The 125092-nt window shown below is 42.7% G+C and overlaps 2 protein-coding genes across 6 annotated transcripts; both read left to right on the top strand.

Annotated features, from left to right (window-relative positions):
* Window positions 1-35204: 35204 nt before the first annotated feature.
* Window positions 35205-46601, top strand: LOC143297223 (uncharacterized). 2 transcript variants are annotated; one of them, XM_076609445.1, is made up of 2 exons: window positions 35205-35305; window positions 44599-46601. In XM_076609445.1, exon 2 carries the CDS (start codon window positions 44784-44786, stop codon window positions 46221-46223), a length of 1440 nt encoding a protein of 479 aa, XP_076465560.1. In that variant the 5' UTR covers window positions 35205-35305; window positions 44599-44783; the 3' UTR covers window positions 46224-46601. The 2 variants fall into 2 exon arrangements, with proteins under 2 accessions (XP_076465560.1, XP_076465561.1); XM_076609446.1 differs by lacking the exon at window positions 35205-35305 and adding an exon at window positions 36720-36859.
* A 14643-nt stretch (window positions 46602-61244) lies between these two features.
* Window positions 61245-120305, top strand: LOC143297439 (putative cytochrome P450 CYP44). Of its 4 annotated transcripts, none has more exons than XR_013057273.1 (11): window positions 61245-61495; window positions 79366-79659; window positions 80240-80468; window positions 80715-80905; window positions 81647-81848; window positions 96569-96743; window positions 97764-97933; window positions 101009-101087; window positions 103508-103667; window positions 113580-117669; window positions 119309-120305. XR_013057273.1 is itself a non-coding variant. In XM_076609804.1 (11 exons), exons 3-11 carry the CDS (start codon window positions 79449-79451, stop codon window positions 113729-113731), a joined length of 1569 nt encoding a protein of 522 aa, XP_076465919.1. In that variant the 5' UTR covers window positions 61245-61495; window positions 75875-75982; window positions 79366-79448; the 3' UTR covers window positions 113732-120305. The 4 variants fall into 4 exon arrangements, 3 of the variants coding, with proteins under 3 accessions (XP_076465919.1, XP_076465921.1, XP_076465918.1); XM_076609804.1 differs by adding an exon at window positions 75875-75982 and having other exon boundaries at window positions 113580-120305; XM_076609806.1 differs by having other exon boundaries at window positions 61245-61425; window positions 113580-120305.
* The last annotated feature ends 4787 nt before the right edge of the window (window positions 120306-125092 follow it).

Below are 125092 nucleotides of genomic sequence, written 5' to 3'. Positions count from 1 at the left end.
GAACTTGAAAAAAAAAAGTGACCAGGCGACACAAATTAATGCATGCTGGAAACTACCAAAACAAAATTTCTCCATGCCGGAACCCGGATTTCAGGCATATGCCAGACGACTTGCACCCCTACAGTATCCACTTGAAAATATTTATATGCAGTAAACACGTGGATGATTATTTAAGAAATTCTTAAATTGGTGGTAAAGGAGACGTTACCATCACGTCAGGCTTTGCAACATGTTTTGTCAAGATTTGCACAGACCAGTCTAGACAATGTTCACCTTAGCTCAGTGGAATGGTCGATTCAAATTTTATGTTCATTCTAGTTAATTCAGTGTCTAGAATATTCATATGCAGTAAATACGTCAATAATGTTATTAGTGTCACTGTTTCTGTTCTGTCCAGAATTTGTATTGCTTTGCTTTTAATTGCGAACAAGAAAACCGAGGTCATGTTGTCTTCTTACCAGACACTGTCTTCATTCGGGCAGCTGCAAAGGGGTAACAGTGTTTTCGGAATCCGCATCGAGCATCAACGACATAAACCGTTAATGAATCAGAAATACGGTTAAATTCGGGACACGTACAACCTGTTATTGGTATGACTGTGAAGATTTCATTTCCAGAGAAAATGGCAATGTTAAAGTTTACCACGGACACACAGACACAGACACAGATTCAGACTGACAACTGAACACCGGGTTATAACATAGACTCACTTTGTTTGCACAAGTGCACCGGATTATAACATACTCACTTTGTTTACACAAGTGAGTCAAAAATGGGCAGTTATTTTCAATAAGACCATCAAGTGTATACAGCTGCAACATGTTATTCAGATAATCAGTGATGATTACGTATCATGACTATCCACTTTCTTTTTCCTGATATCAACAGCTTCTGCAAGTGCAACTTAACTTTTAATTTGATTGATGTTCCATACTGGATTAATGTCGCTGTAATATACACATTTCAAAGAAGAGAACAAAACGTTCATTGCAAGGAATGGCTTGAACTGCTAAAACAATCAACAACCATCTACCTGAAGATCAAGTCATCAGCCCCATCCACATGTAATATGCGGCTTCTGTTCAAACGTGTGTGTGTGTCTGTATGTGTGTGTGTGTGTGAGCGTGTGTGTGAGCGTGTGTGTGTGTGTGTGCGCGCGCGCGTGCACATGTGTGCATGTGTGCTGTGCGTGCATGTGTGAGTATGCACAAGTTTTTATATTGATATGCACTTGTATGTATCTTAATTTCTACTGTATCTGTGTTTGTGTATGATTTTCGATTTGTGGTCGTACATTGCTATGTACTATCCCCCCCAATATTCCTTGTGACTCCCGGTACACTTGGTAATAAAGACACATTCTATTCTATTCTACATACAACACTTCGGAATGACTATAACTGTGGCGTTTGATGGCTGCACTGGACCCCCTTATTACCATAATCAGAGAAGCAGACGAGACGATCAGAACATCGGATTTAGGCGGACATTGACGTATCTGGTCATATCAGAGCTACTGTATGCGAGGCAGATCATTCACCAAAAGAAACAAAGGGCAAATAACGTTATATCTGAAGATATTCAGTTTGCTGACATGAATATCAAATAAGACACAAGCAAATGCCTGAAGATGTGATAAATTTAACTTTTCCTGGTTCTTTGTTGTATTGGTACACGATGCATGCTAAACATTTGGTTATTAGTTTTATCTATGGGTTTACATGTATTTATTCATTTTGTGTATGTGTGTTGGTAGAAAATGGTGTTTGGAATGGATTTAAAAAAAAAAAGAAAAAAAAAAAAAGCAGCATTCCAGTTCAAAGTGACACGGGAATTCGTTTTTCCTTCTTTATCGGCTTTGATCTCGGGATTTGTTTGCAAATTCGATTTTTCAGCCCATGGCTCGTAGTGCACAGCTTGAACACAATGCACAAAGCGATTGCTTTCTACCAGTCTTCGGAAGGCCAACACCATGGCGTGAAATTACACTTCGAGTGTGATTTTACATGGGAAACCAGCGATCAGGATGTCATTACTCTCTCAGCCAGCATGAACATTCTATATGCTTGTGTCGACTTTTCCTGTAAACTTTACATGGGCACAAAAAAATTGTCGTTGCATGCGAGGTGTCCACTTAACGAGGTCGGGTTAAGTGAGGAAACTTTTCTGAGAAAAGACAGGCTCCTGGCCATGACCAAGTAATTGTGTCGACTTACATGATGAGACAACTTAAGCGAGGTCGACTTAAACCATGACGGCTTATGACGTCATATATCATTGTTTCTTTTGAAATTGAATATGTCGATGAAGATAAATGTAGGGTAAGGTGATCTAATTCCGACCGATTTTTCATGGATCAAAATCCGACCGCTTTACACAGTCACCTTCTTCCCGTGACAAACAATGCCGATCAATTCACGGCAGTAGCCCGGGAAATCCTTGTTCAGTTCGTCAACGGAATAAACCGATCATTTTGACCAATGAGAACATCACCGGAAGCCGATGGTGACGTTTAGTGGCGCGAAAAGCGCCCCATATGTGTGCGACTTTCTTGGCGACAGTTTTGGCGCCAAATCGCTGTGACGTCAACGCACTGGTTTGGCAAGTGTCGCGTTACCATCTGTGACGCAGCACACGAACACCCGGCCAGAGTCGCATCCAGCGATTCTTGACTGTTCACAAGAACAAGTGGTTAGGGTCAAAATAATGAAGATTGGGATTTTAATAGATATCGTATCTTCGACGTCTTATCTTTGCTGTCGGTAAGTATCTTTGCACAAAAAATCCTGGAACTGTAGTATTTTCAATATTTTCTGGTGCATGCCTGTCAAAACCATGTAGAACAAGAGTGGCAAGGCCTTCAAGACTCACTTGTGATACACTTAAAAAAAAAAAAAAATCCAAGCTTTTTATGTATTGAGTATAATTTCAAAATGTAATGTTTAAGATGAGAAAGATCAGTTGAAAGCAAATTAAGTCCCCTAGCATTAATTAGAGTAATTTCCCTTTTTTACTATCTGCACCAAAACGTTTGCAAAATAAATAAAACTTCCATGCTTAGCAAAAGAAGTTCCTGTTTGAACAAAAAATGATAATAATGACTGCTCTTGTTGTTGGGTCAGAATATCAGATCAAAGTGCCAAGTTTAGAGAATACAAAAAATATAAATGTAACAGTAAATGCAGTTTGCATATAATTAGGCTTCTTTTTTTTTCTTTTTCTTTTTTTTTGTGCCCATCCCACAGGTGCAATATTGTTTTAAACAAGATGACTGGAAAGAACTGAATTTTTCCTATTTTTATGCCAAATTTGGTGTCAACTGACAAAGTATTTGCAGAGAAAATGTCAATGTTAAAGTTTACCACGGACACACAGACGCACACACAGACAACCGAACACCGGGTTAAAACATAGACTCACTTTGTTTACACAAGTGAGTCAAAAATACTGCACTCTTTTGCCCTCAGTTGCATGCTGAAAGCAACGAAGACGGAGAAACTCCGGTCTGCGAAGCAATAAATGAAAATAAGTAGTGAACAGGCATTAATCGTCTTCCCCAAACCTCCTGAATCAAGATAGCGTATGAATGTAGTTGGTTTTCAACGGTTTTACTGGCTGCCCTCTGTAAGTTTCGACTTTAGCCGGGTCACACCGATTCTTCGAATTTAGCCAATGTCCGACTCAAAGTTCGAAAAAGAAAAAAAAAAAAGTTCAGGCTTTCTGTGGAATGTATTAATTGATGTTGTTTCATTCTGAGGTGTATGTGACTTACAAAAATTCATCGAAGGACCTGTGTGTTCTTAAAATCGACGCAACGTGAAGTGAACAAATACGGCGTCTTCGAAAACATCATCTGCTAAGCGGCTCGCAGCAATTCTCAACGAATCCCAACAGTTAGCTTGTGAAGTTAAAGCATGATCTGTTGCACACATAAACTGTGACTCTATCTGAACATATACAGGCAATAGGCATGTTGACACTTTCCTCGTTTGGCTACAAATAGCTATAAATGTAGGTTACCCTTCACGCACTGGCCGCATCACTGTAACTGCAGATCTAAATGTTGTCTTTCCTTTGAGCATCACTTTTGATTTTCAATCAATCAATGACTTGTATTATTATTATTAGTATATTATTCGTTTCAGACACTTTGCTTAATAGATTTAGCACTAAACATGCAATTTGGTCACAGTAAAACCAGATGACCTTGACCGGCAAACCCTTTAACTTAAAATGTTTTGAAGACAAATATAGAAGTTGTAGCCAAAGACAACTGAATGGAAACATGTGTTGCACGCATGTACTGTGATGCTATCTGAACATTTTCAGGCACATAGATCTACCACCACTTCCTTCAATGGCTAAATTTGTCTTGAAATGAGGTCACTACACTCACTGACTGCACATAACGGCGACTACTAAACAGTGTGTTTGTTTATCGCACTACCTGTGACCATTCACACAAATACTTTGCTGCACTAGATCTGTATTAGCTAAATTCATAAACACTCTGATTACCTGGAATCTAATTGAATTTGTGTTGTTTAAAGTCTTATCAGGCGCACGTCAGGAGATTAACTAAATCTGTAATAAGGTCACAGCAAAATAATAATAATAATAATAATTATTATAATTATTTATATAGCACTGAATCTCGTGCAGAGACAAATCAAAGCGCTTTCGCACCAGTCATTCACACGCATGCATAACTCTAAAACTGGAAAAACTGAAGACAAGGAAGAGGCAGGGAAGGGAGACTATTTTGGGAAGAGGTGGGTTTTAAGACCAGACTGGAAAGAGCTGAGTGCGGAGACCTGACGTAGAGAAAAAGGAGGTTCATTCCAATTGCAAGGTCCAGAGACAGAGAAAGAACGGTGGCCAACAGTCGAGTGTTTGAATCTATGTATGCGTAAACAGAGTGGATCCGAAGCCGATCACAGCGAGCAAGATGGAGTGTAGAGGTGAAGGCAGCCACAGAGATAGGAAGGGGCAGATTTGTGAATACAGTTGAACATAGAGTGCTGATCTTGTACTTTATTCTGTGTGAGACGGGTAGCCAGTGGAGATGTTGCAAAAGAGGAGTGATATACTCAAATCTTTTCTTTCTGAGGACGAGGCGGGCAGCAGAGTTTTGTATCTGAAAGGGCTGAATGGATGAAACCGGTAAACCAGACAATAGAGAATTACAGTAGTCAAGGCGAGAGAGAATGAGAGAAACGGTAAGTCCAGATGTTACATCAGTGGACATGTATTTCCGGACGGAACTGATGCGCCGCAATTGACAGTAGCAGGATTGACATGTCTGAGTGATAAATTTTTGCATGGACAGTGTGTTGTCAAGGGCAACGCCGAGGTTCCTGACTGAACCGGAAAGAAGGATGGATATACTGCGAAGTTTGATTGTGTCAGTTATGATGGAAGAGAGTTTTTGTTTTGTTCTTATGATAATTGCTTCCGTTTTGTCCGCATTCAGTTGCAGCTTATTTTGAGTCATCCAGTTTTGGATGTGATGGCCTTGACCAGCAAATCCATAATTAGGCCTGGAAGATATCTCTAATGCCTGAACAACAACATATATTTTATTAGGTCATGGAAACTGCGTATAATCATGCTATTGTAACTACCGAAACAGACATTTTTAATGTGGGAAATACAGTAAAACCGTTCTCGTTTCAAATCATATTTGCTATGGTACTAAAAAGCACAAAAAATGAATGTTTAACACAGTCCTCAGAAGTTTAAAAACTTGTAAATCTGCTTTTACCCATCAGCCAAGGTCCTGTTCTTCCAGATTGTACTCTTGTAACTGATTTTGACTCTGAACGACAGATCCAATAACACACTTACATGATCACATTTCTGACTGGCTCGCACGATCTCATAACAAAAATTACAAAAGTGACCAGTCCATTCCAACCACAGCACCAGACCGGTTGCTGCATGCTTCCATCTACCATTCGGACACCAGGCCATATCACCGGAATTGTAAAGGAAATTTATAGCAGAGACTCACGGCTCTGAACAAGTGTTAAGGTGGGGTTGTTGGGCGTTGATTCAGTCATCACTCTCACGAGACATCAAAGGGCAATGGAAAAGGAGGGATGATGAGAGTTTGGGGTTAGGGGTGGGGGACGATTTCTTGAGATGAGAATCCCACTTGCATGTCATCGGATGTGTTTTTACAAGAGTCACAAAGTACATAATGTGCACTCTATAAAGCCAAGAAAACAATTTTGATGGTTTCAGCATGACTGAAAAAATAAAACATCAAGCTGGTATCACAAAGTTGCTGAAAAACCCTTCTCGACTGGTTGGGTTGTCTCTTTCCAACTGGGCAATATTTAGTCTTTGTGACAATCCCTGCCATGTGTACACTAGGATGTGTACTTTAAGTAGGTCTAGCAGCATTTGCACCTTTCTCTGTACACCACTGTGCAGGAGCAGTGAATCAGTTCACTTCAAGTTTCTTAAGCTTTTGTAGAATGGTCCACAAAAGTCTTTTCCTCTCCTTTTTGCAATCCCCGCCGTTCTACCTCCAGATGAAAGCACTCTCTCGGATAAACTGCTCTCTGTGTGTGCCGTTCAAGAGCTGTTGATGTAGGTCACGGTGGAGTATTTTCCAACGTTTTCTTTTCTTTAGCGAGGAGAGGCTGTCTGACCAAGCTGACGACACGCAGATTGCTCAGACAATCAAACAATAGGGCAACAAACTGCTCAACTATGTACTCAGGGACTTAGGCTGGTTATCCATCATCATCAGGAAAGCATTATTGCTTACAAAGTTTACATGTTCTATGCTTTTCTTTTACTTCTGCCAACATGCAACGCCTAGATTTATGCGCGATTCCTGTTGAACAATAACAAAATCAAAAGTGACAAAGGGAAGGGAGTGGGCCAGTTAACAGTACTGATATGAATCTGATACATATTATATTTTTTATCAGCATCTGATACCAGTGTTTTTTCGAAGCCATGTTGTGTGCTGCAAACGAAACGATCCTATCTTCAACACCCCACATCCATCTTTATTTCACTGTTTTAAAATCATTATTTACATCTGTCAAAGTTTCAAACTTCCTCTATGTTTGTCGCGACTTTCCGGCTTTACTAACTTGTAACAAAAATACGAAAAGCAAATTCTGGTGAAACATTTCCGCCAGTCACTCCGGGCAAGTTCATATCTTTCAACAACTTGTAATTGGCGGATCAAACGCACATTTCCACTCCGAACAATGCAAGATTTTCTGGTGTTCGGGAGCGTGTGGATTTGCCCACGGCCCTATGGGTGTGTGTTTGTTGTTGTTTTTGTTTGTGTGTGTGTGTGTGTGCGCGCGCGCGCGCATGCGTTCATGCCCACACTCACCATGTTTTTGTTTTTTTCACGCTTTACTGGGAAGACACGTGCGCGCGAGAACACACACACACACATACACACACACACACACACACACACACACACACTTGACCATCACTCTCATACACAAACATATTACACACACAAGCGTTCATAAACTGCATACTTACACGCGGGCACACGAGAATGCACAAAACACACAAACGCGCACACATGTGTACATGCGTGCGCAAGCACGCACGCACGCACGCACGCACTCTTACTCCCTCAATTACTTTCACACAGGATCTCCTTCCTTGTCAAGAAGCTGGAGCTGTTATTAATGCTGCATGCAAACGACATGATAGTCACTTCAGTTTTAACAGTAACATTCAGTGGATTTGCCCTCTAGGCCATAGAGACTAATCATTGAGTCTGTGTTCCAAGCTGATTTTACATCAGCTTATAATGTGGGAATACGCGTCATGACTGCAGTTAATGAACGTTAGTTTGATCTGGATCTAAGCCGAAGTTCCAAAGATTCATGCATCAGCTGATGGGCGTGAAATATTTGAACATTCACAGTCGCCGTCGGCTCTCTTGTGGGGGGTCAGCTCTATGTTCCCTCAGCTCTATGTTCCCTCGGCTCTATGTTCCCTCAGCTCTATGTTCCCTCAAGTCAAGTAACATGTCATGTCATGTCATGTCAAAGTGACCAGTGGTAAGCAAGACTTGCGTGACATTGTAGTTATGTCTCACTGCGTGTAATTGGATTCCGCATACTCCTCTATTTGTCTGTCTTTTTTTCCTGCCTGTATTTCTGTATGTATGTCTGTCCATCCGTTTGCTTCTCTCTCTCTCTCTCTCTCTTTCTCTCTCTCTCTCTCTCTCTCACGTCATTTTCATTATAAATTCACGCTTGACCACTGGTCAGTTTAACCATTGCTTGACCACAGGTCATTCTGACCATTGCTTGACCACTGGTCACTCCGACCATTGCTTGACCAATGATCATTCTGACCATTGCTTGAACACTGTCACACTGACCATTGCTTGACCACTGGTCACTCTGACCATTAGTTGACCTCTGGTCATCATGTAACTTGAATTGAGGGAACATAGAGCTGAGGGAACATAGAGCGGTTTGTTGGGAGAATTAGCTCTATGTTCCCTCAGCTCTATGTTCCCTCAAGTCAAGAGATATTTACGTCATGTAATATGGCATGGCATATGTCATGGCACATAGCATGATATGACATGGCATTATGACATGACATGACATAGCATGTAACTTGACTTGAGGGAACATAGAGCTGAGGGAACATAGAGCTGAGGGAACATAGAGCTGAGGGAACATAGACATGCTCCCTCTTGTGGCTGTATAGTATGTATTGCATGACATCACTCCTCCACATACCATTCTTGTCTTTGAGTACAGAGAGAAAATACGAATTTTCCTGTGCCTTTGACATATCGAATTCTAGAATTCTGAATCGTCTGACACCAAATGTATGTTCAGGAAAATTCTTGTTTTGAAGATACAGGCAGACAACTATGTGGGTTTTTCCATGAGCCAATTGTGGCTGAATAATCTGTATTGCATGACGTCACTCCTCCACTTGCAATACTTGTCTTCGTTTGAGTAGCAGAGAGAAAATACGAATTGTCCTGTGCCTTTTTCATATGGAAATTAAAAGTTTATTCAGTTCCGAATCTTTTGACACGACATAAACATTCAGGATAATTCTTGTTTTTAAGTCACAGGCACACAAATATGTGGTTTCTCCATTCTACTATTGGGGCACACGAACTTAGAAATAATCATAACAAAACTGACAGATAGATCCATTCTGTTTTTCTTTTTTTTCTATCTTAATCTTCAATTTTTAAACTTTAAGAAGGTATACAAAAGTAAACAAGAGAGGCAAGGCCTTCAAGACTCACTTGTGATACACTTTCTAAAAAAATCTAATTGTTCAAATGTGTTCTGTAGGCCTATTTGTTATTATAAAGCTTCAGGTTAAAAGAAAAAGAAGGAAAAAAAGTCCTAACGGTAGATTCGAACCCCGCGAATTCGGGTGAGAAGAAACTGTCTTACCCATTACACTATCGTGGCTCCTTTACTGACGTTCAAAAATATAACATTTAAACATGCATGCTTTTTTAAAGGGCGATAAATCGATTGCGGTATTCGCAGTGAGAACGCTGTTTAAATCATAATTATTATTCTGGTGTATCTTGGGCATTCAAAAATCTTTAAGGGCAATTAAAAATTCTTTTTAAGTCCACGGTAAAGGAGACGTGGCTATCACCGCAATCAAACTGTAACATTTAGCCGTTTTCTCTGGATCTAAATAGATGCTCCAGTTTAGTTACACCCGGTTGACACGGTCCATTCATTTTTGACTCACTTGTATAAACAAAGTGAGTCTATGTTTTAACCCGGTGTTCGGTTGTCTGTGTCTGTGTCTGTGTGTCCGTGGTAAACTTTAACATTGACATTTTCTCTGCAAATACTTTGTCAGTCGACACCAAATTAGGCATAAAAATAGAAAAAAATTCAGTTCTTTTCAGTCATCTTGTTTAAAACAATATTGAACCTCTGGGATGGGCACAAAAAATTAATAAATGAAGCCTAATTATATGCAAACCGCATTTGCTGTTATATTTATATTTTTTTAATTCTCTAAACTTGGCACTTTGATTCGACACAACAAGAGCGGTCATTATTATCATTTTTTGTTCAAACAGGAACTTCTTTTGCTAAGCATGGAAGTTTTATTTATTTTGCAAACGTTTTGGTGCAGATAGTAAAAAAACGGAAATTACTCTGTAATTAATGCTAGGGGACTTAATTTGCTTTAAACTGATCTTTCTCATCTTAAACATTACATTTTGAAATTATACTCAATACATAAAAAGCTTGTGTGTTTTACTCTCAGTGTACAGGGCTTTCACTATGTTCATTCGCCCAAGTGGTCTTTTTCGGAAAATACTAAAATCAATACGATAAGTGGACTTTACAGATCTGTTGGCTGAGCCCTGAAGGTCATGGGCAAAAATCAATTGCGTACACATATTTATACACATTCAAAACGCATGCTCATATTCTTCGCGAACGGGAACGACGCCATTTTGTTTCAAGTTGTTGACCTGCCAGTTCAACCCTATATTTAATGGACAATACACGATAACATGTGATGGAAAATTGGAGAAGGAGACTGTTCAATATTTATTCAGAGAAAGATTTGTGAACGCCTCATCACTTACTGGATTATACCCCAAACTGCCATAAAAATATCCACAGAATCAGTCGGAATTCACAGTTAAAAATTGTAAACCATGCGAGTTAATACCCTTGAACTGATCACGATGAAACGAACAAAATTCCAGTCTTGACTTTTCTCAAAATGAAGTCCTTTTCTCTTCTTACGACGTTTAGAAGTACTTGTACTTGGCTCTACATGTTATTAGTTTAACAAAATACTAAATTTTCATATCAACTTTAAAACTATAAAACTGGAATGAACATAAAACAGAAATTGAATCGACTGTGTCGTACTACATTCCCGGCGGGTGTAACTAAACTTGTACATCTATCTAGATCTAGTGAAAACGGCTAAATGTTGCAGTGTGATTTCAGGGATAGCCTTAAAAAAAAAAGGTTTTTTTTTTTTATTGCCCTTAAAGATTTTTTGAATGCCCAAGATACACCAGAATAATATGATTTAAACAGCGTTCTCACTGTGAATACCGCAATTGATTTATCGCCCTTTAAAGTATGTTCAAATGTTAAATTTTAGAACGTCAGTTAAGGAGCCACGATAGTGTAATGAATAAGGCAGTTTCTTCTCACCCGAACACACGGGGTTCGAATCTGGTTAGGACTTCTTTCTTTTTTTTTTTTTAAACGCGAAGCTTTAAAATAACAAATACAGAACACATATTAACGATTAGATTTTTAAAAAAAATTTAAGTGTATCACAAGTGAGTCTTGAAGGTCTTGCCTCTCTTGTCTCTTTTATGTTCATTCTATTTTTATAGTTTTAAAGTTGATATGAAAATTTAGTATTTTGTTAAACTAATAACGTGTAGAGCCAAGTACATGTACTTCTAAACGTCGTATGAAGTGAAAAGGACTTCATTTTGAGAAAAGTCAAGACTGGAAATGTTTACGTTTCATTAATTCAAAGGTATTAACTCTCATGGTTTATTATTTTTAACTGTGAATTCCCACTGATTCTGTGGATATTTTCATGGCAGTTTGGGACATAATCCAGTAAGTGATGAGGTGTTCACAAATCTTTCTCTGAATAAATATTTAATGGTCTCCTTCTCCAACTTTCCATCACTTGTTATCATGTATTGTCGAATGAATATAGGATTGAACGGGCATGTCAACAACTTGAAACAAAATGGCGTCGTTCGCGTTCACGAAGAATATGAGTACGCGCTTTGAATATGTATAAATATGTGTAGCAATTGATTTTTGCCCATGACCTTCAGGGCTCAGCCAATAGATCTATGAAGTCCACTCGTCGTATTGATTTTAGTATTTTCTGAAAAAGACCACTTGGGCGAATGAACATAGTGTACACTGAGAGTAAAACACACAAGCTTTTTATGTATTGAGTATAATTTCAAAATGTAATGTTTAAGATGAGAAAGATCAGTTTAAAGCAAGTTAAGCCCCCTAGCATTAATTACAGATTAATTTCCCCTTTTTTACTATCTGCACCGAAGACATCCAAATAAATAAAACTTCCATGCTCAGAAAAGGAAGTTCCTGTTTGAACAAAAAATGATTTAAAAAAGACTGCTTTTGTTATTGTGTCAGAATATCAGATCAAAGTGCCAAGTTTAGATAATAATATATATATATATAACAGTAAATTCAGTTTGCATATAATTTGGCTTCTTTTTTATTTTTTGTGCCCATCCTAGAATTGCAATATTGTTTTAAACAAGATGAGTGGAAAGAACTGAATTTTTCCTATTTTTATGCCAAATTTGGTGTCAACTGACAAAGTATTTGCAGAGAAAATGGCAATGTTAAAGTTTACCACACACACACACAGACAACCGAACACCGGGTTAAAACATTGAGTCACTCTGTTTACACAAGTGAGTCAAAAATGAGAAATTGCGACTTTAGCCGGGTTTTCGCGTGCTGCGTCACAGTTATATAATTCATTATGAGAAACAGTTGATTCGCTAGCTTTGTCTCACATACCTGGGAATAGAACATGAGTCTGGGAAGTGATTACGTAATATTTCAGGTGGGTTCAAGGCTATTTTTGTCCATGCAGTGACAGACAAAATCGGTCGAGGTTAGATCCATTATTTCAATTGGTGGATCTAATTCCGACCAGTTCAGATGTGACGTGGACTTTATTTGTGTGTGTGTGTGTGTTTTGTTTCCCCTTTCTTGGCCACACACACACACACACACACGCACACAAATATATATATATATATATATATATATATATATATTCTATATATATGTCTGTGTGTGTGATTGCTATACCAATTCTTACTCACGGCACAACACACAAACACGCGCGCACGCACACACACAAACACGCACATTTACAACAGGGGAGTGGAACAACCTGCCTGATATCACGTCAACTGGCTTCAGGTAAACGGTTCAGAGCCAACACCAGTTGACCCACTCCTGTGCGGAACTCCAGCTAACCCCCTACCCCGTTGCAGTTTCAGTCAATTTCATCCCAGCAACGTACATATCCAGATGCAGATTCACATATTCAGAACTCTGGTCGGCAATAGATCAACATGGTCGGGATTAGATCAGGTACACCAACGTTCTTAACGGCTTCTGAAGAACTAAAAATAGGACACAGAAATATGACAGACATTCTACAATCACAGACTGCGAACCAAACTGATTTGCTGTCAGTTGACAGTAATGCCTTGAGAACCAAAAAAAAAAGTGACCAAATCGGTAGGGTTTAGATCCACCCGGTCGGATTTAGATCAAGCACACCAACTTTAACAGCTTCTGCAGAACTAAAAATAGCACATAGCAACACGACAGGCGTTGTATTCGATCACAGAAAGTCTGACAAAAGTTACTGACTGTGCGAATCAAATAGGTATGCTGTTACGTGTTCGTCAACAATAATTCGCTAAGAACCAAAGCTGGTGACTGAACCGGTCGGAATTAGATCACTTTACCCTACTCAATTCCATTGTTTGTACACTGAAACAGCAATGTCGGTTTGAATGTGAAGGGTATTACAAACATTGTCCTTACCCTCCAAATTTCGGACGCATATAATCATAGCGAAAATGCTAAAAATGAACGCAATTATTTTACATGTTGCTTGGCATGGATTTTGGCGGATTTTTCACAGGGTCAAGTTTGGGTCCTGTTCTGTTTGTGTGCAAAGTATAGAACTTTTTTTAAAATTCCACCCCAATCTCTCTCTCTCAGTCTTGGACTACACTGTACTAAACATATTGTGCACCTCTTGCCTTATCTCGGCACCAACGTGGAAAGGTCGGGTCTTAATCTTAGCCCTGGAGTCTTCATAAGCTTTGCAATGGAATAAGAAATTATTTTTATCAAAGAAAGAGGGGGAGAGAGAGAGTGATATACTCGCACGCACACATAATCTACTTTCTAAAAACTTAAACAATCAACACGTACCATGTGATCATACTCTCTCCAATATTCATCCGACCGTTGAACAGCTAAGTTCTCGTTACTCAACCTCTGCTCCGCACCTCCAAACCTGATGACAGGTGCAGTGTAAGGGAGTGAGGCTATCCTGTGGTCTGGATTCTTCAGTGTCATCCTCCGAGCTGCGCGCACAGAGTTCAAAGATTCTGCAACAGACGTTTCTTTATCTGATCTCGAGCGTCCATTATATTCGTCATTATGGAACTTGGTCACCTCTGCAAATTCTGATTTTCGCCCCTGTTCCTCGTTCTTCAAGGCTTCGCTGACCCCTTTCTCCACAGATTCTGCTAAAGCCTCCATACTACTCTCCTTGATGGAATCAATCGCTATCCTCACTTTCTGACCAATCGGTTCCACTGGGTCGGTGGTGGCATGTGTGTCAGCTTCGCTGGGAAGCATTGTTTCGTCTCCCCGTTTCATCCTGTGTATATCTAGATCCGTGTTAGTTTATACTCAGAACACACGAGGCCTGTTTTTCTGGCAAGCGTTTTGATCTAAAAGTTGTTATCCGTTGTGAATATAAGTTACTGTTCGTGTAGACAACAGAGTTGCCGCCCCTGTAGTTCTGTGCTTCATTGTTGTCGCTACAGATTCCCCTGTGTAAAAATAGACATGCTTTTTCAAACATTCAAACTAGTTGAAAAACATAGAAAACCCCTGTAAACAGAAATGCGAGTATCTCGAAGAAAGCAAGTAATGATTTTAAGCATAACAAATGCATTGTTCGTTATTTTAGCTGTAATGTGAGCAATGAAGACAGTAGCAAACGGGCCAATCCTAAAAGCCAACAGTGACGGAGTGAGTGTCAATCATCACTGAATGTTTTGGTGATTCCTCTTACCGTCCAAGCGTGGATGTCTGTAAAACATGCAGTACCTAGCTTTGAAAGACATATTAAGTTGGGTTTGTTTTTTTTTAACAATAATACAATCTTTAATATGTCTCTTTTTCATATCATTCGGAGGCCGAGTGCAACATGCTGAGCAACTCCTAGCAGACAGCGGTGTTTGGAGTTACCAAATAATGTTTTGGCTGCTCGCGGCCGCTGCCTAAAAGTAGCTCTTGCAGTATAGACGGGTTCATTCAGTTTACACTTGGTATAATAACAGTTCAAGCTGACATGCCATAGCTGACTGACGTCACAAAGCAAACCATGTAAAATGAAGTGGAACAGTTCCGGAAAAGCAGAATATTGCGTACGTCAGTTTGGTTTGGGGATTCTCCTTGCTTTTTCACAATTCTGAAAGAACAATGTTTATTCACTCTCATCAGAAGACACAAATAGTTTGCTGTCATTGTGGGCTTTTGAGGCAAGGAGCAGCTTCAAAACTTAGTTTGACGCAGCATCTTTCTTACTCGGGTCATAAAATCCTCGATGTTTAGCTCGCTTCATCAAACATCTTATCCACTGACTGACCTAGTGGGTGAATAAACAAGCTCATATTTAGTGTTACCAGTAGGCCTATCAACATATATCGACCCAAATGATATTTTCTGCTTTTCATCAGAAACAAGTATTCATATAACTGAAAGTTGCATGCTTCAAACTGAACAATTCCTTCTGAAGCAGCCCACGTTCCCGGTATTTCACTTTTTTTGGTTGTCAAAGACAATATAGATCTAGATCAAATTGCAGCCCCGCCCTCCCCGCTAATAAATCCTCAAGAATAGCAGGTCTTCAAACATAAACTACATTAAAAGATATTGTTCCAAACATCACAGAGACCTTTACGAAATTACTGCATACAGCATCAGTTACTGAGACTGACGCAAAAGAGAACGCGGTGTTTCAGGTGTGGGGAGGAGGGGAGATGGGGTGGGGGAGGATCAAGTACTGAAGTTGATTTTAGTTTCAGCGAACATAGTTTCTTTTTGTGGTGAAAACAAATGCGATGTAACCGAAAAATGCAGTGCAAGGAATGACAAGTTAAGGTATACTTAAGATGAAAACTTGAAAGAAAATGGCGCAGTAAGCTCCCAGTGTGTGCACCCTCGCACACGCACACATCGACCCAAGCGTGAAAACGCACACCCGCCCACTCCAAACACACACACACACACACACACACCATATCACAGTGGACCAATTTGCAGTCTCACAGCCACAATGGTCGACAAATTTGCGCAGGCTCGACACTACACTACACACACACACACAGAGGCAATATCCACGTTTCATCCCCTGTACTTTTCCGTTTAAAAAACGGAAAAACTTTTTAAATGGTTAATAACATTGTAGTATAATTATACCATTCATTATTATGGGCAGGAATTCTCCACTGAACGTGGCATGAAGATCCAAAGGACTGAAAAAAAGGGTTGTATGAAGAATCTGACTAATGCTCAGCAGCGCACTGCACCAGCAGAGAAGACGTCGGAAAACCAAGGCCAGGATTCAAACCACAGTGCCAAGGACATCTACGCTGATAATTCAGACGAATCATTTCTACAAGATCTTGAAGCCAAACGCCAGAAACTAAACTTGCCACCTGCAAGTGCAAAAACGGAATAGGAAGAGTTGGACCAGAAAATAGTTCGAAAACTTGATGCGCTGATAGGAAAGAGAACCTTGGAACACAAGTTAGCCACCTACGGAGATATCGTGTACACAACCTGTCGGGAAACCTATGGAGTGAAAGAACCAAAGACAAGAACACCTAAAAAACCCAGGCGACAACGAGAAATGGACAACATCCGAAATGCAAAAAGAAACAGCTTCAGAATTTGAGAAGCAGGGCCTACATAAACTTTGGATAGACCTGAAAACAAAGCACAGTGCCTTCGCTAAAGCAGAATCAGCAAGGAGGAAAAGGAGCAAAAAGAAGAAGACACAAGATTCTTCTTTTGAGACCCCTTTCAGTTCGCCAGGAAACTGTTCGAGCAGCCCAAATCAGGGACAGTCACAGTGGACCAAAGAAACACTTGAACAGCACCTCATGAAAACATATTCTGATCTGCAATGCAAGAAATCACTAGATCTCAAGGGTTTGGTTCATCCAAGGAAACCAGAGAAGTTCAGCAATAAACCACCAACCCTTGCGGAAGTACAGAAAGTGGTCAAGAAAACCAGGGCCAAATCATCACCAGGGCCAAACGGAATACCGTACCTGCTGTACAAGAAATGCCCTGAAGTCCTTGAGTGGCTCCACAGAGGGATAAGATCAGCATTGAGGGACATGAAGATCAGCGACCATTGGATGATAGCTGACGGCGAAAGAGCAGAATTCAAGTACCATCAGCCAGTTCAAACCAATATCGCTCCTGAACGTCGAAGGAAAAATCTTCTTCTCTGCCATGGCTGCTAGAGTGACAAAATACCTCACAGAAAATGAGTACCTGGATGTGTCAGTCCAGAAAGGTGGCATCCCAGGAGTTCCTGGCTGTGTAGTTTCAGTTTCAGTAGCTCAAGGAGGCGTCACTGCGTTCGGACAAATCCATATACGCTACACCACATCTGCCAAGCAGATGCCTGACCAGCAGCGTAACCCAACGCGCTTTGTCAGGCCTTGAGAGAAAAAAAAAAAAAAAAAAAAAAATATATATATATATATATAATTTTTTAAAAGTGTGTAGAACATGCCACAGTGATTTGGGATGCAATCCAAAGAGCAAAGACAAAGAAAAAGAACCTTGACGTGGTATGGCTGGATCTGGCAAATGTGTACGTGTCAGTTCCTCATGAGATGATCCAACTGGATCTCGAGATGTACCATGTACCAACGAACATCAGGGAAAGTACTTCCATGGCGTCTCAATGTGGTTCACCACCAAGGAATACATGACAGATTGGATCAATCTGGAAGTGGGCATAGCCATGGACTGTGCAATTTCTCCAATCCTGTTCGTGCTGGCAATGGAAGTGATCTTGAAGACCTCAATGAAGGGAACGGATCGAGCCGACCTCGGTAACGGATACCAGATACCTCACTTGAAAGCCTTCATGGATGACAGAACAGCCCCTTCAACAAAAGAGGGTGACACCCGTGAAATATTGAAGCGGCTGAACGAGCTAGTTCCCTCAGCCAGGATGAACTTCAAACCAAAGAAACCACAGAGCCTCTCACTGCGTAAAGGAAAGGTAGCTGAACGGTCACATTCACTGTAGCCAACCAAGCCATTCCAACGGTGCCAGATGAACCAGTCAAAAGCTTTGTATGATGAGTCCCTGAAAGATACAAAAAGAGGAAATGAAACCAAGCAGACAGCAGAAGAAGGCCTGCATATCATAGACCAGAGTGGTCTTCCTGGTAAGTACAAAGTGTGGTGCCTACAGTCCACGCTGATACCAAAGTCCTGTGGCCTCTCCTGATAAATGATATCAGCTGTAGCACAGTCGAGTCGATTGAGGCAAAGATCAACAAGTACACATGCATATGGCTTGGTGTCCCACCTGGTCTCACTGACGTGGCACTCTACTGTCACCAAGCAAAGCTGAGGCTACCTCTGAAGTCCCTTGTCGAAGAATACAAGGTAGGAAAGGCAAGACTTCTCAGCATGCTCGAAGACTCAGGTGACAGTATTGTGAGATCCAACAAACCCAAGCTGAAGACTGGCAGAAAATGGAAAGTCAGGGAGGCAGTCAGTGCAGCGAAAGAAAGCCTTAAGACAAAGGAAACAATAGGACACACCCAAACCAACAGCCAAGGCCTGGGATCGACAAAGATGGAATGGTGGTCCAAGGCAAGGGGGAAAGCAAAAAGAGACATGATCATACAGGAAATCAAGAAGGAAGAGGATGATAAAAGAGTCCAGAAGGAAGGCCAGCAAGGCCAGCAGGGGCAGTGGACATCATGGGAAAAAGAACTCCAAAGGAACCTCGGCTGGAGCGACATGTGGAACATGGCCCCTCTGAGGATCAGCTTCATCCTAGGATATGTGTACGACCTCCTTCCCTCAAATACAATTTTGGTGAAATGGGGGAAAGCAGATGACCCTGCGTGCCCACTCTGCCATGGCAAACAAACAGTGGAACATGTCCTCAGCTCATGCAAAGCGGCGTTGAGCCAAGGACGGTACACATGGAGGCACAACCAAGTGCTAAAAGAAATTGCACACGTGGTGAGCACTGTCCAAGGAGCACCAACCCTACCAGAAGTTCCAGTAGAGTTCCGCTCGGCAACAGGCAATAAGGTATGGCCAGGAACAGCATCCAAAGTTTCCAAAGCATGGAAACGTGGGCTGTTTTATGGTGCCGAAGATTGGGAATGCACAGCTGACCTACCAGAGGGGAAAACACCCGGGAATCATCAGCAAGAGCGGCATGAGACCCGACACAGTACTCCACTCCAAGGCAACGAAACAAGCGATTCTGATTCAGCTCACTGTGCCATACAAAAGCAGAACGGAGGAAGCCCACATCTACAAGACTGAGAAGTATGCTAGTTTAGTCAGCAGCCTGAGATAATCTGGCTTCCAAGCCAAAGTCCTCGCCATAGAGATTGGTGCAAGAGGGTTTGTGGGCGCATCTGCCTACAGCCTCATGAAACAGCTGTCAATTTCTGGCAGAGAGAGGACATGGGCTCTCAAGGAAATGGCAGAAGCAGCAGAAAAGAGTTCCAGCTGGATCTGGTCGAGGAGGAATGAAAGTAAACTTCATAAGTATTAAATTTTCCCTATTCAAACTAGGCGTACGATGGCTCAATGGTTAAAACGTCTGCCAGAAAAGGTGGCTCAGTCCTGAAGTGTCGACCAACCTGGAGGCGCGGGTTCGAACCTGCTGAGGACCAGGGGGAAAAAAGAAAAAAGAAAAGGCGGCAATACAAGAGCATCCAGGAGTCATGACCTGGGTGTGGCCTGGCCCCATTAGAGTGTAGGAGTTAAGGGCCCCTTAGAGTGTAGGAGTTAAGGGCCGAAACACTTGACTGAGGGGGGCTTCTTCTCTGAAGACTTTGTACTGTCCAGCTCTCCATAGCTCTACATTTCTTCCCCTCCACTCTTTTACATGCCTTCTTTACGTCTCTTGACAGGCGAAGACATATAGAGTACATATTACAATGTTATTTGAACAAATTTACGATTTTTCCGTCTGAGGAACGAAACAATGGAAAGAACACAGGGGAATTAAATGTGGATATTGCCGCCCCTCCCAGTCCCCCCAACCCCCCCCCCCCCCCCCGCGCCCCCCCCCCCCCCCCCACACACACACACTCACACACACATTCCCCATCTCCCACATTACACACACACACACACACACACACACTGTCACGAGCCATGTTGTTGTGAGAACAACAATTTGGGGAAAATATTGAAATAAATGGTTGCGTGCTCTCTCTCACACCACAGACCGAGACGAGCAACGGACTGTGTCAAACAAAATTCACACACACACACACACACACACACACACACACACACTGCACATATCTTTTAAGTGTACGAAAATACCTCCGAGTCGATTTTTGCAAAACGTGGGGAGCACCCTCAACCCACAGAAGGCCGGACCGCCTCCCCCGCAGGCAGTTCCGCTTCAGCAGCAGCTTCCCTGCCGCTGGAAACTGTAGTCAGCCTGCTCCTTGGGCAGAACTGTCTCCTCCGGGCCGTCGCTCAGCACTACTCCGGGTCTCCGCTGCACCTCGAAGACCGCATCGCCTTCCTCTCAGTAGAAGCTCTGAACAACACATTAGGAATTCTTGGAGCAAAAGCCCTAAACCCTGAGGGTTACCATTTAGAAATCGTAACTGTGTCAGTCTTCCGCTCTCCTCCATATCTTTGTGTAAAAGCATTTCATTATTGACAGTACATTGTCTGCACAAAGTAACAGTAGTTTTAACTAAGGCAGCATGCAAACAGTCAAGTAATTTTGTAAGTAGTAGTAGTAGTTGTATCACACATCAGTCACGTGACGGCTAACTGGTTTCAAAGCACCCACGTAAAATAAATGATTTTTTACCACCTTATTCCCACACTGACATTCCACAATCCATCATTACTTCCATTTATCTCCCTTCACAAATGTGAATCCAAAACATAACAGAGTTATTAAATACAAAGCACAAACAATTATAATAAAATAAATTATAGTTCCCTGCCATTTATAACTGCTGAAGAAAGAACTAAAGCCGTCCAGAAACAACTGAACAATATCGCTCAATGGTGCAAGGACAACAGGATCTTCCAACAATCAAGCAAAAGCCCAAACGTTGCTGTGCACCCTCAACAACAAAACCGCGAGCAATACTGTGTCATTCGACGGAATTCAGATCGAGAAAACCGAATGCCTACGCAACCTAGGAAAACAGTTCGACAGGATGGTGACCTTCAGAAAACATATGGAAAATACTGTTCTCAAATGCAAAAAGGGTCTTTCAGTCTTAAAGGCAATGGCAACCAAAGATATCGAACAACGCCACCTCTTCCTGCTATATCAATCACTCGTTCTCAGTGTGATCGACTATGGACTCGGGCTAACAACACCGTCTCAAAGCAGCCTCCTAAAATTTAAATGTTCAAAATGAGGCTGTGAGGCTGATCCTTGGAACAACAAAAGACACGCCTACGGAAACCACGCGATACCTGCTTGGCCTTCCTTCAGTGCAGGCCAGAAGTTAGAACAGGTTAAGACCTACTTCAGAGCATTAAAAAACCCTCAAAACCCATTGCATGATGCAGTCAAGGAACCAAACGGCAGCCGTCCAGGACGAGGAAGATCATGGATGGGGCAAGCAGAAGACACAATCCAGCTAGTATGCCGACTGCAAGACCTGAAAGAAACAAAAGAATGGGAGGACAACCCCGAAAACCTCAATCATCTATTCAATACAGCCACTTCACCCACTCGAGGAAGACATTGTCGGGAATGGCCAGAGGGCAAAACTGATGCGGAAGTGAAGCTACTCACAGAAGAAAACAGTAGAGAAGAGGACATCATCATAGACGGTTCAGTCACCAAAGACCAATCCGGTTGGGGATTCACTGCAAAACAAAATGGATTTTTATTTTATTTTAATAATTATTTGTCACACTTCTGGCCATGAGAGAGTGCCTTACAAAGATCCGCAAGGCAAGAGCAAGCCAGAGTTACGCAAGCGCGGTATAAGGGGTCGCCAGAGGAAAGCGTTTAGCGCAGTACAGTACTTGTGGCTGACTGCTGCCGCGCTGATGCTGTCCTATACCTCCGTTAGTAGGTCACTGCGGCTGATGACAGATACCGTACAGAAAATAAGAGAACTCTTTGGGGTCAAAAGGAAACAAACATTTTTAATTTCATCTATTATATACTAAATTGGTAGAAAACGCAAATTTGCTTTTATGAATGTTTTAGTTTCTTACCAGTCATGACATTTCATAAAGAATGAAATCGGTATTATACCGACTGCAAAGGTGAATTTACGAAGGCAGCACGAGATCATTTAGTTCGTAAGAACAATTATGTTGACATTTTACGCAATGGACAACTTGGAAATACTTCATGCTCTGCTTATTAACTGTAGTACAGTATAGACCGGATGTATAAAACACCGGATGTATGAAAGTCTGCATGTATGAAAGGGGCAGGCAGGGTCCCGGCAGAAGCTACTCTTTGTTATTACTTAGCATTTTCCGGTTGTATGAAAATCGGATGTATAAAAGTCCGGTTGTATGAAAGCAAATCTCTGGTCCCGAGCAGCACAAATGCGCTGTTGCAAGACCGGTTGTAAGAAAACGAAACCGAAAGTAGACCAAATTCACCAAAGTGTGGTAAATTCCCCGTAAAATTATTTCCCCTTCCATAGCGACTCGATCTTGCAAAATGGCGGACCCGCACCGCAAAGCGAAAGGTACAGGCAAACGCAGAGTGTTGACATTGTCTGGGCGCCTTAAAATCATAAAGGCAGTAGAGGACAGTCCATTCAAATCCCGAACACAGATGGCCATTAATTTAGGTGTCCCCCTGCCAACGCTGTCAAATATCATGAAAGACAAGAACAAATATCTTGCTCAGGCAAGAAGCGGCGATATTGTGACGACGAGCAAGCGGGCACGGAGCTCTCAGCTGGCGTCTGTGGACAAAGCGTTGCTGGACTGGTTTACGTCATGCAGGTGGGCTATTCTTATTTTTTCTTTATGAATTTTTATTTGTTGATTGATTTGAAACTGTATGTTCATACTGTCCGCGCTCTAAAAGTGGGTATCAGTGTCTCACAGTGTGTGTATGTGTGTGCACGTGCGTACGTGTGCACGTACGCACACTGACGTGTGCGCGCATGCGTGCGTGATAGTGTGTGTGTGTGTCTGTGTGTGTGTATGTCTGTCTGCCTGTCTATCTTCCTGTCTCGGTGCCCGTGCCCCTGTATTTTTAACCTACACATATATGCCTTGAGCCATCCGCATATGCAATATGACTTCAATGTGCCCAGCAGTTTGCTTGGAAATTGGTAGCAGTACATTGGTAGTAAAAAGTTTGCGACCGCATAACGGGGGCAATACAAGTGTGTGTGTGTGTGTGTGTGTGTGTGTGTGTGTGTGTGTGCGTGTCAGTGTGTGTGCGTGAGCGCATCAGTGTGTGTGTGTGTGTGTGTGTGAGGGGAAGGGGGAGGAAGTGGTGGGGGTGCAGTAGTTGGGTGTGTGTATGGGGTGCGTAGCTATGTGCCCTCGTCTCTGCTCCCAGCACTCAAAAAACGTCTATATCTGCCCTAAACTCAGTTATATTTTTAAGGTACAGTGTTCTATGTGCGCCCATCTCTATGTGCCCCCGTCTCTATGTGCCCCCATCTCTATGTGCCCCCGTCTCTATGTGCCCCCGTCTCTATGTGCCCCCATCTGTCTATTTCTGTCAAAGAGTGTTAGAGTATTTTGCATCTATACTGTAGCGCTACGGATGTCATTTTGGTTCATAATAATGTTTATTTATAGCTTGATTGAAATACTATTTATTAGAACGAACAAAACAATTTTTTTGGTAATATTTTGTTGAATAAGAAAAAAAGTAAATTTTAATCAACATACTGTGATGTTGAGAAAGAAAACAACACACACACACACACACACACACAAAGAGAGAGAGAGAGAGAACTCAGAAAATTTTATTTGCTACGTCAACGGCCCTTACAAAGATTCCACGACCAAAAACATCGTCAAAAGCGCAAAAGGGTTGTGGAGGGAACACACACACACACGCGCGCACGCGCACACACACACGCACGGAGGGAGGGTGGGGGGGGGAGTGCACGGCACATGCAAAGCAGGACAGTTCCCACAAACAGTTGCTCTTTCTACCGGTTGTCCTGACTGTGTGTATGTAAGTACACGTACTTTTCCACTTGTTATTCACAAACCTTTTCTTCTTACTAGGATATGTATGAAAACATTTAAACATAAAAAAAAAGTAAATACAAAAATAACATGAAAAAAAACTACTTTTATCAAGTAAAAGACGCGTGGCCGGATGTATGAAAGTCGATCCTCAATATTTTCATACATCCGGTTATCCGCTTGTAGTAAAGACCGGATGTATGGAAGACAAAAAGTGGGTCCCGACGACTTTCTTACATTCGGTCTCGACTGTATATGAATATCTCAATACCTGTTAACCAGGTTTGTTTCAATGAACATTGTTGGAGCACTGTCCAGACAATTAATTCAGAAAGCATGGAAGGCAGATGATGGCAAAATCGACCAACATCATGTCTTGATGTAAAAAGAACGGTATGAAATATATATTTTTCTTTGGAGATGAAGCGGTATTTGCAAATGTGACTCACGAACCCTGGCGCAGTAGACAGGTCAGTTTAGCGTGGGAAAGAAAATGTATCTGGCTGGAGTATGAAGGTGGCAAAATGAAGTGCATCAGATAGTCATGAAGAGCAAAGACTGCCTGGAAAATGAAATGGGTCAGTCTCCAGAACTTTGTTGGAAATGGGGGTCTCTCAGTCTGATTCAGTATAAACATGTGTTTACAATGATTATTCAAATGTTTCACATTGTATTAGGACTGCAATTCATTAGAGAAATATCTGCAACAATTTTGTGAGAATATGGTTTGTTCTTGTCTTAAATGTGTTGAAAATTATTAAAAACATCCAAAATTTCGGCGCCATTTTGTGACATGGCAATGTGTCTGAACATGAAGTGGTCAGAAACAAATAAGTACAGATCTGATTAAAATCCAGTACATACAGACCTGATCTATATTCATTCGTTGCGATAATAAAACATCAATTATCAGTAAAAATGGTACATTAAGTTTGAAATATTACGCAAAAAAAAAAGAAAGAAATCCGCGTTACAGACTTAAACAACCCGTTCCTCTTGACGTATTTTTATTCATTCAAAGGCAAGCACATTCATGAATACACTACACGTTCTTTACTTGCAACAGGTGGTCAACACATCTTCTGCAGCACATACACTCATTTTCTGAAAAAAAATGTTTATTCAACTATTTAAATGCAATCGACGTCATATATTAATTTTCAGTTCTGCTTTTCTGTGTTACTTCTGTGCATGTAAACGACCCCATAAAAATATACATGTAAACAAAATTAGAACTGTTTCCACATAAATCATGCGGATTCATCGTGGGAAAGCATAAATCGGATTGACAAACACCCTTCAATCGTGTGTGTTTGAGCATAGATTCAGAGAATGTGTTGTTTCCGACAGCGTGTGAGATGTACATATGTTACACGGAAATGTCCGATATATTCATTCGCACACCGTGGTTGCTATATTAAAAAACAAACAAACAAAAACTGTGTATGTTAATTTTTCGTCGTTGGTATGGTTTGTTTGTACATTTATCTCTGCTCCGATTAAGTTTAGACGCAATCACTGTTTCTGACACATGGCGAGATGCGGTAATATACGGATACTGGCGTAAGATTTCGAACCAAGTCAACGCATGTAGTTTAGTAAGACTGTTTTCAGTTAAAGACTTGTTGCATCAAAAGTTCCAAACAACAAAGTTCAAAGTAGAAAATCACCCCCTTAAATTACCTTGATTTTGGCTTTTGCTGTCTGGTGAAGTTTTATCACAAAATGATGTAGTTTATCAGTTCACAAGACAGACGAAGTGTGGAACGAAAAAAATTGTTGTATCCGAAAAATATCAGTCCCTACACGCTTACTGTTTTGCAAAATTTGATTAGAACAGCCACATTTTACATCACACAAGTTGTGAAAAACCAAAGTATACATTGACTGTGAATGAATTTCTTAAAATTAATTAAGTTTGAAGCATTTCACGTTTAGTAGTGCTTGAGATGAAGTCAGGTGTCACATTCGGACATGGAACACATGTTCTTTGGTTCTGCTTTACACAAATAAATACGTCAGGTCAGGTCATTAGATCTGCTACTGGTAACCTGTAATCCAGTACAACCTGTTCAGGGTCGGGTTGCCGGCGACTAAACCGGCACTCCCACCGTTCCCTTCCGATACTGGTGAGGCGGGTGGCTAGACACCCTTATGGAGATCCATAAAAGGGCGTTGGCTCAGGAGAGCCACCGACGGCCATCTAGCTCCACCGTGCTGTGTGCATGCCACACGCAGTTGGCCCCCGGGGTGTGTCTACCCATGCATGCGAAGTCTGGATCCGGCAGAATCTGCGGAAGAAACCTATCGGTTCAACGGAGAGGAAGGCGGTTACAGCAACGCACTGTGGAGTGCAGAGAGCAAGATGAGACACCGAAAGGATATCTTGGTCATCCACTGCATCCGTGCTCATCCTCCAGTCGTCTCGACTTAGTTTTGCCACTGGAAATTGGTGGACCCGGACGAGAGAGTGAGGTTGACGTTGCGCAACTCCACTTCACTTTAAACAAACTCATCGCGCAAGTCATCAGTCATCCAAAATGTTCATCCTTCATCATTTCATCACCCCCAAGTCCTGTGGCGACAGGCAAGCGACGAAACGACAGGTGTGGATACACTGGCAGTCGCAGCCGCAGACCTGCACGCAGGCGGCTCAGGCCATAGGGTCGTTCTTCGTCGACAGGAGCAGCGATGGAGCTCGGCAGCCGTCTGAGCGTCTGAGCAGCCCTCTTTAGGAATGCACTGCTCACCTCCCTGGCATGAGGAAGGGGCTAGAAAAGGTGCCCTAAAAAATGCCTGCTCCATATCACCCTGGCCAGCATACCGCGGCTGGCAGGGACCCTACATCAGCGGTCGAAACAAGAAAGAAAAGAAAAAAACAAGGATCGTTCCTCTCACCATTGGTGCTTGGAACATAAGGACTCTCCTGGACAGAGATAACGCGGACAGACCCCAAAGGAGAACGGCACTAGTTGCATCCGAACTCGCCAGATACAACACTGACATCGCAGCCTTGAGTGAGACTCGGCTTGCAGGCGAAGGCGAGCTCTGTGAACAGGGATCTGGTTACACCTTCTTCTGGAGTGGACGAGGAAGCGAAGAGCGACGTGAGGCTGGCGTTGGTTTTGCAGTAAAAACAGCACTTGTCAGCAAGCTAGCTGGAATCCCAAAGGGAGTCAACGATAGGCTTATGACCATGAAACTCCCACTGGCATCTGGCCAGAAGCACCTCACCATTGTCAGTGCCTACGCCCCAACCATGACCAACCCGGATGAAGTGAAGGCGAAGTTCTACGAGGACCTTCACTCTGTCATTGCTGCTATCCCTAAAGCAGACAAGCTCATCATTCTTGGGGACTTCAATGCTAGAGTTGGCTCTGACTACATCTCCTGGGAATGAGTGATTGGAAAGCACGGTGTGGGCCACTGCAACCCAAATGGATTGCTTTTGCTTCAGACCTGTGCAGAGCACGAACTGCTGATAACCAACACAGTTTTCTGCCTCCCTACCCGTAACAGGACGTCATGGATGCACCTCGCTCAAAGCATTGGCATCTCATCGATTATGTCATCGTCAGGAAAAGGGATAGGCAAGATGTACGTGTGACAAAGACCATGTGTGGCGCCGAGTGTTGGACAGACCATCGCCTTGTAGTCTCGAAGCTGAATATTCGAATCCAGCCCAAGAGACGCCCCCAAGGCCAGAAGGCTCCAAAACGGCTCAACATTGTTAAGCTGAAAAACATCACCATCAAACAGTCCTTTGTGGAGCTGCTGGAAGATCGTCTGGAATCCGCCTCTCTGGACAACCAGAATGTGGAGTCTGACTGGAGGACCCTGCGTGAGCTGATCTATAGTACAGCTTCAGAGACCCTGGGACCCATGACCAGAAAGCACAAAGACTGGTTTGATGAAAACTGTGATGAAATCAAGCAGCTTCTGGATGAGAAACGCCGTCTGCATCAGGCCTACCTGAGCAACCCAAAGTCCACATCAAAAAAGGATGCGTACGATGCCATCCGCAGGACTGTTCAGCAAAAGTTACGCCAGATGCAGGATAAGTGGCTGAGTGACAAAGCTGAGGAGATCCAGGGATATGCTGACAGGCATGATATGAAGAGGTTCTATGATGCCTTAAAAGAAGTCTACGGCCCCACATCCTCAGGATCATCCCCCCTCCTCAGTGCAGATGGGAATACCTTGATCACCGAGAAGGAGAAAATTCTCGAACGCTGGGCTGAGCACTTCAACAGTGTCTTAAATCGCCCTTCCTCCATAAATGATGAAGCCATAGACCGTCTCCCACAAGTCCCCATCAACAAAGCACTGGACGATCCGCCAACACCTCTTGAGACCCAGAAAGCAATCCGTCTGCTATCCAGTGGCAAAGCACCTGGCTCAGACTCCATACCAGCAGAGGTCTACAAGGATGGAGGCACTGTGCTGACTGAGAAGCTCCATCAGCTGTACTCACTCATGTGGTAAGAAGAGACGATCCCCCAGGATTTCAAAGATGCATCTATCATTCACTTGTACAAGCGAAAGGGGAACCGGCAAGCCTGTGATAACAATCGGGGCATTTCCTTGCTCTCCATCGCAGGCAAGATACTTGCCAGGATCCTACTAAACCACCTCACAGCACACCTTGACCAAGGTCATTTGCCTGAGAGCCAATGTGGATTCCGGAAAGAGCGCGGAACCACCGACATGGTGTTTGCTGCAAGGCAGCTGCAAGAGAAATGTCTGGAGCAAAATGCTGATCTGTTCTCCACCTATGTCGACCTCACTAAGGCCTTCGACACCGTGAGTAGAGAGGGACTGTGGAAGATCATGGCCAAGTACGGATGCCCTCGGAAATTTATTTCCTTGGTCAGCCAGTTCCATGAAGGCATGCAGGCTCGAGTCCAGGACAAAGGCGAAACATCTGCTCCTTTTGCTGTCACAAATGGTGTCAAGCAAGGCTGCGTCCTGGCTCCAACACTGTTCAGCCTCATGTTCTCTGCAATGCTTACTGATGCCTTCAGAGATGGCGATGTTGGAATCGGCCTAAAGTACCGAACAGATGGCAAGTTGTTTAACCTCAGAAGGCTTCAAGCAAAAACGAAGGTCATGACAGACATCAACAGAGACTTTTTGTTTGCTGATGATTGTGCCCTCAACGCTGGATCTGAAGCTGACATGCAACTCAGCGTCGACAAGTTTGCCACTGCCAGCAGGAACTTCGGCCTTACCATCAGCACGAGGAAAACTGAAGTTCTCCATCAGCCAGCCCCAAGGACACCCTACGTTGAGCCCAACATCACAGTCCGGTCAGAGACTCAGTGCGGTGGAGCGGTTCACATACCTTGGCAGCACACTGTCACGAAATGCGACCATCGACGATGAAGTGAACGTCAGGATTGCAAGAGCAAGCGCAACTTTTGGTAGACTCAGTGCAAATGTCTGGAACAGAAGAGGCATTAGTCTTGAGACCAAGCTAAAGGTCTACAGAGCAGTAGTTCTCCCCACTCTACTGTACGCCTGTGAAACTTGGACAGTGTACCAATGACATGCCAAGAAGCTGAACCACTTCCACACAACATGCCTCAGGAAGCTACTGAACATCAAGTGGCAAGACAAGACCCCAGACACAGAGGTGCTCGCAAAAGCCACCCTTCCCAGCATCTTCACCATCCTGATGCAGTCCCAGCTTCGCTGGGCTGGGCACGTGGCGCGCATGCCAGACCATCGGCTGCCCAAAAGGCTCTTCTATGGCGAGCTGCAACAAGAGAAGAGATCACACGGAGGTCAGAAGAAGCGCTTCAGAGATGCTCTGAAAGTCTCTCTGAAAGCGTTTGATATCAACCCTGACTCCTGGGAGGAATCTGCAGTGTACCGTGACAAATGGCGCGCTGCTGTGCACAAAGGCGCCAAGTTGTGCGAGGCCAACAGGACTGCTGTAGCTTTTCAGAAGAGGCAGGCCAGAAAGTCACGGGCAAACAAGCTCCTTGACAATGATATGCCTGTCTTTGTCTGCCCCAACTGTCAGCGAACATTTCGTGCGCATATTGGACTATTCAGCCATCTGCGCATTCACAGATAGATTCATGAGCATCCTCCCCCCCCCACCCCACCACCACGCTCCCCCCATCCCCCAGCTGGATGACAACGAGGGTCATCATCGATCTCGATGGACACACCACAACAACACAAATAATAAAATTCCTTATTTTTAGTTGTTTGTTGTTGTTATTGTTGTTTTTTTTCTCGAAGTCTTACTTTTATTACATTTTGTTTTTCTGCAATCCTACATATTTGTTCACTGTGAGGATAACGTTAATCAGTTTTGTTGATCGACCAAATAGAAAGATACAAAGAATCCGGTGTTTTGATCACAGTTCTTCAGATAAAGAGGAAAACTCTTGTCAAGTGATATAAATAATACAATTCCTATTTCATAGTAAGATGAACGGTAGTACTTTAAACAGTTAAACACTGGGGAGAATTGATGTGAAAATGGAGTGCCTACAGTGTTTCTGATAAATAAAATCATCCAGGGTGGGGGAGTTAGTTTAGATATTTTGGGTTCCATGTTACATATGTCATAAGGTTTCAGGTAATCATTAATAAAATACATAATTTTGCACAGGCTTTGTTTGAATGCACTGCACTGGCTAAGGATCGCATGACAGATTCATTTGTTAAAAGGGGGTAGTGGTAGGGGTGTAGGGGGAAGGAGAAGAAGGAAGAAGGGGTAGAGTAGGATAACAGCAGAGGATAGGTGCACAATCCACTCTCTCCTTGTACCACAGCAGGGTCTTTTAGAAAGATGAATTGAGGTGTTTATTTCTCTAACTTAACAGCACACCTGGAACACACACAATATTAAAACCCAGGTTAAATCAATACCAAAACATATGCTAAACATAATTACACTGATGTAACAGTAACATCATTATGTTGTCTGGACAAGTAAACAATTCCACAAATAACCGTTCTCCATCCTGACACTCAATGTCTAGCCGTACACTCTCTTCTCAAAGAGATCTATGTAAAAATGTAAAACAAGCTTCATTTAGCTTACTATCAACAATCAGTGGCACATAAGTTAATGTGCACCAAATATATGACTAACAAATACGAACTCCCAGTGTTTAACTCCAGTTAAATCACCATACAATAATAGCTGTTTCCATTAAGACTAAACAAATCTGTACTTTGTCTCTGCAAAGTATCTCAGTGGTAAAAGTTTTACATGGGAATCATATAGTTACCAAGTAATTTGGTAAATATATAGCAACCTGTGTGCACCAACATAGAACTGCCTCTCAGTGGTCTCAAATCTTATTGAACACATACAGCTATGTGTTACCCCACTGGCATATAGCACATGACTACAGCACATGGTAATCACAACTACCAAGTCACACATGTTCCCCATGTTGCATTATCACTCATGTGCACACACACATGGAAACACATGAACATACAGTTAGCCTGTAAATTTGTTCACCTTGAATATAACCATCACCACCTAACATACAAAATAGGTATGTCAAACCTCAAAATAACTCCAACTGTTGCAACCAAAACATTCTACACAGATGCAACTCACATAATCTCTGTGTTTCTTTGTGACTGAATGCTTACATTGTTCCCACAGTATGTCAACAATTGACACACCACTGACATGTTACTGAACATTATCATTTATGTAAGCCAAGATGCACAACATGTAAACCCAAACATGATGTCCAAGCATCATACCATAATATCAACCTGTAGAAAACAGGAAGGGGGGTTGGGGGGGGGGCGGGGGGGGGTATATCCAAATACCCTAAACCAGTACTCCATTTAGTCATGTATTGACTACATTGTGTATTTTAACCACTTTTCCCTCAGTCACTAGCCTCAAATACAATTGAGCCATACACATGCTGACTATGCTCTCTCACAAGTCATGGTATCTGCATCAACACATTCCAATTACATTAACTGTGAAATACCACATCAGCTAAAAAGGATCTCTCAATGCTCTTGTGACACAACATCACAATTCTACAAACTCCAAACTTTACAAAAACCAGAAAGTAAATTGCCAACAAACCAAATTACCAGTACAAGCATTACTCACAGCCCCTACGTTTCAGGGTTCACTTTATATTCATGTAGCAGAACACAATCCCACTAAGCCAGTGTGTTAGTTACAGAATCCAAGTATACCAAAAGTCAAGCATTCAACTAAGTCTGAAAAATACTGTCTTGACTGTCTGGCTCTCCTGGCCTGCTTCAAGCAAGGAAAAGAAAGAAACCCCACTTGCCTATTCATTTTATCCTCTTCACAAGCTGGCGCCGCATGCAAACTATCTTCCGACCCAGAACGTTTCCAATTGGCTGAAGTTAACGACCAATCTGGGACCGACAGTGCTAGACTTGCACATCAGCACTTTTCTCACAGAACCCAGGATTGTCAATGAGAAGGGGAGGGGAGGTGGGGGGGTGGGGGGGGTGATGAAAAGAGGAAGGGAAGGAGGAGGAAAGATCGCCCAGCCCTGATTCTGTTCTAAACAGCTCATGATAAACACACCACACCATGTGGTGACCATTGAGGCAGATGCCATCCTGCCAGAGATCGACATGGGGGGTAAGGAGGGGGGTTGGGGGGGGGAGGGGTTGAGGGTGATGGAAGTGGAAGGGAAAAGGGCAGGGGGGTGAAAAGGAAGAGAATGGTCAGAGGAGATACCATCTTTACTTCGTATTTCTTGATAACTTGCTCCCTCTGCACTTGGCCAAGGGAAGGGGGGGGAGGGAGAGAGGGTATGGGGAGGGGTGCTGGTGGGGATAGATGCCATGGAATGTGTGTGTGTGAGAGGGGGGGGGGGGACTGGGGGGGGGGGGGGGAGAAGAGTAGGGAGGTAGGAAAGAGGGGTCCATCAGTGAGCAGTGTGTCTGAGAAAATCCCACACTTCCACCATAGGCGCCTGACACACTATAACACATTACTATCATTATTATAAATCCAGTAATTCAAACATCTGTGTTGGGAAAGTTAGTTTAGGTAACTTGGATTCAATGTTACACGTGTTACAACAAAGTTTTACATAATCATTAATAAAATTTACGATCCATTGTTATCATTATGATTATTATTTATATCCCACGCTAAATCGACGTCTACTGCGCCAGGGTTCGTGAGTCACATTTGCAAATTTATATTATACACGTTAATAAGCGGAGCATGGAGTATATCCGGTCCAAGTTGTGCATTGCGTAAAATATCAACAAAATTGTACTTACGAACTAAATGATCCCGTGCTGCCTTCATGAATTCACCTTTGCAGTCGGTATAATACCGATTTCATTCTTTATGATATGTCATGAATGGTAGGAAACTGGAAAACATTCATAAAAGCGGATTTGCGTCTTCTACCACTTAAGTATAAAATACATGAAATTGAAAATGTTTGTTTCTTTTTGACTCCAAAGAGCTCTGTTCCTAGCTTACTGTTCAGAATCAGTTGTCTGCCGCAGTGAACTGCTCACAGATCAGCATCAGCGCGGCAGCAGTCAGTCACATGTACTGTACCGCGCTGAACGCTTTCCTCTGGCGACCCCTTATACCGGCTTGCGTAGCCGTCGCCTGTGCTTGCCTTGTGACTCTTTGTAAGGCGCTCTCACACAGGCAGAAGTACTAAAATTATTCGATTCTGGACATTAAAAATCGAAATCTACCTATGTTCCCGCCCCCCTATAGTGGTCAACTTTATATCAGTGTGATCAGTATGATTTATTCTATTTTATCGTAAAAAGAACGGTTTTGTTGCAGACATTTTGACCAAACGCAAATTTAGCTAACTGGCCCAGGATTGCGGCAGACCTCACACAACCGCACGTGTTCTTACAGCTGGGACGGGTGACGTGGCGTTGCTGACCAAAGGCTGCCGACTAGGGAGTGGGGGCAAGGGGGTTGGGGGTGGGGGGAAGGAGGGAGGGTGGCGCGGTGTCGGTGCGACCTCAGAGACTGGACTTTGTACGGAACAGGAAGGGAGATAAGAAGGAAGGGGGGAGGGGGGGGGGGGTGAAGGGATGGGGAGGGAAAGGGGACAGTGTGGGTGGTGGGGGTGACACTGCTGGCACACTATAACATCTGTCCTATTTTTTGTCTTTCCCTCTGTCTCCTTCCCTTAAACAGTTTATCGGAGGATTGTTTTTACAAGACTGTTGGAACTTGTTGCGTTGCCATATCAACATACTTTATTATTGCCGTGGTCAGCCAGTCCAGGAGAGGTTGCACAGGACTATGTGTTCTTTCCCCACTCAGCCAGGCCACGAAATATCAACACCAAGTCAGCTTTTTGCGTGCCTCCATCAATCAAGAAAATCAATGTCATTGATGTATATCGATCATTGGACAGAACAGGGTGAGGGAGGAAACCTGATAGAAATGGGGACAATATGGGTTGGGGTTGGGGCAGACAGGAGAGGGAACACACACACACACACACACACACACACACACACACACACACGCACGCACGCCCCATTCCACCTCCTGCCCCCACCCTCCCCCACTCATACACAACGCAACAACCTAAAACAAAAAAACAAACAAAAAACAAAACAAAAGAAACAAACAAACAAAAAAACAAAACAAACAAACAAACAAACAAAACAACAACAACAAAACCCAACAACAACAACAACAAAACAATTGCGAAACTCCCAAACCCTTCTCCCACACCCCCCACCGCCTCGCTCCTCGTTCTCTCTCTCCTCCACCCACACAGACACTCACAAGCACACCCACAAACATTGACAGCACCCGCTGCTTCGATGACCGTGTCAGATTTTATATCTGCGTTAACCGTTATTGAAAAATCAATGAGACACACACAGGCACTCTCGTGTGCACAGTCGTTCTTCTCGAACAGTCGACGCCACCAGCAGCGCAAAGTATGACTTGTGTGACAAAAGAGTGTTTGAACGGACAGATTGCGTGAGGAGATACTGGTGATATAGGCGTTCAAGGAGAACTTCTGCCCGTTTGTTGGGTTGGTCAGCTTTTTTGCTTAATTTTTTTTTTTTTTTATGTCATGGATGTGTGCTGTTTTTTTCTCGTGCAACTGTTGTTTCTCAGTGCCGTGTGTGCGACTGTCTCTGTCTGTCTGCAATCTGTGTGTGTGTGTGTGTGTGTGTGTGTGTGTGTGTGCGTGCGCGCGCGCGCGCGCGCTCGCGCTCGCGCGTATCTGCATGTGTGTGCCTGTACATGCGTGCGAACGTGTGTGTATATGAGCGCAAGTGTGCACGCACGCACATGCCTAAGATTGTACATACTCTGTGGGTGTACGTTTTTTTTCTTCACAATTATTACGCAGATTCGTGTGTGAGTTTGTATTTTTCTTGTCGTATATTTCAACAGAGATGTTACATGCTGATATCACCGAAGACGACACTGTACGTATTTGCCAAATGTCTTTCGGCTGTGTTGCAACAGTGCCAAACCTCTGGAATTAGCCTTTTAATGGATTCAAGCATTCTGGGCATAAAGACAATGGAATATCAGTATGTGTTGTTGTTCTTAGGTCATGTATTTTTCTTTCTTTCTTCTTTTCTTAATCTATTATTCCGTTTTCTTTCTTTTCTTTTTCAAGTTATTGAATTATTTACGAAATACTTGACAGACAGATAGAATGAGAGAGAGAGAAAGACAGACAGACAGACAGAGACAGAGACAGACAGAGAGTGGTCAGAACACTGAGGGAACACTGAACTGTTTATGATGGGCCTTCCCCCCCTCCCTCCCCAAACAAATGACCACGTGCTCGACTCCGCCATGCCTGACAACTGCCAGTGAAGTATCTCAAATTGTTCGCCCCCTGGAAAATTTGACCGCTGGAATTGTCCCCCGGGGACTTTCTCGCCGTTCATAATGTCCCCTGCGGACATTTTCAGCGGCCAGAATGTCGCCCTTCTTGCGATTTAGCCTCGTTCTGAAATGCCCCCCCTACCCTGAAAATGCCCCCTCCCTGTATCCCGTTACGTTCCCTCCACCGACAATGCCCCCCCTCCCCATCCCCTCCCTGTCCGCTTTTCTCAGTCCCACAAAACATTTGCAACATCTACGAGCACGTGGTGTGTGTGTGTGTGTGTGTGTGCGTGTGTGCGTGCGTGCGTTCCCGCGTGAGTGTGTGTGCGATCTCGCGCGCACGCGTGCGTGTGTGCTTGCGTTTGCAATGTGTGTGTGTGTCATGACACCAACTTGGCTGTCATAATGTGCTTATTGTAAAGGTCAGATTTCCTGTATGGTGTGGCTGTGTTACTGGATTAATTTGAACTTGATATTTGGAGGAAGGCTCGTGATGCGCGCTGAGGTGATTATGTGTTCACGAGTTGTTGTTGTAAATACTGATACTGTTGTGAAGCGCACCAAAATTCTTGCCACTTCCCTCTCTGCGCACAGCTGAACTGGTCACAGGAGTGACCTGGGAAAAAACAGACCTTGAAGTCTGAGAGTCATAGAACAGACAGTTGCCATTCTGAGAGAGAATGTGAAACATAGCCTTGTTGAACTGTGGATGTTCAGGGAAGCTGATTTTGAAGTATTGGTGAGTCAGTAATTTCGAGTTTGGTAATGAGAAATTCGATGACATCGTTTAATCTAAATTTGTGAATTTCGATGTTTTATTTCCATTTACGTTTCTGAACACTGGTTCAGTAAAACGAGAATGGCGACGCAAGTCATGTGAGTACTATTTTTACTAGTTGTTCGATTTAACTACAGTTAGGTTCTGAGGATGTTTCAGGATCCTCAGCGCCTGGCCTGTTTTCGGACGGTGTTTGGCTGTTATATCGCCCACCGAAAGATGTTTGGGAAGCACCAACTGACAACACGGTCATGAAAAGAAACAAATGGAAATTGTCATAATGATTTAAAACTATAACGGGAAGCGAAGAGAGAACAGAAAGTATTGATTTTGGGATTGGACTTTTCATGTGGTGAACATTTCTGTTATTTTCTTTGATTGTTAATAATCAGAAAGGAGTGTCTTTACGTCGTTATATTGTTTATCCCTGGGTAAGAGTCAGAATGCGAACGTTGTGTGCGAGTCTATCTGTCGTGTGAGCTTGAGTTGAGTGAATGCGGCAGTGTGACAGTGTGAATAAATGACAAATTTTTTTTTTTCGAAATCATGCAATACAATTCAGTGCTATATTATTTTTAAATGAGTAAAATTCATAACATTGGTGCGTGTTTTTAGAAAAAGGACGAGTTTGCACTATCGTGTAAACACTGAATATGTCAACGTGCACACACATGCCCAAGCATGCACACAAGCACATGTACACGTATGCCTATGTTTATACGTACTTACTCACGATTACACTTGCAAATACACACATTCACGCGCGAACGTATGCATACGCACACACACACATTCAGACTCTCTCTCTCTCTCTCTCTCTCTCTCTCACACACACACACACACACACACACACACACACACACACACACACCACTTTTAAAACGGGTTTTTACTTCTTTCTCTCTCTCTCATTTTTTTTCTTAATCAATTACAAAAATGCAATGGAATAAATAAAAAACAACAAAAAACAACAACAACAACAACAAACAAACAAACAAAAAACAACAACCCAGGAATATCAAATGAGTTATTGTTCTACGGGATATCATAATAACGGAGACAATCATGATTTCAACGATTCCGATTTTGGAAATGAATGCAAACTCTGAGTCATAACGTCATCGGACAAGTCTGTGTCCACATAATTAGGCTATAAACGGAAAACAAGGAAGAAGGTGGAAACAAAATTCAGGATATTTTTCATGAGTTACAGCGTGTTAGGCTGCTTGATTTAAAATCAAAGATCACTTGGATTTACTTGAATAAAGCGTACATGTCCAAAGATGTTTCACCTCAGAGCTGTGTACGACCTCCTTCTCTCGAATACAAACTTGGTGAAATGGGGAAAAGCAGATGACCCTGCGTGCCCACTCTGCCGTGGCAAACAGTGGAACATGCCCTCTGCCCATGCAAAGCGGCGTTAAGCCAAGGACGGTACACATGGAGGCACAACCAAGTGCTAAAAGAAACTGCACACGTGGTGAGCACTGTCCAAGGAGCACCCATACCACCAGAAGTTCCAGTAGAGTTCCGCTCTGCAGAAGGCAAAGTCTGGACAGGAACGGCTGTAATAAGCATGGAAGCATAGGCTGCTGGACGGTGCGAAGATTAGGAGTGCACAGTTGACCTGCCAGAGGGGAAGAAACACCCGGAAATCATCAGCAAGAGCGGCAATACTAGGGCATCCAGGAATCATGACCTGGGTGTGGCCAGGCCCCCTTAGAGTGTAAGGAGTTAAGGGCCCAAACGATATTGTAAACTATGTACATTTGAAGGAATATTTTCAGGTACACACACTTACACACATACACTTGCTGACAAACACACACACACACACACACACACACACACACACCTTCACGGGATACACACATTCACGGGATTTTCAGGGCAGGGGGGACATTTCAGAACGAGGCTAAAATGCAAGAAGGGTGATAGTCTGGCCGCTGAAAATGTCCGCAGGGGATATTATGAACGGAGAGAAAGTCCCCGGGGGAAATTTCCAGCGGTCAAATTGTCCCCTGGTGACGTTTCCGGGGTAGGGGACAGTCTGGGATACACCGGTAACCTCGTCGTGTGCTTGACTATGATCCCTGACGACCACATTCATGGACAGCCTTTTTTTTTATCATGTTATATATGATATGCTACGGATGTATCATTAGTTCATATATGTGTGTGTGTGCGTGCGTGCGTGCGTGCGTGCGTGTCTGTGTGTGTTTTGACAATTTGAAAGACTGGTTGTGTGATTGCTTGACCAGCTAATTATTCTTCCAACTCCATGGATAGTATAAAAATAGTTTCATTAAATGTGAGAGATCTGAAAAATAAAATCAAAAGGAAATTATGCTATTATTCACTTACCCGAAGAAACAACAATTCGGTTTAGTATGTTTACAAGAATGTCAAGTGCTAAGCCCAGATATAACTGGAGAAACAATGGGGAGGGAACATCATTGCAAATGAAGTCTCAAATAGAAGTAGAGGAAGTAATTTTTGTCTCAAAACACTTCAGCAGTCAAATCTAATTTAGTTAATAATCGAACGGGAAAGAATGTTGCTTATTCATGTAGTGAAAGACAAGTATATATTCTTGATACTAGCAAACATTTTTTGCTGCAAGCAAAGGAAAATATCTAATTTTTCCAAGGTCTTAGTGGCGAGTTAAATGAATTTAGCGAAATTGATGTGACAGGCCAACTTGTTTGACGATTTTAATTGTGCATTGAACAGTGATCCAGCCTAATTCGACGTCAACCACATGATAGAAACTGTAGCTTTGGCGGGGACACTTGCTATAGTTAGTTGGGAAACAAGCTATTTGTGGAAAAAAGATGTAATTTTAGATACTTCCCGCCAAGAAAAATGGGGACGTAAATGATATTAAAAAATGTGAGATATGTAAGATAAAAATGATATTTTTGCGTTGGTTTTGGAGAACAAATCATATCAAAAGCGTACTGCTACAACTATTACTATTACTAAAGATAGTAATGATTTTTAAAAAGATCTACACATATAAGTATATCTATATACACCAAGACAGTGATAAAAACACAGATACGAATGATCATACAGACACACAGACTGTACGTGCCGTTCCTTCTACGGTGTTTCGAGTGCCAGAAATTCGGACACGTGCGGGACCGCTGCAAGGAGGAAGAGGCGTGTGGCATCTGTTCAAAGGCGACGCATCAGGGCGAATGCGTCAGTCCAGCCCGTTGTGCGAACTGCGGAGGCGGCCACCCGTCCTCATCTAAAGACTGCCCCGCCTGGAAAAAAGAAAAAGAAATCCAGAAGGTGAAGACGTAGAAGAAAATATCTTTCTTTGAGGCACGTAAACAAGTGGAAGCCGCATTGCCTAAGGCGTCTTACGCTTCTGTCGTCAGAACCAGGAAGGTGGACGTTGCGATCCAGACGACGTCCACAGGGACGCAGACGGACGACTTGCCCACATTGATAGAACCGTTGGCCTTGGGTGGAGGCGCTGTCCACCCCTTCCCATCATGTACGGCGGTCCTCAGGGTCTAGACCGCTGGGCGGTAGCGGAAAGCCTCTGGCGGAGGCACGGTGTCCGCCTCCCGTCCCCCCCCACCCCCTCGTCCCGCCTCTCGTCTGCCTGCCCCTCGGGTTGGTGGGAGTGGCCAGAAACCCCCCGTACCTCTAAACGAAAGGAGGGGAGTGTTGCGGCCTCGGCGGGGTCGGGAAGAGCCGAGGTGTTGGATATTCCGGCTTGGTCGGAATCAGACAAGTTTTTAAGTTCAAAAAACAGATATGCGGTCTTGGCCGACCTTGAACCACTGCAAGCAGAGGAGCAGGGGGTAGCGATGGATTAGGCTGCTGCTTTATTTTTTTAAACCTTTTTAATGGCAGTGATCCACTGGAACATCCGTGGGTTTTACGCCAATTTCCAGGAACTCCAGCTGTTTTGTCGTGCCTTGAAACCTTCAGTGCTGGCGCTGCAAGAGACTCTGCAAAGAGATGGCAAGGTTTTATCTCTCTGGTTTTAACTCCATTTTTAAACCCGCTCAACCGAAGCAAGAGGGATTGACGGGAGGTGTCGCTCTTTTTATACGTAAGTCCCTTTTATACAGTACAGTTCCTTTAAGCACCCCTTTACAGGCGGTGGTAGTCAGAGTCACACTAGAGAAAACCATCACTGTCTGCTCTCTGTACCTTCCTCCTTTCGTCTGAGGCAGGACTTCATGAACCTGGTCGACCAGCTCCCACGACCGTTTCTACTGTTGGGCGACTTCAATGGCCACTCCCCGCTCTGGGGAAGTGAGGTGACATCAGCCCGAGGTCTTCTTTTGGAAAACCACCTTTCGGATATGGACTTGTGCTGTCTTAACGACAAGTCACCCACTTACCTTCATCTGTCCTCTGGAAAGCTCTCGTGTTTAGATCTGTCGGTCTGCGATCCATCGTTGGTCCTGGACTACGAGTGGAGAGTGCACGACGATCTGCACGGGAGTGACCACTTTCCTGTTTTCCTCCGCCCCACAGATGGGGAAGGTGACTCTCTGCCGGACCGCCTGAACTATGACAAAGCTGACTGGGGAATTTTTACCATGAAGTTAAGAGCGGAGCTGCAGGAAGAAACAGTCTTAAAAAGCAAGGACCCTGCCGACACTCTGACTCAGATTGTTTTAGATTGCGCGAAAGCAGCAGTCCCATCGTCTACCTCCAAGTCTCAGATGCCAAGAACGCCCTGGTTCAACGCGGAATGTCGGGAGGCCCGTAAGTCTCGGAAGAGAGCGCAACGACGCGTCTTTCGGAGACCGGAGACCGATAGTATTCGAACCCATCAACAGCTGAGGGCGAAAACCAGGTATGTTTTTAAAAAGAGCCAGAGAAAATCATGGAGAGATTTTTGCTCTTCCTTAACCTCCAACACACCCAAGAAGAAAGTGTGGAGGGTTAAAAAAAAAATAATTAAGGGCAAAAACGTCTGCCCAACTTTTCATCATCTTAAACTCTCAGACGCTCTGGTCAAGAGAAGAAAGCAGTTGCCAATTTGCTTGCCTCCACAATCGAACTGAACTCTAGATCTGCCAACAAATCTGCTCGGTTTCTCAAAACCAAAAACCTGAAAGAAAAAACACCCTGCAACTTCTCTTCCGACAATGCAGAGAGCTACAACCTTCCTTTCACTATGAATGAACTAAAATCTGCCCTTCAGACCTGCACGGATTCCTCTCCAGGAATGGACGAGATCCATTATAAACTCTTAAAACATCTTCCCGAAACCTGTCTGGACAGGAAAGCCCTCATAATCCCGGTGCCAAAACCGGGAAAAGACCCCTCGAACCCCTCCAACTACCGCAGACACAACGCAAACAGAGAACATGCATAGTTTTGCCATGAAACGATTTCTGGATGTGCCGCTGTACTCTTCAAACAAATGGCTTACAGAAAAATTGGAATATATCCAGTTTTCATAAGAACTGCAGTAAATTGCATCGCAATATTGGTTCAGACTAGTTAGGTTACAATGAACAGAGTCTGTAAACAAGCTTATGGGATGTCGTTGCAATCAGAACTAGGCAAAGTTAACTTGGCATTAAATGGTAAAGAAAATTCTGACAGACAATGGTTTTGGAATAGTGTGGATGTGTCAGGGTGTTAGTTATGAGGAGAGGTTTCTAATTGAATTTAAGGATAAGTTCATTTCGTGCTAAAGACAAAACTGGCATGCAGAGAGATACACAATGATAAGTATAGCCCGTATTCGAATCAGAAAAAAAAATTAACATTAATTACGAACAGGCGAATGAGACAAGCAATGGCAAAGTTTAGATTAAGAACACATGGCTTGAAAATGCAGTACATTGGTTTATCAACGGCGAAGGGGATTCAGATTATTCATATTTTGGTCAGATTACCGAAGATGAAGCGCACGTTTTTCACTGCCAGACATATTCTGATATTCGATCATAATATTCATTTTAACACGATATCCATTAGCCCAACGTAACCGATGCAAAAGCCCTCTTGTCAACAGAAATCGAACTGATAATTATTGATATTTTATTGGCCTTTATGAAGCAATGAATGTGGGAAAGAATAAACTGGAAATTAATGATAGAAATGTTTAATAGACATCAATATTTAAATTTCCTTTTGATAACAGATCATAAGCAAAGCATGGTCTTTGGGATTAGTTTTGAGTCGACATGTGCGTGCTTCAAGTCTGTGCGTGCGCGCGTGCGTGCATGTGTGTGTGTGTGTGTGTGTGTGTGCACGCACGCGCGTGTTCATGAGTTGTGTGTGTGGCGGGTGGGTTAGCGGGAAGCAGGAAAGGGGGTAGTGGGGGAGGGCGGTGAGGTGAGGGGTAATGTAATTTGTAGGTAAGTGTGTGATTTTTTTTTCTGTGTTCATGTTTGGGAGAGGGATAGGAGTAAAGAGAGGACACTGGGCTCTTTATAGGAGCGGGAAGGGGGGACGTAGGTGGGGTGGGGGGGCAGATCCTTTAGATAGTTGTATGAGTGTTTTTATTTATTTATTTTTAGGGAGTTAATATGAACTAATTCATCACTTAATAACTTTGCCAGTGTTTGTTAAACTAAGAAGGTAATGTTTATTTATGTGGTTTTGTGATGCGATATATATATATATATATATATATATATATATAAATCCAGATATTCACCCCCTGTCACGCTCTATAAGAGCGGACTAGAAACCCCCACCCAACCCAGCGCTAACACCCTGACAACACAAACACAGACTAAAATAATTCAGGGTTTACATACATTTATTCAATCACACACAGAACTTGCCAAATAAAACTAACCACAATCCCAGCCACAACAACTGATATACTTAAACAACAGAAGAATGACAAAAAAAACAGAGGTTGAAGACACGGCCGTCCAGCGAAAAAAAAAGTCTGAAGAATGTTGACGAGAAGAGGGCAGTGGGGAAAACTGCAGACAACAGACAACTGCAGCACCAATGCTACCCGGCCGACACAGATGGAAGGACAAATGGCACAGGAAGTGGGACGCTGCAAACTGCCAACCGGGTACTACTACCCTGACGCTGGGAAATAAAACAAAACAAAGACGAGACACGTCCAGCATGGCACTCCCTCTGAACTGGAGCACACAGAACATCGAAGCATGGCCACCTGGAGGAAAAGCAATCCTCACATGAGGGTGCCACCTGGGCAAAAAGCCCCGACCCTAATAGACACGACCTTCCTCAAAGAAGGCCGCGGGCGAAAAGCCTTGAGATGTGTCATTGACAGAACAGAAAGGCTTGAACCTCTGTTCAGCAGTGACAGGAAAGCAACACATGACTCCACGACTGCACGTGAAACACGTACAACCGGGAGTCACACATACAAAAAGACAAGCAAGCTGGGGAGAGCGAGTGGGGAAGGGCATGTACAAAACAGAACTTCACACGTGATTGTCATGAGTTGTGACCCCCCCCCCCCCCTCCCCCCCCCTTGGCCCCCCTTGACTTTATGGCTTACTTTTCTGAAGGCAAAATGTCATGTCGTTTTATGTGTATAATTATATCTTCCTACCTACCTGCCTCTCTGTGTGTCTGTCTGTTCAATTCATCCGTTGCTAACTATGAAATGCGTTGATTTTTCTTCCACATTTTGCATACGTAAATAATTTTCAGCTTTTGAAAATAAAAACATTACATCTGACGGTTGTTCTAGACAGCTTTGGTTTTTCTTGCAGATAGATCAAGTCAACATTCCATCGTCCCTTCCAGCTCAGACATGACCATATAGTGAAGCAAAGAAGACTTAACTCCGACCACGCAACCCAAGCATGGTATCCCATCAGGTTCTGGAAAGCTCATCAGCATCTGGGCACTCCAGGACTCTGGCAGCAGCAGCGATCACGTGACAGACGTGGTGGACATGTGCCCGACCAAAGCCCGAATGTCTCGTGCCGCAACTCACCGATCTGTGAGCGAGTCCATGTTGATCTGCACACAGCGCATGCGCGAGATCGCGCAGTTCCGCCAGGAGTCTGCTCTCGTACCGCCCACAGCCCGTGGCTGCCATGTCATGTCCTGTCAAGCCCCGCTGCTGAAAGGGGTGAGGGTATTCAGGAAAGTCCCTCACCCACTCCCGTCCCGTCAATGTCCACTGTCTCTGGACGGGTTGTCAGACAAACGGACCATGAAGGAAAGCAACGCAGTGATCCCCAAGAAGAAGAACCAGCGATTCTCTGTCGCCGACAACGTCTTTCCGCCAGCTGGCACCTTGGTGCCGGTCCAGGCCAAAAAGCAGACACAGATTCACACCAGTTTCGTCAGCGCATCAGACCTCTTCGAGCTGGTGAGCTTCAGTCTTCGCAGCAAGACGTCTCGAGAGGAGAGCATGAAACACGCCAGGTATGAGGAGTCCTTGAATCTGATGAAGGAATCTGATTTCTTAGAAACCTTTTCTCCAAGACAGACAGTAAAAGCAGTTGGAGAGAAAGAATACGAGGTTAAAGAGACCTTGGTTGTTTACGGAGTTTCCAGTTCTCGGGACATCCGGAAAGGTCACAGAACTAACGGCAGCAAGTCAAAGGGAAAGGGCGAGATCAGCCAAAATTCACCAAGCCATAGCCATGACATGAGCAAAGAAACGCTTTCTCAACTTGAACAAAAAAAACTTCATAGCCTGGGCCTCCTTCGTGAAAAACACCTGATCATGCTTCACACCCCAAAATTACGACATCGTCCAAACCGCGCCAAGAGAATGACTCTGCACCGCTCTCTGCTCAGTGTCATCCCGGAAGACGAACGCCGGCGACAGGAAGAAGCAAACGAGCAGGCGCAGGATGCGCCTTTCACACGTAAACCTGTGATTCCTACTTCCTCTTCACTGACAGTGATCAGAAGTACGAGAAATGAAGGGACAGTAAGGTCACGCTTCATCATAACTAACACCCCCAACAGCTGCTGGGACACAGATGATGGCCAGTCTGACGACAACAGTCCTTCAAGCTCCGCACAAGACATCAATAATGAAGTTTTTGCGTCCCGAAAACCTTCCAGAACCAGTCCTGCTATGCACACCAGTGAAGTGCACAAGCCGGTTAACGAAACAGCGTCGAAGACACAGAGTAACCCGCCAGATGACAAACCCAGCCACTTACACAAGGGCAATGGTCCAAGAAGAAACAGCACAAATAACAGACTGTCCTCGTGGCATTCTAACCGAGCAGCTATGCCCCTGATATCAAAGTCCAGGGCCCAGGCGCCGAGCGGCCGACCGATTGTACTGTGCACACCAGGCCGTACCCGGGCACAGAAAAAGTTCAAAAACCTAGTTTTCTTGAGGGATACAGCACATCCTACACACTAATATAGATTCCTAGGGGCACTGGAGGACGGGCAGAGGAAAAATGGTCATTGCATCATCAAAATGATATTTTAAATTTTAATCACACATATAAGAGAAGACAAAATACACAGAGAACACACACACACACACACACACACACTTTCTCCTTAAAAACTCAAAATGAACCAACCGATTCATAACATCAAAGAGCACTGTAAAAACTGTAAGGAGAAGCAGGTGTCTAAAATACATGTCATAAGGTCATCATAAACATTGTCTGCAGGTAAATACCCAAATTCTTCGGCTTTTTTCAACAGCAGAAAACATTCTAATCGAACTGAGCTGCCAGAGGAAGAGGAAGATGAAAGCTGGAAGTACGTGCACGGAATGGACAAAGTATAAATGCTCGTTACACAATGAATGGCTCTCTCTCTCTCTCTCTCTCTCTCCACAACTTCCTCTTCCTTCCCGCCACAACCTGCCGTTGTTACCATACACGCAAGTTCATTCTTGCGCGCGCATTTTCCGATATTCACTGAATTCGTTTCATTCCAAACATATACTCTCAATGCTATTATCTAGATTAAAACATGTGCATTAAATACGTCAAATATCGTATTCAAGTATCAAAGTTCAGGCCTGTTTCCATCAAGGCTTTGTTGCAATTCCAATTATTGTTGACATTTTACCCAGTTCTTGTTTACAAATGAAATGTATACTAATATCTTTTTCATATCTTCCTTTTTGGTATTTCTGAAATGCGTGAAACTGGTCCTACACGTACCCAGTTGCGTATATTAGTGAACATGGGAGTCGTAGCCCACGAACGAATAATAATAATAATAATAATAATAATGGTATTTATACAGTGCTGAATCTTGTGCATAGACAAATCAAAGCGCTTTCGCACCAGTCATTCACACGCATGCATAACTCTAAAACTGTAGAAACTGAAAACAAGGAAGAGGCAGGGAAGGGAGGCTATTTGGGGAAGAGGTGGGTTTTAAGGCCAGACTTGAAAGAGCTGAGTGTGGAGACCTGACGAAGTGAAAGAGGAAGTTCATTCCAATTGCAAGGTCCAGAGACAGAAAAGAGCAGTGGCCAACAGTCGAGAGTTTGAATTTGGGTATGTGTAAACAGAGTGGATCCGAAGCTGATCGTAGAGAGCGAGATGGAGTGTAGAGGTGAAGACAGCCACAGAGATAGGAAGGGGCTGATTTGTGAATACATTTATAACATAGAGTGCTGATCTTGTACTTTATTCTGTGTGAGACGGGGAGCCAGTGGAGATGTTGCAAAAGAGGAGTGATGTGCTCAGATCTTTTCTTTCTGAGGACGAGTCTGGCAGCAGAGTTTTGTATTCGCTGAAGGGACTGAATGGATGAAGCAGGCAAACCAGACAATAGAGAGTTACAGTCGTCAAGGCGAGAGAGAATGAGAGAAACGACAAGTCTAGATGTTGCGTCAATGGACAGATATTTCCGGATGGAACTGATGCGCCGCAATTGACAGTAGCAGGATTGACATGTCTGACACATTTTTGCGTGGACAGTGTGTTGTCAAGGGCAACGCCGAGGTTCCTGACTGAACTGGAAAGTGGGATGGATGTACTGCCAAGTTTGATTGTGTCATTTGTGATGGAAGAGAGTTTTGGTTTAGTTCCTATGATCATTGCTTCTTCTTCTTCTTCTTCATCTTCTTCGAAGAAGAAAAACACTGTCCAATTTATAGTTTGGATCATCGCCAAATAGAACAATCGATTCATTCAGTTGTCTTCGAAACAATTAAACAATATTCACCACATCTTAAAGATGTTTCCCGAAACGGTTAACATGAACACATCTCCAGAAGACATACAGTATTATCTTTGTTCTCGTCACAGAACAAACATCTGTCACTAGCCTTTATTTTCATTCTGGCCAGAACAATGTTTATAGGTAAAATTCTGTGGACTAGCCTGATTTGGAACCATTCTAACTGGACATCTTGAATAGAATTTATATATCTGAAGGTTTTTTGGCACTTTATTTCTTTATCCAGTTTATTCGTCCACTGTTGACAAAATTTTGATTTGCCTTCGTCATTAATAGACACATCATAATACAAAATAGTTCCTTTATTCACATATAATAATAGCATGCAATATCGCGGCAAAGTAGCCAAGTTACTATCGTCAATATTGATGTCTAATATATTCGTAAATCATTTTGTATTCTTAATTACGGATGCATACTTGGAAAATGCGTGTTGACATTGTATTTAGCCTTGTTTCAGTCTCAGTTTCTCAAGCAGGCGTCACTACGTTCGGAAAAATCCATATACGCTACACCACATCTGGTAGGCAGATGCCTGACAGCAGCATAACCCAACGCACTGGTTAGGCCTCGAATGAAAGCATATGTATCTGTGTTCCTGTAAAAACTGAAAGGGTGGTTTGATTCCAAGAGAGAGGGATGATGAAACGATTACGATGTTGCATACACTCACTCACTCCCTCCTCACACCAACAGCAGGGCCACATGGAGTGGTATTTATAGAGTGTTTACTTTTACTTAACAATACAACACACACACCAAGCCGTTCACCCTACTTAGCAAAAGCAACACACCGCCCTACAAAAAGCAGCACAATGCCTACTTCAAGTACTTCCTACATGCAGCGCACCTGGAACAAATACACAACCAAAACCCAGGTCAGGTAAAATCTCAAAATTCCTGGACATCACTGACATGAAAGGCCTACACTCTCTCAGCATCTTTCATCACATGTCCACTAGTATGCACTCCTCTCACACATAGATGTATGTGTGGTAAAAACAAGCTTCATTAAGCTTACCTGCCACCAGCAGTGACATACAATGTGTGTGGTTCGTCCGTCGGGATCGACGAGGACCATCTAGTCATCCTGGGGGCGGGTGGGTTGGGCTCTGTGGGTGCGCAGATGACTGGTCAGGCCAATCTGCGCCCGGAAGGTTCTGACGCAGTGTGGACAGGGGATGGTGGCGGCTGTCGGGGACTTGCTGGCACTGCTTTTCATGGCCTGTCTGCGTTGCTCTGCTGCAGCGATTCTGTTGGCCTCACAGGATTTGGCGCCTTTGTGGACAGCTGAACGCCACTTGGTCTGTCCATTGCATTCAGCTCCTATGTGTCGTGGCTGATATTGAAGGCCTTCAGAGAAGCTTTCAGAGTGTCTTTGAAGCGCTTCTTTTGGCCTCCATGGTAGCGCTTGCCATGTTGGAGTTCGCAGTACACTGAGCAGTTTCTTGGGAGCCGGTGGTTTGGCATGCGAACTACCTGGCCTGCCCAGCGCAGCTGGGCCTGCATCAAGATGGTGTAGATGCTGGGCAAGTTTGCACAAGTGAGCACCTCTGTGTCAGGTATCTTCTCTTGCTACTTTATGCCGAGAAGTTTTCTGAGGCTGGTGGTGTGGAAGTGGTTCAGCTTTTTGGCGTGGCGTTTGTAGACCGAGCGTCCATGATTCACATCCATAGAGCAGTGTGGTGAGAACTATGGCCTTGCCAGTCTACTTTGAGCTTCGTCTCCAGGGTGATGCCTCTCCTGTTCCAAACGTTCTTATAGAGTCTGCTGAAGGCAGCGCTTGCTTTGGCGAGTCTGGCATTCACCTCGTCGTTGATGACAACTGTGCGAGAGAGTGTACTGCCCAGGTATGTGAACTTGTCCACCGCGTTCAGTCGTTGCCCGTTGATGAAGATGTTTGGTTCAACGTAAGGCTTTCCTGGAGCTGGCTGGTGCATCACCTCAGTCTTCTTTGTGCTGATTGTGAGGCCAAAGTTGTCACAGGCAGCAGAGAACTTGTCGACTGACGCTGTGTTGCATGTCAGCTTTGGAGGCAGCGTTGAGAGCGCAGTCATCAGCAAACAGGAAGTCGTTGACGGTGTCTGTCCTCACCTTGGTTTTTGCTTGAAGCCTCCTGAAGTTGAGGAGTGAGCCATAACATGAATACGAACGACACGGTCGTGAAATGAAGAGCGTGATACGAACCGGCGACACTTGTTGTTGCTGCTGCTGCAGTTGTATTCTTCTTCTTCTTCATTTTAGCGTCTTTTAACCATAAGTGTTATTTGATAAACTGAACTGAAAAAGACAGCTACTGGTGAGGGAAAAGTAACGGTTCACGCAGTGTGTGTGTGTGTGTGTGTGTGTGTGTGCGTGTGTGTGTGTGCGTGTGTGTGTGTTAGATAACTTATAATTGGTGAAATTACAATATAACATCCTTAGAACGAATAGTACTAATGATAACAGTAAGCGAACTTGAATAATCAACAATTAAAGATTTGAATCGGTATGATTAAGCACTGATAAGCAATATCATGTAACTTGATGTGATTTGCAACATATAAACAGGGGAAAAGATATTAATTGATTTGTTTGATATATTTAAGGCATATGGTTTTGGGGGGTGGGGTTATACGTATTTGCATGGATTGTTCATGTTTTCGATTTTATTTGTTGATTGTTTTCACACACACACACACACACACACACACAGACCGAGAAAGAGAGACAGACAGACAGAGACAGAAAGAGAGAGAGAGCGTTTCGCCGCTGTAAGATTTAGCACGGAAAATTCATGTTATATAATTTGTAATACATATGAAATAAAGAAGAGGATTAATCAGTTGTTTGTGTCGATTTCTGCTCGTTGCATTCTTTTTATATTTTCGTTTCGTTTTTATTGATTATTTTCACACACACACACACAACGAGGGGCCAACGAGGAGACGTCACACATAAGACAGAGACCTACAATTGAGAACACACACACACATACACACACACACACACACACACACACACACACGCACACACACACATGCACACACACACACACACACACACACGAACGCACACACAAACGCACACACAAGCACGTGCAAGCATACACACACACACACACACACACTACACACAGAGAGAGGCACACAGACACACACACACACACACACACACATCGACACAGTGAACACAACAGACACAAAAGTTGTAAGTTTTACGACCCAGCCAAGTGGCGGAGATAACACGACGGCAAAGATAAAAGCACTAGAGATAAGATAACACAGGGCGTGATCGCGTGCGCGCACACACGCAAGCGCGCCCTTACACACACACACACACACACACACAGAGATAAACAGAAACGCGGACAGACAGACAGACAGACAGACACCCACCCACACACACACACCCAGCCCCCCCCCCCCCTCCACACATACACACGCGCGCGCGAGCGAACACACACATGTATACACACATCCACACACACACGCGCGCGCACGCACACGCATGTATACCCGCATGTGTAAATAAAAAAGACAACAACAACATAATTATGATATTCATAAGCCGAAACTGAAGGTACTTCATACAAGTAGTGTATAATATATATATATATATATATATATATATATATATATATATATATACTGGTGTACTGAAGGATACATATGCTAGCTTTATCAGTGGACTGGTGACATTTCATTTGATTTGGCGACATTTCAGCGTTCACTTAGTAACCGTTGGTTTGTCGTCTTTATTTCTTTCACTGACAGTTCATGACTTCAACCGTTTGCTTTGCTTTGTAGGGCACGTGGGGTTGGGAAGCTATTCCATGTACTTGAATAGTAACTATGCTCGAAAGCATGTCTATGTTCCCCCATGTCTATATTCCCCCCGTTAGTCAGTTCAGGGGCATAGCCCTTGCTACTGGTACCATGTAACCCAGTACTACCTGCTGCAGTGAAGTCTCCCAACGACGGACTAGGCGGAGGAGGAAACGGAAGAGGATGACCAAAGGGCAGGGGGAGCTCTTATTCTTGGCTGGAAATCCTCCTTGGAGACGGAACTCCGAAGAAAAAACCTGCACCTGCCGAGGCCGTTCTACACGCGGCACTATATGCACCTGTGGGACTCTGAGCGTCGGTAGGCTAGAGAGTGGAGAAGGGACTGCACAACTCTTCACTAAAAAAAAGTCACCTGTGCTGGTCAGCCAACCAGGCTAATGTCGGAACGAGCTAGTGGTAACGGAGATAGGCAGAGGATGCTGCTGGTAGTTCCTAGTCACGACTCTGCACGCAGGCGGCTGTGGGGTGATGGTCGTCCGCCGTAGACTGGGGCAGATGCGGCGCCTGTATCCTCCCACAGTGTCAGAGCAGCTCTTTTTAGGGACAGCACTGCTCTCCCCACATGGGGAAGGGGAGATAAAAGGATCCCTAAACAAAGCCTGCCTCGCCTTGTAACTAGTAGGAAACCGCACCAACTTGGACATCCAACACTAGCGGTCGAAAACAACAGAAGAAAAGAACCAAGAGTCATGCCCTGACTCTGGGCGCCTAGAATGTTCGCACCCTTTGGGACAGAGATGACAGACCAGAAAGGTGCACAGCGCTCATTGCTAGAATGCTTGATTGCTGCCAGGTGGACATAGCAGCCCTGAGCGAAACCAGGTTTGCCAGTGAAACCCAGCTGGAGGAAGTTGGAGGGGGCTACACCTTTTACTGCATTGGGTAGCCAGATGGCACCCCAAGAACCTCAGGCGTGGGCTTTGCCATACAAACCAAACTTGCACGACAGCTTGACAGCCTTCCACGTGGGATAAACGATAGGCTGATGACCCTGCGTCTGAAGCTGTCCGAGGATCGCTTCGACACAGTCATCAGCTGCTATGCCCCGATGATGACCAACCCTGATGACATCAAAGAAGCCTTCCACGAGGAGCTCAGCCACACCATTTCAGTGGTAGACAGAAAGGACAGGCTGGTCATCCTTGGGGATTTCAATGCCCGTATCGGCGTGGACTTCTCGTGGCCAAAAGTCCTAGGACAGCACGGCACTGGTAAGTGCAACTCCAACGGACTGCTTTTCCTCTCGCTCTGCGCGCAGCATGGACTGACCATCACCAACACCCTCTTCCAACAAGTGGACAAGTACAAGAACACGTGGATGCACCCCCGCTCCAAGCAGTGGCACATGCTGGACTATGTGATTGTCCGGCAGAGGGACAGAGGTGATGTTTCCAGTACACGCTGCATGAGAGGAGCAGTCTGTTGGTCGGACCATCGCCTTGTATGCAGTAAGATGAACATCAGACTTGCACGCAAGCTCCAACCAGCCAGGCAGAAACCCCCTAGGAAGCTGAACATCCACCGCCTCCCCATCACCAAGGATGTGCTGCAGCAGCAAATCCAAGCAGCTCTCCAACAAATTCCTGCATCGACTGATGTAGAAAAAGTATGGAGCACCTTTAGAGATGCTGTGTACACAGCAGTAGCTGACACACTCGGCTTTGTACAGAGGAGCCACAAAGACTGGTTTGACGAGAACGACTCTGGAATCTCCAAGTTCCTGAACACATTGACTATACGGCATCAGGATCACATTTCCGATTAAGACTGCCAGAGGAAGAATAACCAGTTCTTGCAAACCAAGCAACTCGTACAGAAGAGGCTTCGTGAGAGGAAGAACACATGGTGGGAGAGAAAGTCAGAAGAGCTTCAGTCCGCTGCTGATGCTCGCGACACGAAGACCTTCCATGATGGTCTCCGAGCTGTGTATGGGCCGAGAGTCACAGGATCAACCCCTGTCCGAGCCTTGGACCAGACCACCCTCCTGACAGACAAGAAAGACATCCTTGCCCGCTGGGCAGAGAACTTCAACACCCTCCTCAACAGGGACTCGTCCGTATCTGACGAGGTAATTGCAGCCCTCCCATAGCTACCAGGCAATGACTTGCTAGCTGCCCCTCCCACCAAGGCCGAGACCCAGAAGGCCCTGAAGCTGACAACGTCAGGAAAAGCACCAGGAGCGGATGGAATCCAGGCCGACATCTACAAGTATGGACAGGTTCTCAACCTCCTGGAGGTGCTTTGGACTCACCATCAGCCTCAGCAAGACCGAGTCCATGTATCAACCAGCTAGCTCACAGTACGCCAGTGCCTCCCCACCCACCTGCAATCAAGATCGATGACACAGAGATCAAGTCATTCGACAAGTTTTGCTACCTGGGCAGCACCCTATGCAGCAACGGAGCCCTTGATGCAGAAGTGACGCTGCGCATCACCAAGGCCAGCTCCGCCTTTGGCAGACTCAACAACAGGCTGTGGAACAACAAAGGCATTAGGATCAGCACCCAAATCAAAACCTACAGAGCTGTTGTGCTGACCACCTTGTTGTACTGTTGTGAAACATGGACGACGTATCGCCGTCACATTCAACAGCTTGAGCAGTTTCACCAGAGATGCCTACGAAAGATCCTCGGCATAAGGTGGCAAGACAGGGTCTCCAACCTCCAGGTCCTAGAGAGGAGCGGCCTGCCCAGCATCGAAAGCCTGCTGATCCAGTGCCAGCTACGCTGTACAGGACACGTTCTCCACATGACAGACAGCAGGATCCTGAAGATGCTACTGTATGGCCAGCTGAAGGAAGGCCACCGCGAACTTGGAAGACCCTGCAAGCGCTTTAAGGACACCTTGAAGACAAACCTCAAAGCCTGTGACTTAGACATCGCTTCCTGGGAAACTGATGCCCTTGACCGCTCTCGCTGGAGGATGCTGTACTCTAGTGGCATAAAGACGTTTGAAAACAAGAGAACGCTGGCCATTAAGGATAAGCATGAGCAAAGGAAGCAGGGTTCAACTTCTGGAGACGTTTTCCCTTGCAACACCTGTGGGAAGTGCTGCGCATCCAGAATCGGCCTCTTCCCCCATATGAGGACACACACTGACAGATAATCAGGGTATGATTAAAAAAGACACTGTTTTTATATTGTCGAGAAAGTGTGTAATCAACAAAAATGGTATGCTGTTATTAAAGAAGTGTCCTATTTGACTAAGATTAGGCTTGTAGAGCTTCAAATCATATCACTAGTCTTTTACAATTAAGAATGACCAGAGCTAAAATGCACCCTAGCGTTACAGGCGTTCTGTTACTTACTTTTTTCATTTCAGTGGTATTTTTCTTTCCAGTTAGAACTTTTTCCATAAAGTCCTTCTTGTTTTTCTTTGTAAATTGTGACAAATTACACTGATTAACTTTAAAACCATCATCAAAACTGAATATCATATCGCGGCGAAACAGTGTGAATGTGTGTGTGTGTGTGTGTGTGTGTGTGTGTGTGTGTGTGTGTGTGTGTGGGCGGGCAGAGAGACAGAGAGACACAGAGAGAGAGAGTAAGAGAGAGAATGAGAGATAGTGGCAGAGAGGGGGAGAGATAAATAAACAGAAAATGAGAAACGGAGAGAGAGAGAGAGGGGGGAAGAGAAACAGAGAGAGAGTGGCAGAAATGGAGAGACAGAGAGAAAGTGGCAGAAATGGAGAGACAGAGAGAAAGTGGCAGAGATGGGGAGACAGAGAGAGAAACAGAGAGAGAGAGAAAGTGGCAGAGAGGGGGAGACAGAGAGAGAGACAGAGAGAAAGAGAGTGGCAGAGAGGGGGAGTGGCAGAGATGGGGAAACAGAGAGAGAGAGAGTAGCAAAGAGGGAAAGACAGAGAGACACACACACACAGACACAGAGAGAGAGAGAGTGGCAGAGAGGGTGACAGAGAGAGAGACAGAGAAAGAGAGTGACAGAGAGGGGGAGACAGAGAGAGAGACAGAGACACAGAGAGAGAGAGTGGCAGAGATGGGGAGACAGAGAGAGAGAGACAGAGAGAGAGACAGACAGACAGTGTGGCAGAGATGGGGAGACAGAGAAAGAGACAGAGAGAGAGAGAGTGGCAGAGATGGAGAGAGAGAGAGAGACAGAGAGAGAGTGTGTGTGTGTGACAGAGATGGGGAGACAGACAGAAACAGACAGACACAGAGAGAGAGAGAGAGAGATGGGGAGACACAGAGAAAGAGACAAACACACACACACACACACACACATACACACACACACACACACACACACACACACACACACAGAGTGGCAGAGATGGGGAGACAGACAGACAGACAGAGAGAGAGCGGCAGAGAGAGTGGCAGAGATGGGGAGACACAGAGAGATAGAGACAGTGGCAGAGATGGGGAGACAGAGACAGAGAGAGAGAGTGGCAGAGATGGGGAGACACAGAGAGAGAGAGAGCGGCAGAGATGGGGAAACATAGAGAGAGAGAGAGTGGCAGAGATGGGGAGAGAGAGAGAGAGTGGCAGAGAGGGGGAGACAAAGAGAGAGAGAGAGTGGCAGAGATGGGGAGACAGAGAGAGAGAGAGAGAGTGGCAGAGATGTGGAGACACAGAGAGAGAGTGGCAGAGATGGGGAGACAGAGAGAGAGTGGCAGAGATGGGGAGGCAGAGAGAGAGAGAGAGAGAGAGAGTGGCAGAGATGTGGAGACACAGAGAGAGAGTGGCAGAGATGGGGAGGCAGAGAGAGAGAGAGAGAGAGTGGCAGAGATGTGGAGACACAGAGAGAGAGTGGCAGAGATGGGGAGACAGAGAGAGAGAGAGTGGCAGAGATGGGGAGGCAGAGAGAGAGAGTGGCAGAGATGTGGAGACAGAGAGAGAGAGTGGCAGAGATGGGGAGACAGAGAGAGAGAGAGAGAGTGGCAGAGATGTGGAGACAGAGAGAGAGAGAGTGGCAGAGATGGGGAGACAGAGAGAGAGAGAGTCATAGAGATTGGGAGACAGAGAGAGAGAGAGAGTGGCAGAGATTGGGAGACAGAGAGAGAGAGTGACAGAGATTGGGAGACAGAGAGAGAGAGAGAGAGTGGCAGAGATGGGGAGACAGAGAGAGAGAGTGACAGAGAATGGGAGACAGAGAGAGAGAGAGAGTGGCAGAGATGGGGAGACAGAGAGAGAGAGTGACAGAGATTGGGAGACAGAGAGAGAGAGAGAGTGGCTGAGATTGGGAGACAGAGAGAGAGTGGCAGAGATGGGGAGATACAGAGAGAGAGTGGCAGAGAGGGGGAGACAGAGAGAGAGAGTGGCAGAGATGGGGAGACAGAGAGAGAGAGTGGCAGAGATGGGGAGACAGAGAGAGAGAGTGGCAGAGATTGGGAGACAGAGAGAGAGTGGCAGAGATGGGGAGATACAGAGAGAGAGTGGCAGAGATGGGGAGATACAGAGAGAGAGTGGCAGAGAGGGGGAGACAGAGAGAGAGAGAGAGTGGCAGAGATGGGGAGACAGAGAGAGAGAGTGGCAGAGATGGGGAGAGACAGAGAGAGAGTGGCAGAGAGGGGGAGACAGAGAGAGAGAGAGTGGCAGAGATGGGGAGACAGAGAGAGAGAGTGGCAGAGATGGGGAGACAGAGAGAGAGAGTGGCAGAGATGGGGAGACACAGAGAGAGAGAGAGAGAGAGAGAGAGAGAGAGAGAGAGAATGGCAGAGATGGGGAGACAGACACAGAGAGAGAGAGAGACAGAAAGAGAGACAGAGAGAGAGTGGCAGAGAGGGGGAAACACAGAGAGAGAGAGACAGAGAGAGAGTGGCAAAGAGGGGGAGACAGAGTGGCAGACAGAGAGAGAGACAGAGAGAGAGAGAGGGGAGAGACAGAGAAACAGAAAATGAGAGACTAAGAGTGAGTGAGAGAGAGAGAGAGAGAGAGAGAGAGAGAGAGAGAGAGAGACTGACAGAGAGAGAGAGACTGACAGAGAGAGAGTGGCAGAGAGGGGGAGAGACAGATAAACAGAAAATGAGAGACGAAGAGAGAGAAAGACAGAGAGAGAGCGAGCGTTTGCCACCAGATACACCGAGTCTAATACGGCCCGGACTACAAGGCAGCGGGCCCACACAACAGCGGGCCTGACACACAAGTCGCTGCTCAACCATAAACGCGGACGGCTGTTATGAAGAGAACACATTCATCATTCCACAACACAACTTTGATCAAGCAGAAAGCATTATCAGTCACAAATAAATACATACATCTGTATTTGACTGTTTTTGGATCTTTGTGAGAGGGACTATCGACACGGGGGAGTATCGACAAGGGGGAGTATTGACGCGGGGGAGTATCGACACGGGGGAGTATCGGGCTGACCCCGATCACCTCAAATCTTTACAAGAACCTGGTCAGTTGAGCCTCTCATGGTTGGCAAGACATGCAAAAAATCTCAGTGGCTCAACAACTCACAGTGAATCGCGCAGAAAATACAGCTGTGATTCTAACTGGTTGTATTTATAGCAGTTTCAGTTTCAGTTTCAGTAGCTCAAGGAGGCGTCAGTGCGTTCGGACAAATCCATATACGCTACACCACATCTGCCAAGCAGATGCCTGACCAGCAGCGTAACCCAAAGCACTTAGGCCTTGAGAAAAAAAAGGTGAATAAATAATAGATAAGCTTACATAAATAAATAAATAAATAATAATAATATAAAAAGGTAGTAGTAATAATAATTTTAAAAAAAAGAATAAATAAATAAACAAATAAGACAACAATGATGATAAATAAGCAAATAAATGTAAAACATGAAGACACACATTCACACATACACCCACACATGCATAACAGATATGCACCAAACATGCAGTTTCACAGCTATGAAAGCACAGTCAAATACATATAAACGTACATGAGCTCCAACACACACACACACACACACACACACACACATTACCCTGCACCTCCTCTACCCCCCTCCACACACTCATTTCTAGTCTACGTATCGCAGCTTCCTCAGCACACACACACAGATGAACACTTACTTGTACAAGCACACACACATGCGCCCATATCTCCCACCCCAACCCCACACACATATATTCAAATATATATATATACCTCCCCCTTACACACACACACACACACGCACGTGCACAGAACTCTCCTGACACTTGTGTACACTTATACTCTCGCGCATGCACAAACGCACTCAAAAACACAGACCCACACATACACACAAACACACACGCACAGAGACTGCCACTGATTGGCCGCAAGAGGGATGGGAAAAGATCTCTGATGCCAAGAACGTGGCGTCTAGTGTGTTGCTCAGTCTATTGCATTTGGAAAAGCCCACAGAAACTCTGTTCCGTTTTGAAGAAATTTGCGCAATGTTGGTTTGGAAATGATGTCGATATATGTTTGATTTGCAAAGCATCGTGCTCTACCTTTCATGTTAAACTTACGGCCGCTCCCTCTCTCTGCTTTTATTTCTTTGAGGCGATCGATGGTGTGATGGCCTTGTACCTGTTCTTGTTGATATTCTTTGACTTTTCTGAGGATTTCCGATTTTCCTATATGTAGGCCGCTCGTTGGTGTTGCGTTACCAGCAAGTCTGTCAGCTCGCTCATTTCCCTTAACACCTGCATGTCCCGGGCGTATGACCATGTGAGTTTTTTAATCTGAAAGTTGCGCATTGCCTTATGCCACTCTGGGCTTCCCATTCCGTTTTCAATTTTCTGTATGAGGTTCATTGAGTCGGTTAGAATCATGGCATGTTGGTTTCCGGGCGTATGGATGGACAATAGCCACTGGAGGGCATGTGTCACAGCTTCAACTTCCATCGTTAGTCAGGAGCTTGTGACTTTGTAGGCAGCATTCTCTTCCCTAACTGTTTTTCCATTTTGTTTCGCAGTGTATCCCCAACCGGATTGGTCTTTGGTGACTGAGCCATCTGTGTATATGTTGATGTCCTCTTCTTTACTGGTTTCTTCTATGAGTAGCTTCACTTCCGCATCAGTTTTGCCCTCTGGCCATTCCCGACAATGTCTTCCTAGAGTGGGTGAAATGGCTGTGTTTAATAGATGGTTGAGGTTTTCGGGGTTTTTCTCCCATTCTTTTGTTTCTTTCAGGTCTTGTAGTTGGCATACTAGCTGGATTGTGTCTTCTGCTTGCCCCATCCATGATCTTCCTCGTCCTAGACGGAGGGATTTCAGTAATTGCGGGAAGGATCACTCAAAAGGTTAAATAGCTTGGTAGTCGGAGAGTACGTTCGTGATGGAAAGTCGTTGTCGGAAAGAAAAAAACCCCATGAAAGCGAGGGATATCAGCAGCTGTAACTGAGGGTGGAGGTGGGGGCTCATTGGAAAAGTTTGTTAGCCTGGTAGGAGAGAGATCGTGGTTGTTTGACGTCCTTACTCACACAGGGTGGATTATACAATCAGGTTAGTTAGCACGGCATGGCAGTAGAAGCACAGAGGTGGAAAAAAAAACCCCAAAACCCATCCCCCAAACACAAACATACCCACCTCAACACACACACACACACACACGTACACGCGCACACACACACGCGCACGCACACACATACACACACACACAGACGCACACACACGCGCGCGCGCACAGACTCACACAGACACAAACACACACAAAGATACGCACAAAGACACAGATAAGCACACACACACACACAAACACACACAGACACACGCACGCACACACACAGTCACTCAATCACAACTCCTCGTAAAAAAAAAAAAAAAATGTCCAAAGTACAAGGCTCTGTTCACTACAGTTTGACCGATCGTCCTTCTGACACGATGTGCACGCGTGCTTGTGTGTGTATGCACGCGTGTGTATGTGTGTGCCGCGTGTGTGTGTGACTCACTGTGTGTGTGTGTATGTGCGTGTGCGTGTCACTGTGTGTGTGTGTGTGTGTGTGTATGTGTGTGTGCGTGCGTCCGTGCGTGGCTCTGTGAGTATGCAAAGGAACCCCAAAGACACAAAACATTATCTTCTTTTCTCTTCGAAAATTAATGCATGCTCACACACACACATTCTCTGTATCTGTCTGTCCCTGTTTCTCTCTCTGTCTCTCTCTCTCTCCACTTCCACCTCTGTGTGTTTAAAACAAAGTGAAACGTGTCGTACAGGCCTTAGCTTTCAACAGGTTGCTCCGCCCGGGGACTTTGCCCACTCACAACAGCACGTAGCCTTTGCCTCCACATGCCTACTTACCTATACACTTTATGAATATATAGTACACACACACAGTATAAACAAACACACACGCGCGCGCACACACACACACACATATATGCACACGTACACAGACAGACAGAGACAAACAGACACACACAGAGACACACACACACACTACTCACACACACAGAGACACAGACACACACTACTCACACACACACAGAGAGAGAGAGAATGTCATTCTTATTCGCCCTTGGAACGGCAACTGTCAGTCAAACCTGGTCGTGCATATTTCACCGCTGCTATTTAGTCAAACCTGGTCGTGCATATTTCACCGCTGCTATTTAGTCAGTGAAAGAAAGAGTATCCTTCTGCTGCAAGGCTGCGACCTGTTTACACTCTGTGGAAGGTGAAAGGAAGGTGGTAAGTCGCAAATGGGGATCTGTCACCGACATCTACCTTAGCAATCGCCATTAAGACGACTTGGAAAAAGGTAATGGCCTGTTTTAACGTCCTTTATTTTAGGATCTATTTAAACGAAAAATTTCGTGTCTTTTGCAGCGGAGGCATTTGACACATGTTGCGCGTAATCGACCCTTCTGATCAAGAATAGACCTCTGGAGAGTTCCGCGACCATCTTGGATTTCGCGCATGCACATAATTTTATAACTCTTGTCCTGACGTCGAGCAATGCCAAGGCGATCGACACAAATAATGAAACAAACGAGTGCGACCTCGATACTTTGTCTCTTCAGTCCCTGCGTTTGTTGATCCCAGAGGCGTTGAAAGCATTCTTTATCGCAAGGAAAAGGACAGCGGAGGGTTCGTTTGACGAAAGTGTCGCCAGGTAGGTTTGTTTTTTAAAAAAATGTGTTTTGTGGTCAGTGATGAACTGTGTGCGCAGAGGCGTAAATACCTAGCTAAAACCTAAGTAGACCTATCTTTTCCTCCGGAGGGGGTGACAATGAGAAAGAGCATGTATACATACTCCCTCCCACCGTCACTCGCAGCGTCCCTCCAGGGGGGGGAGGGGGGGGGGACTAAACTGTGATCTTGTTCAGCTGCCTCTTGAAAGCTGCCAAGGAGGGAGCCTCTGCTGCTGTTGCAGGCAGGGAGTTCCAGACGGGGATGGTTGATGGGAAAAAACAACTGTATTTATAAGGGTCAGAGGTGGAGCTAAGATGGACAAATTTGTGTCGATGATTTGATCTTGTTCTGCCGGATCCTTTCTTGAGAAATTTGTCTGGAGGGATGTCTACAATGCCATTGACCATTTTATACATCAGGGTCAGCCTTTGTCTGTTCCGCCGTGATTTGAGGGATTCCCATCCTAGTTCTTGCAGCATGTGTGTTACGCTGCTGGTCCGCCCGTAGTCACTGTGTACATAACGTGCTGCTCTTCTTTGCACCATTTCAATCTTGTTCTTTTGACCTTCTTTGTACGGGCTCCAGACTGATGAACAATACTCCAGGTGCGGGCGTACAAGAGTTTGGTAGGCATTGGCTTTGGTGGTTTTATTGGATGTTTTTAGATTCCTTTTTAGGAAGCCTACCATGCTATTGGCTTTGTTGGTGACTCTTGTAACATGTTCTTTCCAGTTTAGATCATTTCTTATGTCGACGCCGAGATATTTTGCGCTTTCAACATGCTCAAGGGTGTGTCCTTTTAATTTGTAGTTGTAGCTGATGGGGTTCCTTGATGTTGTACAAGTAAGTACATTACATTTTTCTGGGTGGAATTCCATTCCCCAACGCTGTTCCCAGTCAGACAGTGTGTTGAGGTCTCGTTGGAGCATTTTACAGTCTTGGGTTGTCTTGATGGTAGAGTAGACTATACAGTCATCAGCGAACAATCTAATATTGGCCTTGATGTTCTCAGGCAGATCGTTGATGTAAATCAGAAATAGGATGGGGCCTAGAACTGTCCCCTGTGGGACTCCGCTGATCACAGGTGCTGGCTCAGATTTTTCGCCGTCAACTACGACGATTTGGGTGCGGTCAGAAAGGAAGGCCTTGATCCAGTCCAACGTCGATCCTCGTATACCATAATGGTCCAGCTTACGGAGGAGGCGTTTGTGGGGGACCTTGTCAAAGGCTTTGGAGAAGTCCAGTATTACCATGTCGGTCTGCTGTCTGCTGTGTGGCAAATACTAAGATATACAAATAGTCAGGACTGACAAGTTGGAGTGTAGACACTTGCCAAATCTTTCCAGTGAGCGTCGAGTCTGTCTTTGAAGCTGTTCATGGATGGCGGGCCTCTGACCACGAACTCTGGGAGGTCATTCCACATGTTGACCACCCGCTGAAAGTTCCGCTGCGAACATCCAACCTGCAATGTTGTTTGTTGATCCTGAGACTGTTCCCTCTTGTTATGCCATGTTTGAAGGTTTTCTTTTTTCCATACATGTATGTAGGTGTGGAAGACTGCAACTGATGATGTGATCAGTTTCATGATTTGTTACTTGTACTTGTTTTCATAGACTGATACCAACTGATTATATCTTGAAAACATGATTTCTAATGCTCAGAGTACTGTCAAACTAGAGAATAATGTTTACAAAGGTCTGTGATTTTCTGTTTGTAGTACTGGGTTGTGCATTCATCATGTGTATGTGGATTTGAAGAAGTGAGTGCATGTATAGTGTCATTATATATGCACATGGTTAGTATTTGTGCATACATACAAGCATGCTTAGCTGCATAGTGAATATCACTATAGATGTAAATGGGAGGGAACACCTGATTACACACACACACACATATATATATGTGTATATATGTGTGTGTGTGTGTTATCCTTTTGAAGGATGTAAAGTGTAAATGTAGTCAGTATCTGAGTATGTGAAAGAGTAACTTCAGTAATGAGACCTGTATGAATGTGCAAGAAGGATAAGAATGAATGGAAATAAAGACTAATATTTTCACTAAATGTCAGTGTGATTTAATTTCAAAGTGATTTTATTATATTATGATTTCTGTAAATATTACACATTTTCATGGCACGTTCATTTAGAGCCTTTTTTTTCTCTTCAGGATATTTACTTCACTGGAAGAGAAAACACCAGTCGACTTTGAAGCAGAGAATACTTTCCAAAATTCTTCTTTCAGAATATAAGAAGTAACTACCTCAAAATGTACAAAGTGAGAAAAAACCAACAAAAACCCATTAAATTGTGGTGCTCCATGACCTGGTACGACTGAGGCCACGATAACAAAAAAAGACAACAAAAGACTGTAAAGACATCCACAGCATGATTTGTAGTTGTATGTTCATATTGTCTAAAGCAATAATATAAGGATCTCCTGAAATCATTGAATCATGTCATTGCCTATAATTGTTTATTGCATATATTATGTTTCCGTGATACTTCTCTCATTTCCTTTTAATTTAACTGTAACCCTATATAATGATCACAAGGTAAAGATTATGTACAAAAGCAGGTTTCATGTAATGGGTGGATGGGAGAAGAGGGAATTACAAATAAAAGTCATGAAAATATTTTCTGTATTTTGGGATACTTATCTTGTGAGAGTGTTGTTGCAGAACCAATGCTGTAAAATCACTGGATTGTTACATCCTTGCACACCTACACACATACCTACATGACCACACTAACACTCACATCATTTTATTATTTTATTGCACATCTTTCTTTCTCTTCATTTTCACATCAGTCTTTTATGACACTAGGCACACAAACATAAGTCATTACATACAAAACAAGAATAGTCACTGCAAAAATCAATAACTTGAAACAAATTCAATGTTTTTTGGCTGTATCTGACTCCAAAATCCAGTTCACATTGAACAATGGACAGACATTTCCAGATCTGGTTTATACACAGGCCGCTACAGCAATCTGGGACATGTTTAAAATCTTCAGTTGTATGTTTGGCAAAATTTAAGATTTTAAACACAAAAACCAATTTTGAATTTATGCATTCATTACTATCTGCTTCTGAAACCAACTGTCTGAAAGGAACATTAAAAGTAATTATTCATCAACTAGTTTGTCAAGTCTGATTTACAGCCTTTTCTCACTTCTGTCATTGGAAACGGTAAATGCAATCATTTTTTATTGGGAACTTTCATCATGCTTCTTTCAATAATCCATTTTACTGGAATTTTTTTCAAACAACTGAAACCAAATCATTTAGCTCAGGGTTATTGTTTTTTCCACAACTTTCCTATATTCTCATCCGGTATTTCATTTGTTTTTCTTCTTTGGGACTAAAGGACTTTGAGAAGATAGGTGCTGTTATGCTGATTGCAAACACAGGACAGATGAAATGGCAAACTGGCAAACTAAAGCCTGGAACATGTCAATAAGGAAAGTACAGGTTTAGACACATGCACGCTGTAGTATCTTTTATCTCTAAGTTTATCAGTGCCACATCCACCAAATCTCTTCAGCAAAGTGGTAGCTGTTATCAGTGCTGCAAAAAACAGAAAAATAATGTTCACCAGCATCACTCCCAGTGGCACTGTCTACAGAGGGTCTGTCAAGTATGCCCAAACACACATCCATAGACTAGTATCTCCATGTCCAGTGATGATGGTGTCATTTGAGGACATTGTTATCTGCAGGACTGTTTTTAGTTGCTGGCTGTTGAGGTGTGCCATCTGTGACAGATTGTTGCTTCCTCTTCCTTGCACCTTGTTGAAAATTGCAGTGGCGTACCACTAAGAATGCGTCCAACCTGTTCAGAATACAAAATTTGTTAAGAAAGCAGATATATCAATTTTTTTCATGCATTAAATATAAGCTGCTAAAGTGGTATATATTTTTAATTACAGTTTACAGTCAATTGTTTACAGTCAGTGCATATGCTTTGAATTATAATTAGTTGTAAAAAGTGGTTGTTTTAAAGAGTGTGGTTCGATTCTGATAGAAGAGAGAGGGGAGTTATGCAGGGGGGATATAGGATCAACTAATCATGCACTCACTCACTCTCTCCTCACATCAATAGCAGGGCCACATGGAGTGGTTTTTATAGAGTGTTTACTTTACAATACAGCACACAGTAAAAAGATCATCCTACACCTAAAGCAGCACCTATAAGCAGCACACCTGGAACACAAACACACAACCAAAACCCAGGTCAGGTAAAATCTCAAAATATCCTGACATCACTGACATGAAAGGCCTATTACCCTCTCAGCACCTTTCATCACATGTCCACCAGTATGCACTCCTCTCACGCATAGATCTATGTGAGGAAATACAAGCTTCATCAAGCTTACCTGCCACCAGCAGTGACATACCAATTACCATACTGTGTACAAAACATATCACTGACCAATACAACCCTGTGTTCCAACTCATGTTACCCATCATTCTGCTAAACTGTGTGTTACCATTACCAAACAAATCTCTTTGTCTTCACAAGGTATACCACCAACACAAGTACATGTATGGAAATCATTACTTCCAACATATCTCTGGTAAACAGCAATGTGCAACAACACAGCACTGACCCTCAGTGCTCTCATTGTTAATCAACTCATTAATCACATTACTATGTTCTTTCCCACTTTGTCTGAACAAAGTAAACCACTGACACATAGCACAACTCCTACACATGTTACCACAACTACCAACAAATCAAACATGTGTTCCACAACACTTGCTGTTACCCCCATGTGCACACACACATGAAAAACTCTCAACACACTCTGACAATGTGTTAGCCTATAGATCTGTTCAGCTCACACTGAACCAACACCACCTACTATACAAAACAAGTAAGTAATACATCAAAAATACAGAACAAGATATATGTAACCAAATAGAAGGGGGGGGGGGGGGGACTCAAAAGATTTAGGCCAGTCCTTCTCTCAGTGGGTAGCTTTCACACATTAACCCCTTTTCTTTCCACAAGCCACAAGATCAACTTAAACTGGCTGTTCACTGACACAAACATAGTTTCCCAACATAACTAAGTTATCAACATAACATAAAACCCTTACAAGTCATGTACTCACAGCCCAACAGGGATTTCCTTGTTCCTCACATCACTGATCAGTCAGTCACCCTGTGTCAGTCAGTTCTTCTGGGAGACTGCCAAGAACTGGCTGTGCTGACTGGTTTTATCCCTTCCCCCAACATACTGTGCATACTAATCTAAGCTACAACACTCACTCCCCTAACTAGTTGAACTAAAATAACCAATCTTTGCTTGTCCTAGTGACGCTATGTGAATGACTGACAGATTCACTGCTTGATCCCAGTTCAACAGATTGATCTGATTCGCTACAATTCAACCCACTTGTTTCTACAACATTCTGTGATGACAGGTTCACTCGTTTACGTCACAAAGAGATTGGGGAGACGGGACAATACAACTCTGGGCCTGTTAGCCGGCTTGATCAAAGTTCGAATTAGCATAACTTTTCCCTAGCTTTCGTTCCGAAGTCCCGCCATCTATGTCAGTTGCGTTCGTGGAGGGGAGATGGGGAATGACTTGAAAGACGGGCCGCCACACGGGATGTTCTGCTCAGCACGGGGATCGTGGCAGACATCACGTAACTGCACGTGTTCCTATAGCTGGGGCGGGTGACGCCGCGTCGCTGACCAAAGAGGGCCGACTAGGGAGTAGGGGTGAGGAGGGAGGGTGGCGCGGGTGTCGGCGCAACCTCAAAGACTGGGCTTTGGACAGCGCGGGAAGGGAGATAAGAAGGAGGGGTGGGGAGGGGGGAGGGGACAGAGTGTGGGTGGTGGGGGTGACACTGCTGGCACACTATAACAATATATTATACAGAAACACTACACACTTGTGCACAAATACAAGTGATTTTCACATGATACACACAAAACAGCTCTGTTCTCCAAACCTTACCAAAGAAACTTTCAAGGTTTGACATTTCTTTGCTTTACTACAAGATAGCAATTAATACAATACTGAAAACTAAAAGGATACCAAAGAAGCCACTTTTTATACACACATAAAACAACACACACACACAATCAACAACACAGAAAGCACTAGCTATCAGCATACTGTTTTTGTTTTTTCTGGTTAAAAAACAAACAAAAAACACAGAAAGCACTAGCTATCAGCATACTGTTTTGTTTTTTCAGGTTAAAAAACAACAACAAACCTTGTACCTAGGCTTACAAAATTACATACACACAGAGATGTATACATACAATATATATAGAAAAAAAAATATATATAGAGAGAGAGAGGGAGAGAGAGAGAGTATATATACATATACATATGCTCCTTATACTAGAGCTACCAGCATACTATTTGTTGTTGTTAAACAAAGCCACTTATCTTTGAAGCAGCGGCTGCAACGGAGGATTGTGGAGCACGTAACACAAGACTATTTCGACCCTCAAGTCAGCAACGGGTGAAACTTACATTTTGGTGTCATATATTGTACCATGTCAAACTGATGCAAACTAGGCCGATTGGTTTGCTCTGATTGGCCAAATTTCATGCGGCTAACAGTGAAAAGACAACCCGTCTTGCCCGGTCAGCTCTTAGCCAGTCAAACGCCTCTAAAAGATGCAAGTGCTGAATCATTCCTTTGGCCAAGGCTCTCCATGCCATCTTGTCAGGTTTACGCTCTGTCTCGTCTTATGCTTTTTTGGCTATTAAGCGTTTTATTTGGCCTTATTGTGCTGCATGCTGCTTGAGTTTATTGTATTCTTACATTCTGTGTACTCGATTCGACTCGGCCCCCTCAAATCGTTAATTGTTCTTTTTTCTCTACCTCTAAGTCAGTTCTGTCTTTTCTTTCTCTGTTGGGGATAGGATTTTTGCTGGGTGCCTAAGTGCGGTTACCATGCCTCCTATCATGCCATCCCACGACGGCAGGAATCATGATGCTGGGATTGAAACTTGGCAAGAGACTCTCCCAGGCCTGGAGCTCATGATTTCTCCCAATAGGGACCGCGGCGATGCGTCTTTAGATGCTGATTGCGGAGGCAACACTCATACTATTACAACAGTAATGAAAGGGACCGGGGGAAAAGGGGTACGAGTGTCGCCTCCCGAGGTGTCCCAGCGCGAGGCAGGGAAGGGGGGAGTGGCAAGTCCTCTCTTGGCGGTGGGGACTCACGTCTAGGCACGAACTCACAAGTGGAGACTGCGCTTGGCTGTTACCCGGGTGCCCACTCAGACACGGCCCTCAGGGGCCCCATTGCTGTTCCCCCTCATCCCTCCACTGCTGACCCCCCTCCCCCACCTCCTTCTGTGGGGGAGAAAGCTTTGGTTCTGAAGGGGGGTGGGGGGGCGGGGGGGGCTCTACTTTGCCCACCCCGGGCCAAGTCACCCCAGTCTCCCCACGGGAGGGGATTCGGGGCACGTGGCCACCTGCTTTGCAGGTCTTCCCGCTATCTGGCCGGTCTCCCCTGCTGGGGGAGGCCCGTGCATGTCAGGCAGTTCTGGGCAGTCAGCCTGCTGGTCTTCTGGTGGGACTGACACCCAAGTCGGACCAGACTCCCTCTGACTTGGCCAGGTTTTTCCCTTCATGGAGGTCAAGGCGCCAGTGACCCTTGGGGCTGGTGCCCACGGATGGTTTCCTCCATTCTACCCATACTGGGGCGCACCTATGGTGCACGCCAGGGGCCAACCCCTTGTCCTCTCCCCACCGGACCCAACCCAGCACATCTCACAGGGTGACACACACTGCCTCAACAAGTAGTATCAACTTCTTGTCGGTCAGGTTGAGCTCCTCGACCAATATTGCCACTCAGTCCACAAATTGGGCCTCTGTCAACCCACAGGTGACCTCCACGGTCACAACGGCCTCCTTGTCAGGACCATCGGCTGCCGAGGGGCCCTGCTCGGCCCGGGGTAGCCTGCAGTTCCCACCTACCCAGCCCTCAGTCCTACAGGGAGATGAGTGGGTGTTTGTCCCCTCACAGCACTCATGGGTCCCTCTTGCATCCAGGGATGTCCTCACTGAGAAGGTATGGCACCCACCATCCCAAGCATGGTTGGACCTACGGTCCACACTCTGCCCACCCGCTCATGGCATCAAGGAAATAACAGCTGCGGCCATGGTCCCTGCTCAGGATCATCCCAGCTCATCCCACTGGGCTGACCACAGCTCACAGGACGCCCCAGCAGGCACATCCACTTGGGATGGCACCCAACAGGGGATGGAGTGGGAGCAAGAGTGGGAGCCTCTGTCTTCAGAGGAGGACAAACAAGCAGATGAGCACTCTTCGCCACAATCCCAGGGGGACAGATTGAGCCCACGCCTCCCTAGGGACCAGCCTGAACCAAACTCGGACTTAGCTGAGCTCGAACTGACCCTCCCCAATCGGGTCACCCATGTTGAATCAGCCCCTCAGGCTACATTGTTACCCTTGGCCCTCATTAGGCCATGTGACTCGAACTCCAGTACCACCAGACCGCACTGTCAGGGGTGCTGCTTCCATCCCTCCTCCAGGCAGGGAGTCCCTCTCTGCCCCAAGCACCTTTTTCCCTGGGCAAGTTCTTAAAGATTCCTCCAAAGGCGGGGTGTGGTCCTTGTACACACAGGACCACATTGCCTACAGAGAAGCGGAGCCCTCCGCGTAGGACAGGATGTTGGTCTCACATTGCAGCACCTTCCCCACTTCAGCTAATCTATCCTTTAAAACGTTAGCAGAGTGGGACAGATTGGCCCGCCGCTGCCTCCTCGAGGTTTCCACGGCTTATATCTTCATCGATGCGTTCCTCCACAGGGCCAGTGAGCTGTGGGAACAGCATCTGGTTAATCAGGATACAGGGTTGCCTCCCTCTGTCCCTCCGGGCCTCTTCACCAACCAGAGGTTAAACACTTTTGGCAATAGGGTAGCCTCTGGTCTCACAGCAGCTACAGACACAGCTACCAGCCTTCACTTCAATACTGTGCCGGCTTGGTGTGATGCCGTTCTCCATTCCAGTAGAGGAGAGGGCTGCCCTGTGGTCCATCCCAGCGCAGCAGCACTCCCTCTTTGGCCAGTATGCGCCCCATTTTGTCAGCCACAGGGCAGTGACAAACAGGAAGGTGGCTTCATATTTAGCCCACACGTCCCAGGGGCGCCAGGGTTCACTGCCGCTGATGAGACCGGACACCAGGGCCATGCCACCTAAGTCGAAGCGGCGTGCGCATAATCAGCGGCAGAGGAATAAAGCACCTCATGTCTGTCCAAGCCGATCGGCCATACACAAGGCCAGAAGGCAGCACCCCCAATGACTGGGCCCCGATTCAGCACTGCCAGTCGTTCAGCCCCTCCAAGTAGGAAACTTGTCCTGGCATGCACATCAGTGGTGTGCTCTGGGACTCAACGACTGGGTTGTGTCGGTGCTAGAGTCGGGGTACATGCTGCCTTGGGCAGAGGACCGCCCCCCTCTAAGATCCACTCCTCCTCCTTATGTGCCCAGCTTGGTGGAGCAGGAGAGCATTTTGGAGACAGAGATATATCGCACCTACTCCTCATAGGGGTGGTATCTCAACTCTCGGACCTGGGCCCTGGTTTTTACGGCTGGTTGTTCGTGATCCCAAAGGTCTCGGGTCCGCATGATCATGGCAACACATTATAAAAAGAAGAACATCTACCATGTCCACATGATCATAGCAAAATAAAGGCAATTAAACAAATTACTATGTCCACATGATCATGGTAAAACAATAGAAAAATCAAGAAACAGCATCAATCATGTCCACATGATCATGGTGAAATAATATCAATGAAGCAAAACATCTGCCATGCCCACATGATCATGGCAAGTTAATCATGATTACACAAAATTACACATTTACCATCAAAACATACTGTATTACAGAAAGCATGAAAAAGGAATTACTTTCAGTTTGAAGGAACTCGCAGCAAATGAGCGAGTAATCAGTGGAATTTTTTCACAGATAAAATCATGGAATTCTGTGAAGTTCTTCCACAGACAATCATATCAACACATAAAATTAAAACCATAATCAAGATGTTTCTTGTTTAGCACGGGGGGTTGGTAGCTGTGTGTTTTCTTAAATAACAAAAATGATATTAATTGTATGGGGCCTTGTGAACACAACCCCATAATGAGTCCTTGAAACAACAGCGATAAACAAACACACACAAAAATACCAACACACACCTCAGGACTAAGATGCCCCCACAGGCGCTGGTGCCCGCTGCCTGTCACTGTGTCAGCCTCACACACACATTCTGCTGGTGAGCCTAATTCACTGAAAACAAGTTTACAATCATCAGCACCTAAAATCACTAGTCCGATCTCAACATAACTGGACATTGGGGAACAACCAAGCCATCGGAAACCTGCTATACAATGGTATATTATTTCAATCTCAGCTTAGCACACCGCTCTCTCTCTCTCACACACGCACACACTCAGATTCTTCGTCAGCTACTCTGTCTTAGGTAGCGGCAGCCCCCATGGCCGATGCCGGGAAACCTATGAACGCCTAAAAAAATTGACTAATTTTGAAGGGCATTTTCTCAAATTTGATTTCATTTTGTGAAAAACTATCCAACTGAAATAATTATTTATCATCCATAATTTTAATTTTTATTGTGTTTGCTTTAAGCAATGCGTGAATGAGTTCGCGGATGGAAGAAAAAGAAGTGTACTGTGACGCGAAATAGCGATCCTTGTTCAATATCGGCCGGCGTCTTTCTGAGCGAGACAGTTAGTTTCAACCACATAGTAGAAAAAATCGCATCTGTTGTTTTCCATTCATTGGTTACTGTTCGAAAAACTGGGAGCCATGAAAGGCGAAAGTTCAATGTGTGAACTTTCGTGTGTTTTTTTTTCCAAGCCTTGGGCGAAGTAGGGTAGTTAGATCTGAGCGCAAAGTTACGGGAATTTTTCGGCTATCTTTCAACGCCTCGCGCAGTTCGAAAAAGAAATCTGACCCTACGTGATACTGTATGAACGGTAAAGAGCATTTTCTGCTGATTTCAATGGTATCCGAAACTAAGATTTTTGATCCATGAGCAATTTGCTCAAGCGATTCAAAAGCAGGTAGGCTACCCCTCTTCGTCAGTTGCGTCGGCCCAATCAACATTCGACACAGGAGAGCGGCACTTCATCTAACACAAAAATGGCATTGTTTCTCCAGAAAATCTTAAGTTTCATCGGTAAATTTTATATTATTTTTGAAAACGAATGACTTTAGCACTTTCATGCACAATATTGAGCTGAAATTCTTTGAATCAGGATTTTGATCGATGTCAGTAACTGAGCAGCTTGGATCTATTTCATCAGTGTTTCCATAACGTGGCACCGTGTTTCAATCGGAACACGATTTATTTTTTTCTGAGTAAAACACACAAAAACTATTGATACAGAATGAAAAATGGACATGTTAAAACGGAGCCCATGAATTCCAATTACTAATATTTGATTGATTTTTGCTTTAGTAAGCAAAATATTACCTGGGTCTAAAACCGGAAGTGCTCGGGACAGCATTAGCGTCGTCTGCTACAGACTCGGTGAGTGTTAAATTAGTGAGTAAAAAATTGTAATGTGGTTTCTTTTTCCATAAAATGAGCATTTCATTCAACATCACACAAAAGTCTGATATTCTAGTTGCATTCTGTTTCGATAGCTGTGAAACTTTATATTAATATATACAGATAGATACTATGCTCTCACATTCCAAAAAGAACAAGAACACCAATTCATACTAATCCCCCCCCCCCCCACACACACACACTCTCTCTTCTGCAAACTTCACTTTAATAATTTGCTGAGAGTTGAATAATCATTCCCCTCACTTGTCTCTGAGTATCTCCCACCAATGGGAAGGAGAGGAGAGGGGGTTGTCAATGGTTGTGGCAAAGTTGGCACTGAGCCAAATCACAGACCACTTGCTCCGGCTTAGAAGCCCTGACTGCTGACAGTGATATAACCCACCACTTCCCCCCTCCAGTCATCCCCTTCCCCATTTCTTTCCTGTCAGTGGAGTAGGTGTGTTTGTGTGTTTGTGTGTGTGTGTGTGTGTGTGTGTGTGTGTGTGTGAGAGAGAGAGAGAGAGAGTTTGCATTTGCACATGTATGCTTATGAGTATGTGTATGTATGTCTGAGTATGAAAAAAGTGTAATGTGAAGAGATATATGATTAATTTGAACAGTGCAGTCAACACCCCGTTTCTTAAAAAAATTAACACCAATTTTTAACAAACTAAAATTAGTAAAAAGAAAATCAGTACAATAATACCCATAGCCTAAGCTGCACATCAGGTTCAGTCAAACTATATAACACTATCTGGGATCCAGCAATTAAGAGTATAATGTGTGTGTGTGTGTGTGTGTGTGTGTTCATGTAACCCATGATATGCAGTGCATCTTGACTGCATGAAACAGGAAACGGATAATTCATGAAATGATAAAATGCAAAATACCATGCACATATTGTGAATGAAATATTCACTTTGATATATATATATATATATATATATATATATATATATATATATATATATATATAAGACATGCATTCTCACATACACACACAAATAAAGGTGAGTACACAAAATATATATCAAAGAATAAGATACTAAGTATGATGTGCACATTAACAATAAAATATTCTTTTTTTTTTTTTTTTTTTTTTTTTTGCTGTCCCATCATCTGCTCCATTTCAGTGGCATTACTCCCACGCCGCTCATTTAGATTCCCCCATACATGGCCACACCTGAGTTCGTCTGTCGCAGTTCCAGCGTCGGCAGTCCACAGGGAACCATCGATGTTAGGTTGCCAGGAGGCCACACACCAGAGGAGACCCTGCACTGCTGCTGATTCACTTCGGTGGTGTTCAGCGGTGCCTGTTCTGTTTTAATGTACTTAGGACACCACCTACTAAGGACAATAATGGCTTAGTCGCAGAGCCAGACTGAGTGAGTGTCCCTCCCAGAGTGGAGACCGCCACCACGTCCCTCAAACAGCAGCCCCCCATGAATCTGCCGACACTGACGACATTGACAGGACTCACCCCAAGCACAGAAGTGGAGGGGTGTCGAAACTGAGGTCACCATGAGAGCAAGGGCATGAAAGTTCACAGACTTTGAGACTGTTTTGTTTATATTGATGACGATGAAGGAGGATGACGATGATGATGACGATGTTGCTATGGAGGTCCATTTTGGTTTGGGACTGCGTGACAAGGCTGTACTCTATGCTTCCTGTCATAATGATATCCCGGTGTTAACCAGGCCCGAGAGATACAGACACTTGCAGTGTTGGTCAGGTAATTAGAGCAACACACCCAAAGACGCATCCTTGAAGTGGATGACTCTCGACTGTGTGGTCCCAGTCTCCCCATTTAAGCCCACAGCACACTCAACTCTGGGTAGGAGCCGGCCACGGGCCGAAAAACCCACCTCCGCTGGGATTCGAACCCGCGTCTTCCCAGCCGTCAGTCCGCAACGCTAAAATATTCAATATTTAGTAATCATATATACCTAAGACATTTAGTAATACATTCATCTCAATCATGAAATGTAGTACCCTGAAGTGGAAATATTTGAGTAAATAATCGCATGCAACAAAGACACATAAGTTGAACAGTACATGTAGATGGCAAAGCTCTTGTCAGCAACTGGAAAGGACAGACCCCCAAAACTTCAGCCTCAGTTGTCAAAGCATAAGTTGTTGCTGCAATTTGAGTTATTGTGTGAAAGGTAAATGTAGCGAAATACTATAGTTCAGTGCAGTGAATTTTGTGTTGCTGTTGAATGAATACTTAACTGTTAGTATGCCATTTTATAATTCTGTTATCACAGTGTTTTCCTCCCACTCAAAACACACCGAAATTGACAAAATCCTAAACATATATTAAACTGAGAGCTCTGTTTTTGTTGTTTTTTTAAAATTGAATATAACATTTTGTTCTTTCTTATGAACTGATCTGTGTATCTAACATGTTGCAGAAAGGGCTGCTCATGGCAGGGCATGCAAGACCTATTCAATGATCCAAAAAGGCCAGTATGAACAGCTCAGGTAGCGAGCAGCATGTTATTGCTGATGCCAGGATACCTGTGAGTGCCAAAAAAGAGATTTTTTGGTGTACATTTTCTCTCTTGTGAGATTTTTTTTGTGAAGAAATAAAGATGCATCATCCACCTTTTATTTCTTATTTATTGTGGTTCTTCTACAGTGAAATGCATGACTCTGTTCATGGATGGAGGAAAAAGCTAGAGAGCTGAAAGAAAACAGATTCATATATCTGTCATTTTTGTTGGCATGATGTTGTTGGCAACTTAAGTAATATTTGCTCCCTCCTGGGAACCTTTGCCGTGGAATGCCCCATCAACCTACCCATTCTGTATAATGCTCTCAAGTTGCATTTGTTTAAAAATTTGCAGTAATTTTGCAGAAGCTGATCAGCCAAGACCTATTGTGGCTGTAACTTCAATATTTTTTCAAAAACAAAAAATTGAAGAAGTCTCATCCACAACATGCACCTTTATTTATGAGAAAATCGGTTATCATTCCTTTTCTGCCAACTTTAGATGGAAGTTTTAAGGTTGATTTTAATTCATTTTGAAAGCTGACATTTCACTTAATACACACAAAATTTCCTGGTCCTACTTGTGACAGTTACTGAAATATTCATCTTTGCAGCATGCTACCCCAATAAACAGTCTTTTTTCCGCTGGTCAAATTGAAGATTTTTCAAAGTTTGAGACTCTGATACTTAAAATTCAGTTAATTATCCTGTCTGAAAAAAATTCAGTGCACTTTTTGTGATGTATTCTGCAAGATATTTTATTATGAAATGCAACTGTCTATTCTTTTCAGTGCTGTAGACCTTCAAAGTTGCTATTCTGTGCAGATTGGCACGTCTTGATTTTCTGTTTCCCTCTACTTTGACAGGCATATTTTCCAATTTCTTTGCTGCTGAAGTGTTATTTTTGACTCACTTGTGTAAACAAAGTGAGTCTATGTTTTAACCTGGTGTTCGGTTTTCTCTGTGTGTGTGTGTGTGTGTGTGTGTGTCCGTGGTAAACTTTAACATTGACATTTTCTCTGCAAATACTTTGTCAGTTGATACCAAATTTGGCATAAAAATAGGAATAATTCAGTTCTTTCCAGTCATCTTGTTTAAAACAATATTGCACCTCTGGAATGGGCACAAATTTTTTTTATAAAAAAGAAGCCTAATTATATGCAAACTGCATTTACTGTTATATTTATATTTTTTGTATTCTCTAAACTTGGCACTTTGACCTCTTATTCTGACACAACAACTAGAGGAGTCATTATTATCATTTTTTGTTCAAACAGGAACCTCTTTTGCTAAGCATGGAATTTTTATTTATTTTGGAAACGTTTTGGTGCAGATAGTAAAAAAAGGGACATTACTCTGTGATTAATGCTAGGGGACGTAATTTATCACAAGTGAGTCTTGAAGGCCTTGCCTCTCTTGTTTTCTTGTGCAGTATGCCATCATCATATGGTTGTTAGAAGTATATGAGTTTTCATTACAGTACCCTCATGGACAGTACAGTATGACTGTGAAAATATTAAGTACTAACAGCATGTATGCATCGTCACATCTTTAAAATGGAATATCTTCAGAACCAATCAAGATATTCACTTACTCTTCTTTTTTTTCCCCTTCTTATATTATCACGTTGTTTGCCAAAAATCACATTTCAGTCATTGTAATGAATATTTAAATTTTCACTGCCGCCACCTACTTTGTGCTGACGTTCACTTAGCAAAAAGTCTCATTCCTGACTAAACTACAGCAAATAATACAGCTTAAACAGCACACCAAAAAATCGACATATAAATATAGTATTGTGAGCATCTCTCAGCATTTTTACAACAAAAGAATACTTATATTTTTCTGGAGTTGCCTGAAGACCAGCGTAAAGTGTTGGCCAGGGGCCTGAAGTTCGTGCCACTCGAGCCCACTACCAACCGGGCCTGCACCCTGTTCCTGTGCCAGCGCTTCTTCAGGAGGCTGCGCCTGGCTGCCCATTTTGCCCAGGCCTCTCTGCCAGCTCCTCCATCGACAGAGGATACAGACATCGCCAGTCTCTTTTCTAGACCCCCTAGCTCTTGGACCCCTAAACCAGGTGCCTTTCCTGCCTTGGATTTTTATATTGACACTTGCATGAGGCAGATCAACCAGCTGCAGCCTAAGCCTCTACGACGTTCCAACTTGACCCCTGGTGAGGAGAAAGCCCTGCAAGAGCTGAAGGACAGAAGAGACATCGTCATCAAACCTGCTGACAAGGGTGGTGCAGTGGTCGTGTGGCAAAGAGACCTCTACCTCCAAGAAGCCAGGTCTCAGCTGTCCAACACCACCTTCTACGGCCCTATTGCCAGAGACACCACCAAGGCTGACAATGCGCTCATCCGTAAGACCATCAAGACCGCAGTTGATAACAGTCATCTTCCGTTTGAAGCCTACCATGCTATCATGAAGGAGCCTCGTGAGTCCCTCCTTTACCTCCTCCCCAAAATACACAAGGTCAACAATCCTGGGAAAAATCTCACATACCCCATTCTCTCCCCTTCCACAAAGCACCTGCTTGCTCTGTGCTGTTGTCTCTCCAGCTGTTGGAGCCAAAGTGACCCAGAGCACTAAGAAGATGCTCAAGGTACTATTTTCATCCTTCCTCAACACACTGTAGTACCCTCAGCTTCAGTCCCAACAATACTATTATTCACAAAATAATAAACATAAAATTTTCTTAAACTCGAACCTGACGCAAGAAAAAGAAAAAAAAAGATAAGAAATTCCCACCACCTAGGCCAGGTTAGGTTGGTATACAAGAAGAAAGAAAGAAATTTCTACACTTGTAATGGCGGGAAAATTAACAAAGGACGCTTACACCTCCTCATTAAGTAGTTCTACACTTTTCAAGACAGCATTCAACTTGGGTCCCCCATAGCTCAGAGGTATAAGCCAAGTGGTCAAAGGGAGATAACCTAGCCCTTTCACTCCTTTCGGCATAGTCGGTAACAGACATTGCTGTTGCATATGTGAGGCCAGTTTATTGTCCTCTCACACTTTCATGACATGTTACTTGTAATCTGATTGGCTTGACATATAGCCGTACTGTAAACAGATGATGAAAAGCAGATTACATTTATATCCCATGGAAAGTCACTTGGTATCAGTGAGGTATGAATAAGGTTATCAGTAAATTTCTCACAGCCTTTTTATGCTGATGGTTTGTAAATTTTCTGCTGTTTTAAGTCCCATATTGCTTGGAGTTATCATGTCAAAATTATGAAAATATTAAAAATCAGTAACTTTATGCACTGCAAACCATATACCTCATTTTCATGTTGCAGTTACCAGAATCTCAGTTTGGGACAAATTCAATTGAGCATGTGTAAGTGTGTGATGTCATTATTTGTGTGGCTAATTATTACTTTCTTTCTAATTGTTTTATGAAAGGACCACAAACTTGGCAGAAAGCAAAAACCTTGACTCAACAAAAGCACTTCATCAACAGTGATTAAAGTGAACAGCCACACAGCATGCACTGCATGAGGCATGGCGCTGGACTGGCCCACAAATCTCATCTCAAGGGCTGTCGCCAGGCTTTGCTGACAAACTTTGGGAGACCCTACTCCACAGTTGTGTCTTCAGTGACTGGTTTCAAGTCATCTGGACATATTAAACCATTTGGAGATTTACCCGGGCCAGGAGGTCTGCCTTACTTTGGGACCTACTTCAGATATAAACTGGGTATGGTTAATGTTGTTTTTATGACAGTAGTCAGGATCAGTAGTGATGAGTAAATTTGGTAGTGATTGTAGCAATAATTGTAGTAGTGATGGTACCTTTTTATGGAATGATTATGACTGTATAATGTCATGCTTTGGCCCCAAAAAGGCCTCAGAAATGTGTGAGAGGACTGAAACATTTGCATATATATATATATATATATATATATATATTATGACAGCTATGTTTTAATGTTTCTTCTGTGATTCAATCAGCAGTTCCTTAGAAGCTGAGCATAAAAATTAGACTTGTCTGGTTGATAATGTATTGTTATATTACTTCTTTTTTTCTTTTTTCTTTTTTTTAAAAGTCTGGTAACATTCTGCTCTGCAACTAAAAAGTCAAACCTCAGTTTATTTTTTGCTGAACAAATGCCAAAGAAAGATTTTTGTGTTTTAAAAGTGTACTGATTTTTATGGCTGTTTTGACTGATGGACTTGTCTTAAGATATCCAGCAATATCTCTGATGTATGATTTACCTAATGCCAACAATACACAATTTTATAGTAGTTATTTAATCTGGTTTATGTTTAATATTCAGGTGAGGTAAATGTGCACAAGTTGTTTGACACCCTCAAGGACTGGCACCGTCAGTATGGATGTATCTTCAAAGAAGTATGTCTGGGAAGAACAGTGGTTCATGTGGCTGATCCAGAGGCCATTCATTTATTGTACGCTACAGAAGGGAGGCGTCCACACATTGAACCTTTGACAGAGCCCGTCCTGCATTACAGACAAAGCAGAGGAATAGCACTTGGGCTGGGAAATACGTAAGTGAGAACTTTACAGAGAAATTATTGTAAACTGCAGATCTTTGTATATGTGTAAACAAATATGTGTGTGTTTCAGTCCTAACAGGTGCACGTACACACACACACACACAGAGGAAAAAATAAAAGAAATACATATAAATCAAAACTTGTTTGTGTAACAAGAACACACATCTCTATTTTCTTGTTACCAGTGTGCTAGCAGGTCATCAGACTGAAAAAAATATCCTTTTCTGTGCTGTGCAGCAATGGCCAGGAATGGTATCAACTGCGGAGAGCTGCTCAGCAGATGATGATGCGCCCAAAGGAAGTGCTGCCATATTTACCTGCTGCAGACCAGGTGGCCAGTGACTTTGTTTCTCTCCTCAAAGATATGCGCTGTGCCAGAAAGGAGGTGCCAAATTTCGCAACGCAGTTGGGCAGATGGTCTTTGGAATGTAAGTTTGTTTGCATGGTTGTGTTCTTTACCTGATTTGCTCTGTCTTCTGTGATCACATTTTGTGTCGTCTCTCATCTTGACTGTCCCTTTCCCATATATACATAACATAGTCACAACTTGGCTTATTTTTTTATGAAGACCAGTTTGTCTGTTTCCAGCTTTTTCCTTTTCTTTCTGTGATCTCTTCTGTATCTTCTGCAATGCTGAATGATTCATCAATATTTGGTTTCTGGAAAAACTGAAACATTGTTTCTCTTTCTTGGTTTTGTACATCCATTTTCTTATATGATTTTTGTATTATGTACAATTATATTTGTGTTATGGTTTCTTTTTTAATGGATGGTATGGCCAGTTTCACAGGCATGCCCTACATTTGTGACTGTACTTGTGCCCACTTTTCTTCTGCAAGTTTCTTTATTTTCAGGTTACAGCGAATCAATACTAGCAGTGTTGTCTGTCCAGTGCAGTTGACTGGGCTATAAGCAACAATGATGTTAATGACAATCTGATCTGGAGATTATTACAGTGTTATTCTTAAGACTATATGTTGTTTAGTTATAAAGTTATGTTGTATTTGCTTCATGATTGAATTGACTTTGGTCGTAACTGTCATGCTGATTGGAAATTTTGGACGTTTGTCAAAGTATGCAGGTATTTTAATTTCTATTATATTTGGGAGATGGATATTTGAATCAGCCAGTGTGTAAAGAGGTGTGATGATGAGGTGTATGTGTTTCAGCATTTGGAAGACACTGTTTCAACACGAGGCTGGGTTACCTGACAGAGGAGGGGCGGCAGGAAGCAGAAGAGGTGCTGGCGGCCAATCAACGGGTGTTTGATATGGTCACTCAGCTGTTTGCCAGTCTGCCTGTGTACCAGTACACACACATCGCCACTCCACAGTGGAGGAAGCTGTTTGCTGGCGAAGATTTTCTCTATGAGTAAGAGATTTGACTTACTTTGATGGAGGGACTTTATTTTGTTTGCTGATTTTATTTGAAAGATTTCAGTGTGTCTTTGGAAGACACAAGTGTGCTTTCACAAGTATGTCTAAAAATGGTACTGGTAATGATAAGATAAGATAAGATATCTGTTCTCGCTCTCTTAGATTTGTCAGCAGCTTTTGACACTATCGACCACTCTATCCTCTTGAACAGACTTAAGACTTCCTTTGGTATTCGTGACACTGCACTAGCATGGATCACGTCTTACCTGTCAGATCGTACACAGAAAGTATGTGTAAATGGTAGATACTCTAGAGTATCTGCCTTGAAATATGGTGTCCCACAGGGGTCCGTCCTTGGTCCTGTTCTTTTCATGCTGTATGCGGCTCCTGTGTCGGATGTCATCAGTCATCATGCGATGTCGCATGAGAGCTTTGCTGATGACACACAACTTTATCAGTCGGCTTCCATAGCTGAATTTGATGCACTGGTGACTCAAACACAGGAGTGCATTGCTGGCCTAAAGGACTGGATGACTCTCAACAAGCTGCAATTAAATGATGATAAGACTGAATTGATGATAACCTGTCCAAAGAAGTTTCGTCAACATCCTTCCTTTCCTGACTATATTCTGATCAATAGCACACCTGTTTCACTTTCTCCCTCTGTTCGCAGTCTTGGTGTAATCCTAGACCAGTCTCTTTCCTTCCAACAGCACATTTCGAATATCTGTAAAGTTGCCTATTTGGAACTGCGTAGAATCAGCTCTATCCGCCACTATCTCTCAACTGATGCAACCAAGACACTTGTATGCTCTCTGGTTCTCTCAAGATTAGATTACTGCAACTCTCTTTTGGCCGGCCTTCCCAAATATCTGTTAGACAGACTCCAACGAATTCAGAATAATGCTGCCAGACTCATTTGCAGAGCTTCTAAATTTGACCATGTTTCTCCTCTCCTTCAGTCTCTCTACTGGTTGCCTGTTTCTGATCGAATAGACTATAAGCTATCCACTCTGACCTTTTCTGCAGTCAACGGATCTGGCCCCAAGTATCTTTCTGAACTCCTCCATATCTATACTCCGTCTCGCCAGCTCCGTTCTTCCTCTGATACTGGACTTCTCAGGATACCTCACGTTAGAAGTAAGACCTATGGACATAGATCGTTTTCTTTTCAATCACCAAAGACGTGGAACAAGCTCCCTGATAACCTCCGTCATTCTGATTCCCTCGCATCTTTTAAATCTCGTCTCAAAACTCACCTTTTCCCTCAGCAATAAGTTCAATTGTGGCAGGTCCACTGACTTCCTTTGTGTTAGCTGTTCTTGACTATGTGTGTATACATATGTATGTGTACATAACTACATGCATGTATATGAATGTGTATTGTGTGTGCGTGTGTTTATGTAAGTTTGTGCCTGCCTATGTGTGCGTATATGTTAGGGTAGCTGTTAGATACACATGTATGTTAAAATGTATGTATGCAGCGCGCGCGCGCGCGCGTGTGTGTGTGTGTAGTCACATTTTGGTGTGTGTATGTAACATAGATATGATGTATTATGTTAACAAAAGCGTTTTTGTAAAGCACCTAGAGCAGATTTCTGGATAGTGTGCTATATAAGTATCCATTATTATTATTATTATTAAGTTAAGGGGATTATACCAACCGACACAGGCATGCACACACACACAACTTCAGACAGGCGATGAAGACCAAGGGCCACATGGCTGGCAGCTGAAAGTGAGTTGACAAAAAGCCAGAGTCATGGTCCATTTAAACTGCATACACTGGGGGACAAGATAAAAATGAAATGAAAGTGCACCTGCTCTTTTCCACCCACTTCTTTTTTGTTAAGTAAAATTCCAGTTTGATAACATACAGACAACTGTACTAGAGGAAAAGGGGACAAAATAGATGAAACACACACACACACACACACACACACACACACACACACAAGTTATGATAATTGTATTCTCCATTGATTTTCCTTGAAGAAAACATATACTTTTACATTTGATGTTGTTGTTTTTTAAATTTTTTTTAGAGGTTAGTGATGATTTTGCAGAAATCATGAATAGTTCCAGAAATGAAAGGGTTAAACAAAGGGAAGACAACTATGCACACTCAGAGAAAGGGAAAGAGAGAGAAAGGGATATAGAGAGAGGGAGAAAGGGATATAAAGAGAGGGAGGGAGTGATATAGAGAGAGGGAGGGAGGGAGAAAGGGATATAGAGAGGGAGGGAGAGAGAGAGGGAGAAAGGGATATAGAGAGAGGGAGAAAAGGATATAGAGGGAGGGAGAGAGAGAGGGAGAAAGGGGTATAGAGAGAGGGAGAAAGAGAGAGAGGGGGAGAAATGGATATAGAGAGAGGGAGAAAGAGATATAGAGAGAGGGAGAAAGGGATATAGAGAGAGGGAGGGAGAGAGAGAGGGGGAGAAAGGGATATAGAGAGAGGGAGGGAGGGAGAGAGGGAGAAAGGGATATAGAGAGAGGGAGGGAGAGAGAGAGGGGGAGAAAGGGATATAGAGGGAGGGAGGGAGAGAGAGAGGGGGAGAAAGGGATATAGAGGGAGGGAGGGAGAAAGAGAGAGGGAGAAAGGGATATAGAGAGAGGGAGAAAGGGAGAGGGAGAAAGGGAGAGAGAGGGATACGGATACGGATACGGATGTTTTATTCAATATAGGCCATGGCCCCTCATGAAGGGGTGGTGTAAACAAACATTACAGAGGTAATATATTCAGATATATAACATAACACAGTTATAACCTGAAAATGAGAAAAACAGTCATTATCTGCATTTAGTCTTATTCACACATAATAACAAAAAAGCGGAAAACTAGCACACACTCAACTGCATATTGTATTTCTAATCTTTAAGGCTTTATACAAGTAAATTGCTATCTGTTTATTAACGTGTTCCTTAGTGGATGACATAAGCAAATACAGTCTGAACAAGGAGGGTTGCCTATGAAATTTTGAAGGTATCAGCTGATTTCTGAGATCACTTAACACAGGACAACAAAGTACAAAGTGGAGTTCACTCTCCGTCGCACTTTTACATAAAGGACAAATAAGGTCACTATCTTTATGTTGCCTGTAACGGCAATAATGCGTAAACAAATCAGAAATTCCAAATCTAAGCTTTGCCATGATACATTTTAAATGTCTATCCATATTCATAGCCAAATAAACTGGCATCGTATGTCTCAAATTAATCTGTCTGTAAAAATCAAAACGATTACTATCTTGGATATGGCTCGACCATTCCTGCCAACGACAGTCGATTAGTCTCGATCGAAGTATACGTAGAAATCCGTTTATATCCTCTACTCCTTGATTTAGCCACACGTAAGCAAAGCCTAAATCATGCAGTTTTATTCTCACCTTTGACACCCAGTTAGTTCTACCTCTATTATCCAAATCATGTAACATGTTGTAGGCTTTCCTTGGCAGTCTTACGTTTTCCATTCGCATTATTTTTAACCAATAAGAAATACATCTGACAATCGAATTCAAATATATCGGATATCGATTAGTTTCAGCATAGATTAAATCATTAGGTGTTTTCATAGTCACCCCAAGAAATTTCTTTAATGCTAATAAATGAACTTTTTCACAGTGAATTGCTGATTCGTAAAGACCCCAAATTTCAGCTCCGTATTGTGTAATAGGTTGAATCTGACAGTCAAATAATTTCATAAACAATTCAAAAGATTGATTTTCTAAACTGGATAATTTTTGCATGATACAGAAAAGCGCATATTTCGCTCTGCTTGCAAGGTCTTTACATGCAACAGTAAAACTAAGTTTTGACGAAAAATAAATACCTAAGTATTTATAAACAAGGAGAGAGAGGGAGTGATATAGAGAGAGGGAGAAAGGGATATAGAGGGAGGGAGAGAGAGAGAGGGAGAAATGGAGAGAAAGAGGGAGAAAGGGATATAGAGGGAGGGAGAAAGAGAGAGGGAGAAAGGGAGAGAGAGGGAGGGAGAAAGGGAGAGAGAGTTTCAGTTTCAGTTTCAGTAGCTCAATGAGGCGTCACTGCATTCGGACAAATCCATATACGCTACACCACATCTGCCAAGCAGATGCCCGACCAGCAGCGTAACCCAACGCGCTTAGTCAGGCCTTGAGAAAAAAGAAAAGAAAAAAAGGTGAATAAATAATAGATAAGCGTACATACATAGATAAATGAATAATTATAATATAAAAAAGGTAGTAATAATAATAATAATAGTAATAATAATAATACTAAATAAATAAATAAGACAACAATGATGATAAATAAGTAAATAAATGTAAAACATGAAGACACACTTTCACACATACACCCACACATGCATAACAGATATGCACCAAACATGCAGTTTCACAGATATGAAAGCACAGTCAAATACACATAAACGTACATGAGCCCCAACACACACACACCACACACATTACCCTGCACCTCCTCTACCCCCCTCCTCCACACACTCATTTCTAGGCTACGTATCGCAGCTTCCACGGCACACACACACACACACACACACACACACACACACACACAGATGAACACTTACTTGTACAAGCACGCACACATACGCCCATATCCCCCACCCCCAACCCCACACACATATATACAAAGATATATATATATATATATATATATATATGTTCCAATATCCTGTTGCTCCCACAGTGTAGGCATGCATACCTACCTCATCCTCTACCCCACCTCCCCCTCACTCACACACACACACACACGCGCGCGCACGTGCACAGAACTCTCCTGACACTTGTGTACACTTACACTCTCGCGCATGCACAAACGCACTCAAAAACACAGACCCTCACATACACACAAACACACACATACACACACGCACAGAGGCTGCCACTGATTGGCCGCAAGAGGGATGGGAAAAGATCTCTGATGCCAGGAACGTGGTGTCTAGTGTGTTGTTCAGTCTATTGTATTTGGAAAAGCCCACAGAGACTCTGTTCCGTTTTGAAGAAATTTGCGCAATGTTGGTTTGGAAATGATGCCGATATTTGTTTGATTTGCAAAGCATCGTGCTCTACCTTTCATGTTAGACTTACGGCTGCTCCCTCTCTCTGCATTTATTTCTTTGAGGCGATCAATGGTGTGATGGCCTTGTACCTGTTCTTTTTGGTATTCTTTGACTTTTCTGAGGATTTCCGATTTTCCTAGATGTAGGCCGCTCGTTGGTGTTTCGTTGCCAGCAAGTCTGTCAGCTCGCTCATTTCCCTTAATACCTGCATGTCCCGGGCAGTATGACCATGTGAGTTTTTTAATCTGAAAGTTGTGCATTGCCTTATGCCACTCTGGGCTTCCCATTCCGTTTTCAATTTTCTGTATGAGGTTCATTGAGTCGGTTAGAATCATGGTATGTTGGTTTCCACGTGTATGGATGGATGATAGCCACTGGAGGGCATGTGTCACAGCTTCAACTTCCATCGTTAGGCTGGAGAGAGAGAGAGAGGGAGAAAGGGATATAGAGAGAGGGAGAAAGGGATATAGAGAGAGGGAGGGAGGGAGAGAGAGAGAGGGGGAGAAAGGGATATAGAGAGAGGGAGAAAGGGAGAGAGAGAGGGAGAAAGGGATATAGAAAGAGGGAGGGGGAGAGAGAGAGGGAGAAAGGGATCTAGAGAGAGGGAGAGAGAGAGCGGGAGAGAGAGAGAGGGAGAAAGGGATAAAGAGAGGGAGAAAGGGAGAGAGTTAGAGGGAGAAAGGGATATAGAGAGAGGGAGAGAGAGAGAGAGAGAGGGAGAAAGGGATATAGAGAGAGGGAGAAAGGGAGAGAGAGGGAGAAAGGGATATAGAGAGAGGGAGAGAGAGAGGGAGAAAGGGATATAGAGAGAGGGAGGGAGGGAGAGAGAGGGAGAAAGGGATATAGAGAGAGGGAGGGAGGGAGAGAGAGGGAGAAAGGGATATAGAGAGAGGGAGGGATATAGAGAGAGGGAGGGAGGGAGAAAGGGATATAGAGAGAGGGAGAGAGAGAGAGGGAGGGAGGGAGAGAGAGAGGGAGAGCATATTACAAGATTATTTACATTATGTGATGTTACAGAAAAAAACAACCAAACAACCAAACAAACAAACTACAACAAAAAAACAACAACACAATTCCGACACTATTCCATCTTACCATGATAGACATAATGTCTGCGCAAATTAGAAGTGAATTTCGTGAACATGGAGACTTATGTATTGTTAGATTATATTTTTATTTTGAGTTTGGAGAATGTGCCTTACAACTTTGCCTTGTAGTCAGTAAAATAAGGTAAGAGGTGAAGTATTCAGGTAAAGGTAATTCACCATAATGATGGTTGTCTCTGTACTACAGAGCAAATGTAGGGGTGAAAAACCTGCTAGCATTTGCTGGGTTTGTAAAATGCAGTTTTCCAACTTCATCACACATTTTCTTTTTAAATTTTTTTTGCTGCTCATCTTTGCTGATTTAATGGCATTAACCCAGCCCCACACTACTAATCTTGAGTCCCCCCCCTGCTGATTTAATGGCATTAACCCAGCCCCACACTACTTATCTTGAGTCCCCCCCCCCTACCCCCATAGCCACACCCCCCACAGCCACACCCAGATTGGTTGGTTGCAATCCCAGTGCCATCAGTCCACAGGGATTCATGTTAGGTTGCCAAGAATATTTTCACACTGAACTGGAGAGCGAAGGAAACACGTCCGGTCTCTTCGGTGAGCGGAAGTCGAGTCCCACAATATACAATTTATACAATTTTACAATATGAAGTGTTTTCACTGATGATTCTTTTCATCATGCGAGCGAGCAGTGTTACACTCCGTGCACAATAACGGATGTACGGTTTGTTTTGTTGTTGTTTTTTCCGATGAAGATTCCGTGACATTTGATGGGTTCTGTGTGTCTGTGTGTTTTCTCTGCAATGGTGCTAGTTACAGTTGTGAAGCATGAGCAGCTCGGTGTCTAAATATTTTGCAAAGACTAGCCGGGGAAAAAGAAAGCCATCAAGTACTTCATCAGCAGCGAGTGACCATAGTCCAAGTCAAGAGAAAACAAAACAAGAAAAGAAGAAGCAAAAACAAGTAAGTGAGGGTGACACTGACACTGACCAAGATTTCAATATGACCCTTCAAGAGAAATTGGAAGAAATAAATAAGAAGTTAGAAGTTCTTACAAGTGCACAAGATGATATCAAACAAATTCGTATTGATATGGACAAAATCAGTGCAAAGCTGACAGAACAAGTTGATAAACTAGAAGGCGAAATTTTTTAATTGAAAACAGATAATGATAGACTGAATAAAGACATGAAGACACTGAAAGAAGAAAATGTCAATTTACGGACTCAACTGACACAACAACAGAAGGAGATCAGCAATCACAGACTGGCACAAAACGATATCGAACAACATGGGCGCCAGTGGAATCTGCGGGTGTTTGGTGTTAAAGAGGAACAGCTGGGGAAGACAGAGACCGTGGAAGACTGCGTAAAGAAATGTACAGACATTTTACCCCTCAGCCAAATCTTACAAGGTACTTCTGTTTATTTCAGCATTTCTCAATATATTTTGATTTCTAACTTTCAATGCACAGGAACATTGTATTTTCGTTTGGATCACCTTTTCATTTTCCACATCTACCGTATGAAAATGTATTAGTAAAAAATCATGTTTAGCAGTTCATCTTTAGAATGTGTGGGTTGTTTGCGATGTAGGTACATCTTCATGTACTGATAGTAATGTTGTTGGTGTGTTTGCATGCATGGTAGGTCCAGCGATGGATTTTTCGATTTGCTCTTGCTCGCTCCATATACTGCTTGACTGTTAAGGGGTGTCACATCAAAACGTTTTTTCAGGGTGCAAAATTATAGGTCATGGTCTTTTGATCCCCAGATATGTACATGGCTGGTTGTTTTTTGTTTTTTGTTTGTTTGTGTGTGTGTGTGTGTGTGTGTGTGTGTGTTTTGTTTGTTTTTTTCACTTCTTTCTTATATTTAGCAAAATGTGTGTGGAGTCAGAGGAATAATTGAACTGAATATATGGTTGGTCCAGTGATTGAGTTGGATTTTTCTTGATTGCTAGGTTGACAGATTACTAGATTGTTGATGGTAGGCTGTTTTTGACATTCGCTATGTTGGAGAATCGATTGCCCGCCGATGACATGGTGCATACGCTGACCAAATCTTCCAGTGTTGACAGAAATCCACTTTTACTCAAACAAGATAGTAAAAGTTTTTTGTTTTTTTTAATTTTTTTTTATATCTCATCTCTAGGGGGTTTGAAGATGTGGAATGGAAGGTAATGGTGAAGTTACTGTGTGACTGATTGTTTTTACCGCTGGCCCATTAATCAACTGAAGGGTGTCACTTCAAAATCCTTCTTCAGAGCGCAAAATTCAGCCATGGATGTTAGCTGTAAAGTTATGTGTGGGGTCCTTAGATTGGCAGGGAAAAAAGTGGAAAAAATGAGTGGAGAAAGTGGGTGAATTGAACTGAAAGGACTGTTTGTTGTGCTGTGTGTGTGCTTGCGTGCATGGTTGGTTCAGTAACTGACTTTTTTTTTTATAATTTTTTTTATCACTTGCTTGCTTGATTACTTTATTGTTGGTTTGTTTTGATGTTCACTATGCTGATGAGACTATTGTTTGCTGAGGACACGGTGAATATGCTGGCTAAGCTAATTACAATGTTGATGAACTTCACCATTTCTCACACAGACATTTGCGTGTGCCGCGACGCGCGCGCGTGCATGCACACACATGCAGACACATACAGACGCGCGCACTAGTCATGTGATTTCACCTGTAACAAGAACGACACAAATCGCTCGGATTGTGAATTTAGACCACTACACTACTCCCCCTGTGGCTAAAATTTTCCAGTGTTGACAGAAATCAACTTTTACTCAAACAAGACAGCAAATACTATGACTTTTTTTTTAATAATTTATTTATTCATTTTTTAATATGTTTATTTTTTATTTTTTATTTATTTATTTTTTTTAATACTAAATTGACCTCAAGGGGGGTTGAAGAGGTGGAATTAAAGGTAACGGTGATTTTTTGGGGTGGATGCTGATCTGTGTTTGTTTTTTCCAGCTGGACCATTAACTAACTGTAAGATATCACTTCAAAATGCTTCTTTAGAGTGCAAAATTTTTTGTCATGGACGTTTGATGCTATGTATGCAGTTTATTTTATTATTATTTTGTTATTATTATTACTATTATTATTATTATTATTATTATTTTACTGAAGGGGGTCACTTCGAAATGTTTCTTCAGAGTGCAAAATTTTGTCATGGACATTACATGTTAAGTTATGTACGTTTTCCACTTTTTCCTTAGACTGGCATGTAACTTACTTCCTAAGATTTGTGGAGTTCGTGGGTGATTCGAACTGAGTATACTGTTTTGTTATGCTATATGTATACGTAAGTGCATGGTTGGTTCAGTAATTGATTCTGGTTTTTCTTGATTGATTAATTGCTTTGTTTGTTTGGTTAAGGTTTGCTATGCTGACGAGACAATTGTATGCTGAGGACGCTGGCACAGCCTTTTGCAATGTTAACTAAATTTCATCTGCACTCATACAGACATTTGCACATGCCATAATATACATGCGCGCGCGCGGGCGTGCGCATGCACGCACACTCACGCATATACAAGTACTGCCATTCGTTATAAGAAAGAACCAAACGCACGCATGTCATGAATTTGAACTACCACACGATATGTGTGTGTGTGTGTGTGTGTGTACATATATGTATGTGTATATATATATATATATAGATATGTGTGTATGTATGTGAATGTGTGTGTGTATATATATATATATATATATATATATATATTTATATATATATATATATTTTTTTTTTTGCAGACTGAACAGATGTTAGGTTTGTACTTAGCCGCTGTAACCGATAAAGCTTTTTTTGTTGTTTTTTTTTCTCTTTCTAATGTCCACGAGCACAGGTGCGCCCGCGTACACGTGCATATGTGCACTCGCGTGCGCGCACACGCGCACACACACACACAATACCAGGAACTCATCCTCTGTTCATAGGCTCTGGTCTCGGATCTGTGAAGGGAGAAGGAATGGAACAAAAAAAAAAAAGGAAAAAAAAAGAAAAAAAAAAAGAACAACAAGCAGACAGACTGCGCTATAGCTCGCGAGTGGTAGTTCAGATTATTTCTCGTTTTTTCAGTGTATATCATGTGTCATTTTCTTGACATGTGTATACATTTTCATTGTTTAGTGATATTTATTGTACTTTATCGGATGTCCATTTTCCCAGGCCACAAATATGTGCACTTGTGGACCTACATTGTACACTGCTTTTGTTACCCAATGTTATACCAATATCGCTTTAGTACAGTGGCTGTGAAAACAATGAAGGCATCACCATTGAGTCTTGTAAATTATAAGTCAGTTAAAGAAAATATTAGCATTGTATATGAAAATATCCTTACTGTGTAATTAAGCTGATTATTATCATACAGCTATAATTAGCTAAATATGACAAACATAACGATATCGTCCCTGAATTGTCAGGGACTAGGAGATCTGAAGAAAAGAAGAGATGTGTTTCATTTCCTTAGAAATAAATCATACAATATCTACTGCTTACAAGATACACATTTTCCTACAAAAACAGAAACATATATCAAATCAGAATGGGGATATGAATGCTTTTTTGCATCCTATAAATCAAATGCAAGGGGAGTGGCAATACTGTTGAATAACAATTTTGAATTTGAAATCAACAAAATAGAAAGAGACACAAATGGAAACTTTATAATGATATCCCTAAAAACTATGGAAAAAGATATTTTGTTGGTAAACGTCTATGGTCCAAATAAAGATGATCCAAACTTTTATGAAATTTTAAAGGAAAAAATATTGATATATGACAATCATGCCACAATGTTAGTGGGTGACTGGAATTTGGTTCTTGATCCTTATCTAGATTACGACAATTATAGTAACATCAATAACCCAAAAGCAAAGAATAGTGTAGAAAACATGATTACAGAACTTAACTTAACAGATGTTTGGAGAGAAAATAACCCACAGCTTAAGCGTTTTACATGGAGAAGAAGCTCACCTATTAAACAAAGTAGACTTGATTTTTTTCTTATATCAGAAGATATTTTGTATAATTTTGAAGACACAGATATTATACCAGGGTATAGAACAGACCACTCAATGATTATTTTGAAACTAAGATTTGGTGAAAATATAAAACGTAATACATTTTGGAAATTTAACTGTAGTTTACTCAGAGATAAGCAGTTTATAGATGAAATTAATAAACTAATAGATGAAATTATATGCAAATATTCTACAGAACAGTACGATACGGAGACCCTTCACAGAATTTCGTCTATGAACATTGAATTAATAGTCTCAGATAAGGTATTCATAGACTTCATGCTCATGAAAATAAGATCTAAAACTGTAGCTTATGCCACAATGAAGGAAAAAAATGCAAAAGAAAAAGAAGAAGAAATATTAAAAGGAATTGATCTTTTGGAATAAAAGAAAACAGAACAGAAGAAGATATGAAATTGTTAAAAGAAAAACATCAGGAATTAGAGTCTTTGAGAGAGAAAAAGATACAAGGCATCATATTGAGATCAAGATCAAAATGGATAGCAGAAGGAGAAAAGGTAACCAATTATTTTTGTAATTTAGAAAAAAGACATTATGTGACTAAGAGCATGGCCAAACTGACAGATCATAATGGAACACTAACAAAAGAACCAATAAAGATAAATCAAGAAGTTAATTCTTATTATAGAAATCTATACACACAGAAAACTTTTGATGCATGCAATATAAGGGATTTAGTTAGTGAGCTGCCTACACTATCAGATGATGAAAGTAATTTATTGGAAGGAGAAATAAGCTTAGAAGAAGCTAGTTTAGCGTTAAAAAATATGAAAAATCAAGAGTCCTGGCACACATGGATTTGGAGCGGAATTTTATAAAAAAATTTTGAATAAACTGGGTCCTTTTGTAGTGCGTGCTCTGAACCAATCAATGAAAGATGGAGAACTTTCAGCCACTGAGAAAGAAGGAATCATAACGTGTATCCTGAAACCAGACAGATCTAGAGAATATATAAAGAACTAGAGACCCATCTCACTTCTAAATGTTTTATATAAAATTGGATCGACGTGCACTGCAAATAGAATAAAGATGGTTCTTACAAAATTAGTTGACGAAGACCAGACAGGTTTTGTTGCAAACAGATACCTGGGAGACAATATAAGACTCATATACGATTTAATTGATTACCTAGAAACACGACAATTACCTGGACTTACGATTTGCTTAGATTTTGAGAAAGCGTTTGATTCACTTGACTGGAACTTTTTATTTAAAGCTTTGAGCGCATATGGATTTGGAGACAATATATGTAGATGGATACAAACATTTTATAACAGAATAAAGTCAACTGTTATAGTCAACGATCAAACGACAGAATGGTTCTTTGTAGAAAGAGGTTGTAGATAGGGTGACCCACTCTCTCCTTACTTGTTTATATTATGTGTAGAAATTTTAGCTATTATGATTAGAGAGGATAATGATATAAAAGGTATAAAGATAAATGATAAAGACCATAAAATATCACAATTTGCTGACGATGCACAGTTGATGAATACTGGGGACCGTGTATCGTTTGAAAGATCTATTCGACATGTAGAACAATTTGGCACGTTTTCAGGACTTTTCATGAATACACAAAAAACACAAGCTATATGGTTAGGAAACAAAAAACATTCAAAAACAAAATATATGCAACAACTTAACATTAAATGGAATCCAGAAAGATTTAAAATATTAGGAATATGGTTTACAAACGACTTGAAAGATTGTGAAAAAATAAATTATGCAGAGAAACTCTCCGAACTGAAGTCCTTATTCAAAATATGGATAAAAAGAAATATCACACCTATGGGACGTTTTGCGGTGTTAAAATCTCTTATCTTATCTAAACTTATTCACCTGTGGATCTTGCTCCCAAATCCTCCTGATGATTTTATTAATAGTTGCCAGAGGATGTGTTTTCAGTTCATATGGAATGGAAAAAGAGACAAAGTGAATAGAAAAACAGCAACAAAAAGTGTTAAAGAAGGTGGTTTAAACATACCAGACATAAGAAAATATAGTCAAGCATTAAAACTCACCTGGATAAGAAGATTTAAAATTACAAAGCATAAATGGAAAAACATTTCAATTGAAATGTTCCCATTTTTCACTGAATTAGAAAGATATGGACCCATGTATGCATTGCGTAGATGTAATAATAATTCATTTTGGAAACACACTTTCATGGCTTACAGAGAATTTTGTTGTCAGGTTAAACCTAAATCAGATATTGACCTTCTGTCAGAACCAGTCTTCTATAACGAAAAATTTAAGATTGGAAATAGTACTATAAATCATAGAGACTGGTTTGATAAAGGCGTATACTGTGTTTCGCATTTTCTGAATGACAATGGACACTTTCTTACACAAAACGAATTTTGTGGAAAATATGAACTGAATGTACATTTTCTGGCATACAATGATTGCTTAAGAGCAATCAAAAAATACATGGAACAGGTAGGTCTTAATGTTCCAACAACCCACAGTTTCCCTGATACACCAGGGGCATTAAAAATAATATACTCCACACCTAAAGGATCACAGCGATACTATGATGTTCTAGCATTTGATGATACAACTCCAAAATCCTGTCACAAGTGGTCTGAGAAACTGGGAACAAATATTAGTTGGGTAAAAGCTTATAACAAACTTCATAAAATTAAAGACATAAAACTAAAGTGGCTACAATTTCGTATATTACATAGAATCATTGGAACAAATGTTGTTTTAAAGGAAATGGGAATTGTAAACAGTATTGATTGTGATTTTTGTTTAGAAGTTAAAGATAGTGTTGAACATATATTCTGGCGATGCCATTACTCGAAACGCTTTTGGACAAGTCTAGAAGAACTATTAAAAGTAAACAGTACAGTGTGTGAAAATTTGAAGTTCAATGAATGTATAATACTGTTTGGTTTCCATGCTGATATGAAGACAGACTCAGTGCTTGATTTATTAATCCTCCTGGGGAAGATGTATATATATAAATGTAAGTTAGATAAATGCCTTCCAAATATTCACGCTTTTGAACATTACATTGTTTCAAGATACAAAATCGAAGAATATAACGCTAAGATCGCATGTGAAACACACAGCTTCAAAATAAAATGGTTGCCATACGTACCTTTAATTAGAAATGACATATAAAAACAATATTTCAAACCATGTATGGAAATATAACATAACTAAGTTAGATGTTGAAAAAATGGTGCAAGTTGATATGTAGGGATATGGATATCTATTACTTTTTTTTTTTTTTTGAAGACTTATTCAAACATTCTCAGTTGTTTTTACTTAGAATGTTATATGTTATATCAATTATATGTGTGGTTTTTTTTGTTTTGTTTTTGTTTTGTTTGTTTTTGTTTTATTTTCCTATTGTTACTATGTTTTTGTCAGATTTGTCTTTTCTCTTTTCCCAATATATGTATTTATTCATTTATATCTTCATGTCAATTGTCCATGTGTTATAAAATTGGGGAAAAAAAAAGAAAAAAAAAGAATATTTTCACACATGTTCACTTTTACACATGCTGATATGCATATTGTGCTTTTTCAACAGCACTTTCCTGAAGCATTTCAACAGGGCACTGAATCAGCTGAAAGAGAAGACAGACAGTGGAGCACTTGAAGAAGGGGAGTTACGTTTCCTTGGCTACCTGATGTCCAGAAAAGAGCTGTCCCTCAAAGATGTGGCTATCTTGACCCACTCTTTGCTGTATGATCCCCTGTCCACAGTGAGTGTTATCCATCCTGACCCACTGTCTGCTATACAACCCCCCCCTCTCCCCCCCCCCCCCCTCCACAGTGAGTGTTATCCATCCTGACCCACTGTCTGCTGTACAACCCTCTGTCCACAGTGAGTTTCAGCTACAGCCTTATACAATGCTCTCACTTCTCTGCACAACCTACATAGAAACTAAGGAAGCCATGTATTGACATTACATGGACAGCTGTGTACAACATATCATTTTGCATTGTATCTGAGACATTATTGCATGATGCAGTGTACAGTAGGGTTGTGCAGAATAGATTAGTGTTATGTGGTATGGTGTGATGAACAGAGTAGATTAGTGTAGTGTTATGTGATATGGTGTGATGAACAGAGTAGATTAGTGTAGTGTTATGTGATATGGTGTGATGAACAGAGTAGATTAGTGTAGTGTTATGTGATATGGTGTGATAAACAGAGTAGATTAGTGTAGTGTTATGTGATATGGTGTGATGAACTGCACACAAGTAGTGTCATGAACTGTAGTGCTGTGAAGTGCAGCACAGTATGTTGTGTTGTGAAGAATAGGTTTTGTAGGATAGTATAGTGTAATATTGTGTAATGTTTTGGAACAAGAAAAAAATGAATAGTTTCAAAAACTTATTAGGTAGAAGGGGAAGAATGACTTGAAGGAAATTAAGTCTTGTCATTTCCGTTTTGCCAGTCAGTTATTACCAGTTTTTTTTCTCTTTTCTCTGTCCTAAATATAGTCTAAATGAACACCATAAATGTTGACAGTAGCAATGTTGAATTGAATTGACTGTTGTATGTCATTCTCAGGAAATCTGTTGCCTTATTGTCTGTCTTACACAACACACTTCCATATGAGGTAACTTGTTTGCAGTGCAAGAAGGCACAGTATGTACAACATGAGTCAAAAATACATCCACATGAAAAACTTAAAAAAAAGAAGTGAAAAATAATTGAAAAAAAAAAGAAAAAAGATTGTGCTTCAGTTTCAGTTTCCCAATATGGCCTATTTCAGGTGAATCCACAGTTGCAGTTCTTGCTGTACCTGCTGGCCACCACCCCCCAGGCACAGGACAGACTGTATGAAGAGATCCGCTCAGTGGCCCCGCCTTCTCCTGCCCCCCTCACACCTCAACATGTCCAATGCATGCAGTACTTCAAGGCCTGCTTCAAAGAGAGTGTCAGGTAAAATCAGTCTCAGAGTGGCTGTGAGTGGATATGCATGACTATGAATGGATGTACATAGCTGTGAATGGATGTTTCTGTGAATGGATGTACATGACCATGAATTGATATGCATGTCTATGAATGGATGTACATGACCATGATTTGATATGCATGACTATGAATGGATGTACATGACCATGATTTGATATGCATGACTATGAATGGATGTACATAGCTGTGAATGGATGTTTCTGTGAATGGATGTACATGACCATGAATTGATATGCATGTCTATGAATGGATGTACATGACCATGATTTGATATGCATGACTATGAATGGATGTACATAGCTGTGAATGGATGTTTCTATGAATGGATGTACATGACCATGAAATGATATGCATGTCTATGAATGGATGTACATGACCATGATTTGATATGCATGACTATGAATGGATGTACATAGCTGTGAATGGATGTTTCTGTGAATGGATGTACATGACCATGATTTGATGTGCATGACTATGAATGGATGTACATAGCTGTGAATGGATGTTTCTGTGAATGGATGTACATGACCATGATTTGATATGCATAACTATGAATGGATGTACATGGTTGTGAATGGATGTTTCTGTGAATGGATGTTTGTGAATGGATGTTCATGGCTGTGAATGGATGTTTCTGTGAATGGATGTTCATGGCTGTGAATGGATGTTTCTGTGAATGGATGTTCATGGCTGTGAATGGATGTTTCTGTGAATGGATGTTCATGGTTGTGAATGAATGTTTGTGAATGGATGTTCATGGTTGTGAATAGATGTTCATGGTTGTGAATGGATGTTTGTGAATGGATGTTCATGGTTGTGAATGGATGTTCATGGTTGTGAATGGATGTTCATGGTTGTGAATGGATGTTTCTGTGAATAGATGTGTACATGTCTGTGGATGGGCATGTCAGTGAATGGGTATGTATGTGAAGGGATACGTTTGTACAAATTATTTGTGAAATTTCCTTCAGAGTATAATACTTTGCATCATTGACCTGTTGAGTGCCTATAAGACATCAGCTGACGTCCTGCAAAAAGTGTTGCCACCTATTCTGATTTTTTCTTCCTTGGAGTTTGGTTCAGTGCACACAGAAAGACTCTGAACAGTTAGTTTTATGTCTAGATAACAAAAATACTATTTAAACGAGCATACATCAGGTAGAAGACCCCTTTCCACTTGATAATGATTTGCGAACTGGACCATGTGGAATGCATGTGGAAAGGGGGTTACATGCAATAGAAAGGCGTTGAAAATTTTGTCCAGTAAAGGAAGTGGTCCCAATCAGCAGATTTACACAATTTTGAAAGCTGTGCTTATGATTATGGACAGCTATAGCGATGGAGAATGGTCTCTCTTGTCTGATGATTGGTTTGAATACGAAAGTGATTGACAATGACAGTGATGGCATTTCAGTCCGTTTATCCAATCATACAGCATTTTTGAGCAAGTGGCTGTGACTGACAGAATATGTGCAGTGAGCATTGGAAAAGGGGGAGGAGAGGAGGAGGAGTGATGTAAGACGATAGGTCAAATGTCAGCCAGAGGGTGGGGAAGTGGGCATGGCAGTTGGACACCAGTGTTTATTGTTTTAAACGCTTTTTATCACTGAATCAGATGGTTGACTTGTTTGAAGAGGAGGCAAGCTGGATGCACAGCAGACACTTTTATCAGCCCAGGTGCAACATGGAGGGAGTGGGTGTCATCAAATAACTGTACCCTCTAACTTGGGAAAGCTCATGGCTGTCAAAAGCTTGCGTGCTCAGTTTCTGAGAACATGATTGACTTTTTATGTTGACTGTTCGCACGTTGGTCACTGTTGGAACAGTCATTCACTTAGATGTCTACACAAGGTGTGATTTGTTTTTATAAACTTGTAGCCAGTTTTAATTTCTTCAAAGTATGACAATATGAATGCTATTTCCAGCTGTATTTTGTTTGTTTTCTTTATGGATGCCATTATGTGGAGGTGTGAAAATAGACTTTTTTTTGCACAAAAATTATTTTCTTCACTTTGAGTGCTTGAACAGTTATCTACAATCAAACTGATTGGGAAAAAAGCCCAGGAACAGAATCTACATTTATTTTCCTTCACAACAATGTTCTTTCAGTATCTTCCATAATGTTTGTACTAGAATTTATTTTATTTATTGCCCCTGAATCCTCAAAATTCTCAGGCAGTGGGAGAGCACTATTTTGCAAAATTATCTGGCACTCAAAAATATAAATGTGTGTAACTTGTGTAACATTTTTCCTGACTATCACTCATGTCCATGTGTAGATCTGGATTCATGCACTTGACCTGCACATTGCTGAGATTGCATTGCATTTAGTTCTTGGCCATGAAGTTTACATCAAGCTACTACCATTTTGTGTGAGAGTTTGTGTATCTACAAATCCTCAGGGCATTCCACCAGGGTCCCAGCTTTTGGAAGTGAACACAACCAACCAACTACTGATGAAATATTTGAGATTATTTGCCTGTTGAGGTTATTGTTAAACAGTAGCACACTGTACAGGAACAGTATCCAATGACAACCTGTGGGAAAGTACCCACCAGATTTCCATCAGCAAGGAAATAGGGAAAAGAAAATGGAGCTGGATTGGCCAAACCCTGTGCAAACTTCCAAATAACATCACCAGACAAGCACTTGAGTGGAACTGTCTGGGTTAGAGAAAAGTGGGTAGACCAAGGCAGACATGGAGATTGAAAGTCCAGCGCTTTAACCATTCAGCCATTGTGCCCGGAGGATGAGAAGAAGACAGCCATACTTGGATCAAGAAGACAGTCCAGAACCATGTCTGCTGGAGGAGTGCTGGTGGAGCCTGTGCTGCTGGAGGAGATGGCTGCAGTCAGCCAGGTCAGAAACAAACCTTCCTCTTCCGCCATACAGTGATGAAGGTTTTGTTGTTTATGATCGATCATTACCAAGTGACTACACACAATACTATTAATTCATGGTTAAAAAGGTGACTTTGATGCAATCTTCAGCTTAACATCTAAGGATCCAGTCATGAATGTTCTTATGGTTGTTTTGTCCCAGGATGATGCCAGTGATCAATGAAAACACACGTTACACCAATAAAGACTTGGTGCTTGGGGGGTACCACATTCCTGCTGGTGTAAGTGTTAGCTGTGGTTGGAGAAAGATCAAACTTAGAAACTTGTGGAAATGATCAATGTTGTTGAGAATTGTGTGTGTGTGTGTGTGTGTGTGTGTGTTGTGTGCATTACCATAATTTTCGGCCTACAAGGCGTGGTAGTGCATAAGGTGCACCCCTTGAATTTAAAGAAAAAAAAGAACTCATATGAGGCGCACACATCTGATAAGCCACATCTGTCATGAAGTGAAAGTCCTCCATTTTGTCTTTGCTAACCGCGGATAGTTTTCCGAGTAGTGATCTCATCTTCGGAAAACTGGATTGGATGCAACATGTTTTCCTCTGCTTGTTGACTAGGCTGTGTTACTCTATGTGTCTGTTCTGTTATTTGCTGCTTTCTGTTCTTTCTACATTACCTAGGAATACACTTCAACAGGATGCTGACCTTCAGAAAACATACGGAAAATACTGTTCTCAAATGCAAAAAGGGCCTTTCAGTCTTAAAAGCAATGGCAACCAAAGGTATTGAACAACGCCACCTCTTCCTGCTATACCAATCACTCGTCCTCAGTGTGATCGACTACGGACTTGGGCTAACAACACCATCTCAAAGCAACCTCCTAAAATTAGAAAGGGTTCAAAATGAAGCTATGAGGCTGATCCTTGGAACAACAAAAGACACGCCCACAGAAACCATCTGTGAAAGAAAGTCCGGAACTATGTTGCTAGTCTTGTCTTTCGTTCCTCTAAATTTGATCACATCTCTCCTCTCCTACATGCTTTACACTGGCCCCCAGTACAAGAAAGAATTATTTACAAAGTCATCTCTCTTTGTTTCAAGTCCATTGAGGCTTCTGGTCCACAGTATCTTTCTGATCTCATTCATCCTTACATACCCACATGCCAATGCCGCTCTTCCTCTCACAACCATATGCTTGGGATCCCTCCTGCTCGATCCAAAGCGTATGGCCAACGTAGTTTTTCATACCAAGTCCCCTTTCTTTGGAATCATCTTCCTCAGCCTCTCCGTCACTCATCTTTCGTGCAATCTTTCAAATCCAGTCTGAAGACCCACTTTTCCCCGTCCTGAATAATTCTCGTCAGCTCATCCCTTTCCAGTATGAACTGAAATGATTATTAGTGAGTGAGTGAATAGCATCAAATAGAATAGAATATGTCTTTATTACCAAGTGTACCGGTGTCACAAGGAATATTGGGGGGGATAGTACATAACAAGGTACGAACATAAATCGAAAATCATACACAAACACAGGTACAGTAGAAATTAGGATACATACAAGTGCATATCAATACAAAAACTTGTGCATACTCACCCATGCATGCACTGTTTTGATAGTTTCAGAATTTGTTGACTGTATTTTTGATTGTGTACTATTTATGATTGTGTGCTATGACCTGTGTGTGTGCGTGCATGTGTGCTTGTGTGTATTGTGGGTGTGGGTGCATGTGGGAGGGTTGGGGGGGGGGGGAGTGGGGGAGGAGCAGGGGGAGGTGGGGGGGATGAATAATTTTTGAAAATGTGTGGTATCTTGCATTCAATTTTTCCTTTCTGATATTTACATGTGTGTTCTATTTGTAAATGTCTAGGGCTTATTTTCAAGATCAGGTGTAAATGCTCACAATAATGATGATAATAGTAGTAGTATTAATATTAATGATGAATTCTAAAATCACTACCTGAAAAAAGTTCAGTTCATGTAGAGTATACAATATGACATTTTTCATCTTTAGATGTAGACATGATATCTTCTAATCCATTTATAATTCCACAATTTATTCCATCAATTATGATATCTTCTTGTTCGTTCGTTTGTGGGCTGCAACTCCCACATTTACTTGTGTGTACACGAGTGAGCTTTTAAGTGTATGATCTTTTTTACCCTGCCATGTAGGCAGCCATACTCTGTTTTTGGGTGTGTGCATGTTGGGTATGTTCTTGTTTCCATAACCCACAGAATGCTGACATGGATTACAGGATCTTTAACATGCGTATTTATCTTCTGCTTGCGTATACTCATGCACTAGCAGATCTGCACATATGTTGACCTGGGAGATTGAAAAAATCTCCACCCTTTACCCACCAGGCGCTGTTACCGAGCTTTGAACCTGGGTCCGTCAGATTGAAAGTCCAACTCTTTAACCACTCGGCTATTGCACCCGTCCAATTACAATATGAATACCATTCTGAAATCATTACATTGCCATTACATTCCCCAAATAATATTGTGGTTTCATGAAATGAAAAATTATATATATGCATATATATATATATATGTTTTTTTTTCTATGGCAAAGTCTGATGGGATCACATGAGTCATACATACAGGCTTTGCCTGTCTTGTAATTATGACATTGCATTGCAAAAAGGTTATTTTATGCACCTTACACGGTCACTTCACAAACCCAAACTGTGTTTCCAGACAATTGTGAAAATGAACAACTTTGTACTGTACCGTGAACCACACATCTTCACTGACCATGATGTCTTCATGCCAGAGAGATGGCTGCAGGAGAAATGGGAGCACAAAGTGGACCCCATCATTGTGCAGCCTTTTAGTTTTGGGCCTCGCATGTGTATAGGTGAGTGTCCAGGTGTTCTGATGTGTTTCTCCTCATACCTGTGTCTCAGGTGTTCTGATGTGTTTCTCCTCATGTGTATTGGTGAGTGTCCAGGTGTTCTGATGTGTTTCTCCTCATGTGTACAGATGTGTGTCCAGGTGTTCTGATGTGTTTCTCCTCATGTGTATAGGTGAGTGTCCAGGTGTTTTGATGTGTTCCTCATCATGTGTACAGATGTGTGTCCAGGTGTTCTGATGTGTTTCTCCTCATGTGTATAGGTGAGTGTCCAGGTGTTTTGATGTTTTCCTCATCCTGTGTACAGATGTGTGTCCAGGTGTTCTGATGTGTTTCTCCTCATGTGTATAGGTGAGTGTCCAGGTGTTCTGATGTGTTTCTCCTCATGTGTATAGGTGAGTGTCCAGGTGTTTTGATGTGTTCCTTCTCATGTGTATAGGTGAGTGTCCAGGTGTTCTGATGTGTTTCTCCTCATGTGTATAGGTGAGTGTCCAGGTGTTTTGATGTGTTCCTCATCATGTGTACAGATGTGTGTCCAGGTGTTCTGATGTGTTTCTCATCATGTGTACAGGTGTGTGTCCAGGTGTTCTGATGTGTTTCTCCTCATGTGTACAGATGTGTGTCCAGGTGTTCTGATGTTTTTCTCCTCATGTGTACAGATGTGCTACTGGTAACCTGTAATCCAGTACAACCTGTTCAGGGTCGGGGTGCCAGCGACTAAACCGGCACTCCCACCGCTCCCTTGCGGGACTGGTGAGGCGGGTGGCTAGACACCCTTATGGAATTAAAAATGAGATCCATAAAAGGGCGCAGCTCAGGAGAGCCACTGACGGCCATCTAGCTCCACCGTGCTGTGTGCATGCCACACGCAGTTGGCCCCCGGGGTGTGTCTACATATGCATGTGAAGTCTGGATCCCGCAGAATCTGCGGAAGAAACCTATCGGTTCAACGGAGAGGAAGGCGGTTACAGCAACACACTGTGGAGTGCAGAGAGCAAGATGAGACACCGAAAGGATATCTTGGTCATCCACTGCATCCGTGCTCATCTTCCAGTCGTCTCGACTTAGTCTTGCCACTGGAAATTGGTGAACCCAGACGAGAGAGTGAGGTCGATGTTGCGTAACTCCTCTTAACAAACTCATCACGCAAGTCATCAGTCATCCTTAATGACCTTTCATCCTTCATCCTTTCATCACCCCCAAGTCCTGTGGCGACAGGCGAGCGACGAAACGACAGGTGTGGGTACACTGGCAGTCGCAGCCGCAGACCTGCACGCAGGTGGCTCAGACCATAGGGTCGTTCTTCATCGACAGGAGCAGCGATGGAGCTCGGCAGCCATCTGAGCGTCTGAGCAGCCCTCTTTAGGAATGCACTGCTCACCTCCCTGGCATGAGGAAGGGGCTAGAAAAGGTGCCCTAAAAATTGCCTGCTCCATATCATCCTGGCCAGCATACCGCGGCTGGCGGGGACCCTACATCAGCGGTTGAAACAAAGAGAAAGAAAAGAAAAAAACAAGGATCGTTCCTCTCACCATTGGTGCTTGGAACATAAGGACTCTCCTGGACAGAGATAACGTGGACAGACCCCAAAGGAGAACGGCACTAGTTGCATCCGAACTCGCCAGATACAACATCGACATCGCAGCCTTGAGTGAGACTCGGCTTGCAGGCGAAGGCGAGCTCAATGAACGGGGATCTGGTTACACCTTGTTCTGGAGTGGACGAGGAAGTGAAGAACGACGTGAGGCTGGCGTTGGTTTTGCAGTAAAAACAGCACTTGTCAGCAAGCTAGCTGGAATCCCAAAGGGAGTCAACGATAGGCTTATGACCATGAAACTCCCACTGGCATCTGGCCAGAAGCACCTCACCATTGTCAGTGCCTATGCCCCAACCATGACCAACCCGGATGAAGTGAAGGCGAAGTTCTACGAGGACCTTCACTCTGTCATTGCTGCTATCCCGAAAGCAGACAAGCTCATCATTCTTGGGGACTTCAATGCTAGAGTTGACTCTGACTACATCTCCTGGGATGGAGTGATTGGAAAGCACGGCGTGGGCCACTGCAACCCAAATGGATTGCTTTTGCTTCAGACCTGTGCAGAGCACGGACTGCTGATAACCAACACAGTTTTCTGCCTCCCTACCCGTAACAGGACGTCATAGATGCACCCTCGCTCAAAGCATTGGCATCTCATCGATTACGTCATCGTCAGAAAAAGGGATAGGCAAGATGTACGTGTGACAAAGACCATGTGCGGCGCCGAGTGTTGGACAGACCATCGCCTTGTAGTCTCGAAGCTGAATATTCGAATCCAACCCAAGAGACACCCCCAAGGCCAGAAGGCTCCAAAACGGCTAAAAAAACATCACCATGAAACAGACCTTTGTGGAGCTGCTGGAAGATCATCTGGAATCCGCCTCTCTGGACAACCAGAATGTGGAGTCTGACTGGAGGACCCTGCGTGAGCTTATCTATAGTACAGCTTCAGAGACCCTGGGACCCATGACCAGAAAGCACAAAGACTGGTTTGATGAAAACTGTGATGAAATCAAGCAGCTTCTGGATGAGAAACGCCGTCTGCATCAAGCCTACCTGAGCAACCCAAAGTCCACATCAAAAAAGGATGCATACAATGCCATCCGCAGGACTGTTCAGCAAAAGTTACATCAGATGCAGGATATGTGGCTGAGTGACAAAGCTGATGAGATCCAGGAATATGCTGACAGGCACGATATAAAGAGGTTCTATGATGCCTTAAAAGAAATCTACGGCCCCACATCCTCAGGATCATCCCCCCTCCTCAGTGCAGATGGGAATGCCTTGATCACCGAGAAGGAGAAAATTCTCGAACGCTGGGCTGAGCACTTCAGCAGTGTCCTAAATTGCCCTTCCTCCATAAATGATGAAGCCATAGACCGTCTCCCACAAGTCCCCATCAATGAAGCACTGGACGATCCGCCAACGCTTCTTGAGACCCAGAAAGCAATCCGTCTGCTATCCATTGGCAAAGTACCTGGCTCAGACTCCATACCAGCAGAGGTCTACAAGGATGGAGGCACTGTGCTGACTGAGAAGCTCCATCAGCTGTACTCACTCATGTGGAAAGAAGAGACGATCCCCCAGGATTTCAAAGATGCATCTATCATTCACTTGTACAAGCGAAAGGGGAACCGGCAAGCCTGTGATAACCATCGGGGCATTTCCTTTCTCTCCATCGCAGGCAAGATACTTGCCAGGATCCTACTAAACCGCCTCACAGCACACCTTGACCAAGGTCATTTGCCTGAGAGCCAATGTGGATTCCAGAAAGAACACGAAACCACTGACATGGTGTTTGCTGCAAGGCAGCTGCAAGAGAAATGTCAGGAGCAAAATGCTGATCTGTTCTCCACCTATGTCAACCTCACTAAGGCCTTCAACACCGTGAGTAGAGAGGGACTGTGGAAAATCATGGCCAAGTACAGATGCCCTCGGAAATTTATTTCCTTGGTCAGCCAATTCCATGAAGGCATGCAGGCTTAAGTCCAGGACAATGGCGAAACATCTGCTCCTTTTCCTGTCACAAATGGTGTCAAGCAAGGCTGTGTCCTGGCGCCAACACTGTTCAGCCTCATGTTCTGTGCAATGCTTACTGATGCCTTCAGAGATGGCGATGTTGGAATCGGCTAAAGTACCAAACAGATGGCAAGCTGTTTAACCTCAGAAGGCTTCAAGCAAAAACGAAGGTCATGACAGACATCAACAGAGACTTTTTGTTTGCTGATGATTGTGCCCTCCACGCTGGATCTGAAGCTGACATACAACTCAGCGTTGACAAGTTTGCCATTGCCAGCAGGAACTTCGGCCTTACCATCAGCACGAGGAAAACTGAAGTTCTCCATCAGCCAGCCCCAGGGAAACCCCACGTTGAGCCCAACATCACAGTCAACGGTCAGAGACTCAGTGCGGTGGAGTGGTTCACATACCTTGGCAGTACACTGTCACGGAATGCAACCATTGACGATGAAGTGAACGTCAGGATTGCAAGAGCAAGCGCAACCTTTGGCAGACTCTATGCAAATGTCTGGAACGGAAGAGGCATTGGTCTTGAGACCAAGCTAAAGGTCTACAGAGCAGTAGTTCTCCCCACACTACTGTATGCCTGCGAAACTTGGACAGTGTACCAACGACACGCCAAGAAGCTGAACCACTTCCACACAACATGCCTCAGGAAGCTACTGAACATCAAGTGGCAAGACAGGACCCCAGACACGGAGGTGCTTGCAAAAGCCACCCTTCCCAGCATCTTCACCATCCTGATGCAGTCCCAGCTTCACTGGGCTGGACACGTGGCGCGCATGCCAGACCATTGGCTGCCCAAAAGGCTTCTCTATGGCGAGATCACACGGAGGTCAGAAGAAGCGCTTCATAGATACTCTGAAAGTCTCTCTGAAAGCGTTTGACTCCTGACTCCTGGGAGGAATCTGCAGTGGACCGTGACAAATGGCACGCTGCTGTGCACAAAGGCGCCAAGTTGTGCGAGGCCAATAGGACTGCTGCAGCTGTTCAGAAGAGGCAGGCCAGAAAGTCACGGGCAAACAAGCTCCCTGACAATGATATGCCTGTCTTTGTCTCCCCCAACTGTCAGCGAACATTTCGTGCGCAGATTGGACTATTCAGCCATCTGCGCATTCACAGATAGATTCATGAGCATCCCCCCACCCCACCACCACCCTCTCCCCATCCCCCAGCTGGATGACAACGATGGTCATCATCAATCTCGATGGACACACACCACCACCACCAGAGATGTGTGTCCAGGTGTTCTGATGTGTTCCTCATCATGTGTATAGGTGAGTGTCCAGGTGTTCTGATGTGTTCCTCATCATGTGTACAGATGTGTGTCCAGGTGTTTTGATGTGTTCCTCATCATGTGTACAGATGTGTGTCCAGGTGTTCTGATGTGTTCCTCATCATGTGTACAGATGTGTGTCCAGGTGTTCTGATGTGTTTCTCCTCATGTGTATAGGTGAGTGTCCAGGTGTTCTGATGTGTTCCTCATCATGTGTACAGATGTGTGTCCAGGTGTTCTGATGTGTTTCTCCTCATGTGTACAGATGTGTGTCCAGGTGTTCTGATGTGTTTCTCCTCATGTGTATAGGTGAGTGTCCAGGTGTTCTGATGTGTTCTTCATCATGTGTATAGGTGAGTGTCCAGGTGTTCTGATGTGTTTCTCCTCATGTGTACAGATGTGTGTCCAGGTGTTCTGATGTGTTTCTCCTCATGTGTATAGGTGAGTGTCCAGGTGTTCTGATGTGTTCTTCATCATGTGTATAGGTGAGTGTCCAGGTGTTCTGATGTGTTTCTCCTCATGTGTACAGATGTGTGTCCAGGTGTTTTGATGTGTTTCTCCTCATGTGTATAGGTGAGTGTCCAGGTGTTCTGATGTGTTCCTCATCATGTGTACAGATGTGTGTCCAGGTGTTCTGATGTGTTTCTCCTCATGTGTATAGGTGAGTGCCCAGGTGTTTTGATGTGTTCCTTCTCATGTGTATAGGTGAGTGTCCAGGTGTTCTTACATGTTTCTCCTCATGTGTATAGGTGAGTGTCCAGGTGTTCTGATGTGTTTCTCCTCATGTGTATAGGTGAGTGTTCAGGTGTTCTGATGTGTTTCTCCTCATGTGTATAGGTGAGTGTCCAGGTGTTTTGATGTGTTCCTTCTCATGTGTATAGGTGAGTGTCCAGGTGTTCTGATGTGTTTCTCCTCATGTGTATAGGTGAGTGTCCAGGTGTTCTGATGTGTTTCTCCTCATGTGTATAGGTGAGTGTCCAGGTGTTCTGATGTGTTTCTCCTCATGTGTATAGGTGAGTGTCCAGGTGTTTTGATGTGTTCCTTCTCATGTGTATAGGTGAGTGTCCAGGTGTTCTGATGTGTTTCTCCTCATGTGTATAGGTGAGTGTCCAGGTGTTCTGATGTGTTTCTCCTCATGTGTATAGGTGAGTGTCCAGGTGTTCTGATGTGTTTCTCATCATATGTGTAGATGAGTGTCCAGGTGTTCTGATGTGTTTCTCATCATATGTGTAGATGAGTGTCCAGGTGTTCTTACGTGTTTCTCCTCATGTGTATAGGTGAGTGTCCAGGTGTTCTTACATGTTTCTCCTCATATGTGTAGATGAGTGTCCAGGTGTTCTAATCTGTTTCTCATCATGTCTATAGGTGAATGCCCAGGTGTTCTGATTTACCTCTCCTTATGTGTATAGCTGAATGACCAGGTGTTCTGATGTGTTTCTCCTCATTTTTGACTCAATTGTGTAAACAAAGTGAGTCTATGTTTTAACCCGGTGTTCGGTTGTGTGTGTGTGTGTGTATGTGTGTGTGTGTGTGTGTGTGTCCATGGTAAACTTTAACATTGACATTTTCTCAAATACTTTGTCAGTTGACACCAAATTAGGCATAAAAATAGGAAAAATTCAGTTATTTCCAGTCATCTTGTTTAAAACAATATTGCGCCTCTGGGATGGGCACAAAAAAAATAAAAAATGAGGCCAAATTATATGCAAACTGCATTTACTGTTATATTTATATTTTTTGTATTCTCTAAACTTGGCACTTTGATCTGATATTCTGACACAACAACAAGAGCAGTCATCATTATCATTTTTTGTTCAAACATTTTTTGTTGCTAAGCATGGAAGTTTTATTTATTTTGCAAATGTTTTGGTGCAAATAGTAAAAAAGGGAAATTACACTGTAATTAATGCTAGGGGACTTACTTTGCTTTAAACTGATCTTTCTCATCTTAAACATTACAATTTGAAATTATACTCAATACATAAAAAGCTTGTGTGTTTTACTCTCAGTCTACAGGGCTTTCACTATGTTCATTCGCCCAAGTGGTCTTTTTCGGAAAATACTAAAATCAATACGACGAGTGGACTTTACAGATCTGTTGGCTGAGCCCTGAAGGTCATGGGCAAAAATCAGTTGCGTACACATATTTATACACATTCAAAGCGCGTGCTCATATTCTTTGCGAATGCGAACGACGCCATTTTGTTGCAAGTTGTTGACCTACCCGTTCAATCCTATATTCAATGGACAATACACGATAACATTTGATGGAAAGTTGGAGAAGGAGACCGTTGAATATTTATTCAGAGAAAGACTTGTGAACGCCTCATCACTTACTGGATTATGCCCCAAACTGCCATAAAAATATCCACAGAATCAGTCGGAATTCACAGTTAAAAATTGTAAACCATGCGAGTTAATACCCTTGAATTGATCACGATGAAACGAAAAAATTTCCAGTCTTGACTTTTCTCAAAATGAAGTCCTTTTCACTTCTTACGACGTTTAGAAGTACTTGTACTTGGCTCTACATGTTATTAGTTTAACAAAATACTAAATTTTCATATCAACTTTAAAACTATAAAACTAGAATGAACATAAAAGAGAAATTGAATCGACCGTGTCGTACTACATTCCCAGCGGGTGTAACTAAACTTGTACATCTATCGAGATCTAGTGAAAACGGCTAAATGTTGCAGTGTGATTGCCGCGATAGCCATTAAAAAGAATTTTTAATTGCCCTTAAAGATTTTTTGAATGCCCAAGATACACCAGAATAATATGATTTAAACAGCGTTCTCACTGCAAATACCGCAATTGATTTATCGCCCTTTAAAAAAGTATGTTCAAATGTTAAATTTTAGAACGTCAGTTAAGGAGCCACGATAGTGTAATGGATAAGGCAGTTTCTTCTCACCTGAACACGTGGGGTTTGAATCTGGTTTGGACTTTTTTTTTTTATTTTTTTTTTTAAACGCAAGCTTTATAATAACAAATACAGAACACATTTTATCGATTAGATTTTTTTTTTTTTTAAGCGTATCACAAGTGAGTCTTGAAGGCCTTGCCTCTCTTGTTAGTTGTATGGATCATTTTTCAATCATCAGGTGTAAAGACATCTTTCTCCTTTTTGCCTATTGCACAGTCAAGTTTCCAGTTAGTATTTCTCATTATTGCCTGTTGTACAAACGAGGTTTTAGCTTTTACACCCAAACCTGGCAACCAGCAGCGAAGACCATATGTTAGCCAGCCACAGCAAACAATGTTGGGGTGTGTGCATGCATGAAAATGCAGGGTTCATTTTGATTTGCACCATTGATGTTCTGTCTTTGAAAATGATCTGCCAAAAATCCAAAGATACTGGATGCATTGGCTCCTTACACTTTTTACCACAGAAAGGTTTGTTTATTCAGCAGTTTTCATATGAGTGTGTGTGCGCACGCGTGTGCGCGCACACACACACATACACACACACATTAGGTGGTGAATCCTAGTTTTAAATGAAGGAGCAATGACCCTTGAAACGTGAAACTGACTCATGGAAATTCAGCCAGGTGGGTTAGCAGACCAGTGTTGATTTTCCCTATGATGAACAGTGTGTGTATTTATTCTCCATGTGTGTCCAGATGTTTTCAGCTGTGAAGGCTGTCATCAATAGACAGACAATGCCATTTAAGATGAGTTAAGGTGTCGTGTTTGTATGTTCACATTCAAACTGATATACTTGTGAAGAATTAGTGAACTGGACACTATATTCTTCTTAGGCTAAACATGGAGAATTGGATAGGTTCCCAGTGCAAAAATGGAGGAAGCCTGCTCACTTTTGTGTGCTCTGCCTCCTATGACTGCATTTTCCTGATGAGTTGGTCAGTTTGAGGGATGCTGGGTAGGTGTGGACGCTGACGAGCATGGTCATACTTCCAGTTCTTAACAAGTGGTTAACTCCCTTCCCCGAGGACAGCATTTTCCACGTCAGTTTGGAATGATCATTATTTACAAGGAGGAAGGTGGCAGAATGGTTAGTTTCAGTTTCCAGTTTTAATTTCTGAAGGATGTGTCACTGCATTCAGACCAGTCCAAATACACTACTCCTTATCTGCTTGGCAGATGTCTGACAGCAGTTTTAGCAAATCAGGCCTTGAGTGCAGGCATGTATAGTGGTGTGTCTATCAGAGTGGATTTCTTCTTTAGAATTTTGCCAGAAGACAACACTTTTGTTGTCATGGGTTCTTTTCCAGTGAGCCAAGTGTGTGCTGAGCAAGGGAATTGGGTTTATCATTTCATTCAAATAACTATACACTCGATCAGTTTGATTTAACAGTCAAACTTGGGAGAAAGGGTGAGAATGGGATTCAGACCCACACCCCCACATACACTGTATTGGCTGATGAGCATCTTATCCATTTTGCCACCTTCCTCTATGCTTATTTTCCAGTACAGCGTCCATGAGGCGCTGGGTTTGAATCCAGGTCTCAACTTTTGTCCCAAATTTGACTGGAAAATCAAAGTGAGCATCTAGTCATGTGGATAGGAAGATAAACCGAAGTCCTGTGTGCAGCATGCACTTAGTGCACTAAAAATGAACCCACTGCAACATAGATATTGACTTCTAGCAAAATGATGTAGATGAAATCCATTCTGACAGGTGCACTATCAGGCCTGACTAAGCACGTTAGGTTATGTTGCTGGTCTCATACATAGATTTGTCCAAAGGCAGTGACGCTTTCTTGAGAAACTGAAACTGAAACATGACATAATGAGTTTACCTCATCTACAGTGCATGGGATGATATCCAATGAATTTATTTATTTATTTATTTTTATTTTTATTTTTTTACAGTTTTTATATAGTCTATTCATAGAAGAGAAGATTTGATAATAGTAGTTTTTTACTTTTTTTCTGCCCTAGAAGCAACAGGTTTTCTGTGTAAGATGAACACCGCCATATACAGCACAGTATAATGCAGCACATTGCCTGTAATGGAGTACAGCACAGCAGGACACAACAGGTACAGTGCAGTGTTTTGAAGCCTATGCTGGATAACAGCTATCAGAAGGATGACGTCCCTGTGGTGCTGTGTTGACAGGTCGGCGTTTTGCAGAACAAGACATGGCTGTGCTGACCACACGCCTTCTCCAGAGTTTCCGTTTGGAATGGCATCACCCTCCCATGGGGGTCAAATACATGACCTTGAACCTTCCCGACTGTCCTGCACAGTTCACCTTCCATGACAGATGAAAACAGCCTTTCTTTGGCAGTGAACCTTTAGACAATTTACCTTCAAGGTTTTTTCCTTTTTTTTTTTTTTTTTTTTTTGCTTCTTCTTTTATTTTTTTTCAATTGTAAATAATCAAGTATCCTATTAAAGTATTATTCAACAAAATGCTAGCAGTTTGATTGGATCTGTTCCAGTAAGTATGGGTGAGGCTTTGACTCACTTGTGTAGACAAAGTGACTCATTGAGGAGTAGCCATCATTCTCATTTTTGGTTGAACTAGTAGTTTATTCTGTTTCATATGGAAGTTATATTAAGCCATACAATTGTCAGGAGCAGCAAAATTTTGCCATATAATGGGACATCAAACTGAATGTGCTGTGGAATTTTTTTTCTTTTTTTTGCAGATCTCAATCATCCAAACTATTGAACAAAGAAAAGACTTGAGGCGTAAACAGGGTCTTGTGTTATACACTCAATGTGTAGATATTACATAACTTTTACCAGAAAGATTTGTTGGTTAAAGCAGCATGCTTTGTGATTCTCAATGTGTAGACATAACATAACTTTTACCAGAAAGATTTGTTGGTTAAAACAGCATGCTTTGTGATGGTTAGCCTATTTGTTTGGGTATTCTTAATTTTTTTTTTTTTCAAATTCAGTTATTGCTTAGTTTAAAGAACAGAAATATTTTCAGCAAATAATAGACAGCACACAGTATCAAAACAAATGGGGAAAAAGGAAATGAAAAAAATCAGTACAGCAGAAAACACTTATGAATTAGGAACTGGTCCCAGCGTGTGATTGATGTACATTTGTATATTATGTGGAAAATATAAACTTAGATGCTGTCATGGATTGTACTGTGAGAGGACAATAAATTGGCCTGTCATATGCAGCAGGAATATCCGTTACCGACTGTGCTGAACTAGTGGAAGGGCTAGGTTATCTCCCTTGACCACTTAGCTTATACCTCAGAGCTATCGGGGACCCAAGTTGAATGATGTCTTTGAATGTCTAGAACTAATAATGAGGGCTTGTAAGCGTCCTTTGTTAATTTTCCCGCCATTAGAAGTGTAGGAATATCTTTCTTTATTTATGTATACCAGCCAAACTTGGCCCAGTTGGTAAGATTTTTTTTTTTTTTTTTTTTTTTTTTTTGCTTTCGGTTAGAGTTTCAGAAAATTTTGTTTATTATTTTGTAAATAATAGTATTGTTAGGACTGAAGCTGAGGGTACTACAGTGTGTTGAGGAAGGATGAAAATAGTACCTTGGGCATCTTCTTAGTGCTCTGGGTCACTTTGGCTCCAACAGCTGGAGAGACAACATCACAGAGCAAGCAGGTGCTTTGTGGAAGGGGAGAGACGGGTATGTAAATTCGGTCTTGGTTGTCTGTTGGAAAACAACAAGTTACAAACCACTTGTTTGGTTGGAGATTGAATTTGTGTTTTTTTCTTTTTAAGAAAATCATTTTTATGGCATACTATTCAGAAGAAAGTCTGACTTTTGAAAATTTGCTGCCAGGAATTATTAGGTATTCCTAAAGAGTGCTGTTCATTTTTTTTTATTCTGTTTGCTGCTATATTAAATGTCTTTGCTTGCAAAAGTCTCATACAGACTTTTATGGAGAATGATTTTGTCATTTTTCTTGTGACATAAATTATCATGGAAGAATAATGTTATTTATAAAAGATTGTTAAATGTTCATTTTATTAAGAATGGTTTCTGGTCAGTGATATAGCAAGTTCATTTCAAGAGAAGACTCTTTCCTTTACATGTAATTATTTTTTTTGCTGTTGACCACTTCTTGCAACTCAAAAAGAACTGATAGATTATAGGCTGGTGTGTGTCCGTTAAGATTTTCAGTATGGCAATACACACCAGACCTAAGGTTCGTGTGTCAAAGTTAGTTTGTGACATTCCAGTATAAACACAGTTCTAAAGCATGAAGCAGACATTTCAAACCAGAAAAATATACCGGTAAGTATTCTTTTGTTGTAAAAATGCTGAGAGATGCTGAACGTTTGATTTTTTTTTGGTGTGCTGTTTAAGCTGTATTATTTGCTGCAGTTTAGTCAGGAATGAGACTTTTTGCTAAGATTTTTTGCTAAAGGTCTCAAGGAAGATCAAGGAACTGTCACAGAGAGGTGTGAAATGAGTGCAGCGACCAAGAAGGAAGCTAGAGAAGATCTGAAAGATACGGTGGCATATCGTGATAGACACTGAAAGCAGAGACAAGCTACTTTGTATTGAATTCTTGCTTTAACAGAAAGCCAGTGAAGTGTTCTGAGTAGTGATGTTGCACTTTCATGACTGTGGTTACTGAGTATGAGTCGGGCTGCATGATTCTGAATGCTTTGAAGTGTAAGTTTGTTATCATGGAGACTAGCGAGAAGAGAGTTGCAGTTGTCTGATCTAGATTGTATGAAAGAAACAGCAGATTTGTTGGCAGCAGCAGTGGAAAGGAAAGAGCGAATTTTGCCTAATCTACGTAGCTGACAGAACACAGTGTGGCACAAGTGTTTGACATGTGCATCCATATGCAGTGTTTCATCCATGTAGATGCCAAGGTTTCTCAATGACTGGGAGAAAGGTATGTCGCAGCCAGAGATGGACACATAGGTAGAAGTGACCCGACTTATCTTTGACAATGACAATGACAATTAGCTCATATAGGTTGCTTTCTTCCAGTAAAATAATTATGATTCAAATGACAACATGACAGAATACAAATGCACAGCTTATTCATCTTTTCACCTGTAACAAACAAACAACAAGATGGACAGGTCAGTCTGAATGGTTATGATGTTGGACAGTGATGGATAAAACAAACAAGAAGATCGACAGGTCAGTCTGAATGGTTATGATGCTGGACAGTGATGGATAGGGAGAGAGAGCAGGGAGGTGGGGGCGAAAGGAGCAGGGAGAGGAGGAACAGGGCACTGGATGGAGGGGTGGTGAGGGGAAAATCTATACAGTGTACATGACTGTCATTTACCCCCACCCAACCCATTGGTGCCATTCATATGCGTATATATCAGTACTCAGACTGTCAGTTCTGAAGTGGAATGGTTTGGATGTAAATAGCAAGGGGTGTGGTGGGGTGTGGAGATAAACAGAGATGTTTCTTTTTGTAATCCATGTCTGTCTCATTGCTCAGTTCGAATGCTTCCTATTGTTTGTGTTCATTAACTCTGTTCTAATTTTCTATGAACCATCACTTCCCCTTGTTCCAAGATTCCTATGATATGTATGTTCCCTTCATTCCTGAATGTCGTACTTCATTCTAACAACTTACGACATTGCGGTTCATCACAGTGCATTAAGATTGTCATATACTGTTGTATACACAGCTGATGTGAGAAGTTGTCTGTGACCCTGTTGACACTATAGGGTGACATCTCTGGTGACACTTGGGTATAAAACAGGTAGGTGAGTTTTGGGGTCAAAAGGGGTTTTGAGAAAGAGTGGTGGATAATTTATGTAATTTGTTATATTTTCTTTCATACACAGCGCCCTGAGCTCTTAGAGAGAAAGGGCGCTATATGAATATACATCAATATTATTATTATTGACAAGAATGTAGCAGCAACCACTTTCCCATGACCCAGGAGAGCGGGGTGTTTGTCATCCATTCCACTCATAAACACTGCCCATCACTGACCCTGTCACGGATAAATGAGTGATTTGCGCGAATTTCATAACTTATTGCAAGAACAAATTTTCTGTGCCATAGGAACGGGGAATTCTCTGCTGCATGCTTTTTCGGGCTTCAGAAATGAAGGGTAAGATTCGTGTAAACCGAAAACAATGCTGCAAGGATGAAAGAGTTAATACATTGTATTAACAAGCATTCCTTGTATTAGTTATGATATATGCAAATCTTCAATATTTGTGATTTTATTTATACATGCATTGGTAAATTGAGGAATGTGTTCAGATTTGTTTGTATGAGAACAGGTGTCAGGACTGAGACAGCGCTAAGCGCCAAATGTAGTGTGGTTGTTGCCAAGTTAGTCAGCGAGTGCAAGAGTCTAGATCTGTAAATAGACTTGTATATAACCAATCAGCTGTAGTGTATTTTAACCAATCAGAATGTAAGGTGGATGAACGGTCATCCAATCAGCTGTAGTGTATTTTAACCAATCAGCTGTAGTATATTTTAACCAATCAGAGAGTTCTACGTTGGGGTAGTCGAGAGAGACACCTATGTGTGTGCTCCCTGCGGAAGGCAGGCGTTTTTTTTGCTCCATGTGTTTTGGATGTGACTTAGTGCATGGTGGTACTGTGTGCTAGGGACTTCAGTCCAGAGGTGATGGACTATTCCTTGTTTTCCTTGTGCCTGAAGCACTTGTTAGAAGTGTGCCGAAGGATTGTGTTGTTTGTTTTGGGACTGGGGTACTAGCATTGCTGTGGGTGAGCTACATTTTGCGTTACTAAGCTTAGTACAACGTTGCTGTGCGGCGAAGAACGGTGTTATTCCTTTGTCACCAGTGACTGTGAAGTACGGGGTGTGAGCCAGTTCCCTTTTGTGTTCGTTGTCCTGGGAAAGCGTGGCCAGCGGGCGTCGGAGGACGTTGGATACGTGAAATTCCCATTGTGCATCTCCGTTCCTGTACATAGCCCCATAACCTTTTCTTCTGGCTGGATTTGCCTAACCATATTTTGTTTTACCGTCTAGATCTATCCCACCCCTGTACATTCTCCCTGTGTGAGTGGTCCGACGTGTGGTAGGGGAAGCTGAGTGTAGGTTCTCGGACAGAGGGAGAGCGGAACGTTGGTTATCCACGTGTGGGGGAGCTGCGGTTGCCGGAGGAGGCGGACTTCGGACTTCACCCCGAGGTCGACGAGGCAGGAGCCCGGAACGCTCGTGGTGAAGTGTCCCAGCACAAGCGTGCTCTTCGACGAGAGGAGGGAAAAGGTGGTGGCCGTCAGCGCGACGTGTCGATTTGTTGCTGCTGAAGATGTGGGGGCATTGTTTGTGCAGTGCGTGTGTCAAGTCATAACAGAGACGTGAGATTCCAGCATGTGTGGTGTAGTGCACAATGAGGAGTTCGTGACGTCAGAGAGTTCTTCGTAAGTACTGTGTTAAATAACTAGGCCTGAAGGTGCCTTGAGGTTGTCGGGAACTCCAGGGGATGATTCGTACCGATCATAAGAGACCCTAAGAATGTCTTTTGCTCTCGTTGTACTATAACCTTTGCATGCTGGATTGTGAATGTTCTTTGATTGGTGACCTATGTATGTGGTGGTCGAGAGGTTATCGACCAGGCATTGAGATTGTTGCTCGCAGGATTGCGTGGAAAGATTGTGGGTTTAGTGTGGAGTGTGCTGAAGTTACCATTACGTCGGAAGCGAACGAGAAGGCTGAGTGTTGAGTGTGTGATTAAGTGGGCTGTGCACGTGTTGTATTAAGGGAAATAAAAGGTTAAATTGCTATTTAGTGTTATATTGTGTCATTTTGTGTCTGTAGCTGGCGAATGTGGTGAAAGTTCTTCGTCACAAGTGTTTATTTTGTTGTTGTGATTGTTGGTGGGAGCCAGCCTTTAATTTTATTATTTACTGCCTACCACTCCAGGTCGTCAAGACCTGACAACAGGGTTGTTGTATGTCAGATAGGTTACATGTAATTTGTCCTTTTGTTTTGTACATTTCCTTTTGCAAGAAATATGTGTTGAAAAACATAGTCCCCACCCACTTCCTCCCAATACACACATACACAGTTTTTTTCACTCACTAGTTTTATATTATCGTTTCATAATTAAGCTGTTATTCAAGCTGGTGCATATGCAAAGAATATTAAAATATTTAACTCAGTGAGCCCTGAGATTGAGCATTGCTCAGCTCATTAAAATGGATTTCATGTTCCTTCAGATGCACAAACTGCAAAGAAAGGGAACTAACTTCTACATTATTTCCAGATGTATGATTTGGAAGAAAACAGAATATTTTCTGCATTACTGCGTAAACTCCCCCAGGGCTGAATGGGTTAATGTTTATGTAATTATCATGGATGGCAGACTTCTACAGTAGTCTTGCCATGAGTTATTGGATGCCATCTTCATTATATTTTTTCATTGTTGATAAAAATGATTGCAATCGCCATTATCTTTTTGCAGCTTCTCTGACCCCTCACTTAATATATTTTCCTCACATCACCCTTCCCCACCCCTTTCCGCCTTTTTCTCCCTCTTCTCTCAGGGAATGGTTTGATGACTATGTTAAATGGTTGGTTCATTACAGTATGTTTGGTCTGAGTGATATTCACCTTACCTGTAGAACTCTCTCCTCTCAGACCACTGCATGCTGATGGTAGAACTGAGCTTGAAAGGTGCAGTTTAACGACGTTTTGGCTGCTCAAGTTGTTCAGCAAACTGCGTGCTGTTCTCTGTGGGGTATCTCTGACACAGGCCAGTGGATGTTTGCAGATTATGTTTCATGATATCAGACAGTGGCCCATTGGAATGGTTGGAAAGAATGCATTTATCCTTCAATAGACCTTGCAAGCCAAAGATTAATCTCAAGATATGTTTTGGACAGGAATGAATTTCAGTAACTTTTAACATGCATGTTTTACAATGTTTGTGTCTTTGTGTGTGTGTGTGTGTGAAAAAAAAAAAAAATTGTGTGTGTGTGTCAGTGTGTGTGTGTGTGTGTGTGTGTTATTGATGTTGTGAGCATTGTCTTGCATAAATTGACAAAATTCCTACATTTTTGCAAAACACAAAATGTATTCTATACTAATTCCAGTGTCATACGTTTTTGTTATCCACACGTGATAATGGTTGTCCCCCAAAACATGTGTCTCAATCATTGATGTGTGTGTGTGACTAGGTGCATTTGAAATTGTAAGAAACATTCAGAGAGCAAGTCAAAATTGTGTGGCATCTTTATTATTATTAATAATAATGATAACAATAATAATTGATAGTACTTACACAGCGCAAACTCCCTATATAATGGGTTCTAAGTGCCTTACATGAAACACAGCATCTACAATAATGAATAATAACATACTTCTGCACCAAGACAGTACTACAAATTCCAGATATGAACAATCACACACACTACTACAAATTGCAGATATGAACACACACACACACACACACACGCACACACACACACACACACACACTACAAAAATACCCTACACACACGCATGCTAGCACACGCGTGCGCGCACGCGCTCGTGCACACATAAACACCCACCCACAGACACACAAACACTACATGATGATTTCAGTAGAAGGTAAAGTAGGATGGGTAAAAGGAGGAAGAATGCAGACAGTTAGCTATGCTTCATCACACCCAAAGACCTGTTTGAACAGGTGGGTTTTCAAATTTGTTTTGAAAGAGGGCAGCATTGGTAAGTGATGGAGATCCAGAGGAAGAGAATTCCAGAGAGAAAGTGCTTGATACTATTCGCCTGTATTTTAAATTATGTATTTTATTGTTTTTTTTCGTTAGGCCTGTATTTCGGTTGAACATGACACAGACAGTGCTGTAATGTAAACTGAGAGAATCGAAAGGTAACATACCACCCCGCTTTTGTTGTGTCAATACAATCAGCTTAAATTTTAACTGCAGAAAGTAAGATGGTGCCAAATTATAAACTGAAACTGTCAGAATTAATACTGATTTTGCTTAACCCCCGATTGATGTTTTCTGAGTGTGCATGGGATTATACCATTGGATTTTGGATTGGGCTGCTGAAGTACATAAGAGGGTAAAACCTCAGTCGTTTAATTTGAGATATTTTTTGATGTTTTGAGCTAAGATTTAGAGGCTTGTACTGTTTACACGACAAACCTGGAATCAGAATTTCAGTGTCCAGAAATAGAGAATGATGCCCTTTAGATAGAAAGAAATAAGTATAAGATGAAACTAGTGAATACAGGTGTGAAGATATAGAAATTTTATGGTGTCTGTGGCAAAAAAGAAGAAAAAAAAACCTAATGAATCATAACATTTGTGAAAAGACGTTCAATGAACGTTGTAGTACAAGTACTGCTTCTCCACCAAGTTGTATGAGTTGTGTATACTGAAAGCGACAAAGCTGCCAGATATTCATTCAACAGAGGTCTAGATTCCTGTGCGCAGTCTTACTCTGCTCTTTTTCTGCTTTGTCTTTTTTTCCTATCTTACTCCACCTGTTTTGACAATTTGGTGGAGACGGGGGAGGGGGGGGGGATAATGCATATGCAAACAGGGACACCAACAAAATGCAGTGATGTAATAGGTCAGTTAACTGGGTGACATTTTTCACTTTGAACACTGAACTGTCCTTGGCCATCACCCAACTCAAGCGATAAAAGAGAACATTGATTTAGATCAGTCATAACTGGGTAACGCCAATTTCATTTTCACTGGGGCATTCAACTTTTCAGGTCAGTTTCTATAACTGGGTGACAAGAATGTTCATTTGGGCATACAGCTTGTCACAGGCGTCATGTGTTCCTCTTTCTCCTTTCTCCTCAGCCATCCCAGATCCATCACACTGTGCAATCATGCTTTGGATTGGCCAGTCAGTCGTGACTGCCCTGACTATTAATGTTGCACAAATCCCTGAGTAAGGCTGAAGGCTTTAAGTTTTTTGTCACATCATCTGTTCTGTCCTTTTCCAACCTTTCAGTTCTTGACAGAAGCAGCAGACGCATTATCTGCTGTGCCTCTCGTCAATTCAAAATATAGACACCATCTCTGTCATCAGCTGGTGTACACGCACAATCTCCTGTCCAACCCTCCTCTTCACACACGCACGCACGCACGCACGCAGGCACATGACAGGCGATGGCAGTCTCCAACACCTCAGTCTGTAATCCTCAAGCAGATCTTCACACCTTTGTTTATTCTTCAGCAAAGTCAACATGTCTCTCGTCTCCAAGCCACACCCGCCAAATCTCCAAACAGTAATGTACAATCGTCTTAAGAGAATTCACACCCTCTTTTACCTACAGTCTGTCACACTTTTCTAGCTTCCTTAAAAGAAAAAAGAAAACAGAAACTTTTTCATTAAAAACAAAACAAAACAAACAAACAAAAACAACCCCCCCCCCCCCCCCAACAGAATCCATACTTTCAAATTCGTTCCCTTCCATGCCTTGACAGCCTGAGATAGACGCGGTATCCATTCAGATCCTGATAACTCCATTCCACTCCTCTGTCTACTCCTTTCTTCTTCTTCTTGTATCATAAACAATGTAATCATTATCTTGACTGCTGGCCGTGTGAAATATAAGGCATCAAATGCACAAGTGGACGACATATAATATTCACTGTTGTTGAACATCGCAACGGGTTAAATAGGCCAAACTGTTATGTACGTTGTAAACTTGTAGAACTGAAAACAGGCATGACAAAACTGGAGATAACTCAGTACAAGATATTTCAGCCTTTGCTCCTAAGGTCTTGGATTCCATGACGAAAAGAAGATGCATGAGTTTTGTGGCTGTGGTGATTGAATTGACCGGGATAAGGACGTATCATTAAACGAGTGTAACCAGAGATGAAATCCCTGACCATTTTCGTGATTTCATGTTTATACTGATTCAGTATGAAAATCGCTGGATTTTTAAGGAATTTCGCGAAATTACAAAAAAGCAGTGACAGGAATTTCCTGGAATCGCCTACTAGTTGTGTGTTTTTCGTAGGTGTGCGAGCGTGTGTGTGAATATTAAACTTATGTAATGCTGTATTTTATGCACGCTCGCTCACACATACAAACATGCATAGGCACAGAAACGCACATATACATGCATGCACATGGGCGTGCGTGCACACACACGCAGATATAAACGTACGCATGCATGCACACACCAACACATGGCTGCGCACGCATACACACGCAGATATACTTGCACAACCGCGAACACACAAACACGCGCACACAGGCGCACGTGCAGACGCACACTCAACACATACCCCTCCTCCCCAACACCGATTCATTGTTACAGGTTTATTAGCTGTAAACTCCACGGTTGTCAAGCTGCTAACTCTATGTACAAGGTGTAAATAAATCCAATTGTTGTACAATATATAAACAAAACCCATCATAGTAATACTCACTCTTCCATCCTTGCCAGAAATTGAGCATTGATCTTGTTCAATTTTCAAAATATGTAGACTCACTGTACAGGAAGATCAAGAGCATATTTTCCAGTTCCTACTTCTTTTTGACATGTGTTTACCAGTTAAACACACACACACACACACACACACACACACACACATATATATATATATATATATCTTTCATCCACACTTCTTTCTCTTCATATCAGTGAAAGTGTGCATGGTCTCTCTCTCTCTCTCTCTCTCTCTCTCTCTCTCACCACAAACCCACACACTCACCACACACACACACACACACACAACGATGGAGGCACTTTAGTGTTTTTTTATGACTGACAATTGACACAAAGGTTGACACCATATACAACGATGTATGGCACTGGAACTGGTATTCACACAAACAGGTGTTTTTATGAGAATACGGGTATTTCACCTATTTATGTTGCTCTCTCTCTCTCTCTCTCTCTCTCTCTCTCTCTCTCTCCCATTCATATGCGATAGCCTTTACAGAACAGACAATAGACAAAATTTAATATGGCACTGGAAATATAGTCTGTTGGGTGGCAAATGGTAATACATACCCCGATGGGAGAGGAGGTGGGGTTCTTATAGTGATTTTCTTGTGTGTTTTTATGTTAGAAATCATAACTTACCTGTCTGGCAAATTCAATTACGGTATAGATGCAGGGATTATGATGTTAGAACTCATTATTTACCTGTCTGGTAAACTAAATTACGGTATAAATGTTGGGGTTATGGCCTTTAAAAAAATATTTAGTTTTTGGGGTAAATGTATTTGAAAACCACTGCATCTACATATTTCATCACACAGTCAGTTTCTTTATGTCGGCGGAAAGATATTAGAGTGGGCTATTCAATGAATGACTTTAAAATTGGATGAGTAACACGGTTACTGAATGAGGAATTTCTTTATGGGAGAAAGGTAAATGCTGGCATAACTAGGCACTGTTTAAAATCCATTGTGGCCCAGCCGACCGCAGGGGCCATATTGTGAATGAAATGGGGTGTATTTCTTTTTCCAATGCATTTTTATGAAAGAAACCCAACTGTATCAATCTGACGGGCGTCTCTTGGTGGTTCTGTATATACATATATACACATAGATATATATAAAGTCTTGGTTTATACCTTGTTGCAACGCCACAGTAACCACTTAAATGAACTAACACTTGTTTTGCTTGTGTGAAACAGAAGAGTCAGAAGCACGGAGAAACTAATACTGCATCATACACAAGAATAATAACTTTAAGACAAGGCACGAAATTAGTGATTAAACAATACAAAGCTCAGA

This window comes from Babylonia areolata, chromosome 22 (assembly GCF_041734735.1).
Source record: "Babylonia areolata isolate BAREFJ2019XMU chromosome 22, ASM4173473v1, whole genome shotgun sequence".
In the NCBI taxonomy this organism is placed as follows: domain Eukaryota; kingdom Metazoa; phylum Mollusca; class Gastropoda; order Neogastropoda; family Buccinidae; genus Babylonia; species Babylonia areolata.
This window is presented reverse-complemented; position numbering and strand designations above follow the sequence as displayed.

Coding starts and splice junctions, on each gene's coding strand:
- LOC143297223 (XM_076609445.1), top strand. CDS start 44,784: ATGTGCCCGACCAAAGCCCGAATGTCTCGTGCCGCAACTCACCGATCT.
- LOC143297439 (XM_076609806.1), top strand. CDS start 79,449: ATGCACTGCATGAGGCATGGCGCTGGACTGGCCCACAAATCTCATCTC. Junction 81,849..96,568: donor GGCGAAGATTTTCTCTATGA/GTAAGAGATTTG, acceptor CTTTTTCAACAG/CACTTTCCTGAAGCATTTCA. Junction 96,744..97,763: donor TGTATGATCCCCTGTCCACA/GTGAGTGTTATC, acceptor GGCCTATTTCAG/GTGAATCCACAGTTGCAGTT.